The 142,953-nt window shown below is 35.0% G+C and overlaps 5 protein-coding genes and 2 long non-coding RNA genes across 29 annotated transcripts; 4 read left to right on the plus strand and 3 right to left on the minus strand.

Moving 5' to 3' along the window:
* The first annotated feature begins 5,717 nt into the window (after nucleotides 1-5,717).
* Nucleotides 5,718-13,137, plus strand: LOC127874412 (uncharacterized). 20 transcript variants are annotated; one of them, XR_008046883.1, is made up of 8 exons: nucleotides 6,350-7,324; nucleotides 7,524-7,607; nucleotides 7,773-7,860; nucleotides 8,025-8,453; nucleotides 8,622-11,400; nucleotides 11,625-11,726; nucleotides 11,859-11,918; nucleotides 12,083-13,137. It is a non-coding gene; the product is annotated as an uncharacterized LOC127874412 (long non-coding RNA). The 20 variants fall into 20 exon arrangements; XR_008046884.1 differs by having other exon boundaries at nucleotides 8,136-8,453; XR_008046877.1 differs by having other exon boundaries at nucleotides 6,349-7,324; nucleotides 7,773-8,453.
* Nucleotides 13,138-17,421: 4,284 nt separating this feature from the next.
* On the minus strand, nucleotides 17,422-30,953 carry LOC127872263 (uncharacterized). The gene is made up of 2 exons (XM_052415593.1): nucleotides 30,932-30,953; nucleotides 17,422-19,364 (listed from the first exon to the last, which is right to left on the minus strand). The coding sequence occupies exons 1-2, from the start codon at nucleotides 30,951-30,953 to the stop codon at nucleotides 18,835-18,837; spliced, it is 552 nt and encodes a 183-aa protein (XP_052271553.1). The 3' UTR covers nucleotides 17,422-18,834.
* Nucleotides 30,954-31,003: 50 nt separating this feature from the next.
* LOC127872264 (uncharacterized) lies at nucleotides 31,004-31,435 on the plus strand. The gene has a single exon (XM_052415595.1). The coding sequence runs from the start codon at nucleotides 31,004-31,006 to the stop codon at nucleotides 31,433-31,435; it is 432 nt and encodes a 143-aa protein (XP_052271555.1).
* A 1,319-nt stretch (nucleotides 31,436-32,754) lies between these two features.
* LOC127874401 (pantothenate kinase 3-like) lies at nucleotides 32,755-57,953 on the plus strand. Of its 3 annotated transcripts, none has more exons than XR_008046861.1 (9): nucleotides 32,755-33,069; nucleotides 37,767-38,116; nucleotides 38,633-38,880; nucleotides 42,586-42,671; nucleotides 43,770-43,866; nucleotides 45,058-45,181; nucleotides 45,853-45,978; nucleotides 48,778-51,187; nucleotides 51,350-57,953. XR_008046861.1 is itself a non-coding variant. In XM_052418712.1 (8 exons), exons 1-8 carry the CDS (start codon nucleotides 33,012-33,014, stop codon nucleotides 48,835-48,837), a joined length of 1,149 nt encoding a protein of 382 aa, XP_052274672.1. In that variant the 5' UTR covers nucleotides 32,755-33,011; the 3' UTR covers nucleotides 48,838-57,953. The 3 variants fall into 3 exon arrangements, 1 of the variants encoding a protein (XP_052274672.1); XR_008046862.1 differs by having other exon boundaries at nucleotides 48,778-51,024; XM_052418712.1 differs by having other exon boundaries at nucleotides 48,778-57,953.
* Nucleotides 57,954-59,034: 1,081 nt separating this feature from the next.
* Nucleotides 59,035-63,109, plus strand: LOC127874411 (uncharacterized). The gene is made up of 6 exons (XM_052418722.1): nucleotides 59,035-59,144; nucleotides 59,531-59,587; nucleotides 60,169-60,296; nucleotides 61,151-61,318; nucleotides 61,761-61,807; nucleotides 62,920-63,109. Exons 2-6 carry the CDS (start codon nucleotides 59,541-59,543, stop codon nucleotides 62,968-62,970), a joined length of 441 nt encoding a protein of 146 aa, XP_052274682.1. The 5' UTR covers nucleotides 59,035-59,144; nucleotides 59,531-59,540; the 3' UTR covers nucleotides 62,971-63,109.
* A 625-nt stretch (nucleotides 63,110-63,734) lies between these two features.
* LOC127874405 (failed axon connections homolog) lies at nucleotides 63,735-88,571 on the minus strand. Of its 2 annotated transcripts, none has more exons than XM_052418715.1 (6): nucleotides 88,274-88,571; nucleotides 73,547-73,682; nucleotides 72,221-72,417; nucleotides 71,255-71,460; nucleotides 68,606-68,722; nucleotides 63,735-67,209 (listed from the first exon to the last, which is right to left on the minus strand). In XM_052418715.1, the coding sequence occupies exons 1-6, from the start codon at nucleotides 88,348-88,350 to the stop codon at nucleotides 67,055-67,057; spliced, it is 888 nt and encodes a 295-aa protein (XP_052274675.1). In that variant the 5' UTR covers nucleotides 88,351-88,571; the 3' UTR covers nucleotides 63,735-67,054. The 2 variants fall into 2 exon arrangements, with proteins under 2 accessions (XP_052274675.1, XP_052274676.1); XM_052418716.1 differs by lacking the exon at nucleotides 88,274-88,571 and adding an exon at nucleotides 76,687-76,896.
* A 21,816-nt stretch (nucleotides 88,572-110,387) lies between these two features.
* LOC127874415 (uncharacterized) lies at nucleotides 110,388-118,698 on the minus strand. Its single transcript, XR_008046889.1, has 4 exons — nucleotides 118,453-118,698; nucleotides 111,594-111,654; nucleotides 111,126-111,175; nucleotides 110,388-110,899 (listed from the first exon to the last, which is right to left on the minus strand). It is a non-coding gene; the product is annotated as an uncharacterized LOC127874415 (long non-coding RNA).
* Nucleotides 118,699-142,953: the final 24,255 nt, after the last annotated feature.

Raw genomic sequence — 142,953 nt, forward strand, 5'->3', positions numbered from 1 at the left:
AGAATATCTAACTCAAGTACTCGATACGTATCACAAGTTTCGACAAAGCTTATGCGTTAGTGAAAATTCCAGCCATATACGTTTACTTAGCATTTTGCTCATTCGCAATTCTTCATCTCGACAAAATAAAATTGTGTGTGTGAAAAATGAGTTAATACCTAACAGCTGTTATTTGATATGAACTTGTATGAATATTTTTGCGAAATGTACTATGATCAATTTTTAAACGCAACAGTGCAGTGGAGTATTTTTCAAATCACAATATCTCGCTAGTACAACTTTTTTTCCAATCCAATACTTCATCAAATATCTACCAGCATCGCACGAGAAATTACACCCAGTACAGCGAGGTCATAAAGTGCAGATAATATCGAACGTCATTTCAAATTAAAGTACACGGATAGATGAGTATTTGCGAGAAAGTTTAACTGTACATTTCTCAACAACCTATGCAGATATTGGGATCAAATTTTGACTATGATATTCAACTAAGAAAGCTCCACAATGATTGTTCCATACGTTGTATTCTTTTGTTAATGCTTCTTGGACAAAAGTGCAAGTTTATGGTCGAAAATACCGTTTGTATGAAGAAAACTTTTTTGCCTTTTCGTTTTGCTAAACGAAATATGTACAGTTGAATAAGGAATTGTTTTCTGAAGAATTTGGTGTATACCACTTTGCATGTATGTGAATCATTTCGATTAAATACATAGGAAGTTAAACGCAACATTGATATTTTTCTTGACATCGGCATCGAGTCAAAATTCATGACGTGCAGTAGATCTACGTAATTTCGCTTCATGTAAACAACCTTGGTGCAATATCGTACAACGAGGTTTAAGTGCATTTTCTTTGAAACCACTCAAAATATCAATATGAAATTTTCAGTACAGTACACAGATGGCTATATGCTACAATTACGTACTGATTAGTTTGCCCTGAAATATATGCTTCTATGTAAAATATCTGTCCGAAATCTTTTGTATGAAGAAAACTTTTTTGCTTTTTCGTTTTGCTTAACGAAATATGTACAGTTAAATTGGGAATTGTTTTCTGAAGAATTTGGTGTATAACACTTTGTATGTATGTGAAACATTTCGATTTAGCACGTAGAAAGTTAAACGCAACATTGATCGTTTTGTTTAAATCGGCATCGCGCAAAAATTCATTACATGTAGTACGTCATTTCGCTTCATGTAAACAACCTTGGGTAAATATCGTACACCGAGGTTTAAGTCAAATTTCTTCGGAACTGTTCAAGTCATCACTATCAAATTTAAAGTACAATGCCCAGCTTATTGTTAGCTACAACTTTTCTATTGTAATTTTTGTTCCAACATACATACTTATGTGATAAAAATCACTTTGAAAACGTTCGCAACAAGAAAACTTTTTCATTGCGGTGATTTGTGAAACACAACTTATATCATCTTATAGAAAATTTCATTCCGAATATTTTGATATGACATGCGTGTATGTTTATTGTATCGCTTGATCAAGACTAGCCGAAAACCATTTTGCCTGTAATCATGAATTGACTTTTAAAGCACACATGTACTGTAGCTCGAACGTCATTTCTATCCATGAAAACAACTTTGGCTTGGGTGCAATATCTTACAATGAGGTTTAAGTCAATTTTCTTTGAAACCACTCATAATATCCAGATGAAATGTTCACCACAATATTCTATCATATGATAGCTACAATTTTTGTCTCGCCTATATTGTTCTCACACGACTCATTGTGTCAGATATTCAATTTTGCAAAATTCGCTAAGAAGAAAACTTTTTCGTGTTAAGAGCATTTATCTTCATTTTGGTATGATTTTGTAGGAAATTCAATTCCACGCATTTTGATGTATTACACTTAAACGTCTGTCTAAACACACAAACAATACAGTGCAATAACGATTTCGTACTAAACGCATTTCTGTCTTTAACTTTAGATTTTTACAACGTCGTCTTTTATCCATGTAAACAAACGAAACAAGATGTTAAGTTACATCGGTTTAACTCAATTTGCTCGATAGCGTCTCTTGATATTTAGATGATTTTTTCACCACAGTATTGCATCATATGATAGCTACAATTTTTGTTTCGCCTATATTGTTCTCACACGACTCATTGTGTCAGATATTTTACTTTGCAAAACTCGCTAACAAGAAAACTTTTTTTGCGTTAAGAGCATTCATCTTTAGTTTGGTATGATTCTGTTGGAAATTCAATTCCACGCATTTTGATGTATAACACTTAGCTATATATCATAACACAACAATAAAACAGTCCGATAACGATTTTGTCATAAACGCATTTCTGTCTTTAACTTTAGATTTTTTTTCAACGTCATTGCATTTCTATGCATGTAAACAAGCGGGGAAAGAGTTTAAGTTGCATCGGTTTAACTCAATTTGCTCGAAAACGTCTCTTGATATTTAGATGATTTTTTCACCACAGTATTGCATCATATGATAGCTACAATTTTTGTTTCGCCTATATTGTTCTCACACGACTTATTGTATCAGATATTCAACTTTGCAAAATTCGCTAACAAGAAAACTTTTTTGCGTTAAGAGCATTCATCTTAAGTTTGGTATGATTCTGTTGGAAATTCAATTCCACGCATTTTGATGTATAACACTTAACTATATATCATAACACAACAATAAAACAGTCCGATAACGATTTCGTACAAAACGCATTTCTGTCTTTAACTTTAGATTTTTTACAACGTCATTGCATTTCTATGCATGTAAACAAGCGAGGGAAAAGTTTCAGTTACATCGGTTTAACTCAATTCTTTCGCAAACGTCTCATGATATTTAGATGATTTTTTCACCACAGTATTGTATCATATGATAGCTACAATTTTTGTCTCGCCTATATTGTTCTCACACGACTCATTGTGTCAGATATTCTACTTTGCAAAACTCGCTAACAAGAAAACTTTTTTGCGTTAAGAGCATTCATCTTTAGTTTGGTATGATTCTGTTGGAAATTCAATTCCACGCATTTTGATGTATAACACTTAACTATATATCATAACACAACAATAAAACAGTCCGATAACGATTTCGTACAAAACGCATTTCTGTCTTTAACTTTAGATTTTTTACAACGTCATTGCATTTCTATGCATGTAAACAAGCGAGGGAAAAGTTTCAGTTACATCGGTTTAACTCAATTCTTTCGAGAACGCCTCATGATATTCAGATGAAATTTTCACCACAATATTTAATCGCATGATAGCTACAATTTTTGTTTCGCCTATATTGTTCTAACACGACTTATTGTATCAGATATTCAACTTTGCAAAATTCGCTAACAAGAAAACTTTTTTGTGTAAAGAGCATTTATCGTTATTTTGGTACTAGCTTGTAGGAAATTCGATTCCACGCATTTTTATATATTACACTTTACCGTATGTTTAGACACAACAAAAATACAGTTCGATAACGATTTCGTACTAAACGCATTTCTGTCTTTAACTTTACATTTTGACTCAACGTCGAAAACTCTCTGCGAATAGAACAGTGATTTCGTACAAAGTTTAACTTCGCGTTTCTTCCCAACCACTTGAGATAAAACCATGCTATTTGTATCATCTTGTTCAGTGAGATATTAGCTATAAATTATACGCTGATAAATTTCCCCTAGCATTTATGCGTGTGTGTTAAAATCGCAGATGTTTGATTTGAAAACGAGTCGGTGAATAGAAAACTTTTTTGTACTCATTGATATTGGGGTGATTTGAACATCTGCTTGTACAGAATTTAATTCTGCGCATTTTGATACCACATACTCGATAGTGTGTTGAAAATTGGCTTCAATATTGACCGAAAACCATTTTGCTTGAAACACGCCTTTGATAAATTCTTCATAACATACAACGTCATTTCATTGAATCTGTTAAAGTGTAGATCTACAGCGAAATGCATTCTATGAAAAAGTTAAGGTCGTGTTTTCTCTTCAACCATTTGACCGATCAACATAACATTTTCGCATTAATATGAAACGTGTTAATAGCAACAAGTTTTGTGGGGATCATTTTTTGCTAACATATTCGCATTAAGTAGAAATTCTTAGTTTTTCGCATGAAAATCACTTCGCTGACAAGGAAAAAAATTCCCATTCAATACAAGTACACAACAATTGCTATCATTCTATAGGGAATTCTGTTCTGCACATTTTGATGTATGATACTCCACAATAGGTCTAATTACAAGAATACTGCTGAGAGAAAACGCATTCGTGCTTATAGAAATTTTGAACTTTAAAGTATCGAGTTAAACCGAACGTCGTTAGATAGCGAATAGTTGATAAAACTGTGTTTGTATCGAAGCGGTTTATTTTAACTGTCACAATAACGCGTGAACGCATTTCGATTAAATTTTCACTACGATAACCAGCAATCAGAGAGGAACAATAAGAGTTTAAATATTTTGCAAGTAGATAAGTGGATATATGTCAAAATTTCTGTTTATTGGCAAAACTTGGGTTGATATGAAGAAAAGATTTTCATTTCGCAATATGATACAGTAATATTTGCATCATGCGATGGGGAATTTATTTCTGTGCATTTTGGTGTAACATACTTGATGTTTTTGTAAAACGCTGCAGTTATACGGGCAGAAAACCATATCACAACAAACACACATTTCATGAATCGTAATTTTGACCCTTCGTTGTCAGTGCAAATCGACGACGTCATTTCAATGAAACTCATCTTTCAACTTAAAGGGGTGTTTACATATCGACGATAGAAAATTGTGTTTCTTTGACAGTGGTTTAAGTGCAATATCTATAGAACCAGTTGTCCAAATTCCATAAAATTTTCACCAGATGAACCGAAATTTCGATGCGCTCATACTGGTACTATTTGTGTATACAAAATCGAACGCGCGAGTTATGAAATTTTGATTTTAACGCAAATTTTCTCGATATTTCAAATTTTCAAGAACAATTGTACACATAACCATACTATTTGTATATCATTGTGTAGGCGCCAGTGTGCTGAACATTTTGATATATGTGGTTTGATATTTATTTTCTATATCTTCGTTGTACTAGTACAAATCACAAAACACAGTTGAAAAAATCACAGCGCGATAGTTGCTCTTTAATAAAGTTAGTGCGAAATCATATCGAGCTGCTTTCGTCAGTCGAACGTCATGAAAACATTTGAGTTCTCGGAATTGAAAATAAATATTGAATTGTTCAGGCTATGTAGAAAACTAAATGGGTATACGGGAATATTTTGTGCTGATGTTAAATGTTCAGTAATAAATATTTTGATGGATTACTCACATATTTGATATGATCTAGGATTATTTCAGAATGATAGGTTAGTAAATCTATGTTTGACTAGATTTTTTTATATACTCGCATTTTGTCGTTTTGACATTGACTATAAAAATCTGCGTTGAGTACGCCTCATAACAAGATTTAAAACTAGAAGACAATGGATTTGCTTTAACTCGAAGGAAATACTGGATGGATTGTACGGACTCATGCTTATCAATTTTTATGCCCATTCAAGCTGTGAGTGTGAATATTTCGGCTTGTATGGTCATGAAAAAATATCATCACAAAGTCAATATTTGTATGATTTTTGCATGGTAAGTATGATTTTTTGATTTCTCATCAAATACACATTCAATTGTAACTTAAATCATGAAGTATAAACATTTTCAATGTGCTTTTTTGTCATTCTTCGTTTGATCGTTGAAGGGTTCGGACGTGTTTTTCGAAGCTCTCGACGTCGTACTCAGTATAAATTGAACTGGGCTGGCAAAGAACGCTCAGTTGCGACTTTGAAATTGACCGTTACGGACGTGTTTTTTATGCGCTCTTTTTTTTACATTGACTTAATCTTAGTTCAATGAAAGACTTTGACAAAGACGGACGTACTTTCGTGAGCTCTGACTATTGATGAAAAGTTTTGAGTTTAACTGACTTGTACTTTGAGAGTTAAATTGACTTCGCGTTATAGAATAGCGACTTGGTACTCGGGTTATGGAATTACTGGTGGACTGCAGTGTTAGGGTATTGTCATGAGATGACGGCTTGACTTTTACTTGCGTTGTGAAATGAAATCATGCTCTCATGCGATGATAACTTTTGAACGTTTAGTACTGACTGACAACGAATTTTTGTGAGCGACTTGACTTCACTTTAAGTTTTGACATCGGACTGATCGGACGTGTTTTTTTAAGCCCTGACTGTTGTGAATAATTAAATTTATGTTGTGGTGTCAAGCGATTGACTGTCAGTTGAGGTTCAGATGTCGAGCTGTGCGGACGTGTTCATCGAGCTGCTGTCTACAAAAAACGTGAGTACAAATTTTTTTCGTTTTACTGTTTAGATCTTCATGTTTCGCGATAGATTGAAGTGGAGTTGCGTGATGATGTATGATGGTTGTAATGTGTTGGGTAGAAATTACTCAGTGCTGATACAGTGTCGATATGTTGTAATGAGCGATGATAGTGGATGATGGTGGAACAGAATATTCATTGAGGTACTTTGAGGAAGCGAACATATGATGGAAAAATGTTGCAAAAATATTAAATGACAATTTATTGAATCACTTTTGTTGATATGTATGATATTGATTAAATTGTATTTGCATGCTGTAACATTTCTATTTCATTTCAGGGGGCTGTGGTGAGTATTGTAGTATAAATTTGTTTCAATAAATCATGATGAATGAAAACTGATTTCGATTCGTTTTGTACAGGTTTACTTGTATAGAAGTGTAATGCGTTGGGTAGAAATTACTCAGTACTGATATAGTGTCGATATGTTGTGATTAGCGATGATGGTGTATGATGGTGGAACAGAATATGAGCTTCTTTGGGGAAACGAACATATGATTGAAAAAAATTTGCAAACATAGTAGATAAATGATATGATATTGCTTAAATTGTATTTGCATGCTGTAACATTTCTATTTCATTTCAGGGTGCTGTGGTGAGTACTGTAGATTGTAGTGCATATGTATAGAATTCAATAAAAGATTATGACTGAAAACTGCTTTTGATTCTTATTGTACAGTTTTAGGGATTATAAGTCTATAGCAACTCTGTCGGTTGGTGTTCATGAGTGTGAGCTTAATACAGCAATGTTTGAGTAGTACAAAAATGTTTTCGCTTTTGTGGTCGCCAGCTGTCCGTGATCTGTAAAGTGAAAATACACAGAGCTATGAAGCATACAAATGTTTCGAAATTTTATCAATGATTGTATACTATGCATGTTTTGATTTAGTTCGTTTCAGATTTGACATGAGATGAAAACCTGACATGATTTGAACAGAGCTGGGAAACGAAAAGGTAAGTCTGTTTCATTCCACTATGAACACTTGTATTTTGACAAAAGAAGAGATAAAGTGAGTTACTTTATCATCATGGTTTCATTTAGTGAACAGAGGTAAACCTAGCTAGCTTTTCGTGTACTCTATTTTGGATGATGAGTATGTCAGTAACTTTAATTGTACGGCTAGTAAAGTATGAACATGAATGCTTTGTTCAGATTTTCAGATGTGTGCTGGCAGTTCAAGTCTGGCAGCTGGAGTGAACAGTCGTGTTTTCTGGAGCTCCAACAATATGCTAGAAGGTAAGTAACTATGTTTGTTTTGCATTGCATGTTTTTATATGTTTCAGACTTTCAAGCAGAGATGTCATGCTGACTGGAGTTGAGCACAGGGCAGTGACAAAGTGAAAGGTAAGTACTTTTGACTGAATGTTTGTTCTATGCATGTTTTGTTTTAATACATTTCAGGAGTGCTTATCCAGTGATGATATGACAGTTGGAGTGAACAGTGGAGCCAAGCAGTCTTGTTTTTGGAGCTACTCAACAAGCCTTGAAGGTAAGTTTAGAATTTCTCAATGTTAGTGAATTGAAGTACTGTCACTTGCTTTTGGACAGTCGAACAGAACAGACGTGGTTGCGAGAGCTCTCATATCTGTTGTGTTAAACTGTTTTTATGATATGTTATGTTTGTTTGTTTGTTTGTGATGTACTATTTTTCAGATGCTGATGGCAGTGATGGGTTTTCAAGCTGACCTGAACAGAAAAGCACTCATATGGTAAGTACAAAATAGTTGTTATATGGGATGTTTTGTGCATGCTTTTATGTTTCAGGTGTACTTGCTGACAGCGACGAAGACGAATCAAGAAGAGGAACATTGTTGAGAAAGTGATTGGGACTTGAAAACAGGGTAAGTGTAACACTTGTGTTTGTTTAATTTGTAACATGCGTGCTTTGCTCTGTTTCAGATTTCACATGCAGAAATTAAACAGGATTTCAACTGCTGAGACACAAATCATCAAAAGTAAGGTAAGTTTTAATCCATTGATTTGAGTTGTACAATGTGTTCTTTACTTTATTTCAGATTCGAGTCACTGGTTTACACATGGAAGAAGATTTCCACGTCTGTTACTCAACTCTACAGAAGCAAGGTAAGTCGATCAAATTTTTGTTTTCATTTGTACTGCTGTAATGTGATGGTAAACTTATGCTATTTTTCATGTGTGTCATGTACAGATGGATAATTCAAGTTTGATCTGTGTTGGTTTATGTTCAAAAACGTTTTACATGTATGTGTGTTTGAAGATGTTTTGTTTCAGTTGATGTCCAGATGGCAAGCAGTACAGACGTGTTTCTTGGAGCTGCCAAACAGTGAGTACAAACGTTTTATATTTTTCAGTTGTTTACTCATAGAAGTCTGTGAAAGATGATAACAAGGGTTGAATCTATCAGCACTTGTGTCTAAAAATGCTGATGTGTGACGGTTTACTGGAAAGGGTAAATGCTAGCCAGTACTTACACTTGAGCAACCGTGGGATGTCGAACTAACTGATGATGTACTATGATGGTGAACACTTACTATGTGTATCAAAATGCTTTTGTTGATATTTACTATAGATGATTTGATATTGGTTAACATTTGTTTGCATGCTGTTAACATTTCTATTTCATTTCAGGGAGCTGTGGTAAGTATTGTAGTATTAATTTGTCTCAATAAACGATGATGAATGAAAACTGATGTCGATTCTTTTTGTACAGTTTTAGGTATTAGCACTCTATACAAAACTCTGTCGGTCGGTGTTTGTGAATGTGAGCTTAATGTTTGAGTAGAACAAAAATGTCTTTACTTTTGTGATCGCCAGTTGTCTGTGATGTAAAGTGGAAAAAACACAGCTATGAAGCATACAATTGTTTCAATATTTTATCAATGATAGTGTGCTATGCATGTTTTGATTTAGTTCGTTTCAGATATGACATGACATGAAGAGTTGACAGTCGAACAGAGCTGAGCAATGCAGAAAGGTAAGTGTGTTTCATTTTAGTATGAACACTTGTATTTTGTTTTTATATGGTATGTTTTGTGCATGCTATGTTTCAGGTGTACTTGTAGTCAGCGACGAAGACGATTCAAGAAGAGGAACATTGCTGAGAAAGTGAATGGGACTTGCAAACAGGGTAAGTGTAACAATTGTGTTTGTTTAATTTGTAACATGCGTGCTTTGCTCTGTTTCAGATTTCACATGCAGAAATGGTCTCATAGCAGTGCCAACAGTGAATAAGGATTTCAGCTGCTGTGAAACAACTCAACAGAAAGTAGGTCAGCATTGAATGAATGCACTTGAGTTGTACAATTTGATGTGATGCTTTTCTCTGTTTCAGATTCAAGTTCCTGGTGTAGACAGAGAAATGTGTTTGAAGAAGGAATTCTACTACTGTGATTCAACTCTACAGAAGCAAGGTAAGTAGAAACACAATTTTGGTTTAATTTAACTCATGTGTTTTGCACTGCATGCTATTTTTCAGGTCTCTCATGCAGTGATGCAAAAGAAGAAGATTTCAAGAAAGAATCACTGCTGCAACTCAGGCCTATAACAAGGTAAGTGTTTACTATATTGTATACAAAATGTTTCTCTGTTTTACTCTGTTTGAAGGTTTCAATTGCAGAGATGTTGCAGAGATGTTTTGACAGCTTGTGACAGAAAAGAAATTCAGCAGCTGTGTCTCGACTCTAGCCACGAGGTAAGTCAAAACAAATATACTGGTTTGTATGTTATGTTGTTATGCCCTTCTATGTTTCAGACTTACATTGCTGTGACTGTTCCACAGTGGGTCAAAAAAGAGACGAATACAGGTTTCAAGAAGAAAATTGGCTGTTAAAAACCTGCACAAAATATGAGGTAAGTAAACTACTCTTTTGGTTTGTTTTGTGCTTTGTTATGCTTAACTATTTTTCAGATTGGAATGGTGGGTCGTTACAGAGCAGACTTTTGGACTACTGAGAAGTTGAGAAACAGAGAATGATTCAAGATCAGCTAGGTAAGTCTTGATTATTATGCATTGCTAAATGTTTTTTTCATTCCAGTATGGCTGTGGTAAGTACACAAACTTTCTATAATTTAATATTGAACTGTTTTTATGACCTGTATTCTGCATTGTAAAATGTCTGTTTTTCATTTCAGTATCCTGTGGTAAGTACACTAACTTTGTATAATTTCATATTGAAATGTTTTGATGACTTGTATCCTGCTATGCAATGCTTAATATATTTTTCATTTCAGTGTGGCTGTGGTAAGTACACTAACTTTCTTTTCTTTTTCATATTGAACTGTTTTGGTGACTTGTATTCTGCTATACAAAATGTGTTTTTTTCATTTCAGTTGCCTGTGGTAAGTACAATTGCCTTCTTTAATTTTCATATTGAACTGTTTTGATGACTTGTATACTGCATTGTAAAATGTGTTTCTTTTTCATTTCAGTATGGCTGTGGTAAGTACAATTGCCTTCTTTAATTTTCATATTGAACTGTTTTGATGACTTTTATTCTGCCATACAAAATGTGTTTTTTTTCATTTCAGTTGCCTGTTGGTAAGTACAATTTGCTTTCTTTAATTGCATATTGAAATATGTTTTATGACTTTTATTCTGCTATGCTTTTTTCATTTCAGTTTGGCAGATGTAAGTACACTTCATTTATGTAAAAACTGAATATGATTGTTGTGCTATACAAAATGTGCTTTTTTCAATTTCAGGTCAGCAATGGTAAGTTTATTGTGTTTCTTTATGTATAATTTTGTATACATATTGTTTTTTTCATCATAGCATGTTTTTTATATTTATGCTTTGTGTAAGTAAAATGTTCATAAATCATTCTTATCTTTAAACTAAAAATGTATTTTGATATGCAAAATGTCTGTATGATTTCAGTTGCCAGAGGTGAGTACCATTACAGTTGAAAAGTTAGTTTTGTTTAGTTAAAGTTTTGGTTCACAGTTCTGTTTATTATTTGGCAAAATTTACATGTATGCATTGAGTCTTGATTTCAGCTCGATTGTGGACTGAAGAAGATTGCCAGCAGAGGGATTGGATACAAAATACAAAGTAAGTACTGAGTTTCTTACTAAAAGTTTTGAGTTGTATTCATTGTGTGTTAATATGCTATGATTGCTATGAACATGACTTTTGTATTTCAGCGAAGACAACATAGGTAAGTAAAATTGTTATCTGTTTCAAGTTTACTGTTATAGTTCAATATTGTGTTTATAAATTGTAAGTTGTACAAACACATTCAAAAGTTTCTGATCATGCTTTCGATTTCATTTCAGCTTTACTGCTAGACGAGTGTTCTCTACTACTTGACGAGTCAGCTTTACTACCAGGCGAGCAGTGACAACAAGGCGCCTTTGTGGAAACAACACAACAAAAAAGTGAGTATTAGTTGAACAATTGATTGAAATTGTTTTACTGTATGTTATACTTAAATGCAAAATTGTGCACATAAATTGTAAGTTGTACAATTACAATGAAAGTTTCTGATCATGCTTTCTATTTCATTTCAGCTGTACTGCTAGACGAGCAGTGACAGAAAGGCGCCTGAACATGCAACACAAAACAAAAAAGTAAGTATCAGTTAAACAGTTGGTAGAGTTGTGTGTTTTTCTTTAGCAGTTTGTGTTTACTATTTTATTTGATACATGGTATATTACACATGCATGTTTTTATCATTTCAGGCTGTTTACTTTCATCGTTTACTGTTTAACACAATTTGCTTTTCTATTTTCAGTGCCAATTTGCAAACCTTGATGTGGAAACCGAGTAGTCAATACATACGTGTGGCGTATAGCTGCGACAAAACCGTGGGTCCATCGCACCGATAACTTGAACATTGGCCCGTGTATGGACATCAGTGCAACTTTGTGAATCCATGTAACTTTGTGAATCCATGTAACATTGCGAATGTGTGTCGATCGAAAAATGTGAACATTATGCAATGAAACGAACTCGGTGTTGCAAGTGGCAAGTGTTGACAGTGTGCATGTTTATGTTTATGTTTTTACATGAAAAATAAAGGAGATTGTTCTCCTACCTTTTTTTTCCTTGTTTTATTGTGCTGGCCAGCAATATTGATGTATTGATGTATTGATGTATGTGTTTGTGTATTAACGATGTATTAACTATGCATTACCAAAATCAAACAAAACTTTGGCACAAGAGACTCTAAGTATCAAATACCAACAATTTAAGCGCAGACAATCACATGGTGGTACACCAGTCCGAATATACTCATTGCTCTAGCCAGGATTGCAAATTACTTGTGTTGACTAGCAAGGCTCCCTAGTAACGGAGCAGTGTTACTGGCGTTTTTTGGGTCGATAGTGCTTAGGTGAGGTTTTGCTCGAATCGGGAGCGGGTCACTCGCTTGGGCGAGTTAGTTTTCGCTCGTAGTTTCCAATCTGGCTAGATCAATGTAAGGTTGTTTTGACTGCTATTTGGCAAGCAGAAAGACAACAGCGGTTAATTGACTGAGTATGGGCGACCGAGGTATGTAGGTGTCAATAGACCGACTCCACAAGTTGCGAAGCGAACCGATAGCACTTGAGGGGAAACGCCTCGGTTTTCGGTTCTAACATGTGTTATCCATGCTGTCGTTATACTCTGGCAAGGCTCCTCAATCTATCGCGAGGGACACTCATTATTGCCCGCAAGCTTTAGAACCTGACGTGGGTCGATGCGTATGCGAGTCCGAGGACGCGATGGCATTTGATAAGGCTACCAACCGGTTGATAACACGCATTGTTCAAATTGTTAGGTTTAAGTCTGCTAGGGCTGGGGTGGGAAGGCGACTTCTCTTGTACTCAGACAAGAGGAACGGTCACAAGTCCGTAAAAACGCCGAGTGACACCACTAGCTTGCAAACGTACAAAGCAAAAAACTTTCAAACTTGAATTTGAGGTAAAATGATAAAAAAAACTATATGAATGACTAACCGATATAAGATATTTTCCATATGGCAACAAACTATGCTACTCAATGTTGTGTTGAACATTAATTGCGCCTTACGAACTACTCGTGTTGAGACTTACATTGAGTGACTCGTAAACGTAAAGCAGTTACTCGCTTTTGACTGCATACACATTTTGTACAACGGTTCGTTATTGGTATAACTTGTCTTTCAGTGAGGCACATTAACATAAACGTTCAACAGTATTTAGGCTTTATATTGCGCTTGTAGAATATACGAACAAAACACACTACATAAATGACGTTTAGGGATTATTTTGACTTTCCATTTGAGATGATATGATGAAAAAGTATATACATCAGTTTAAGCGACTTTCATGAAATTCACCACATGGCCATAAACTTGCGTTATTCAATGAAATGTTAAAATTTCGCTAGCAAAATAAATAAAAACTATATACGCAGTTTCATAACTTTCGATGTATGATCATGAAGTTTGAAATTGTGCAAAGCAATTTTGCGTTAAAAGTTGCATGTAGTTTTATCCCGATCTGAAACGTTTCGCTACAATACAGCCGTATTCGAAACTCAACAACTCAAATGTTTGTACAGAACAATACGAATGTTCCCATTTTGAAACGACAGTAAGTTAAACAAACATTTAGTGGTAAAGCGACATTTCTTGTACTCAAATAGGAGAAACGGTCACGAGTCAGTACACAAATCATAGCAAAACTACACTCTGCAGCTTGTATGAAACGTGTTTACAAAACCAAAGTAGTTCAAAGCAGAACGCTTTTCCTTCTTCGAGGGAGAAGAAATCTGGGTGCAAGTCCCGGCTTTGGTTATAACACGAATACTACTCGCTGCTCAATAGCAATATTCATCATCCTATCCTTATTTAAGGAATACAATCGATTTTTGCCATACGGCCACAAACTATGCTACTAAGTGTTGCGTTGAACATTAATTGCACGAAATAAACTACTTGCGTTGCAACTAGCAAGCAGTGACTCGTAAACTCAAAGCAGTTACTCGCTTTTGACTGCATACACATTTTGTACAACGGCTCGTTATTGGTATTACTTGTCTTTCAGTGAGACACATTAACACAAACGTTCAACAGTATTTAGGCTTTATATTGCGCTTGTAGAATATACGAACAAAACACACTATATAATCTACAATCGATCGCATAGTTAGCTACTTGAGTTGATATTGACAAGCGCTGGTCAATCATCTCGTTTGTAAGCTTTCGAGTGTACACAGTAGTTTGCAGTTTTGTTTCACACATAATACAAAATATGGATGAAAAAAATCTATATACATAACAGTTTGCGATATTAACTACTTTTGCCTCTTGGCCAAATCTACACTCGATCGCATAGTTTGCTACCTAGGTTGATATTAACAAGCGCTGTTTGAAAAGCAGTATTACTTCAATGCTATGGTTTGGTTGTAAGATAAAATACTAGTATATGATGCATTGATGTAACAGATATGTAGGCACATTCGTATAGTAGAAGAAAATTCTCAGCAGCAGCTGGTCTGCAAACACTACAATGCGATTTTGCAGTTTGATACGAACGTGTTTTGTTCACGTGAAGTTGAAATGAAAATCTGTCGTGTCTGATCAATGAAATATATTTGATAAAATAACACAGTTGAAAGGCAGTAACATATCTAAGGTTGTGCTATGTTACAGCTCCACAGATAGTTATTCGTCTTGCAAGATACTGGAACAGATGTCCACATGTTATTGTATATTATCTGATTTAGGATATTTTGAGAAATTATGCAACAGAACATTTCTGCAAGATGTGAAAAAAATATCTATTTAAATGGGATTTCTGAGGTTTAGCCATCGCCGAAAGGCCAATGTTTCTTCGTTAATGCATGGCAAAAGTAAAGGCTATATTGTTTGCTAGTATGCTAGTCCGTATTGCATATCGCAAGGTGGTAAAGCGGCTCTTTTCATTTCGCTGTGAAAAGAACGGTCACAAGCCCGTACAAACGCTGAGTGACACCTCTTGATCATGTAGCTTGTATGAAACGTGTTTATACAACCACAGTAGTTCAAAGCAGAACGCTTTTCCTTCTTCGAGGGAGAAGAAATCTGGGTGCAAGTCCCGGCTTTGGTTATAACACGAATACTACTCGCTGCTCAATAGCAATATTCATACTCTTAGACAGTCAAGTTAATCGCGGGACCAAATGCCCATAGGTTCGATTTTGACTTGCTACATCCACGATTGAAATGAACCAACGAATTTCCATTGAGTGCATGATTGAAACGTACAGGATAAAATTTCCTAATCCGTTTTTAGTGAAACTATTGACCGCTCTATGTTAAAACAATATTTAAAGCTTGAACATTCGCTGATAATAGGCATGCAATAACAATCCAACGCTGAAATGACTCACACTCCTACGCAATTAATTTTTTCGCGGGACCAAATACCCATAGGCTTGATTTCGAGTTGCTAAGCATATTAGAGATCATAGAAATGCACAGAACTCTTACCCGGTTGACATTCTGCAAGACAGGAACGGTTTCAATCCGAATAGCAAATAAAGACAGCACAAAATACAACACATGTGGCTAACAAATGCATGCATAAATATTTACGTTGAGGATGACGTAAGATTAGAAAGCCAAAGTGTTTTCCTACTCACTATATCACACGCGTGGTTATTTAACTAGTCGAATACACCAAGGCAGCTACTGTAAATAACTGAAATGGTTGCATTACGCGCATAACTGCTGAAGGAAAGAAGGAAGTAGAAATTTGCCAATTAAATACCTCAAGAACCAGATTGGCTTAACAGCCCTCGTTGCTCATACGCTGATAATACATTTTAGGCTTTAAATGCCTATCGTGTCTTTGCACTAAAACATGAATGCTTTAGCGACAATTGATGCATAGCAAACCACATGTCGTTTAACTGCATTTTTATAATGACTCAATCTTTAGTGGTTTGATTTAGGCGACCGTAGCTATTACACAATGTGTGATCTATTCGTGCTACATTACATTCGCGAGAAAATAAAATGGTTTGAAATATATCCAGCCAAACAACTCACAGCAGCGAACGTGTCTTGATAATAAATCTTTAATTACAACTGTGCCAAAAGATTAATAAAACACGCAGAAATAATGAAGTATAGTAATTTTTTAATTTCTTTTTTAAAATCTTGGTCGTGATGAATCAGCTGAATAAGTCAATATCAATATGTCAATAACTATTGGGTAAAACACATCTACAGATTTTATTTTCTATGTGCGAGTATTACGTTGTGAAAAGTAGTAAATAAATAGGTAAAGCAATACTGAGTTTTTATTTGCATTAAAGAGTACTGATTCGTACGAAGATATACCTGGGTTGAACAAATATTGGTCTGAATATTTTAATATGCCCGAATACTATAGTTAAACCAACACACGTTAACGATTAGCCAAACGTATGCGAAAATATATGTTGAATTCCATACATAGCATAATCATCCTGAATATATTTTGCAAAAGTAAACCATCTTTCAGCTTTCAAACTTTATGTGGTTCTGAATTCAATGCCTGGAGTTCCCATGTATTTTTAAATATTGTTCATGGCTTACATTCGTTAAAAAATATATTTATTTTAAAATCTGTGATCATTAAATGAACAAATACAAAGTGGCTTTTTTCGAGAAAAAAAGCATTGCACAGTACAAAATGTACATATTTTATGAAAATTCGACTGGCAGCTTTGGCATCCGAATTGACAGTCTCTGAAAATGGAATTGTATCCATAAAACGAAAACCATCGTTATAAACGCTTTGTAATATGAACACATGGATTGTATGTTTTTCATTAAAATATGACATCGTTTTGAATAAAATTGTTTCATATTTCTGAACAGCTTTCTATTGCGTATATAAGTACACTTATGGAAGTTATTGATCTCTGAACATCTGTGTTTTCTTATAACCACCGATAGAACATAACATAAAAATTGACACAGTTTGGACCTCTGTAATTCTGAAGCAATACCTGAATAATTAAAGCAAACCACATCAAAGTGGCAGTATATTTCTTCGCTACACATCATTGCTATAAAACACGCGATATATCAATAAATAAGCGTAGCTGAAAAGGGTAGACCATTCTGATTAACTCGATTATATTTATTTTATTGGTTACGTCCCTTCTTATTGCTGTTTTGTAAAGTTTTGTGTTCCTCCTTTACACTTACAGTACTCAATAGACATTCAGACATGTAACGATGGCCTGTGTACATATTCACACATATGATGCGAAAGATTAGGCTATCAAAGCAACTGGCCAGTAGCCATTAACGTATGCCGTACCATGTGGGTCAAAAATTTATTAACACAGCAGTTTTTACAACAAATGCCAACATTTTTACAAAGAATTAAAACGCGTATATGCACAATTGATACAGAAATGTAACTTGTCAACAAATAATTATCTGTAACAAATCGTTATATAAAATAAAGATGAGATTTTTTAAAGTAAAAAATAACTAGAAATGGCGCGGCAGATGCCGCCGCGTATCCCCACGCCGCATGCTTGTTAGTTAAATGAGTGAAAATCTCTGACATAGCCCCACCCCAAACCCCATTACTTTTGACCCAGGGGTCAGATCAAAATTCCAAAAAGAGCACCGTCGCACATATGCTCATAGCTACCATGTGTGTAAGTTTCAAGGTTCTAGTGCTAAAAGTGTAGGAGGAGATAGTGGCGAGGACGGACGGACAGACGGCGGAGATAACCACAAAATCCCAATGCTTTTCGAAAAGCGTTGTGATAAAAATAAGAGCACGAATAAATATTGGAAACATCAATCTAATCGGCACCTTGATTAGAATACGGGGCCTTTAGACAAATAAATTAACGCGTTACCACTTAGCCATGCAAGCGAGTGATAATTGATATGGTCCGTGCTCTGTGAAAATTGGTTTAGTGCTTGTGCGAAAAGTTTCGTCCAATCAGGGACGACATTTTCCGCTTTTATGATATTTTTCGTTTAAAGAAAGTCTGTATTCAGCAAAAAATCTAGTTAAGGCGGAAAATGTCGTCCCTGATTAGCCTGTGGAGTCAGCACAGCCTAATCTGGGACGACCCTTTAGGCACATGCATTAAACCCCCTTTTCACAGATCACGGCCGCTATGTATTTGTAACGCTACGATAACAATATACGTAGTTTTCAATTTATCGATAATAAGCGCAACACAAACCTTTTTAAATCTAGAACAATATTTTGGAAAACTGTCATTTTGCGAAACAGTGGTAAAGTCTTTTTGAGGCTACAGAATATGAATGATATATTTCATGGATCATTACCCTCTTGTCTTTAAAAAGAAGTAACAATTGTACGTATATACGTCTACACTTTGTGTACATATACGACAATGGTCCACGGAACATTAATCAATTCATGCATATGTTCAGTTTCTATTTTCTATGCAACCTTTTAAAGTCCATAACAATGAGGGATTCCTTTGGAGCAACTGTCGCACTTGATGAAAGTTCCCGTATATGTCTCTGAAAAAGAATGAGCATGCCCATAGTTACTTCTTGAAAAGGTTATCGTATGACCGAATGTCTAGCACTATCTTTTTCAGGTCCACCAAAATGATCAAAACCATTGGCACGACGACAACGACGATTCCTACAAGACCCATGTGCATCGCAGAGGGCCTGTCATCCTTGGCGCTTGTCTTGCTTCTGAAATAAGCCGACGTATTCTTCGAGTCGATTGTGAGATTTTTCACGAATTCCTGCGCGCGTTCCTCCACTTCTTTGATAGTAACGTTGGTTGATGTCCAGTGCGTTAGCGTCGACGTTGACGTTACATTAGTAATACAGGTAGAAGTAATGATGGGTAAGGTAAGTACGCTGGAGGGGCATGAAGAAAGCCTTTCCGTCATCAGTGTTGTAGTGACGTAAACGCTTGTTGGAACAAACGACGCCACTGTTGTTGTCGACGTCACTGTTAGTGACACAGTTTTTGTTAGAGTTGTCGTGAGATGAATCGTTGTTGAAACAAAAGACGCCACTGTTTTTGTCGACGTCACGGTTTTTGTGGTTATGTGCGTTGCTGTAACAAAAACGGTTAAATCAGGTAAAAAGAAAAACAGTATGCGCTAAGTTTTAATTTTATTTTTCAAATGTTCTATGAATAAAATATAGTTGGACAATGGTGTTAAAATGTATAATGCATATATACACTTCATTATTAATAGTGTACACCACGAGAAAAGTACACCCGTACATGTACATGGTCCAATAGTGTTAATTAAAGCGTCAAGAATGAATGCTTTAAGTTCACGTTTCTTAAAAAAATATTCCCCAACAACAATGTGCGAAATACAAAGATAAAACGTATGTTGTGATTACAACTTGAAAAGCTATCACGTAATCGTTAAAATGGATTAAACGTTATAAGTATGTGTGTATATATAATGATGTTACTTATCACAATACACATATGCTTACCTATGTGTTTGTTAACTATACATGATCCGTTAAATATGACTATTAAAAATGTAACGGAAATACGTCAATACCATTATGTCGATCGCAGTAATTTTGAGCTCGGAAAAAACACCGTATATCTTCATAAAAACAACAATCTATGCATATTTATTAGTACGTATATCCAACACACATGAACTTGTATGCAAAAATGTCTATGTGAAAAAAATAGTACTTCACAAAATAAAACATATATTATTATCCAAGATGTCACAATGACAAAGCATAATTACGTGTACACATGTATTCAGCTGCAGTTTGGTAAAAAATGTTGATCACTCTGAGAGGCACATACATAGTGCATGGCTGGGCTAGAAAATTTATTGAGCCGATGGTCATTAATCAGTCCTCACCATTTCGTACTATTTTAGTTCTTTACATGCAATAAATCGATATTCAACATCGAATATCTTGTAACTTGTATCACTTATGTAAGAAAACTAAAAGCAATTTATTTGAAAACCATGACAAGAATACGTTGTTAAAAACAGAATGATTATTATTTATGTTCTTGATCAAAATAAAAAAAGTATCGCTTTAGTGTTTTTATCCAAATATTAATTGGTTATTAACCTTTTCAATATTTAACGATGAAAATAAAATCTTGCATTGTATATATAATGTTTATAGAATGTAGCATCATTTTTTTAACCTATGCAGTGGCCTTGGGGTTAATAAAAAATATGATCAGAAACAAACTATTAAGAGGTGAACTTACCAAGTACGGTTTTGCAAATGATAGCAAAGGCGAAGTGCAATTTCCATGTGCATTTCATCTTGTCAGACAGTATTAAAAACTTTTATTAAAATGATGATTGAGTTTGATGGAAATGTTTCCTTAGTTGGTTTTACCTATCTGTTATGCAACAATTAAAATTGAAATAGCATAATGTTTAAAAATCAGATTCCAAGTTAAAAATATTTCACACACAACTCTTTTCTTTTTTATAATAAAACTACAGTACTCTTTTCCTGAAGAAAGAAAATAATTTAAATTTGCTATCTTCTTTCAACTTCCTAACAAAAGTGTTTGAAAATGTTTTAGAGCAACAATTATTTTTCAGTGAAACGGGTAGATCACCTTTTGACAATTTATACATAAGGCCAGAAAAACGTTAAGAAATATTTAGTTTCTCGTGACCGTTCTCATACTATTGATGCAAAACATACAGGACTTAGACATAAATAATGTTATGGCACGTTTTCTTCGGAGTGAAATGCACCAATTGTTAATTCAATTATATATTTTTATTTTATATCGCATCTCCAAAATATATGTTCAAATTGGCGATTATAATGGTGACAAAAAATACCTTGTAATAAGTCAACATATTTGTAGGGAACATTTCCAGAAACAGAACTATGCCGTATATTTGCCTTATGCATCGGTCGGATATTGGATGTAAGAGGACACCCTACGGTTCTGTTCTTTTGATTATTGTTAGTCTACAATGGCTACGGTTCTGTTCTTGTGATCATTGTTAGACTAAAATGGCATTTCACAAAGCGTTTATTGACATATCGTTAGTAAAAATTATGCAATATGCGACGTCATTGAATTTAAAAAACTGAAACAACAAAAAAAACTTAAAAAGTAAATTGAAACACTCAAACAGGTTTTAATTGAAAATAAATACAGGACGTAGAAGAGGTAAACATCTAACACAAGTAATCATGATCGAGACCAAAGTATCGTATTTAATGTAATAAAGAGCGCCCACAATTATAAAAGGGGCTTGTGTAATTAGCAAATCAATTTGTTTCGACAACAATATGAACCGAGAATGGTGTCTTCCATACAATGCACGTAACAGAAACATTGCCAAGCGATTTAAATTAGAAGTTTTGAATATAAGTTTAATAACCTGGTATTGGGTAATGGTTATCAACGCTGGGATAAGCATTTGGTCGATACATAGATTGGTACATTGTCGTTGTTTGTACGTGTAGGTTTATTTACTTAGTCAATTAAACAGTTCAAAGTCATAGCGCATGTAAAATGATCAGTTAAGTACTGTATTATTGTAAATCAAGTTAACAAATACAGGCATGTCTATGAACATATAAGTTAACTATCAACTCTAGTTAACAAAACATATGTCATAAATTATATAAACTATTAAGAAAAGGAACAGAAATCCTTGCATTATTAACATAAAACATATATTATTATCAAATCATTTGATAGGTATTTTAAGTTAAGTCAGTTTTGAGTGAATGCTGTAGAGAAACAGCTACATAAATAAACAGGCAATACGCATGTATTGTGTGTCAAAGTATTACAATACTAAGGACAGTCTCAGAATGCTGAAACTATTGCTTTCGAATTCACTGTGAGTGGCATCGTAACCATTTTATGTAAGAGTTGTAATATGATATACATGCGTAATAACACACACAATAATGTATGGAACTATGTACCTATTTATTATATTAATGAAAAATGACATATAGCCATATTTCTGCCAAAATTGGTTGCAGCCAAAATCCGCCGTTAAAGATCTATAAAAACGCAGCAATTAAAGAAACGTTGACCACAATAACTGTCAGAGCTCACGTACAAACGGACGTATGTACAGACCAAAATGTACAATACCAGCACAGAAAGTCTCCCACAGGAATATAGTTATAAACGTGTATTTATGATTACAATTCTAACAGTGATTAAACTACATGCTTCTTCCACAATAGCAGCCAATTAAAATAGTAAAGCAATTCACGTACCGTTCGCGTTATCTTCGTTTATTGAAAAAAAATAATTTTTAATTTGCCGACTAGATTTTTGAAAATTGCTGTTAAAAAAGTCATAACAGTAATGTTGCTGAAATCAAAGTGATGAAAGTCGGCTGTAGAATCATAAATAGGTCATAGCTGTTTTCTCAAGTTTTGTTAATGATTTACGCAATGGTGTTTCTATTTAAATCTTGGCCTGAGAAGTCTTTTCTATATTTTTGTTTTCAAGAATACTGACATAAGTGGTGCCAAAGAACGAAATACGCAACCATTCATTTCAATGTAAAAAATTCAAATTAATTAAAATAGATACTCGATCAAATTGTTGATCTACGTTTAACGATTGACCAAACCCTTAACAAATAAAAACACATCGTATGCTAAAAGCAATTAATTTAATGAGCATTACCTGCAAGGTTGTGCAAATATTCTCAATATTAAGTATGAGTTGGTACTCATTAGTATTCATTTACATTTATAACATATATTTTTAACCATCAATTGTTATGTTCGTGACGCAATATTGAATATTAAGTGTATCTTATATTGTGAAAACCTTTGTAGTATCAGTTTGCTACACGACAAGAATTATTTACAAGTGTCGAAGCACTATTTGGTTAAACAAATATATCGTCATTGATAACGTTATTTGTGTTTCATTACTCAACCTTGCTCAAAATTGTTGAGGCAATGCACATTAATTCAAAAGTCGTCTATTATTAAGATTTTTTTCCATTCGTTTTTATTAGCAATTAGAGTAATTTATTTCACCACCAGTCCGATGATGATGTATCCACACGAGCCAAGCTTACCAGCACGGACAGCCCCGGCAGCAACAAGAAATCAACACGGATTGTCCCGGACGAACACGACAGAGATACGGATAGCCCAGGATAAATACGGACCAACACGTCATCTACACGGACCATCCCGGACCTACACGACAACGACACGGATACACGCTGCAGCGAGATTAAAATCAAAGCGCTGTAGGCACCGAAGGCCTGGGGCTAGAATTAGTGTGACGTAAAATGCATTTACGATGTTTTGTCCGAATTTATCCCTTTGTCCGAATTTATACGGATTGACCCTAGCGGCTGAGTGCAGAAGCTCAGAGACTGTAAGACAAGACAATAGTTGTGTATATACTACAGTGTACATAGATGGTGGAGGACAACACGATACTGGTTGTGGGAAGGATAACCTTTTATTCACCTCTAAGATCTGGTAGAGGTTCGTCTACATAGGCGGTGAAGATATACAACAACAACAACATGGCCGCGAAAAAATGTTATTGTTGGCGTCAAATAAATCACTTTCAATAGCCTAAAATAGCTTTCTATTACATAATTAACAGACCAGGAAAACACTCATTCTTCCTTTTTCTCACTTTTGCCGGTAGAGCCCCGGTCCATCCCGGTTTGCTAACGCCGGTCGACCGGAGAGGACCGGGATGATTCGTAGAAATATTTTTAACGCAGTCACACTATTTCCCGGTGCCGCCCCGGTTGAAGCCGGTCAACAACCCGGCAGAGTTCCGGTCAACCCGGACTGGCTACGGTTTGTCCCGGTGAAGCCCCGGCAGAGCCCCGGTTGTCGCCGGTAGTGCCCCGGTGAAAGCCGGCAGCTTCCCGGCATAGCCTCGGTTGTCGCCGGTAGTGCCCCGGTGAAAGGCGGCAGAGCCCCGGTATTCCGTAACACCACCGTCACTTACCGTGTCTATACCAGCATCAGACCCCGACAGAGCTACGGCAACGCCCCGGTTTTACCCCGGTCGTCGCCGGTAATGCCCCGGCGGAGCCCCGGTGAATGCCGGTGGCGTTCCGGCAGAGCTCCTGTTTTCCTATATACCGTAGCTATACCGGGATTCTAACGGCATTCACCGGGGCGTTGCCGTAGCTCTGCCGGGGTCTGTATGGGCCCCGGTAAAGCTACGGTGCCGTCCCGGTTGTTCGCGGTGCCGTCCCGGTTGTTCCCGGCGCCGCGCCGGTCGTTGCCGGTCCTTCCCGGTGACTCCCGGAGGTATTAAACATTTTAATACTTTCCCTGTGGAGCCCCGGTTTTCCCCGGTTCATCCCGGTCGTCCCCGATGGAGCCCCGATTCATACCGGTAGAGCCCCGGTTCATCCCGGTAGATCCCGGATCACGCAAAGGGGCTCCGCCGGCATCATAATAAGACTGGGCCTTTACCCTGATAAAGAACGGTGTACAGATTGTGTACGTTGTCTCACGTAGAACTTTTCGCGCTCTATCTGCGCATTGAAATATCATATCCGGTAACTTCGTATATTTCCGAGAATGATCATGAATATTTGTTGTTTTATTTTTCATTTTCTTTTTTTTTTGAATTTCTCGTTAATGCAAAATAAAATAACAATATCTTAAAATATGTGTATAAATACCAAATGTAATGTCTTCAAAAAATGTACCAGAAAAAAAATTCTTCTTACTGTTTCCGTAGACACTCGTATCTTTTCGGCCTAGACCGTCAAGTGAGGAACTTATTCTCGCATGAATATGCAAAGTTGCAAACAATAATAATCAAAGCGCTGAAGGTACTGAATTTGTTCGCTATTGCATAATCTTAGAAGCAACTCAGTTTTCAAACTAATGTTATAGCTTTTTATATCGCAAGTTTGAAAGGAACACAACCAATTCAAATTTTAAAGAGTGTGTCTTAAAGCACATGTCGAGATGTGTGTGACTGTTTATCCTCATATTTATGTTATAGAGATAACTTAGACAAAATAACAACAATATGTCTTTTTTTCACAACTTGTCGCTGCACTGGCAACCATCTTCAGAATTGTGGTTGCCTTGCTAAAGAATAACAAGCCTATAATCATGTACATGTTGTGATATGTGTATCTAATACTTTATCTATTTTCTTTACATTATTGAGAAACAATTTTGTCCACATGACAGACTTTCAATGCAGCATTAAGCCCCGTTTTCCCTGAAAGCAGCCAATATGTAAAGATTTCAATGATAAACTTACCAATGTCATCGCACAAGCTGTTTTAAACACTAGACTGGCCAATACGTCCCACAAGCTCTTAAACCTATTGTTTACATAATTACTAATAGACCGTTCCATAATCGATAAATTGACCGCCGCCATATTGTCAGTCACGTGACTGTCCGCCATTACACTGCTGCTAACTGGTGCGAGACTGCGATTCCAAAAGCCAAAAACGTAGAGAATACCCGCTTAACCGTTGTCGGATAAATAAATTACTTAATGAATTAATGTGAGGCGATTATCACATTTTTGTTGTTTAAATGATTGTTTGAAGTTGAGATTGATTGTTACAAATAAAATGTTTAAAATGCTTTCGTGTATTTGTTGTTGTTTTTATATCTGTAATCAAGTGGTAATCATCGGCGAAAATTTGCCGGTTCAGTCGCTCATACTATGTCTTTGATTAGACTTGTTACTTTTAACGTTTCACAAACAATTCACGCGTGTATTGTTGTGTTGAATTTAATAGCCGCAACATCAAGCAATTTATATTTTAATTAATACTTATTAAAGATTCTCGCGCAATTAATTACCGCTAATTGTTTGTAATTGGTCTCATGTGGTAAAAATCTGCATTCCAAAATCATAACATATTATATTAAGTATGATATTTTTGATACGCCTTCCTTTATTTTTCTTGTTCTAGCTGATATCAAAGATAAAAAAAAACGTGGTTTGGATTTATATTTAATTATGGAATTTTGTCACGTTAAAAAACGAGCTTTTTATTATGAGAGAGTGATATTGATCTTGATGATCTTTTATGTGATTATTTGGAAGATGAAGAGAATGTGATCTATGAGATATATCTATATTTTCATCTGTGAATCATTTAACAGCTATAAAGCTAAAAAATACTAAAAAATGTATTTTATAGGTCTTTGAAGTAACGCAAAACATATGGATAACGACACCAAATGTTTAGTCAATTAATCCACACAAAAAAACTCCGAAAAAAACACCTAAATAATATTTCAAAAATATATTATTAAGCGCCAAACGAATTTATTAATACATTTATTTGCAATTTTAAAAACGCGGCATAAGCATCAAATTAAAGATTATCTGAAGACTGAAAGGCCGACAATTTGACACAACAAAGAGCTCTATGCATAAGCCGTAATATTTTTTGCAGAAAAGCTTCAATAAATTACAATAGTAATACATCTAATTATAAAAATATAATTATGAATGGCATGAGTACGTTAGTGTGATAAACACGTGAGTAATAGAAAGTATAAGGGGTGCATTGAAAATAAACGTAATACAAAGCCCTATTAAAAGCGAAGTGCATGACAGTATTAACATGTAATTTTAATTTGATGGGTTTTGTACAGAGAATGACGCTATTGAGGAATATAAACATACAACTGAAAAACACAACTTTACATGATGCAATTTGAACTGTGTATTCATGTATATTGAAAACTCGTTACTAGTGAGTATGAGTGGCAAATATCTAACATTTTAACACACATATATCTATATTAATATTTTTTTAAACGATATTTACCCCCGTTCGTGTCAAATGTAATTTCTTGTTTTATGATGTCGTTCGTGCATTGCCGTAACATTAAATCTTCATACGAAATGACGTAGTTTTAATTAACCGATACCCGCTAAATACGTTAAATGTTATGTTTTTAGGTAAATTTTATAATTATCAAATACTTTTTTTCATAAATTAAACCAGGGATTAAACGGGCTAGTATCTTTACGGTGTACAATTTCTGATATTCTATATTGGACATAACTTTTAATTTGTACAATATGTAACATATCTAATGAACGCAACTGTTAAGTATGTCGGAGGTAAAATATTAAACCAAATGACTGCTTAATACTACCAGAAAGAGAAGACATGGTGGCATCATCAATTGTGTTTAATGACCAGACTGTCATCTGCCACCCAGTGTGGTTTATGACACCCCGGGATGACGCCATGTTGTTAGTTAAGTCTGGATAATATCTGATCAAAACGAGATAATCGGATTATGCAGAACAAACGGGCAATTCAACACTGGAATGCAAAGGATTACGCGATTTTAAGATTGATGCATATTATCAAATGATAAATATTGCATTTAGTTTAATTAAATGGTTTTTTTTAATGTGTTAACGTGTTTATTTTCCTAGACAAATACCTAAAAAATGCACGTTTTTCAAACATGTTTCTGTTATAACACTAACTTAACATCTCCTCTAGCAGAAAAACTTTATTTCATACAATTTGCATGACAAACAAACAAGTTTTACAAAAAGAAAGAAATTCACCCGTTGAATAATCGGTGCTCTCTTATATATGTTACAGGTTGTTTGGCAGTAGTGTAATGGCGGACGCGGAGAGTATTCAGGGGAGATAATTGGGTAATTACTAAATTATGGAACGGTTTATGGGGTGCTGTCGCCTGCTGCTGTGTACCAGTTAAGTATAAACAGAAACGCTTTAAGCATTAATTTTGTCGTCTGCTAAATTTGACTGGAGTTATCCACACAGGCAGTCATGGGTTACGGGTCCTTCCGTAGCTAAGGCATACTGATTTGCAAAATTGCGTCTGCATTATTTGTGAGCTCCGCTCACAAATAACAATGTATTGGTATTAAACAGCATTGTATTAAATTCTCAAGCAAAACACATTAAAACTTGAGCTACGCTGGTCGAAAGACCATAAGACTCATTTTCGCATGACGCGGCTATGAAAGTGTGATTCAAATGTTTGGAAAGAAAAATGCATGTTAATCAAATATTAACATACGATATATTGCGATGATGGAGGACATAACATAATTTGTATCTACTTATACTAATGTAGATCTATGGTTTGCCTATTATAACACACATTTCATGCGGCAAATATGCGACTAACAAGTAAAAAAACAACAACACAATAGTTAAAAGTGATATTATGGGCATCTAGCAGTTTATAGGTGTCTATCGCAACCGTTGTTTATTTTTGGTGTTTTCACTTCATATACACTTATATTTGTTAATGCAGCATCAACATACTAAACCACACTTATATTTGTTAATGCAGCATCAACATACTAAAACAATATCCCGGCAAGAGAAAAATAATGCATTTCAATATCAACCGTACTTTCGTTTGACAACTGATCATGCATGTGAACCTAAATTGAATTTTAGTGCAGATTCGATCATACGACACAAAGACACAATTTTGTTTTTCGGATCATTTCGGCTTAGAGGACTGGGTGAGTCACGTAAGAATATCAAATATAAAATAAATTCTTATAAACAACTGGTCGCATGATGAGTTGCAGATAATTGGTTAGTAACCACATTTTAACTAACTCTTTTGACCTGTTAATTCTTTTCAGCTCAATTCAACAGTGAAAAATGCCCATAATATCACTTTAACTTTTGTTTTCAATTAAATTATTTAGAAACAAAATTTCAAACCTTATTTACAAAAAAAACAGCAAGACTACCTTTTTAAAAGATAATTCTTGTTATATTTAATTGTTTTTTTATAATCGGTTTTAGCGATAATGAAGCATTTTTGATGTTGTCTATCGTATCCCTGTAGTAATTGTTGAACTCATGTTCAACGTTTTATAAACTGAGAACTGTGAATACAAACAAGCGTAACCTATTGCGTTGTTTTCACCCGTGCAATTGGACTCTCCTGTGTTAATCGACAGGCGCATCTATTAATAGCCTCAAATTATGAATGAACTGAGCAAAAATACTACGTCATGAAGACGTAGCAGAAAGTGGACTATTTTATTCATTCATAAACAATCTATTCCGCGACAGGTATAATACAATCATTGTTTATTGATTCTTTTCTGTATACGCTCCGTTCGAAGCTATTACATTTAACACGATATTCGTATAATGTTTCCATTTGTAAATGAATATGGTAGGACAACTCAAACCTCTTTCATAAATTATACAACTCTTTTTCGCGCGGATACGGCATGTGTAAAGCGTAGTTAGGCTCCCCGTAGAAAAGCCGAAGCGGTTTGAAATTTTGCGTCTGCATTATTTGAGAGAAAGCTCACAAATAAAAATTATGTCGTAGCCAATGCTTTGCAATTTTGCTTCAATAATATTTTTCACGTTTTATGACACTGCCATGTTATATAGTGATGTTCTGTATTTACAAGGCGGGTTATTGAGATCTGCGAAGAACTTCTTTTATTGCGAATGAATTACCGCCAAGTGGTAAATCGGACTTTTGGGAATTCATTCATTCGTGGGTTTTGGCAGCCAGCCAATTCTGACTGTCTCAGAATTTTGTATCATTACAATGGCCTTAGGGCTACGCTCCAGGCCAAAAAAAACCCATAAAAAAGACGTGTCGTCACTCGTCCTTTCTGAGGAACAGGTGGCTCGATATGTTCGATTGGCTCAAGGAAGACCCTATGTTGTCTACGAATACTTGTAATAAAGAATACAATCACAAAATGCAAGTTAAAGGATAAACATAACAGATAGTTAGTGTTTTGTGGAAAGTTTATCGGACTCGTCTCACCGGATAAAATTTTCCACCTTACATCACAAACTTTTCCCATTCAACATACACGCCACACATTCTCTATATAAATAAAGCCATATCATTATAACGTATTTCACTATACGGTATTCCCGAACTGTTAAGGGCGCACACGTACAAACGAGGCATAAATATGCTGTCCCCGGACGTTATACGGCAGTAACACGGACCATCCCGGATCATCCCGAATGCCATCGTCCCGGACCAACTTCCTTGAACTTACCAAAGCCAAAGGGACATTCCCGGACTTTACATGAACTTTAAAGATCAACACGCAGCTACACAACATGCCGGATCGTGATATATGATCCGTGTTGAGTCTGCATCTATATGGGATCGGTCTTTATCAGTTGCAACTCCCAGCGACCTTTGCAATAGGGTCAATAGCTTGAGTTGGGTTATTGCAACTAAGTAAATGTAGCAAATATTGCTTAGTTTCAACCTAACTTATTTTTCCCAAACAGAATATGTAATTCACAAGTAAGTTTTGAACACAAAACAAACAATTTTATGTGATAACATTTTGTAAATAAGATTAATAACTCAAGTTTAATATCAAATAAGTCATTAGTTCATAAGTCATGACTCTATTGGATCATCAGATGTGTTCCTGGCCAACTTCAATGCTTACCGGAAAGATCGATGCAGCAAAACCCCTGGATGAGGAGTATTCATCCTGGTAGCAGACAAACACAGGAGTGATGAACCAGAAGAGCTGAAGTCAGACAACCACTTAGAGGCGGTGTGGTTCAAGGTCCAAATTCAAGGAGCACAAGATCTCTACATTGGTTCGTGCTACAAACCACCTTCATCCACTGATCCAGAATATCTAGAAGAGCTCAGCGTCTGCCTCACCAGAATCACAAGAAACGCCCATATTTGGCTGTGATGTGACTTAAACTTGCCTGATATTGACTGGGAGAATGAATGCCCTACACCACAGACCACAAACAACACCCAGCTAAACAGCTCCTATTAATAGCTAAGGACGCATCTCTTGACCAAGTTGTTCAGTCGTCCACACGTATAACAAAATACACCAGTAACCTTATTGACCTTTTCTTCACGAAGAACATTACTCTCATCAATAAATGTGAGACCATCCCTGGGATAGGCGACCACGAAGCCATATTCGTGGATTCGAGTCTACACCCTAAGAAGGTGAAGAAACCGCCAAGAAAGGATGAACTCCTGATTTCTCTAGACAAAGGGAAACAACATGAACTTGCCATTCTGGACTTCAGCAAGGCGTTCGACAAAGTTCCACACCAGCGCCTGTTGACCAAGCTTCACCACTACGGCATAAGCGGCCAGACCATAGAGTGGATCCGAGTCTTTCTGACCGACAGAACTCATTGAGTTGCTGTTGACGGAGCAATCTCAGATCCCGCACCAGTAGTCAGTGGAGTGTTCTGGGACCGATCCTCTTCCTGGTCTACATTAACGACCTTTAAAGTCTCTTCCAAGACTAGGCTATTCGCAGACGACTATGTGGTATACAGAGAAATATCCTCGAAGCGTAAGTGTGAGCTGCTTCATGAAGACCTCCGTCGCCTATGGGACTGGGAGAAGCTTTGGGGAATGTCCTTTAACCCAGAGAAGTGCTGCATTCTACGAGTACACAGAAAGCGATCGCCAATCCTATTCAGTTATACCCTTAAAGGACACACGCTTCAAAATACCTAGGAGTTGAGCTGACAAAGGACATGTCCTGGAAGCCACATATTCAAAAGTTCATCAAGAATGGCAACAGATCCCTTGGTTACCTATGCAGGAACTTACGGATAGGCAACGAGGAGGTAAAAAGCGCAGCATGCTTTTCGCTCGTTCGCCCAACCCTAGAGTACTGTGGCACTGTGTGGAGCCCATACCATAAGGAACAGATCCATGATCTGGAGATGGTGGAAAGACGAGCAGCCCTCTATGTGGTGAACAGATACCACAACAACGGTAACGTCACATCAATGCTAAACAACCTACAGTGGGAAACTTTAGAGTCCAGAAGGACCAAAGCCAAATTGACAATGGTCTACAAGATGACCAACGACCTTGTGGTCATACCAGTAACCAAACACCTAACCCCTGGCTCGAGCCGGACACGGGCTAACCACTCCATCGAGTATCTGCCATTATCAACATCTACCTCATACTATCGTCACAGCTTTTTTCCAAGTATAATCACCACCTGGAACAACCTACCGGCCTCCATCGCTTAAGCCACCAACTTGGTATCCTCCAAGCGGGCGCTAGCATCAACCATATTCTTAAGTTGTCAGCGCCAGCTACAAAGTAACTCTTAATGACCCCTTGTGGCTGTGCCGGTTGAGGTACAAACCTCTCAGTGGCCACCGTAGCCGGAGAAGCATGAGGGAGAAGGATGAAACGTAGCTGGTGACTCTGCTTTACTTTCCTTCTGTCTGTTAACTATGAAGCTCTTCTTACTTTACAGTCTTTCACACTTTATCCTCATTCTCTCACCCGTCGAATAATAATCGTGTGTGACTGCAGCGACGTATGATGTAGATGTAGAGTTCAAAAATATATGGGGGCGAATATACAGTATACAATATACTACGAAACTGTAGTGTGACGAAATCACCGTCACCCATTCTAATTTATGACCTGACTGGTTGATGTAAGTTTATTCAATTGTAAAATTCTGTTTTGATACAGTTTGATTCCAGTCTATACCATGTAAACTTCCGGTAATAAAATAGGATGCGTGAAATTAGACGGACTTGGAAACAAAACAAATCGTTTTGTTTCTGTCTGACATGATTTATTTGAACAAATATGAAATTGATTTCCATAATTAAAGTTACTTTTGTTCGATGAAATGTCAGATATAAGCTAACATCGTGTGGTTAACAATTTAATAATTTCCGAATAAAAAAGCATCCGAAATATTTTCCAATTCAATTTCGCAACGTACACAATGGCAAAGGGAAAACCTGATTATGATAACTTGTCACCAACAGGACACAGGAACCCACGTATGTAATTTGTTATTTTGCCAATTTATTTTTGACAGATCTTCATCTTAAGTTATGCTAAAAAACTGTAACATTTGTGTTGCTGCTGAGGGCTGTTGCATCATTATTGTTATGGCATTGTTGTGGTCTCATACTCCTACAGGGCTCGATAAATCCATTCGCCTGCTCATAATTACGAGTAGAAATCGACTCCGGACAAGTGAATATTCCGGAACTGCTCGTCCTGCAACTTGCTGCAAGACAATTGGCATTTCTGGCAGAAAAGATTAAAATTTCAAGTTTTAACACATCTTTATCAAACAAAACAAGGTTTAATCGTCGATTACAATTTTACTTGTTAATTATTGCACACTGCGCTAATATTAGTACTGTGCCTGTAAGCTTCAGAATTTTAATGCTAACTCAACATTAACAAGTTCTAGCATCAAATAAACAGTGCTTTATCCTTTGTCTCAATAAAAATCTTGCGAAAATTATGCAGACATGTAGAGCATGGCATGGAAAGTATGGGTGTATTTTGTGTTGTATAAAAACATAAACATCAAGTCAGGCAATTTATGCATGTTCAGTGGAAAAAAAGCGGCCCGACGCTATTTCATCACATCTTTAAATAGAAACAAATGCCAAAATTTATTTGATACTTATTAATAAAAATGGTGAATGTTTGTGTTTCTTGAAATTCTTAATCACTTTTATCGTAAAATATTTACCAGATATTTACTAATAGAAAATCACAATAAAACATATTAGTTACTGATTTATTGCATAGTACATATTTCAGCAGGGCAAGTGAAAATTCTTAGCTACTCGCCCTGCAGGGCAAGTTGCTGAAAAAAAATTGTCGAGCACTGTCCTACAAAATAATTAATGTCTAAGTCCATATACATCCACCTCATATCATTGAACGTTATTTTGAAATAGCATCGTTTTGCCACGTAGTCATGTTGGAAGCTTTAACAGCTGCGAATTCATTTTACAGCTCAGAATAATCAAGACTTATTGAACATAAAAAATATAAACAGTACTTTACTAATTATAGAAGAAGAATGTGAATTAAAACTTATAATTAATGTTATTCCAGGTGTTTGAAAAGGTATTAGACAAAAGTAATAATTTGGTAATTTGCTTGGAATTTCATATTTATTTACCATTAAAACTTGATCTTGGCATGTGTATATTGACATTATTAGTTCTGCTTATATTTTATTTTATTAAGAATTATATTGTATAGCCCTTTTTGTAAACCTATGAACAATTCATCTCCTTCAGATAAATTCTGCAATAAAGCGTAAATGTCAAATACACTTAAAAGTCTTAAATGTGTTGTTGTTTATGTATAATTTCAAAATCTAAATGGTCTTGTTCTTGCACTATTCTCGCACACTTTAGAGGTAATCATTCTCATTTATGTCTAACTAATGATAATTGTATTTATCAGTTAAGATCGAGTTAACAAGAAAAATTGATTTATATACATGTACCATAATTACTCTTAGTTTACAGACACTCAACATTTTCGGATACCCAATTTTTTGCAATTTTTTGTGACAGTTAATTTTCGGACATACTGGTTTTCATCTTTCATTAATGACTCGAAATTTGTGGACAGAATAATCCGACAAATGAACAGATTTAGAGGGTACATACGGTCTCAGCATGGACCAGGTTACCTATAACTTGACGCGATATATCTGGTTACAGCACTTCAACTGTAAATATAACACTTATAAGGGCATTTACGCCGGCTGCAATAGGATCAGTTTAATAAGTAAGGCGATATTTTGTATCAAACATGCCAAACTGTAATGAAACTTATAGTCAATCGCAAATGGACAGCTTAAAAGGGCAGGTTGGGGCCTCGAGTGACAGGGCGGGGCTTCCCTAGGGCAGGGCGGAGTGCCCTTCCATTTAGGTTAAGCTGGATCACCGGTATATTTTACATCGGTATTTTTCCATATATTTTCCCTTTTTTCGCTTTTTGTGAAACTTTGATCATGGGTGTTTACAACCAGATCAAGGTCATAAACCATTGCAGATGCATGCCTGAGGGCAATGGACCATTCCATTTGCGTAATTGCTTAATAACCATTTACATCAGTAGAAAACAGTTGTTTAACCCAACAGCATTTGAAATTAAGGAAGCATAATATTTAATGCTTTTACTTGTTTGTTCTTTATTATTTCAGGCAAGATTAAGAAAAGCTGTGAAGTTGTAATAATTTCATAAATCAAAGTATATAAAGAAGAGTAAATCACAATAGAACTATTGTGCATTGGTTTATTGCCTTTGTTTTTCAGTATAAATATAATTTTCGGACAGTTAATTTTTGTCTCTAAATTTTTTGATACCTGTAATTTTCTGTATCTAAATTTTCGGACATGTAAAAAGTAAATTTTTAAAACTTAGAGTAATTACAGTAAGTTGAAATTTTGAAAGATGGGAAAGTATTTATTCATTTATACTGGTTCTTAGATTATTGGTCCTATTTTAAACGAAACAACAAAAGCACATGCACACTATTGATCAAACTACTATAGAATAGTGTATAGTGAAACTTTCTTGTGGAAGTGTGTCAATTAACAGTAACAGCAGGCCTCGACACTAACAGTGTCCCGGGAACCATAGACCCCCAAATTTTGGTGAGGGACACCAGTTTTTCCCAGGATTTTGCTCTAATTTTAATATTCAGGGTTCCCTGTTGACACCAATCTGTAGAAGTTAGTGTCAAGCCCTGAACAGAAAAGAAAAATGATGTTAACAAATGTAACTTACATTGTAAAAAGAGGAAATTTAATTTGGCAAATTAAAATTGCTCAGGGATGGAAACTAACATTTTACGATTGGGTGCTCACAAGGGCAACCATCTTTAGTGTTTTGGTTGCCCAGCTTAAGACTAACGAGTCATGTGTATCTATTACTTTCTTTAAATAAAGTAATAGATAACTATACAACAACATTGCTAACATGACACACTCTCTGTATATTATGTCTTAGATGAGTCTGAGTTGAATCATTTCTTTAGCCTTGATTAATTAATATTACTAAACTAATTATTAATCCACAGTCGCCATTTTTTATTAAATGTTTACTTGCACTGAATTGTTTCAAGCTTAAACAAGCAAGTTGCCCAGCCAGACTACCAACTTTTTAATATAAGTTGCCCAGGCCAAATTCCACTGGCCCCGGTCTCACGGGCAACTACTAATTTCCATCCCTGTTGTTGTTGAGTGCTACTTAATTGAATGTCCTTAAATTCATCTTATTTTAAACTAGTACCAGTTGTGTGAAAATTGAATGAAACTTTATTTTAAGTAATAAACTGTCACTTATGTCAGTTTAATAAAAAATGACATCTTTTATTGGTATTTGTTAAATTGTATTATATTTAGTTTGTTTACTTCAAAGGTACATATATCTTCTGTTGTCAAAATTCCCATTTGGTCAAAACTGGACAAGCCTCAGGGGTAACTTGATTTATAACACAGACTTTTATAGCAGGGGTTGCATGGTTCATGTAGGCATTGTTTTTAATAGCTTCATAAATCATCTCATAAATGCAAGAGGAAGTGATTTAATATTAGCTGTGAAACATTGTCTAATAGTTGTCTACAAAGATAATTAATATTTTCTGATATACTTACAGAAAAAAAATATATGGAACAAAATCAAAAAGGCAAGGTGTAATATTTGGCATTAAACATCATACAGTGTTTCTCTTTTCCTTTTTAAATCAATCCCATGTGGTCAAATAGGCTCTTACTGGGGATGTTGGGGGTGAAATTATTTAAATTGAATTCATATTTGGTATTTAACATCAGAGTGTGGTTCTCTACAAACATTTTTCAAATCTGGCCACGTCCCGCACAATTGAATAATGTAGTTTATGCTTTTCTCTCTTTTTAACCAGGTTTTCCGAAGGAAAAAACTGGTTATTAGATGGGCGAATGCGGGCGGGCTGGCTGGCTGGCTGGCGGGCTGGCGGAATAAGCTTGTCCGGGCCATAACTATGTCGTTCATTGTCAGATTTTAAAATCATTTGGCACATTTGTTCACCATCATTGGACGGTGTGTCGCGCGAAATAATTACGTCGATATCTCCAAGGTCAAGGTCACACTTTGAGTTCAAAGGTCAAAAATGGCCATAAATGAGCTTGTCCGAGCCATAACTATGTCGTTCATCGTCAGATTTTAAAATCATTTGGCACATTTGTTCACCATCATTGGACGGTGTGTCGCGCGAAATAATTACGTCGATATCTCCAAGGTCAAGGTCACACTTTGAGTTCAAAGGTCAAAAATGGCCATAAATGAGCTTGTCCTGGCCATAACTATGTCATTCATTGTTAGATTTTAAAATTATTTGGCACATTTGTTCACCATCATGGGACGGTGTGTCGTGCGAAAGAATCACGTCAATATCTCCAATGTCAAGGTCGCCACGACTAAAAATAGATTAAAAAAAAAAAAAACTTACAAAGGGGGTTAATTTTTTTTGGTCATTTCAAAAGTTCAGTTTGAGTTTTCTCCCTTTATCAGATTTTTTTTTCACAATGAAAACCTGGTTTTGTGACAATTTTGTCCCTTGTTAATTATTATTTTTAGATTGACGTGTTATGAAGCACAAACAAGCAATCCTTAAGTTCAAGCGATAAACATTAAAATAAAAATCTAAACAAATATGTTGATTGTATTATAGCAATGCCATGGTTTGGCATGGACATAGGAGGAACACTTACAAAGTTGGTCTACTTTGAACCCTGTGACCTTGAAACGGCCAATGAGGAAGAAGCTGAAGCGTTGACGACGATTCGCAAATATCTAACCCGCAACATCACGTATGGACAGACTGGCATTCGAGATGCGTTTCTAGAAATGCAGAAACAGACTATAGGTGGACGAAGTGGTTCGCTTCACTTTATACGATTTCCAACATCAGAAATGAACTCGTTTATTGAGCTGGCTAAAGCAAAGAACTTTCCACATTTGGCCAAGTCTATATGTGCAACAGGAGGCGGGGCTTATAAATTCGAAGATGATTTTAAACATGTAAGTATATATTTAGAATCTTACTGCAATTGGTTTTATAATGTGATCATATTTAATTGAATCATTTATTAAACAGGGGCCAGCTCAACACAGTAAGTTTAAATCTACATGTATTTATTTGATCTTGATTGCATGGAAAGCCTCAGGCCTGAAGAAACGCTCTTGAGTCCATTTCCTTGGCTTTTAACCAGTACTTGGTGTCTTTGGGGAAGATCTAGAGACTGCTAACCGAGTGGGGATCGAACCTGTGACCTCCCGATTGCTAGGCAGACACCTTATTCATTACGCCACGACGAACATAACACAATTAACACAGTTCTCATAACATCCACTTTTATTTTGGTTAATTATTGATATTTGATCATTGGTAAAGTTGAAGAAAATTATTTCTCTTTACTTCTAGAGCCTTATGGAAGACTGATAAACTTGTAAAAATTGCAAGCAAAATATATGGCAAACACAAACTGCCAGTTATTTAATACTGGTACATAATCTTGCTTTGTATTGCTTTTTCAGCAAGTAAATTTGGAGTTACATAAATTCGATGAACTCGACTGTCTCATTGAGGGGATACATTTCATAGACAGAAATAACGATAAGTGCGAATGCTATTACTGGAAAAATCCTGGAGATTCAAAGCTCGCAACCAAAGAGAAGTTTGATTTTAGAAATCCATATCCCTACCTTGTGGTGAATATAGGATCGGGCGTCAGTATACTTTCTGTTAGGGGACCAGCAGAATTCCAGCGTGTCAGTGGAACAAGGTATGGTTCTTTAGTCTGGCATTGTGTTTTATTTAGAAATTTTATTATTTTTTTACAAAAACTTTGCAAATTTCACCAGAGGTGTATAATTGAATAATTATGTTTTTATTTTTAGAGATGTTTAATACAATTGTACAATAGTTAATGTTTGATAACACATTAGCAATCTTTAGCAAACCTCTATATTTGTAATGACACAGACTGCATGACATACATATATTTTTTTGTAGCTGTAATGATTCCTTTTTTTGTTATGTATACTTATTTTGCTTATTAGCTTACATGAGCACAAGGTGCTCATGGTGAGCTTTTGTGATCGCCTTTTGTCCGTCGTCCGGTGTGTTGCGTCAACATTTGCCTTGTTAACTCTCTAGAGGGCACATTTGTTGTCCAATCTTCATGAAATTTGGTCAGAAGATTGGTCTCAATGATATCTTGGATCGGTTCGAAAATGGTTATGTTTGCTTGAAAAACATGGCTGCCAAGGGGCGGGGCATTTTCCTTATATGGCTATATATGGCTATAGTAAAATCTTGTTAACACTCTAGAGGACACATTTATTGTCTGATCTTCATGAAACTTGGTCAGAAGAATCATCCTAATAATATCTTGGATGAGTTTGAAAATGATGCTGGTTGGTTGAAAAACATGGCCGCCAGGGGGCGGGGCATTTTTCCTTATATGGCTATAGTAAAACCTTGTTAACACTCTAGAGGCCACATTTATTTTTCAATCTTCATGAAACTTGCTCAAAAGATTAATCCCAAAGATATCTTGGATGAGTTCAAAAATGTTAACCTTTGCTTGAAAAACATGGCTGTTAAGGGGCGGGGCATTTTTCCTTATATGGCTATTTATGGCTATAGTAAAATCTTGTTAACACTCTAAAGGCCACATTTATTGTCCAATCTTCATGAAACTTGGTCAGAAGATTCATTCCAATAATATCTTGGATGAGTTCGAAAATGATGCCGGTTGGTTGAAAAACATGGCCGCCACGGGGCGGGGCATTTTTCCTTATATGGCTATAGTAAAACCTTGTTAACACTCTAGAGGCCACATTTATTGTCCAATCTTAATGAAATTTGGTCAGAAGATTTGTTTTATTGATATTTTGGATGAGTTCGAAAATGGTAACGTTTGATTGAAAAACATGGCTGCCAAGGGGCGGGGCATTTTTCCTTATATGGCTATATATGGCTATAGTAAAATCTTGTTAACACTCTAGAGGCCACATTTATAGTCCGATCTTCATGAAACTCGGTCAGAAGATTCATCCCAGTAATATCTTTGACGAGTTCAAAAATTATGCCGGTTGGTTGAAAAACATGGCCACCAAGGGGGCGGGGCATTTTTCCTAATATGGCTATAGTTAAACCTTGTTAACACTGTAGAGGTCACATTTATTTGCCGATCATCATGAAACTTGGTCAGAAGATTTGTCCCAATGATATCTTGGATGAGTTCGAAAATGGTTTTGGTTGCTTCAAAAACATGGCCACCAGGGGGCGGGGCATTTTTCCTTATATGGCTTTATATGGCTATAGTACATGTAAAACCTTGTTAACACTCTAGAGGCCATATTTACTGTCCAGTCTTCATGAAATTTGGTCAGAAGATTGGTCTCAATGATATCTTGGAATAGTTTGAAAATAATTATGTTTGCTTGAAAAACATTGCTTCCAAGGGGCGATGCAATTTTCCTTATATGGCTATAGTAAAATCTTGTTAACACTCTAGTTTCCAGGTGAGCGACTTTGGGCCTTTCAGGCCCTCTTGTTTTTTATATTGTGAGGAAAAAACACAACAAAATACTTTTATAATTTATAGCCCCATTACTACTCAAAATCAACGAAAATTTAGTACAATATTACGTAAAATAAAGTTAAACAATTAAAAATCAGTGTTCCTTTTGGCAATTGCCGAAATTTCAACGCCAGATGTGGTCTGGTAAAATAGATGTTTGTAGATACAAAAAAAATGGTCATTTTGATTATTGTTTTGCATATTTAATCCCATTTTCATTACCCGCATCAATATCTATTCATACAACACATGAACACTAACATGGTACCAAATTAAAATGGAATTAATTGTGCCACAAATAAATAAAAACAAGCATTTTGTTTCTACAAAAATCTATGTAATCATACCACATCTAGCGTTGAAATTGTGGCTTTTGCTATAAGGAATACTGATTGTTTAGGTGTTAACTTTATTTTACGAAATACTTTAAGAAATTTTGGTTGATTTGAGCATTATAGAGGCTTTAATAATTTTCCATATAAACATTTAAACATATTACTAGAGTTGTTTAAATATACAATGTATATAACAGCATTTGATAAAGGGTCTTGTTCACAGATTGTTGAAATGATGATAAACCAACTTGTTGTTACTGATTCAAGACATAAAAGAACTCTACATACATGTATCAAGGAGCAAAATAACACTTATGATGTAGACTCATAGTCATACTGAAAATACATTTTCATTTTGAGTAATCTTCATTAGAAATTGATAAAATTATAAAGCATAACAAATACGAAACTATTAAATAATTTGAAGTGTTTCTCTTGTATTTTGTGAAGATTCTCATATAAATATAAAGTGTAAAATGCATGATGTTATATAACAGTCTGGATACATGTAGATGAGTGGTTCAGACAAACACTTTTTCTCTAAAGGTCAGTGGTTCCAAACCTGGTGGGACAAACTATTATTATTTTTCGCTGGAACTCTGTATTTCTAAAATCATTTCATTTCAAACTTCAAATATTTGGAAATCAAAAGTCTGAGTTTCTCAATATTTATATAAAGTATATAAAAACAACAACACAAAAACTGCATTATGCATGATTAAATCCAAACATTCTAAATGTCTAGGCCAACACAGGCAATCTCCACCGATACCCGGTAGTGTCAAAAAATGATGTGCAATAAATGGATTTACAAGAGATGGTGCCAGGGCTCTAATTCCTTTTTTTTTCAAATTGCAAAAAATTGCGAGTTGTTAAAATCTTATGTCGCATTTTTTCTTTCCAACTCGCAATACAAGTTTTCAGTTTATAGTTTATAATTTAGAGTGGTTATTGTATAATTAATTTATTGTGGTTAATGTATTCTTTGGAGAATATTGGTAAAATTCTATTGTGGGATTCATAAAGAAAAGAATAGACCAATGTATCCTCCCGATCTTCAGACAATTATTTTTTTGTAAATCTGCGCATTTGTTTGTTTTTCCCCAACTCTCAAAATATGGCGAGAACCTAAATTGTGCGCTCGCATTTTAGACACGTTTTTTAAAATTAACTGGCGAATGGCCTGTTTGCGAGTGTTTTTTTCGAGCCCTGGGTGCTTACACACTCTTGTTGTTTTGAAAAGGCTGTACAACTTACAAAATGTCACAAACTATTATGCTAATTAGGTGGGCACTTCTTTTTAATAGCTGGCAATCTGCCAATTAAACATATCCGTTATTAATGTTAAAGAAATCAAATACAAATGTATATACCGGTATTCATAAAGTCCATTGTTAGCTAATAAGTTCGAATTGTCACAACTTGTACTATTATTGTCTTTTTCAATCATTTCTTACCAGACTATCACTTCTATGTATTACTTTTCCTTCCTGTCTTCATATTCTTTATCTTGAGGTTTGTGTTCAGTATGATATGTGTTGCAGGCTCTTGTTAACTATTTCAGTTTAGGGGGTGGTACATTCCTGGGTCTGTGCTGTCTGTTGACTGGCTGTGAGACATTTGAAGAGGCAATCACTCTAGCAACTGATGGTGCGTAGAAAACTTTACAGTTGTTAATGATAAACGTCCTCGTACCTATGCAGGTGGGTGTATTTTGGAGTCACGCTGTTGGTGAGGCCGTCAGTTTGTGTACACAAAAGTTTGTGACCCTAACTACTTTCTCATTTCACTGGCTATTTAATTATAGCTTAAATATGTAATCATGAACTGTAGGTGTGCAAGACACTTTGATCACTAATGATAAATGAATTCCTGATTGATTTGCCCTAGAACATGCGTGACAAAGTATTGCTTGGTATAATTCATGTTTGTTACAAAGCACTGACTAGTATTATGGGAACATCCATGGTGGACGAATAGGCGGTTGGGCAGGCAGCACATATATTGTTTCTCTTACTCATACAGTATTCATCAAATATTCACCAAAATTTAGAAATGTTTGTTGACATAAAATGGATGCCATATTTGATAACCTACCTGGCACGTCAGAGTTATTTGCCTTTATTTATACAATAATTCTAAAACTGCTTTTTCCACTCTCTGACTCATGCAGTTTTCATCTTATCTTCACCAATCATTCTGCAAGAGTTGATTAACATAAAATGGAGGCCAAGTTTGATAACCAGACATTTTAGAGGTATTAAAGTGTTAAGGAAATAGTTATTTTTTGAAAAACTTTGAAATTGCATGCTGATGAAATTAAGTGGTTTCACGGTATACTATTTGAACATTTCAGTCCTAGAGTAACAGAGTCAAACCATTGATAGGTGAATATGTGTCCCAGGCACAAACTGGGATCATTTTCTATCAGTGCTCTATCGACAGACCTATCCTGGCCCACATTGTGCACTTAAAATATTTGCTTTATTTGATGTAGGTTTACCAAGTTGTTTTTTTAACCCATTATGCTCGTCTCATTGTCCAATCAGTGGACAGAATTTTTCTCCCCTGAGATGTCTCCTCAATCATACATCTGTTTGTGGCCAAGTTCATACCATGACATTCCCTCTTTTTCTAATAACATCTTATTCTTAATTTTGTGGTGTCATTTACAATTAACCAATGTCTTGGTAAAACCGCAACCAGATAACATAACCAGCCCTTCTGTTATAATTATTCTTTTTCAAGGTGATTCAACAAAAGTAGACAAGCTTGTTCGCGACATCTATGGCGGTGATTACAACTCAAGCAAGATAAAACTTCCTGGGGACATTGTTGCAAGCAGGTATAGTTTTCATTAATATTCTCGTTATTGTAGGTTATAGCAGTATTGACTGATCATAAAACTACAACAGAAATCCTTTATTAAAACATTGTGTAATAGAACAAACACGCTCGTAGTTCTGTATAATGTCATTTGTGCGTGACATTAACTTAAGTGTCTTGAGTAAGTGTGTTGAATTAAGATTATTTGCTTGCACAAACAAAGAAACCACATGCAAAGGCTTGTAAATATTGGAGCTAAGTCCAGTGGTTAACCCTTGGTTCCAAGAGTGTTGGTTTTAACCCCACCAGATTGAACACTTTTTTCTTTAGTCTGCATTTTAACTATTTTGTTTGGAATGCCAGAGTTGTTGGCTGTCACTAAGTACAGTGTAATAATTGGAAAGAAAACATATGAGCTTTGCTGTTTGAAAAGGAGCTTTAATGCATGTGCGTATAGTGTCGTCCCAGATTAGCTTGTGTAGTCTGCACAGGCTAATCAGGGACGACACTTTCTGTCTTAACTTGATTTTTGCTAAGAAGAGACCTTTTTTAAAACAAAAAATATCATTAAAGCAGAAAGTGTAATCTTTGATTAGCCTGTGCAGACTGCACGGGCTTATCTGGGAAGACACTTTACGCAAATGCATTAGACGCCTTTTTCACAGATCAGCCCACATTGCGTGAACATCTGTGAAGCAGCACTTAAAAGACTTGCAATGTGTCAATTTATCAATTCCTGTAATAATTTGTTGCTTATCTGTATCTGTATCTAAGGTTTGGAAATGAAGCCTTTAAAACTTGAATTTAGTAAGAAATGTACGTATTTAATTGAATTTAACTTTCTAAGGGACTACAAATGTGTCAAAATACGTATCTAAGTGGTAAAGGGTTAACAAAAAGGAAATATTTCTTTCACACCGTATGTTTCGATACAATTTTCTCCAAAATGTTTTTATCAGTACAAGTAAATTTAAAAACATAATAGAAATCAATCTATGTACAAATCTGTCCAAGATAACCATATGTCTGAAATTCCATGGATTCACCCTACTCACTTATTTTTAACTCTGTTTAAGACGCACAATCAACTACCCAATAAACAATACAAAAAGACGTCCTGTTCCTGAACATAATTCTGAATAATTGTTTATTGGCTGCCGAAATAAGGACAATACTTAAAAGATTATTTCTTGATAAAATACCTTTTCAGCTTCGGTCAGATGAATCTGAAAGAAAGGCGTGAAAATGCAACACCCCAGGACCTGGCAAGGGCTACTCTTGTAACCATCACCAATAATATTGGTTCCATTGCACGGATGGTTGCAGTCAGGGAGGTAATTTATTTATTATGATTTGTTTTTCTTAGTATTGGAGGTAATTTTTTGCAATCTTATGGATGTAGATAAATACCATAATTAACCATATATAAAGTGCTTCCATGTTTAATGCGCACCCGGTTTTTAACGCCAAAATGGATGAAAAAAAGATTTTAAGACTTAAAAACTTGCAAACTAGACCGAAAGTGGCCGCCATTTTACTAGTGTGCACTTATTTAATCTGTTTCATTGGAAAGCTTTATTTTGTATTTTTTAATGAAGCAATAATGTATTGTTTTTATAATATAGAGAGCTTTTATTTCAATTTTTCTGTTTAATTGCAGTGTGGTATAAATTTTTCCATTATTTGTATACCAAGAAAAACTTTAGTGATTATTACTGATAATGGTTAGAAATAAAAAAGATTTCTTTTTAGTAAGTCCTTAAAATTACTCATGTAAGAAGCATATTGATCCTTAATTGTTATATGTTTTGAGATAAAAATTAAGTTTTAACACTAATTGTTATATGTTTTGAGATAAAAATTAAGTTTTAACATTACTTTTTTAGGCAGAGGAATAAATTCCCATATTTAGAAGATTCTATTTATGTTCTTAAATGGATTCAAAACATGTGGTTATAAAAGTTTTAAAAGATAAAAGAAAACAGCAAAATTGATTGCTTTTCAGAAAGTAGAACGTGTGGTTTTTGTTGGTAACTTCCTACGCGTGAACACAATATCGATGAAACTCCTCGCGTATGCCATGGATTTCTGGTCACAAGGGGCCATGAAAGCTCTATTCTTAGAACACGAGGTAAGAAATGGAGTTGTTTTTTTACTGGGTGTTACCTCCAAGGTTAAACGATTTAACTTATGCTGACATCAGCGTACGGGGTTAACTTCAAGGGGTTCATTCTTAATTAAAGCATATACAGTCTAAACTGCCAATAAAGACCTTTCAAGGGATGTTGTCTGTGTGGTCTTTGTTCACAGGTGGTCTTTATTTGCAAAATCTATTGAAATTTTGCTAAATATGCTGGTAGGCTTTTAACAGGTACCTTATCTAGGTATATGCTCTATTGTTTAAATGTTTGAATACTGGAAATACCCAGGAAGCACGTTTTTTGAATGACTGAGTATGACGCAATGAAACGTTGCTTTGTGTCTTATTGCATTCAATTTAATTTAAACTCACTCATCCATTGGCTGTTACAATTTATTCTGAACAGTGCCCTATGAAACTGCTGTTCCATAGTGCACTGTTTATTTTAAACTTAAGAAAAATGGTGAATGTTTGTGTTTATGAAATTCTTAAACAAATTTATCTCATATTTGTTTTTAACTGATCTAGTAATTATTTACAAGAATCAGATACATATGCACATTAGAAAAGCAGTATGTATACAGTAATCAATACGGTAGTGTTTATATACATGTATTGGCGAATGACAACACAACCTTGCCATGAATTATGGCATAATTAATGAATGCTCAGAACCTACAGCGTGCAGCTGTTTATAATGCTGTCTTGTGACTTGGACCCCATCATCTGCGTTAAATTGGAGTTACAGTGTACTAATAATAAAGGATCAAAAACATAGCTTTGTTTGTAGCTCACCTGAGCACAAGGTGCTCATGGTGAGCTCTTGTGATTGCCTTTTGTCCATCGTCTGTCATGCGTTGGGCAGCTTCAACATATGCCTTGTAAACACTCTAGAGGCCACATTTATTGTCCCATTTTCATAGAAATTTGCCAGATTATTTTTCCCTGTGATATCTTGGATGAGTTCTAAAATGTTTCCAGTTGGTTGAAAAACATGGCCACCAAGGGGCAGGGCATTTTTCCTTGTATGGCTAAAATAAAACCTTGTTAACACTCTAGAAGTCGCATTTTAGTCCAATCTTTATGAAACTTGTTCAGAACATTTTAATGCTCCCCCCAAATTTTTTTGGGGGGGAGCATATAGTGCCGCTTCGTCTGTCCGTGCACAATTTTTGTCAGGGCTATTTCTCAGCAACTAATGACCGAAATTCAATTAAACTTTATGGGAAGTTTCACTACCAAGAGGAGATGTGCATATTATCAGCGGGTTCTGGTCAGATGATTTTTCACAGAGTTAAGGCCCTTTGAAATTTTCCATTAACTGTACATATAGTGCAATTCTTGTCCGGGCTATTTCTCAGCAACTAACAACCGGAATTCAATGAAACTTTATGGGAAGCTTCACTACCTAGAGGACATGTGCATATTATCAGCCGGTACTGGTCGGATGATTTTTCACAGAGTTATGGCCCTTTGAAATTTTCCATTAACTGTACATAAAGTGCAATTCTTGTCCGGGCTATTTCTCAGCATCTAATGACCGGAATTCAATGAAACTATATGGGAAGCTTCACTACCAAGAGGAGATGTGCATATTATCAGACAGTTCTCGTCGGATGATTTTTCACAGGGTTATGGCCCTTTGAAATTTTCCATTAACTGTACATATAGTGCAATTCTTGTCTAGGCTATTTCTCAGCAACTAATGACCAGAATTCAATGAAACTTTATGGGAAGCTTCACTACCAAAAGGAGATGTGCATATTATCAGCCGGTTTTGGTCAGATGATTTTTCATAGAGTTATGGCCCTTTGAAATTTTCTATTAACTGTACATATAGTGCAATTCTTGTCTGGGCTATTTCTCAGCAACTTATTACGGGAATTCAATGAAACTTTATGGGAAGCTTCACTACCAAGAGCAGATGTGCATATTATCAGACAGTTCTCGTCGGATGATTTTTCACAGAGTTATGGCCCTTTGAAATTTTCCATTGTACATATTATGCAATTCTTGTCCAAGCTATTTCTCAGCAACTTATTACGGGAAATCAATGAAACTTTATGAGAAGCTTCACTACCAACAGGAGATGTGCATATTATCAGCCGGTTATGGTCAGATGATTTTTAACAGAGTTATGGCCCTTTGAAATATTCTATAAACTGTACATGTAGTGCAATTCTTGTCCGGGCTATTTCTCCCCAACTACTGACTGGAATTCAATGAAGCTTTATAGGAAGCTTAACTACCTTGAGGAGATGGGCATGTTATTTGTGGGTTCTGGTTAGATGATTTATTTAGAGAGTTATGGCCCTTTGAAATTTTTAAGTTGCTAAACCATCCATCGTATTATTTTGTCCAAAGTTATGCCCCTCAAGACGTTTCCTTTTATCTGAATATATAGTGCAATATTGTGACAAAAAAACCTTTGGGGAGCATCACCCGTCTCCGACGGTTTCTAGTTTCTAATGATAGCTTGCTGAGTTCAAATATGGTTATGGTTCTTCAAAAAACATAGCAGCTAGGGTGTTGGACATTTTTCCTTATGGCTTTATTGAAACATTTTTACACTCAAGATGTCCATGTCCCTCTTTCTTATGCTATGTTAATTGATCATCTTTTATAATTTGGTACCTTGCATACTAATAGTTTGAAATGGACCATAAGGTACATCATGCAAATTTTGTCAGATGCTTTTGAATTTAAATCTTTTTGATGCTTCTAGTGAATTTGACATCACATTCAATTGCCGACTGGTCAATAATAGTGCATTATTGTTTGTGGTTTCAGGGTTACTTTGGTGCCATGGGCTGCCTGATGGAGTATATGAAGCTAGGACAGAAGATGTGATAGGATCACAGTCTATATACATGTACTTGTAATTGAGACCGAATGAATATGCAATATTTACTTGTGGTGTTCAGAGATTTACTATGAAGTTAATGAGGTGCTGAGAGCTCTTCCAAGGGAGGGAACAGACATTTATATAATCACTCTCATTCAAATTATCACAAGATAATGTTTGCATTCCTAAACATAATCCTTCCCAATAATTGTATTCTCCTTACAAAACACCCCCTTCCCCCTATAAATATCACACTTTAGGGCCAGTTGCAATTATTCTGCATCATTCAGACCTCAACTGGGGTAAACAATACAAAGTTGGCAGGTAATTTTCTAAAATACTTTGCTACCCTCCCCCTGTCATGTAGCAGTCTGTCTTTTTTTCATCTGTTGGAAAATTCCTGTCTCAGCAATAACTAAGCCATACATTGGTGGATTTTTAAATAATATGGCACAAATGAGTACCATTATTTTCCTTGACACCTTACCTCAAATGTCAATGTCGAACTTAATAGATCAAGGTTTAAATTTAGTCATAAAACATGTTGGGTAGGGGATGTTAATGTTTTGCAAAGATCTGTTTTTGTCCCCTATCGGTGAAACAGGAGGGAACTTATGGTTTGCGCTCTGTGTGTCCGTCAGTCAGTCAGTCACACTTTTCTTGATCCTGCGATAACTTAAAAAAAAAAAATTTCTTCATAATTTTTCTCTTGAAACTTGAAACATGGATAGATGGCAATATGGAGATTATGCACGTCATTTCATTTTGTTCCTACGTCAAAAATTCTGGTTGCTATGGCAAAAATAAAAAAAAAATTAAAAATCAGACAATGGTGGAGTTTCACCGGTAGGCGACCATATTGCTTGACAATAGTCTTGTTTTAAACTTTTATTTTAAATGTTATACTAACAGATTCTTTAATGGTGGTGTTGAGGTCTCCATGAAGTAATAACATTGAATCTGAGGATTATGTCTGGGGTGATTTTGTCAGGTTGCCTGTGAGGTGATGGTATCCATAAGATATCTTAAAGTAACATAAATACTCAAAATCAATGAATATTTCGCAAAATATTTCATAAAAAAAATCAGTGTTCCTTATAGCAATAGCCATTAATTAACTGTTTTTTTTCGAAATATTGAACAAAAATATTCGTTCATTTTGAGTGTGTATGGGTTTTTAAGTAATTACTGCAATATTTAAAGTGAATTGTAAAATAGTTATATATTGTATTTGTTTTTAAAATCTTGTCGTTTGTGGGTTGCTGATATCAGACTAAATTATTTTAACTTATATGATACTTTGAACATGTGATTTCATTCTGTACAGTTTTTATTACATAATTAAATAGTTTTAGCTTACCCAGTGCTAAGGATTTTTCATAGTTATTTATAATAAGATTGTGATCCCTTGTTATACCGATCCAGGGAGCCGTTTCATCAACGATTTACGACTAGTTGTAAATTACGATTTACATAAAATACGTAATTATTGATGAAACGGCCCCCAGAGTTAATAATTTTGTGGACCAAAGTCATAATGCCTATCGGGGTTGTATGCATCTAAGTGTGAGTGTACAAATGTACACATAATTATCAATAAAATATATTGCCTGCATATGTTTAAAACTTGTATGAAAAAATGTGAAGGCATATACATGTTTGCTTATAAAATGTTCATTATACACCCATTACTGGTAATGGGGGCTATATAGGAGTCACTTTGTCGGTCTGTCTGTCGGTCTGTCCGTCTGTCTGTCGGTCTGCCTGTCCCGAAAATTTCATCCGATCTTCGCCAAACTTGGTCAGAAGTTGTATCTAGATGATGTCTAGGTCAAGTTTGAATATGGGTCATGCCGGGTCAAAAACTAGGTCACAGGGTCACTTAGTGCGTTTTAAACCAAAAGTTTGTCCGGACCATAACTATGTCATTTATCGTTAGATTTTAAAATGACTTGGTACATTTGTTCACAATCATGGGATGGTGTGTCACGCAAAAGAATTACGTCGATATCTCCAAGGTCAAGGTCACACTTGGAGTTCAAAGGTAAAATGCTTGTCCGAGCCATAACTTTGTCGTTCATTGTGAGATTTTGAAATCATTCGGCACATTTGTTCACCATCGTTGGACGGTGTGTCGCGCGAAAGAATTACATCGATATCTCAAAAGTCAAGGTCACACTTTGAGTTCAAAGGTCAAAAATGGCCATAAATGAGCTTGTCTGTGCCATAACTATGTCGTTCATTGTGAGGTTTTTTAAATCATTTGGCACATTTGTTCACCATCGTTGGACAGTGTGTCGCGCGAAAGAATTACGTCTATATCTCAAAGGTAAAGGTCACACTTTGAATTCAAAGGTCGAAAATGGCCATAAATGAGCTTGTCCGGGCCATAACTATGCTGTTCATTGTGAGATTTAAAAATCATGTGGCACATTTGTTCACCATCATTGGACGGTGTGTCGTGCGAAAGAATTACGTTGATATCTCCAAGGTCATGGTCACACTTTGAGTTCAAAGGTCAAAAATGGCCATAAATGAGCTTGTCCGGGCCATAACTATATTGTTCATTGTGAGATTTAAAAATCATTTGGCACATTTGTTAACCAAAATTGGACGGTGTGTTGCACAAAAGAATTACGTCGTCATATCCAAGGTCAAGGTCACACTTTGAGTTCAAAGGTCAAAAATAGCCATAAATGAGCTTGTCCGGGCCATAACTATGTCGTTCATTGTGAGATTTTAAAATCATTTGGCACATTTGTTCACAGTCATTTGAACGGTGTGTCGCGCCAAAGAATTACGTCGATATCTCCAAGGTCAAGGTAACACTTGGAGTTCAAAGGTCCAAAATGGCCATAAATGAGCTTGTCTGGGCCATAACTATGTTCGTTCATCGTGAGATTTTAAAATCATTTGGCACATTTGTTCACCATCGTTGGACAGTGTGTCGCGCAATAGAATTACGTAGATATCTTCAAGGTCAAGGTCACACTTTGAGTTCAAAGGTCAAAAATGGCCCTAAATGATTATGCCATAATAATTATTAAAAATCGCCATAAATAAGCTTCTCTTGTTTTGTGAGGACAGCATGCAAAATAGTCTGTGTGAATTCAGCATGTGGGGGTATACGTCACGTCTGTGACAAAGCTCTAGTTTTTAGCTTACCTAAGCACAATGTGCTTCTGGTGAGCTTTTGTGATCACTTTTTGTCCATCTTGCGTTGTCTGTTGTCCATTGTGCGTCATCAACATTAGCTTGTTAGCACTCTACAGGCATCATTTATTGTCAAATCTTCATGAAACTTTTTGTCCATCATGTGTTGTGTGTCGTCTGTCGTCCATTGTGCATTTTCAACATTTAGCTTTTTAACACTCTACAGGCATCATATATATAAATTGTCCAATCTTCTTGAAACTTGGTAAGAAAATTTGTCCAATTAATGTCTCAGTTGAGTTCAAAAATGGTTCTTATCCTGTTGAAATACATGGGCACCAGGGGATGCTGCAGATTTCCTTATATGGCTATTGTTAAACACTATAAAAGTTTCATTTTAAGTCAAATCTGAATGAAACTTGGTCGGAACATTTTTTCTAATGATTTCTCTGGCTGAGTTGAAAAAGACATGGCTTCCAGGGGCAGGGCATTTTTTCTTATAAGGCTATAGTGAAACCTTGTTAACACTCTCTGACTCTATAAGTCAAATGTATGCTCCAATATACATCAAACTAACCGAGATCATTTTCTTTGATGATAAATTGGCTGAATTTTAAACTATTTTCAGTTCCTTAAAAACATGGCAACCTTGGTACAAAGCAGTTAATTGGCAAATCTGCATGCAACTTGGTTAGAACATTTGGTGTAATGATATCTCAGCCGAGTTCAAAAATAGAAAATTTGGATGACAAAATGAAATATTTATGTTTCCTAAAGCAATTTCATTATTTGGAAGTCCTGCTTGTCAGAACACAATGTAGTTTAGTTCCGTTGGGTCTCAGGTGAGTGCCTTTGGGCCCATGGCCCTCTTGTTTATTATACCAAGCTGTCAAAGATCGTTGGAAGTATTATTACTGTGTATTATTTTTCTACTTGGCAATGTGGGTTATTCTTTAATTGCAAAATCATGCTCATACTTTGTTCAGTCATGGCTTTTCAATTAGCTCTTCTTCATAAGTATGTGTGGCAATTTTTATTAAAGAAATTTTACTCACCTTCTATTGGTGAGCTCTTGTTCCTCGTGCATTGTCATCATCTGCATATGTTTTGCCTAATTTTTAGCTCGACTATTAAATATGAAATATATATAGTGGAGCTATCCTACTCACCCCAGCGTCTGTGTTAGCGTGCAAATGTTAAAGTTTTTGTACTACCCCAAATATTTCCTATGTCCTTTGACATATTGCTTTTATATTTTGCATACTTCTTTACCAACATGACCCCAATCTATAAACAAGAGCAGACAACTGTTTCAAGCATTTTGACAGAATTATTGCCCCTTTTATACTTAGAATATGCATATAATTGATAAATCTATGTTAAAGTTTGCGTACCACCCCAATTATTTCCTATGTCCTTTGACATATTGCTTTTATATTTTGCATACTTCTTTACCAACATGACACCAATCTATAAACAAAAGCAGACAACTGTATCAAAAAAAAATAAAAAATGTTTCCTTATTTTTGAAAGATCATCATTCTATTAAATGACCACACACCCACATTATTACCCCCCTCCCCCTCTCCATGATGGGTTACGTTAAAACTGTCAAGCACTCGAATAGTCAAGCGCGCTGTCCTCTGACAGCTCTTGTTATTTAACTTCATTAAAAGATACATCCAAACGATATAAAGAAATTGATATTGTTTCATAAACTATATTACTTGAGTAAATTATTGGAAAAGCTTGAACACTTTTGAAGTCTCATTTATTGCACTATGTGAAACTTGCTTTTAAGATTTGTCCCAATTATATCTGGGCCAAGATATAAACTGGATCCAATGGAACAAAATCTTAATCACTAGGTAATGGAAAAATTGACAGAAAAGCTTTTAATATAATATTAGTCAATATTTATGACACAAGCTCAGTTAATTGGTTTCAATCATATCTCATCAGATTTCTGATTTGGGTCTTGAGGCGTCCAAAACTTCGCGACTAAAACATACTTTAGCATAAGGTTATAAACAGTCTTGTTTCTAACCTTGCAATAATACATTCTCATTGAATATTATGAAAATGCTTGCACACATATTTTACTACAATATTAATATGATTTCATCATTCTCTTTATTAAAAACGAAGTTGGACATCCTAGGCACTTATAAGCCCACTTGTTTTTACACAAATAAAAAAGTAAAATGCTCTTTATGCAGATTTGTCAAACAATGTTTTCTTAAAAATTTACTTTTTTCCAAATAATTTCATCAATTTATCATTTATTATAATTAGATCTTTGAATTAAAAAGAGCAGTTGCTACAAAAAAGCTCCCATTAGTAAATAAAATCATTACATTTGTTGAAGTTTACAGACTTATTTAGATCGAATTTCTTTGTGAACTTCAATGATTTCTGCATACAAATATAGTAATTTTTGATGAAGAGCAATTATGTATTTCTTTTGTTCAAATATATGAACACCATAAATATTATACATGTTTTCATAAATCCAGGAGAAAATCTTGCATCCAGGCATAAATAAGTTTTGTTAAGGAATATAATTTAAAAGAAACTTTTCATTCTAATATATATACTTGAAATATAATTTTATATAGATTTTTTTTATTTTATGATTTTATAATAAAACATCTTAAGATTTTATATCCAGGGGTCCAAAAATTTTATTATCATGTTTTACTGGTGACGGCACACTTTTACATGTCTTCTGTCTTTTGTTCATTGAATAACCATATTTGCCATCTTGGGTATTTTGGAAGAAATTAGTGAAATTCATTCGAGGTAAACTTGAAACTGATTGTGTATTATCATAAAACTAACACATTTAGACCATTTTGTCATTGTATATCAATTGAATTCATGCAAATAAGGTCAATAATGGACACAGTTTGGAAAGTGTTTAGTGAATTACCCTTGAATATCTGAGTTTCTCAATGAAAAAAACCTGCATTGTGTACCAAATTTGTTGTAGTGAAAATATGGACAAAAGTATGTTAAAATCAATTTTCTGTGCCACCAAAGTAAACATAGATTCTACTGAAAAAAAAGTGCTGTGCTCTGTGAAAATGGGGATTTAATGCATGTGAGTAAAGTGTCGTCCCAGATTAGCCTGTGCAGTACGCACAGGCTAATCAGGGACGATACTTTCCGCCTTAACTTAATTTTTGCTAAGAAGAGACTTTCTATAAACGAAAAATATAAAAAAAAGTGGAAAGTGTCGTCCCTGATTAGTCTGTGCGGACTGCACAGGCTAATCTGGGAAGACACTTTACGCACGTGCATTAAACCTCCTTTTCACAGAGCACGGCCAAATTAATTGTCTTATAATTGTAAATGTCAATATAAATATGAGGGGGTGGCCAGGATTTGTAGTAGAATCATATGCAAATGTGTGCCTGGATCTAAGATTTAATCTGAATGAATGGCAGAACATTCCAATTATATTATGTCCTGATTTACGATCAGACTGTCTTTATTTATCTTAAAATCTGGGACTGTGCTGAGCTGGAGCTTGTGAAAGTGATAACAACATAATTACATTATCACAAGTGTTTATACCACTTTGAGTAATTTGGAACTGGGCTTTATTAGTAATAAAATGCATTTTTTGTGGTAAAAACGAAGTAAATGTACTGTTTACACATGTTTTTTGTATTCATCATTCCAAATGTCAAGGTGCTTGCTTTTTTGTATTAATTTATTTTTCTTTTATTTATTGTATTTTTCGACATTCTCTATGTATAAAACAAATTGTAACTTGCACAAACTGTCTCATGTTTAATCAATCAATAGGCTGACTTTAGTTTAATAAATGACTTAATTTCTGAATGGTGCAATTATTGTATACATGTAGATCTACTGTATTGAAAAGTTGTATTTTTCTTTAATTTTGATTTGTATACACTAAGCGCAATTCTAGGGTAATTTTATAATAATCATGAAATTGTTGTGTTTGTTTGTTTTTTGCTCGAAATTTCAGTAGTATTTTCTTAGGTTTTATTATGAAGCATAATGAAAATTATAAACTGCATATAATTCGTATTTATTTTTAGGGCTCATTGTAAATATATTATTTGTTTAGCTCAATATGTTTTACATGCTTGATCGTCAAACTATAGAGTACTGTAATTATTGTGTTTACCTGCATCATAAATATTAGTTACTACATTTGAACACTCTGATTAAAGACCAGGTCAATTTTAATTGTCAGCGCAAAATTTCATATCGTCTCATGTTTGTGAATGCATGTGCGTTAATTGTCGTCCCAGATTTAACGTACAGTCCGCACAGGCTAATAAGGGACGACTCTTTTCCACCTAAACTGGATTTTGGCAAAGGAGAGACTTCCCTGAAACGTAAATACAATACAATCGGAAAAGTGTCGTGCCTGATTAGCCTGGGAGGACTGCACAGGCTAATCTGGGTTGACACTTCAAGCACACGCATTAAGTCCGGTTTACTCAGAACGAGGCTGCAACTTTTAGGTTATTATACTTGTGAAACACTTGTACAAACCAAAACTAGTAAAAATATTGGATACAACTCTAGCGCGTAATTTACGATAATTATGTTAACAAGTGGCGGTCACTGTTGTCGAGCTTTAAGTTTGTTCATTTGGTGAAATTGATTTCAGTGGTTGTGCATGTACATTTTTGGACACAATAGTTATGTTATCAAAGAGCATTATGTTGCACAGTGAATTATTAGCATCTATCAATTATGTATGAAAATGCGTAAATATGCTTTATCAGACAATGTTGTATTAGGACAACTTCATAAGAAAAGAAAATTAATGCAATATGTGCATTAAATGGCTTGTTCTTGTATGCCGGTATATGATAAGCTAAACAGAAACAAGATTTTTAATAGAAGTGGACGCTGTAATTACAGAATGCTTTGTTGTGTAAAAGCTGTGTTAGTTACTATGTATTTAGTGTATAGCATTTAGAGATCCCGTAATAACTATGCGTTATATGGAGATTACGTGAAAGCTTTCATTACATGAGCCTTGTTCTGAGAAAACTGGGCATAATGCATGTGCGTAAAGTGTCATCCCAGATTAGCCTGTGTAGTCTGCACAGGCTAATCAGGGACGACACTTTGCGCCTGAACTTGATTTTCGGTAAGGAGGGACTTCCGTGGAACTAAAAATACCATAAAAGCGGAAAGTGTCGTCCCTGATTAGCCTGTGCGGACTGCACAGGCTAATCTGGGACGACACTTAACTGCGCATGCATTAAGCCCAGTTTTCTCAGAACGCAGCTCATATAGTTAGATTATTTGAAAAGCGTGTTAAATGTTAGATCTTGTTTAAAGTGAAGAAAAGTATGCATTTTAGAGTTGTCATCCACTAATAAGAAAAAAACAGACATCATTCATACTAGCTAGTTTTATATCTTAATCAGATGGTATTGTAAATAATGACATACTGAATATCTTATATTGACAATCGCAGGGTTTTCGAAAGACCGTTAAAATGCCGATAAAAACAACTTGAAAAAGCCAAGTTTTATAAGTTTACACTATAGTTCGGATTGTAAATGCGTAGTATGTTTTGTGGTAATGTTTGAATCGAAATAATGATGTTGTATTATTCGTGTATTTTTTGTTGATGAACCACATATTTTCGTTTTGATGCAAACCCCAGTGATAGATTTCTACGTTTCTGAACTTCTTTGCGTTTTTTAGTTAATGGTTAACAACTGAAAGCGAGCATTATTTACTCAAAGTATTAATGAAAAAAATCTCGTGTAAGCAGACTTGGTGCAGTAGATTTAAATCTTAGTGGTTTTGTGTTGTTTCAGTTAACATACGATGTAAATCAAATTTTACTTTGTCATATCATCGTTTTTAGTATTTTTATAGAATACTTGTCGATCAGTTTCATATCATTACGTTAAGCGATGTGATTGGTTGAAATTTCTGTACAATAAATCGTACAATCAAACTTGACTTTATTATTGTGGAACCTTTTATGTGTGCGGAAAATTAACGTGAGTTCAGTTCAGCGATGTCATGATGCCTCTCAATGAACGGCCCAACAACATGTAGACCGAGTCTGAGTCTGAGGCTTACGGATGGACGAATATGTTGATGAAGTGATTGATATTCAAGAGTGGAATTCGCTTCAGAAACTTATTCGGGTTTATGAATAACTGCAAAATGTTTAAAAAAAAATTCCAAAACCAAACCCAGTCAGCTCAAATGAACAATTCTTTAGACACGCACATGAACCGACACACTCGTACGGTTAGGCAGCAAACGCGCGAAATCTAACCGATTCAGAGAAATAAAAGAATAATCAGTTTATAAACATGACGATTATCATATGAACAGTTAGGGAAATGTACTGGTGGACAGTTAACATAATTACAGACGTACGGACAAAAGTACGTCAGAAATGATTAGTTAACCGATCGATGGTAACGCGTTGACATGCGCACGTACAGTATAGGGAGAAAAATGAACAATTTGTAACTAAATAAGCGCTCTATATAAGTTAAATATGAACTCTCTCATATATCGGACTATACACTTCATTTTTTTTACCCTATGATAAGGGTTAGAATTCGGTTACCATGTATTTAGAGCCTTATCCTTCATTGTTTAGGAGTTGGCGCTATTATACCCGGTTCCTTCCCTATAATCGACTTAATAGTAGTTCACAACTGGCTAGGCGGCAAAATATGTGGTCTATATAAGTCATAATTCGTATGTATCAAGTATACCGTAATATACTATGACATCCAACCGTGCACAGATGGTCTGATTCGATATACGATGCTCCTTTATTGGTCGGTGAATTTACACGCTTCTAGATCGGTAAACTTTATTAGACGCCTATACTCGAATCCTTTTTTGTATGTACGTCCGTTAACATTGGAATACTGTCTGAGGAAATTGCATAACCAGAAATTGCACATATTTTTGCATGCTGATGGTCTTTATTAAAGACAGGATGAAAGGTCGCAGCTGAAATGTAAACTGCATGACTATACATTGTCAATTATGTGATAAGATTAGACATGGAATTTCTATGTATGGAGCAATCCGTGTCTTCTAGATAGCCGGTGATTTGAGATTGAGCAACAGTCATCGTCGAACCTTCGAGAGAACAACACGCAGTCTGATATAAAAGGTAAGTTGATGTGCGCGCAAGAGGTTTACGATGATTAAAAATGTACAGTTGATATTATGCAATGAAACTCAGACATTTCCGAGGATATGAAGGGGTTATGATGCTTACACACACAGTCTTTCTAATGAGGATCTAGAGAAATAGCTTCTTTTGTCTGGGGTTATAATAAAACATTAACAATTTCATATTTATTTTCAAAACGAATTTTAATGGAATGTTCATCTTTCGTTAAAGTTGTTTTACAGTCATTGCAGACACGTATGTCAGCTTTGCGCATGTTTGTTCATATCAATTATAATTATTTAACGTCAAAACGATCGTAACATACAGATTATGCTTAAATTACAAAGTCGAATGTATTCCATCAGAGACTTATTTTATTTTAGAACGACCAACATGAAGTACCTATTGCTTGTGGCATCCTGTTTTTGTGTGGCATACTGGTAAGTCGTACAATATGTTTTTTTCGTTTATTAAAGAAACGTGACAAAAAGCGAGGCACGATAACCATGCAAAGCACGTGGCGGGCATGCTATTTTCCGGGAGAGTTTGTGTTAAGGTGTACTGTGTCAGTGCGTGATCTCGTCTTACAATACAATATGTCGTGTCACACGTTGTTTATTATCGTTTCTCGTCAGCGTCATACGATAGTGCATAAGACTAGAAGGATTAAATAAGTTATTACGATATGTACAGCAAAATGCATATTCCATTTGCATGTCACGATTAACAGCATTATATGTATAACATGCTGCACATATAAGGACATGTACAAAAAGGAAAAATCACATTTTTACTTTAATTTAAATAGTATTCACTGAAATAAACGTCGTTGTATTTTATTAAAACGAATGATATTTTAACGTGAATCGAAATATTTGTAGTTTACAATTCCAAGGAGCTCGCTCTGTGAAATCGGGTCTCAATGCTTATGCGGACTGCACAGGCTAATCTTGGACGACACTTAAAGCACGTGCATAGAGCCCAATTTCCCCTGAACGATGCTCATGCGATCTTTTTTCAGCGCCAACACGATGTGCTGGACCGTGGATCAGATAGCGGACCAGATCCTCCTGGAGACGGACCACAACAAGGACGGTGTGCTCCAGATGTCCGAGTTGACGGACGAGATCTTGACATGGGGAGTCAACAGTACGTAGGCCTGTTGAATATATGAGCCGCGTTCTGAGAAATCTGGGCTTAATGCATGTGCGTAAAGTGTCGTCCCACATTAGCCTGTGCAGTACGCACAGGCTAATCAAGGACGAAACTTTCCGCTTTTATGGTATTTTTAGTTTCAAGGAAGTCCCTCCTTACCGAAAATCGAGTTTAAATGAAGTCTCTTCTTAGCAAAAATCCAATTAAGGCGGAAAGTGTCGTCCCTGATTAGCCTGTGCGGACTGCATAGGCTAATCTGGGACGACACTATGCACAAGCATTAAGCCCAGTTTTTCTCAGATCACGACACATATGTATCTGCCTGTTACGTGTTTGTTAGCATGAAGTTGTTTTATAAAGATAAAATATTAATTTATGATGACGATACTGACAATGGTCATCGTGATGATGAAGAAGACGAGAAGAAGACGACGAAGACGAAGATGATGATGATGACAAGGATGACGAAAACGACGACGATGATGGTGTTCATTTGTGATGATGAAAAAGATGCTGTTTATGACTATAATGGTTGTTGTGACTATCGCTAGTGATGTTGATGCTGTCACTGCAGTTGCTGCTGATGTTTTTTAATTAACCCATTAATGCCTAGCGTCTAGAAAAAAAGGCCTTGGCAAACAGCGTAGACCCCATCAGGGTCTGCGCTGTTTTCTATAGACCCCATCAGGGTCTGCGCTGTTTTCTTAAAGGAATTTCTATAAGAAATATTCTAAATAAAGAAATAAATATACTAGACATCCCTAATTTTGGAAATGAATTGATCCAATTTAGAATGTGAGAGTCCACTCGGCATAAATGGGTTAAACGCGCCCCGTGTCTCGTTACAGACGCATCTTGTCTGACGTTCCACGCGTTCACGACGTATTGGGTGGCACACTATCACGACCACCACGACACTGCGCATAGGTTCTTCTCGAATCTCGATCAAAATGGCGACGAGCATCTGTGCCTGCTGGACATAGCCGTGCAAATCGTGACCTACGATAACCATCCCAGTATGTATACGCGTTTCTCTGAATGTGTGTATTTTTGTTCATCTTTCTGTCCCATCTGTCCGTTCGTGTATTCATCTGTCCGTCTATCAGTCTTTCCACCTTATGCATGTCAGTCACAAAGTCACACATTAAAAAACAAACATAGTCAGCCGAGTATGAATACGTGTTTCTCTGTATGTGCGTGTGTGTTCCTTCACACGACTGTCACTTACGTCCGTTCATCTGTCCATCTGTCAGTCCGTCCGTCCTTAGGCCTGTCAGTCACATAGTCACACCTTCAAACTTTTAGTAAAAAACGTGATCCATTCTTTGAATGAATGGTAAAAAAGCAATCAATAGACAACAATCAAAACATGTACATCCGATAAATGTGCGTATCTGCAAATTATTTTGCAAAATATGTGTTGATATGTAAATGTATCTACGCTTTACTGTATTCCAGCTGACGGGCAGGTCCAGCCAGCTGAGTTCAAGGCATTCTTGCACGCAGTAAGTACTTAACAAGGATCAATTATATATATGGGCCGTGCTTTGTGAAAATGGGTTTAATGCATGTGCGTAATGTGTCGACCAAGATTATACTGTGCAGTCCGCACAGGCTAGTCAAGGACGACACTTTTCGCCTTTATAATATGTTTCGTTTCAATAAAGTCACTTCTTAGTAAAAATCAAGTTTAGGCGGAAAGTGTCGTCTCAGATTAGCATGTGCGGACTGCACAGGCTAATCTGGGACGACACTTTACGCACATGCAATAAACTCCCTTTTCACAGAGCGCGGCTCATATAAATGATACACGAATACTTTAAGTCATAATGCAAGCACTTCGCCCGTAGCTCTTTAACTGTGTTTTACCGCACTGCGGATCTATTTAAACAGCGCTTTTGGCACACATTGCCTAATTTTGATTGCTACGCATAGCAATTTATTCCAACAGGTTGTTTATGTTGCGATTTATAACAATACTATGACATTGTATTTCTTAATCATGCTTTTATTCATTCATACCATTAAAACATTTTGGAGTTATTTGTGATGTGCACGAATAAGTAGTCAACAAGGTGTGCTGATGCGATTTTAAACAGCAGCAGACCTCCATAACGACAAGGAATTGTATATTGGCATAAAGACAACGAGTCAACGACAATTCGGTGTCTGCTTGATTCAGATATGATCTGAACAATTGTTGTTGTTTTTTCGATGAACTTAGCTACGACTTGTTTCTCGTATATATCTGTTACTTCAAAGTATTGTACTTTTATAAAAAGAGTATTCAACAGCATTCAGAAAGTTTTCACCGGCTTCTGTTTTGACGACCCTAACCAACTGACTTGTGTTTGGAAAACATAAAATCACAATAGATCAGTTGGCAACTTTAACATGTATTAGAATGTGAAATATGTGTAAAGTGTTTGTCCTTTCAAAGTAAGTGATTAGAGCATCTAACACGCGTTGCCATTACATGCCATACTGTTATGAACTCCTTTAATAAAGTATGTCATCAAATGACAATTCAGGAAAAATGCTAAATTTTCACATTACTGAATTCAGCACTAACATTGTATTTTCTATACATTATACGCACTGCGGCGTGTGCTTTCAGGTACATCCGGACTCCCATCAGAACGGGGGACACGGCCATGGCTGCCAGTGATTCGCCCCGCCCCTTTCAACAGGTGACGTGTGCTTTCACGTGCAACGTTGCCATGTGACGCCATATGTCTTTTCTATTTAAAATCGGTGTTTTTTTGTTCTCCTCGTGGATGAAACATTTGATGAGCAATTTAAAACAAGTGGTTTTGTGTTGCCATATTCCTTTTCATAAAGATTATTTCCATCATTTATTGATATAAATAGTATGGGCGAAAAACATTTTTGCAGCCTATCGTGCATTAAGGATTGTTCATATTATACAATAGTTTTTTTTTTATTTTACATCTTCGACCTGGACGATATAATAGTTGTAAGGTTCGTAGGTCATAAAGGCAAGTCTTAAATCACACAATTTATTACATGCATGCATGTAATGCATCACATTGGTGTCATGGAATAACTATTTTATGACTATTTTATGACATATTGGGACTTGCGCAAACAAAAATAACGATTGATACAATTATGTACATGTTTCCGAATGCATTTCAATGGTCAAGAGGATCCGTGGTCTTGTTCTCACATTCCGCTTTACAATCCACGGGTTCGAGGTTCAATCCCGATGCCCCACAGACTTGGCTGTTGCATGCGACGTTAAACCACGGTCTGTGAACACTGTTTACAAAATGTCTCGAACATGAAGTCTGCGTTTTTCGGAATTACCCCACGTCTTTCTGAACGCTCTCAACACTAATTATATAGCTGCGAATCTCGTTTGATACCACAGAATGTATTACAATGCTAATACTTGATAGTATGCTGGAGGAATACTTAAACTTTTATTGAAAAACCGATACAATATGGCATACAATGTACACAACGATAGTAAGTATGATAATAACGCTTAAGTACAGTATGTGCGTTGTACAGAAAATACAATTTCATGTTGAAAAGATACACATTAGCGTCATTTCAACGACAACAATATAAAACAAATTTATATACATAATATATAAAACATGAATACAATATATGTTTGCCCGATTTTCCACTTTTCCGCGACTGTATCCGTGACCGTAATATAAAAAAAAAGAAATACGGCCACACTTAAACGCGTCGCGGGATATTAACCCATTTATGCTTAGTGGACTCTCCCATCCTTCTTAATTGGATCAATTTATTTTCAAAATTAGTGATGCCTGATATATTTATTTCTATATTTAGAATATTTCTTACAGAAATTCCTTAAAGCAAACAGCGCAGACCCTGATGAGATGCCGCATCATGCGGCGTCTCATCTGGGTCTACGCTGTTTGCCAAGGCCCTTTTTTTAGACGCTAGGCATAAATTAAGTAAAAAGAATGATCGTGATATCAGTTTTAGTTTAATATAGTGCGTGTGAGTATGAGACGTAAATACGTACTCGACCTGTGTATTTAAGGTTCATGTAAAGTGTAAAAAGGCGTATTCTTCACATAGGAATACTTCAATAAATATTATGGCAATAAATTCAATTTATAAGTCAATAGCATTGTAAACACTTGTAGAACATATAAGAAAATGCTTATAAAAAAATATGATGCAAAATGTTGCTTTTAAAGAAATATCCAGCGCATGCATGAAATTATCAAAATAACAAACGGAGTTAAATTGAACAAATTCCTTTGGTCAAAATATTGTATACACTTAATGTTAGGTACTACAAATGAAAAGTCCACACAACACACACCAACAATCCTAAAATATGCAAAAGAAAAACATAAAAAAATGTCAAAAGTTAACACAATAATTGGGAACTACTTTAAGTATGGTGGACTTACCAGTGAACCTTCATTTTCAAAATTACTTATTTACTCGCAATACAGTACTCATTATAGTCACAAAATGACACAATTACAAAAAATAAACTATATTACCAAAAGGCAAACACTTTGATTGTTCATTTGAAATATATAGGACTCGGAACGACGACTAATTGGCTACCTTAAAACAAATTACAACATGTTTATGTCACATCTCGAACTCCATACACGTTAGTTAAACATGTGGGGCATAAAACATCCGGTTTCAAGGAAGTCGACATAACAATATTTCAATTAACGATCTAGGCATAATATTTGTGGGATCGGAAAAATGAATTATACAAATGTTGGGCACACGTACATATTAAACCAACTGAACACTTACATTTCTATAAAAACCTTGTCATCGATCAAAAAATGCATTTGTTATTGTATTGTCATGTTTACTTGTTCAGGTAGCCATTATTTGCCGGAAGTATATTCGAAAAATATTTCGTTTCAAAATCGATCATTTATAAATTACTCACTATCCGTTTGTTCTAAAATTTGTATAATTTGTTTATGAGGTAATTTCTAGTTATGTTATAAAGTAAATATTTAATATAAGCAATATTTAACAAATTCGCAAATACGAATCATTACACATTTCTGACCAAGATGGACGACCGATGAAATTAAATCGGGAGGAGAGTCAATTATATCAAGATTCTTTTCAAATAGTGCGTTTCAAGTAAGTGTCATTGTTATGGAGATATTATGAAAATGATATATTTTCATTAATTTTATTTTATAAGATCATAACTCTTATTGATCGCATGCTATGCGCGTGGAAAGTTAGAATTTTTCCAAAATCTATAAATAGCGACTCATGGCATTGACATGTTCATTTTGAAATACGCATAGTGTCTTTGTGGGGCTGTATTGACGCAATTCAATGCTTGGAGTACCTAACATATAACTTGCATAAACTGTTGGTGTTTTATTTGGTGCATTTGTGTTTTTTTTATGAAATTGAGAATTTGCAATAAATTGCAATATTTTTGCTAATAATTACATTATTACTAACATTTGTGAGTGTTTTGTTTAATTGTATACATATATGGAATAAAAATGTGATTATTGCAACCATATGTAAATTTCATTAACTTATTTTGGGTATTACTGATCATTTTTATATTTTAAAATTTCATCTATGTGGGGTCATTTGGGGACTTTACATGAACCTTAAAAGACCGTTAGTCACGTGCGATAAGCATATACGCCTTGGACATTTTGTTATTGTAACCTGTTAATGTTGAAAACATATCGTTCCTTTTGATAAAGTGCACACATGTCGTCCGCATCCTCACTGAATTGCATTCGACATGTTTTCACGTTTATTGAAGCGCATGTATGAAAGCGGTTTGAGATTCCGTTGAAACATCTTTGAAGATTTTAATAAGAATCGTGTGAAATTAAAAGAGCTATGTAATCAAACAGTATCAGAGAAGGGAACAAGTTCTTGATCCTCCGCTAGAGAGCTCTTTACCTTCCGTTAGCAATGCGCTATATACTTCACACCAGTGTTTTTTTTGTTTTGCGGTTACGGACTACCTATGGACAATGGCTAATGCCAATTTACCTGTTTGCTTGATTTATTTGTACATGCTTTTTCGGAAAAGGACTAAGGATGAGGATATGTGAAGCGTGCAGGCTTATGACGGACTATTTTTATTAGATATACATGCAATTAGATTTATATGTATAGACTGTAACCATTATTGTCAATCGGATCTCGTAGAATTGCCTATCGGACATGGGTTTCAAAAGTAGGCTGGTGAAATATCAGTGTGGACCGTTTCAACAAACATCGTACGACAAATTTAGAATACGACACATATTTTAAAGAAAGATTACGTAAAACACCAAGGCATATTATTACTAATTTCCAGTATATTTATTAGTTTCATCAGTGTCTTACCGTCGGAATATGTTTTGCGTGGATATTTATCAACTTCTTGTATATTTTACTTTTCAAATTTTAGTCCTAAGTTAAGATTGTCGAACGATCTTCGATGAAACGACCCCCTGTGCTTTTCAATGCCATAAAGTCAATTTATCGATTTTTTTTAAACGGTTCTAGTCAAACAGTCACAAATGGCACATGGCAAACTTTGACCGCAACGTTTTGATTCCAGAAAATTGCTGTCAATTTGCAAACAAGCATCGTATTGTTATTTGACAAAACACTCCAGCAGTAAGTAGGCATTCATCCCTTGAGGGGATTCCAAGGCAACACCACAAGTACAGACGCAGAAGAAACCTGATGTCTCAAGAGATAAGATAACGCAACTATTGGTGACGTCATTGTGATACACTTTTATCTGTGACCTTTTCTGGAAAATACAGTTTTCCGTCATCATTGGAATATCGACTTCCGCCAATAACTACGGCGTCCCAGTCCGGCCAGAGTTCGTCTTTCATCCGATGAATGTAATCGACCAGGTTCTGTAAGTTGTCTGAAAGAAAACAAACGCTGCAATTTATTTTAACACATTGCTGCCTAACGTATAGAAAAAAGACCTTGGCAAACAGCGTAGACCCAGATGAGACGCCGCATGATGCGGCGTCCCATCAGGGTCTGCGCTGTTTGCTTTAAGAAATTTCTGTAAGAAATATTCTAAATATAGAAATAAATATACTAGACATCCCTAATTTTGGAAATAAATAAATCCAATTTAGAAGGATGGGAGTGTCCACTAGGCATAAATGGTTTAAATGCAAAAGTAGCATAAATATCACTCAGGTTCGTATCCAGTAGGGATAAATATAAATTGACACATAATAATTGGCCAATAAGCCAACTTGAAAAAACAAACTGTGAAAAAGCTTATTTCGGCGAAAAATTTCAGAAAAGAGTGAAACTTGTTCTGTGGCATAAATATTTATTGATCTCCCATTATATTTGATCGTTAGCGCGCATCTTCAGGAAAATAAAACATAAGCTTAAGCCAAATTGTAGCGAACAAAATTAAAAAGCCACGAAAATTCACATGATATTGAGTGCGTCCAATCGACCGGAATATACTCTCCAGACAAATACAGAGTTGATATTTTAGCGCGTCTATATGTCGGTTCTAAACCATACCACAAAGTTGCATATTTCAATCGATTAGCGTCAAAACCTTGGCCAGAAAGAAATGATCTCTGTTCACGTAATTGTTAATTACCATAGTTATCGATACCAGCGACGACTGTCATTTGCAAAGATTACTATTTCGGAGATGAACTATTATGGATGGCTGCTTAATCTAATCGATTTACATTCAAGCATTTGACTTCAAACCCAGCCGTATATTTACATTAAATACGTTTTGAATATCGGTGAAAATTATAGTAATTTTAACATCGCCTTTTATTTCTATGTGTAGACTGGTTACTTCTGTTAAATAATACAAACCATGAGAGCAGTGGTAAACTACAAAAATACCCTGTAAATTGACAAGCAGATGCTTTTAAGTCAATAATTTTGATGACAAAAAGCCAGATCAACCGGATAAAATTTGACAAGTTAAGCTGACAGCCGATATACTGTTGAAAACGTTGTAAGGTAAAACAAAAACATTCACACAAGAAGAAATTAATTCTTGAATTATCTCTGCATGGACCATTGCTTCTGAATAAATAACAAATACTAGTATGCGTTGAATAATTACTATGATGTATTTACATACACTATCCTTTAAATATGTTTTATCATTGTTCTTGTTTAATAATCATGTTTATAAGAGACCACATGATATGCGATATTTTGATTAAGAACATAATGCATTCTTTGGCGATATCAGTACAGAAATGGCTTATAAATGAATTAACACTAGTATGCATGTTGAATATGATTTCTTGACTCAGTACCTTGCATGTAGAGTTGGTGTCTCGAGCCGTCCATGTGCCAGTATATCTGCGACAACATACCGAATACCGCACAGTCCACCTCGCTCGGTCTGTCGCCGAGCAAAAACCGCTTCAAACCTTTAATGTATGTACATTATTAGAGGTGGTATCACCTGATAGTCAAGACGGTGACGTCCATGCGGCGACATGTATTTTTTGCCCTTGTATAACCTTTATTGCTTGTATTAATTTTGTTTAATGCCGCTCACTTTCCTGCCATATCAGCAAGAAAGTTACTATAGCTTATTTCGTATTTACTCGCTACGAATTTCTTAGTGGGATGACCTAATTACAGGTCCACTAAGAACGTTCGCAGTCGAACTATAAAGAAAATGTTTAACGAAATAAACGCTTATCACTTTCTTATTGATATGGCTGGAAAGTGAGCGGCATTTAAAAATTCAACAAAAGTAATATTAGGTATACAACGGCGAATAATACTTGTCTCGGAATGTACGTCGCCATCTCGACTAACACGTAATTACCACTCTGCTTATAATGCAACAATGAAATAACTTTAACGAATGATCAACCTTCGCTTAAAACTAGTATTATGAACAATGTTTAACCATTTGTTTAATCACTGTATAAATGTTTAATTATTAAGTGTCGTTGTTTAACCTGCACCAAAAAATGGGTTGGTTTTAACAAAACTTCTGAGCTCAAAGTTCAATCTGAGTTTAAGCTCAACTTAGTTTAACGTTGGGAAAATATCGGGAAGAATTTTCTTTAAGAAATCCATGGCCTTCTGCTAACAAAAAGGATAAATAATTAGCATGTAAGCCGAATGTTTAAAACAGGTGATTGTAAAAGACCTAAAATAGAAGGAACGCAGGGCTTTCCTTTAATGTTCATTAATGGGCATTGTGGTCGTCTACAACAGCAGGGTTACAATAGTTGCAATCTTAATGCACACACCTTTGTCGTTCAACGTTGCCCAATGTGTCTCCTCCACACTTATACACGTTGTGATCTCATATTCATTCTTAACAACCTTTATTCAATCGATCTCTTCATCAAGTACTACCATACAATCAATAGTGCCACAATGTGTTAAAGCATATAATGAATCGCGAGGAAATCATTATTTCCCTGTGGTTGACGCTTGAATACAAACACCACGCTGGTGTTGACAGATAACCAGTGCATAAAGGACTTGACCACTCTTGATGTAAATATCACATAGATAATACCGCGCCACGTGTTGTAAAGACCCTTTTGTGGTGCACACGCCTTAGAGGTCTTTCTACTTCAGATGTAAGATCATTTATAAGATATTATATGTAATAAGACACAACTAATAATTGAACCATTTCTCTTTTTGCGTGTTAATGTGCTTGCTTAATTGTGATAAATGTTGTTATAGACACAAAGAATGAGGACGCATGTTCGGAAGTTGCCAAATCCGATAGTGTCATCTTATCATTCAAAAGAGGATATAATAGGGATTAAATAAATAATCAAATATTTTTTCTTAATTTGGGATTTCAATATTTGATAGTTATGTTTTGCATTACTGGAATTTAATTTTGTATAGCAAGGTTTAATGTATATGTTAAAATCATGCATTTATAAAGACAATCGTCTTGAAATCGCCACTGACGTGATTGTTGTCCTACATTTTCAACAGCAGGACACAGATGATTGGTTACGTGTATTTTCTGACCCTTGATTTTTACTCCCTAAAAGCGAGGACATTTAGGTGCTTAACCTACGTCTCAATTTTCAAGTTTCTAGTTTATTAAGTTTAGACTCAGTTTACGTTTAAGTGTAAGTTCTGCCACAAACATTATTTAAGGTGTAAAGGCATTCACATGATAGCATAACGAATAAAGACATGATTTGGTGTCGGAATTAATGTTTACTCCATTATAATTTGACTTGCACATATTTTAAATCGCGGGCTTGGTTTGGGATTTAAACCGTGACCGTTGTTTGTTAGGAAATATTTTACTTTGTGTTATTTCTTCCTGATTGGCATCTCAATATTGATAACATAGTACTCCGGCTCTTATCTCGAATACAATCGTGATTACATTATCAAGTTCATTCAATGCAATTACTGTATAAGGAAGAAATTACAAGTAGAGGTCCGTTATTGTGTTACAACCACTAAGTAAAATGTCGATTGCATTCTAATATTAGAGTATTAGCTCTGCGTAAATGTCATATTCGAACACATATTTAGGCCTAGCTCTGTTTCATGCATGTGCGTAAACTGTTGTCTAAGATAAGCCTGTGCATTCCGCAGTACACGGTCCACAGGCTATATGAAACCAAATGATATTATTTATATTTGAGGTCTTAGACTAAGACTATTATGAATTACGACATTTAATGCCCACGGTTTATTCCTCCTTTACCCAACAACAAAGCAATAATTCTGTATCATACAGAAACAAATACAGTGCTCATACATTCTAACTTATGTTTCCTGATATGTTCATGTAATTTTGAGATTCAAAGGCGGATAAACATACTGCTTTTTAACTTATTTCTTATATTTTATAAAAAAAAATTAAAGCATTATTGTGGCCCTCATATGTCTAATAAGCAAACGCATCAATAAAGTTTGCTATTAATAATATATAATCATTCTTAAATACGAACCCAGAAATGTGGACAGGGCCTCCATGTCTCTAACAGCAATGTCCCAGACCTCCTCCTCCGTATGCCGTCCTATACCATGACCCCAGACCTCCAAGGCGATAATGAACTTCAGATAAGTCAAGGTGAAGAACTTCTTCAAGGGCGAATACGGGATGACCTTCTTGACCGCCTCGAAATTGCGACCGAATGTTTCTATACACATGGTCCTAGAAATGTGTCATAGCTGTATAAAGAGACTGTGCACCTTACATATCTTATCATTTTAAATCCTCTCTTTACAAAGTATTCAGAAAAGAAAACCGATCGTAAGGTTGCGCACCGTTAAATAAGTATGTAAGTTTGCACTGTTCATGTTTTCGTTTCAAGGACTAATAAAAGTTCTGGTAGATCTTGAAAACCATCTTTATACCATATACAGTAGGATTTCGGAAATGTTATAGCAACCACCAGAACAAAAATGCATCTTCAAGAGCCATTTACTCGAATCAACCCATACAAAATAATCATTAAATATTTCCACGACTAAATTCTAACATGGAACGTGATTGCCACAACATAGATGTATGGTTCCTTGCTCTTGACCAGCATTTCTAAAGAATGCAAAACATTTAACGTGAGTTTATTACCGTAACATAAGAGGCAAATATGACAACACTACATCAACAAAATCATATTCAACTCATCATTTGCAGAAATAACCATTTTTAGCAGAAAAGAAGCGTTATTTTTGGAACCAAAAATGATCCCACTATGCATACATCTCAATGATTTACTTTTCATCAAAGGTACTTTTTTGTCTTAGGTAAGTATAGCAAATCCAGACTAAAGTCTCGAAAGTCGTTTTTTGAGTTAACACAAAGATTCATTCACAACATAAATACCAGTACTTATAAACTAGCAATTTAAACTAATATTGTTTCACATATATACGACCGAACTATTTTCAATGTTTCAGTTTGTACCAACCAGTAAAGATTCTCTTCCGTCAGTTTCAAGAACGCCCTTCCAATGGCCTTGTCCTGCGCCGTGATATGCGAATCTGGGTCAAGGTCAAATTTTTTCTTAAGGTACTCTATGCACAGTTGGGAATCAGCGACCACCACACCGTTTAGTGCCATCCACGGCGTCTTTTGCTTGGCGGAGAATCTGCCCGTATGGTCATTCTAGCGAAATACATATATTTAACATAACCGCCTTTAACAGCGTGTTTTTCTCATATTTTGCAAATCATCAAATCAAATATTGTCGAATATTTTGCAAACGTAATGTTATGCATTATCTTTTATACACTGTTTAACATATTTGCATTTGTAAATATCGACCATTTGACGTTTTAATAGTTGAAACGAACCAAGTGATACATGAATTATAGCAAAAACACAATTTAATTCGCACCTGGGTTTCATCTTTAGACCTCTGGAAATAATATTCAAACGAGCTACTTCACGGCAATAATATACATGTTTTTATGTTTTCGTTATTTTTTAAATCTTCAACGCTTTCAACATCATACCTAGTTTAGAATATTTCGTCGCTTGCCGATAAAAGCACTTTGTATCCGTTTATTTCCTTTAAATAAGTACTCATAAACAAAACTGAATAAACGATAAATTGTATGTCATATTGTTTTCAACGTTCATTCTTTCTAATACTTAAAATCAACGGTTACACATTATATGTTCTTCATGGCCCGTGAGTCTGCGCTAAAATACTGTTCATTTCCATGTGTCCGAAGATATGAATGTGCGTAACACATATAGCATAACCCAAAACGATAAGTTAATAAGATAATACTATTTCACACGAATTAAAAAGCATGTACAATTTACTGAAAATCATAATGTTAGGTAGCGGATCCCTAATATTAAAGAATCAAATAGAGGCTCATTTAAAGAACAGGAAACACATAAACTAACTAGGACTTAAACGCGTAATCATTGATATCAATTTTACCAATATCATAATATCATACGAAGAACATGAATGAAACTTACCCAACGAGTGTGGACATGACAATGGAAATCTAGACAATATCAAGTACACTGTACGTTTTAAGCAACATTCATCAATTGAGATTTTTTTCACACGTATGGTGCTATATTATTTAGTTTAAAATCTCTTAATCCAGCAAAGCGTTTGTAGTATTACTTAAGATAACAAAAATAATACTTAATACGTTTGTTTCTTAAATCATTTAAATGAAAATAGCATCTAGAATAGAAAAAGAAGACGACGAAGAGAAGTACATGTATACAATTTCAGAAACAAAGGCAACGCTTAGCATAAACGTACCATGTAGGGTATTTTCATCATCCGTAGGAAGGTTTCCAACTTCATTGGAAAGGGGGAAAAACTAGGGGCTTTGGGGCCCCTTCCGACCTGGTATAACACCACCACATCTTTAGGGGCTGGCCGGAGGTATACTGGGCTGAAAAAGAACATCGCCGATTGAGACCCTGGCAATTGTTTGAAGCGGAGGATAATTTACAAGACGAGGATGATATGAGTCGTGTTCTGAGAAAACTGGGCATAATGCATGTGCGTAAAGTATCGTCGCAGATTAGCCTGCAGTCCGCACAGGCTAATCAGGGAGGACACTTTCCGCTTTAATGACATTTTTCCTTTAAATGAAGTCTCTTCTTAGCAAAAATCCAATTTAGGCGGAAAGTGTCGTCCCTGATTAGCCTGTGCGGACTGCACAGGCTAATCTGGGACGACACTCTACGCACATGCATTAAGCCCAGTTTTCCGAACAAGACTCGTATTGTTATGTCACAGTCGGGATAATCGTTTACGACGATGCTTACATTGGTCTAGTATGAAAAGCACATTGGGTTTACTCACCGAAACTGAAGAACACAATAAACGACAACCACAAAATCTGAGGAAGGCGACAAACAACATTCAACAAACAAATGTCATATACAGTTAATGGTAAATACACACACTAAATTTTTGGTACAGTCTGAGTTTAATTGAATTTAAAAAACAATAGTGGAAGAACAACACGTGAAATATGCTTTTAATTGAAAAACAACAACAACAACAAAATTAATATTATCAAACTGCAAGGGACATTAACGCCAGATTCTTGTTTCCGTTAAAAGCAAAGTAGGATAATAAAACATTTATGCAAGAAAACTAACTTGAATCAATATAGACCTAAACATGCTATAGGATCTGTTTAAACAAGCCAGATTGCATGGCCTGTCATTCAAACGGCGATTTAATTGGTATGATTTATTATCTTCTTTCTTTGCCCAAAATGCTAGTTGATGCAGCGACCTTTCTGTGAAGAATCGTATTACATGTGCATAACTGATCTCGGTCTATGCGCTTAACCCGTTTATGCCTAGCGTCTAGAACAAAGGCCTTGGCAAACAGCGTAGACCCAGATGAGACGCCGCATAATGCGGCGTCTCATCAGGGTCTGCGCTGTTTGCTTAAAGGAATTTCTGTAAGAAATATTCTAAATATAGAAATAAATATACTAAACATCCCTCATTTTGGAAATAAATTTATCCAATTTGGCAGGATGGGAGAGTCCACTAGGCATACATGGGTTAAGTATTTTAAGTAATTGCGTATCGAATATTGTCTGCTACATTTCTTGTTTTCATTTGTTTACTTGTGGCTTTACTATGAAACAGTTGCATAAATACTATTATAACGATGTATTGTTTAAAATATATTAATAAATCACGTAAGCCAAACGATTTATCGACATGTGTGACAACATTTTTTGCGCCGATTGTAAAGGGGTTATCAAGTAAACACATCGTTTCGTATTCAATTTGTAAAATATATGAAGTCCGGTCAATATTTATTTTTGAATTACGAGTGCAATTCGTACGTGCCGGTATTAAACAAAAATTGACAAGCCTACAGAGATGGAAATCAATTAATATGTTCTGTACATGTTTTTTTTATCTCTTTTGATCATATATTATAAGATTTGTTTAAGATGATAAAATAACAAAATGATAAAAAAAATAACAAGTACAATTAGGAAATCTATTTTAGGAAGGTATTTGGATCACACCTTTAACTTTTTTTATTTTATTAATGTATTACTTATTACTATTGTACGAGGAAATGTATTATATCGTAAATAAATAAAATTAATGTTATACGGACCAAAACATTAATTGCAATTACTTTGTTGTGCGAATTTTTATAATATTGTCGTTGTTTGATATCCTGTTTATAGTCAATCACGTATTATGATCTCTGTGTCTCATTTTTGGTCTTATCGAAACTTATTCAGATATGAAACCCACGCAATTTAATACAGCGTGAATTATTTTTTTTACAAAAACAATTAGAACAGAGCGTGGTTAGGATCATTTCTGTCATTTTGAAAACATTGGCAACGTACAAAGACAACGCACTAGATGGGGTTTACTTGTTTCGTTGACATGATACGTGTAAAGATAAATGTGTAATACATGTATAGGTAAAATGTATAATAAATGTATAATAATGTTTTTCTTAATTTATTTTGTAGCGATGTTTGTTATAATGTTTACATTTGCATTCGTTTTTGGCAAAGAAACCCGGCCTGATATTGCATGCTTAAAACACTTAACACAGCGGATTGTTTTGCTGTTAAATATGCTTCGAAATAATTCTGATGTGCAGCATGTACACAAATCTTCACACTTTCTTTCATACACATTTAATGGCGCAGATGCTTAAAATTAAAACTTTAATCTCAGTGATTTGCGAATATTATTAGAAGAAGAGAAGACAAATCGCATTTACTTGTTTATCGACAATTTTGTTACTATTAAAACAATTACACAATCGGATAATATGTGAAGAACTGCGAAATCTGAGATTTATAAATCGGTTATTCAGGTACAGTTATTTGTATTTAACTAAATTGACAAGCGCGGCAAAATACTTTCTGATTGTACAACACATTTCACCGATTGTACACCAATGCAAATGACTTACGTACCAAATTATTATATGTGTATGATAAAAACAAATGTTACTGAAACTTTCTTATTGTAAGTTTGTACATCAACATATAACATTCAAAAAACATGCAATTGGCAAAATTAGAAAATTTGCTTTTATATTTTTTAAATTAAAAGAGCTCACTTTTTACGCATGTACATCAACAGTTTCATGTTCCGAAGTTACCTTCATGTAAACATTATTCTGATAACTTTGCCTGAATATTTTGACTTTGTTCTAAAACTAAAAAAATACACGTGTAACCTGTTTATACCGATGAAAGCGTGCCTTTATAAAACATTTAAGTATTTATCTAAGCGTATATGTATTACAAGTTCGTTTTAAAGTACCAAATTCATTTCACTATATTTATCAACTAAGACAAAATCATACAACAAACTTTTCAATAAATAACAGTAATAAGCTTTCCGTTAATTTACTGTCGAATGAATAATCCACACAACTACCTGTTTTTCCAATAAAAATATACACGCACTAAAACACCAAGTATTCCAACAACACCAAACATAGAGAACAGATCCATGCTGTTGTCAACACCACTTCTAGCGCACTAGCGTTAAGAAAAATAACTTTATCGATACTATAGTCCAAATATCCGTTTTCCAGCTGAGCGGATAAATGCAGTTTGGTAAATATGAGCAGTTACTGACGTCGAGCATGTGTATGGTGGGCGCTTATTACCTCGAGTTGTTGCTATTAATCTTCAAGTATTATAATTATATGTTCGAGATGTTTCCGTTTGTATAATGTTGAGCGGATCCTTTGTTGTGCACATGCTTACGAGTGTAAGTGCTTAAACATGTTTAAACATAAAAAAAGCTTTTAAAGGGTTGACTTTTTCAAGGACAACGCGTATGTGTTGACAAATGATGATACAGGCAATGTTACCATTAAACGTGACAGTTAACGAATTGTATAGTGGACAGTGAACAGTGCACCGACCTGTGGACGCAAAATGAAAACATATGGTAAAAACACACATTCAAATGGAGAATCCGCCGACCATTGTGAATAACCAAAATGAATTTACATTATTGCTTTGAAATATAACAGTACAAATAAAAACAAACATATTCTCATCAAAGTGTTATAAAATAAAGTATTGCTTGCTTCTTCCGAGACATATTTACAAAGATACATGAGGCATACACATGAATGTTGGAAACAATATTTGTTTACATTGTTGTATATGATGTTGTTGTTGCTATTGTTGAGGTAAACGATTATAATGATACAAATGCGAATGACGTATATAACGAGGATAATACGTTATTTTGTTATCACGATACCGAATATAAAGGCGATGCGATTTATAACACTTAACATGGTAACAATGTCAAAACAAAAGAAAAACGTGAAACACAAATAACGCACCATTACACAATAATGCATAATAGATAAAGAGTCATGTTTCGTAATCTCTCTTTAACAAGCAAAAGTCTTGTACCCTGACAATACTTAGGATTTAATTACAAATTTAAATGATGTACATCTTTGACCGAACGCTCCTTGATGCAACCTCTTGTGTCAAGTTTCGCATTACAATTGTTCTTTCCCTTAGGGTCAGTGGGCTAACGTTAAATAAAGTATCAAAGTATTGGAGTATCGCATGTTTTCGTATGAGTTTGATGTTTTAAACAACATATAGACACGGCATATCGATGTTTGATGAAACTTACCGTCTTAAATCGTAAAAAATACCTGAACTATTACAATGAAGATTACCGATGCTTGCAAACGTATATCTGTACTAGTCTTTCTATGAGTCAATGGGACAATAATGTCCATAATGTTTAACAGGTGATACAGCATTAAATGAAATTTCGTAGCCCAGGTGCACAAGTTATCCTGTCAAGGTATATAGGTTTATCAGATTCACCACAGGCTATTAGTGTATATTGTGTTTGACGTGCTAAATAATCTTTAAAGAGTAAGTTTTTTAACCATTCTGTTCTAACGCATATGGCAAGTTTTGTTCGCACGAAAAACTTCGATTTTCCTTAATGTTAAAACTGCACATGTGACTTACAAATGATGTCTATTTACAAATGAAGACATCATAAAGAAAACAAATCACAGTGACTCATATATTAGATAAACTAAATTTATTACTTCATACAAGTAAAAATTTTACAATGAACTGGTGAGTTACATGTAAATATTTTTTAACAAAAGTTTACAATTTACACAAATCTTAATTGCGTTATATTTTGATATGTGTTGTATTACACATGTTTGAAAAAATATAACCGAAATATATATAGAGGATATTTGTTGGATTCGGTGGAATATCGATTTTATTTCACGAGTGATCATATTAAATAATATTTTCACGAGTGAAAATATGTATTTTTTATTATCACGAGTGTATTAAAGTCGATATTCCATCGAATCCAACAAATTTCCTCTTTTATTTAATGCTTTTTTTACCGTTTATTTACATTGTAAAAGAGTTTAACTGGATAATTTCGCTGGATTTATGACGTCATTTCGTTGAAAAATGACGTCATTTCAAAATAAAACAGTGAAAAATATCGATATTGTTCACTGTTTAAAACAGTGAAATACCAGTTTTATTTCACTGATATTTCTCTATAAACCACCGGAAAGCTATTACAAATTAAGGAAATTCGTATTGTAATCTACAGCGTACGTCATACAAATTGCGGATGAAATAGTTGTGGTATTCCAGTATATTCGTTCGTGTTTGAATGCACTAACGGTTCCGGAATGTTTAAGATCAACATAAATGCTTGAAGTAAAATACGCTTTCAACTACTATGATGCGCTCGCATATAACGCTTGAGCTTCTGACTTCACGCTTTTTAACAAAGGTGTCGTGTTGATCATCCGACTTCACGCCTCTTTATGAAGTTGTCAACCCTACCCCATGACGCAGCATTTCAGTACACGTACTTTTTAACCGCAAATTCTGATGATGAAAACTGTGATGAACTGAAAATTGGACGCTGATCAATACTCAAGTGGAACAAGAAATCCAAATCGCATAAGCGGACGAAACATGAGGTGCATTTACAAGATATTAATTTAAAAGTTTGTGCGGAAATCATTTGACAACAAGTAACAAACATATGTTAATTTTTATTTGCAATTAAGCCGCGTGAATATTCATTATTGATACATTTGTGGTCACCTTAATTTGAAAGAAAAACCTAATCGAATGGTCCTTGTTTATTTTTAACTTGTACAGCATGTCAACTAGAGGAAAACCCGGCTTTCAATACTAAACGAAGAACAGATAATGGTGCATCCTCCTTTATTTTACAAAAAATGCTTTTAAATTCATATACAGTAAAACATATTAACATATGATATAGGTTTATTGATGACAAATACAAACACATATGTGATAATTTACCAATACATTTTGTTAAATTTGAAGATTTTTTATACCAGTTGGTAAACATGATCCGGCACGGCAATTACATCAAAATATTAATATAAATTTATATAAAACAGTTAACATATCAAACGAAGAAAGCCAAACACTAGCCACGTTTCCAATAAAAATAGCCACGTCATGATCATTAGGATGATGATTATGATAACTAGACGATTCTGGTGTTGGTGATGTTGATACCATCCAATGAAGATATTTATTGCGAAGATTTTCGGTATAATTGATATTTAAAAGTATGATTGACCAAGTAAATAGAATGTACAATAACTGTCCACTCCTATTATGCTCTTCGAAATTTAGAGCTTGGTTTCAAAATAAAACTGGTTTTCTGATGTCTGTAGATGCGTCACTGTTTGACCTGTCTGTCAAGTGGTCATTCAATTAATAAGATAAACGCAAATCTCATCTGCCGGAATGCTACTTGATATAGCCACATGTGCTGTCAAGTGTCGGATTACGCTGCGTGCTTAGGGTCAGTGTGTGAATGTATTTAAGCAGAGCATGAACTTTGTTGAAAACAAAATACAAGTAAAAAATAGAAAATTGAACATTCATGCGTTTATAAATAAGAGGTAAATAAAATACATAATAACGGTCAAGTTGCTCAAATTTAAATTGAAAAAAACACAACTTGAAAAAGGAAATGCTGTTGTCATTAATTGTTTCATGTTTTTAAATAATGTATTTATTAGGTAAAACATTATTTAAAACATGTTAAATGAACGCCTGTTTCACCGGAAAGCATATAAATTATATATTTTAAATTAATAGCTGACGATAAAATGTTATAACATGTGTCGTTGTTATTCATTACGGGTGGTGTTTAAACCATTTAGCGTAAAAGCAATATCTAAACTTGTTGGATGTTCAAGCAATGCATGGACAGTGGCAACTATCCTCACTTGAAGCAACATTATTGCATTGTCGACAAGGTAAAGTACATATACTATTATGACTCCAGTAAAGGAATGCCAGTCGTTGACAAAACATATTAACACGACTTTCGTCCAATCTTATCTTGTAAATACCTTGACGATTTTTTCCAGCTTATTAAAAATGCTGACTGAAGTATTTTACAGGCGCTAAGGATTTTCAAGTATGTTTGTTTTAAATAGAATATCGTTAGTTTGTGTAGAAAGTGGAAAAATAACCACTGCTTAGCCTGGTGATAGACTTATAGAGATGTACCCTGATTGTACACGTATAAAGACGTATTCTGATGGTACACGTATATAGATGTAGCCTGATGATGCATGTATAGAGATGTAGCCTTATGATACACGGACAGAGATGTACATTGATGATACACGCATAGAGATGTAGTATAATTGTACACGTATAGATAGAGATGTAGCCTGGTGGTATATGTATAGAGATGTAGCCTGACGGTACACGTGTGGAGATGTAGCCTGACAGTATACGTATAGAGATGTAGCCTGAAGGTTCATGTATTGAATTGTAGCCTGGTGGTACATGCATAGAGATGTAGCCTGATGGTACATGTATAGAGATGTAGGCTGATGGTACACGTATAGATATGTAGCCTGATGGTACACGTATAGAGATTTAGCATAATGGTACACGGACAGAGATGTAACCTGACGGTATACGTATAGAGATGTAGCCTGATGGAACACGTATAGAGATGTAGCCTGACAGTATACGTATAGAGATGTAGCCTGTCGGTTTAAGTATAGAGATGTAGCCTAATGGTACACGTATATAGATGTAGCCTGATCGTACACGTATAGAGATGTAGCCTGACGATACACGTATAGAGATGTAGCCTGAAGGTCTACGTATAGAGGTGTAGCCTAATGGTACACGTATAGAGATGTAGCCTGATGGTGCACGCATAGAGATGTAGCCTGATGGTACATGTATAGAGATGTAGCCTGACGGTATACATATAGAGACGTAGCCTGATGGTACACGTATAGAGATGTAGCCTAATGGTACACGTATAGAGATGTAGCTTGATGGTACACATATAGAGATGTAGCCTGACGGTATACATATAGAGATGTAGCCTGAACGATACACGTATAGAGATGTTGCCTAATGGTACACGTATAGAGATGTAGCCTGATGGTACACATATTATATAGAGATGTAGCCTGATGGTATACGTATAGAGATGTAGCCTGACGGTATCCGTATAGAGATGTAGCCTGATGGTACACGTATATAGATGGAGACGTATAGAGATGTAGCCTGATGGTTTACGTATTGAAATGTTGCCTGATGGTACCTGTACAAAGATATAGTCTGATAGTCCAACTATAGTGATGTACCCTGATGGTACAGGTATTAAGACGTTTAAGGCGAAACTACTAAGCCTTATGGTACACGTATAGAGACCATAAGGTATACAGATTTATAAGGCGGCACTGGACTTGAAGGAACGTTTTAATTTTATTTTAATGACTGTCCAGATTCCAAGCAAATCTATATGATAATATACACCTATGTTAGTGAACAACGTGTAATTCCTTTTGTTAAAAGTTAAAATATACCTTGCATGAAGTAGATCTTTCCCTTACGAATAGCTATTGTTAATGAGATAAAAGATCCAGTGGCTTTATTTAAAAATGTTTTACCAGGTTTATCATGCAGATTGCAATAACATTTATTTGAGATGATCATTTTTTAAAGTCATCGTTTCTTTAAATGGTAAATTGTTTATTAATCATTGTAAAGAAATACGCATATATACGATTTCCGAGCCCCAGTTGGTTTAGATTTTCCCGCGAATCTTTAACAAAGACAAAACTGATAAAATTGTGATATATACGACGTGCGCATATACATTTAACACTTATAAAAGAACGCGAAGTAAATTTATTGTATTCATCTATCATTTTGAAATAATTGACAGCAAAAAAAAATCTCTCATGAGATTGCCTGTATTCCGGCTATTTATCTAAAACTCTGAACAGTACATAATCAATTTTAAAATGAAATATAAAGGTGGACTGATGTTGCTTTCGCATTCATGCATGTAAGTTAGATATGTATTGCTTCACTCTTTACATGTATTAAATAGTGTGATAAGTTTGACTGCAGTCAAATTTCGAAGTATTATAGTAGCATTCACATACAAGCTTTAACAGTATTGTTGTCATCTTACATTTTTATTTACTTTTAACATGTGAAGATCAAGTGTATACATGCATTCAGTTCATTTTCTGTTTTCGTAGTATTTCGATAAGTATTTGCAGTTGCATTCTTCTTTAAAAGAAACAAAACGGCATGATAGAGTATTATCTTTAAAACGGACCGAATGCTGTATTGTGAAATTTGAATGCGAATACAATTGTTGGAATGTACATAAACGCTGAATATTAGTCTTCACTATAGTTGTTGACCTCAGTACACATACATTAAATGTTAGATTGCAGTACAAGTGTCGACCTCAAGTTGTTGACCTCAGTACACATACATTGAATGTTAGATTGCAGTATAAGTGTCGACCTCAAGTTGTTGACCTCAGTACACATTCATTGAATGTTAGATTGCAGTACAAGTGTCGACCTCAAAACACAATTGTTATTTGCACACACACATGTAATGACAAACGTGCTGACTGTTTAAAGTGAAATTTGAACTATTGGCGAAGGTCATTAAGATTGTAGTAGATATGGAATTCAAAATCATATTATTATTTCATCCTAAAGGGCAATAACACCATTATGATATCACCGCCATGATTTCGATCTCAACGTCATTAAGATATGTATAGCCATAAACACCAAATGGTTATTATCATAGTATAATCATTATCTGCATATATTATATATAATACATACATATCGTTATGCGAGGTTTAATCGCGAGTTTCAAAGCAATAATTCAGTTACCAGACATGAGTATTCCTGATATTTCCGTATAAAAACGATCGGGTATTTACCGATGATCGCAATATTGATGATCTGGTGATGAGGAACACGCTTCTTTTCAAGCTGATGTTAATTACGACTGCGAAGATGGTAACGATGCAAATGTAAGGATGTGAATTTGATAATAATACTTATAATAATGATGGGGTTTTGGTGATGAAGATGATATAAACTTATGATAACAACGATTTTAAGGTTGACAACGATCAAGATAATGAGGATGAAGTTTACGTAATGCGGATTTACTTCTTGGCAAAACATTTCACTAACGCAGTGCGGATTTTCTTTGTGTTGAAGTTGGGTTTATACTATTATATTCCCTCCATTTCCAGTAAAGTAAACCATTACATTTCCATCAGCGCTTTGATTATTTGTAATTATCAAGTACCAAAACAGTATCACTAAGTAAATAAACCACAAATTAATAAAGTAAAATACTTAAAACCATTACATGATTCACACGAATTAAAAAGTGTGTTAATATTTTGTCGCATATAAAAACCACATTGTTCAATACAAATAGCCTCTCACTAATGCACGCAGTACACCAACTGTTAAGTAACAGTGTTTAATACAAATCGCTTCTCACTTATGCACCCCATACGCCAACTGTTAACAGAGTGTACAAATCCTTGCTGTTGTAAACACCACCAACGCGTTTAATGAATTAACTTAACCGAGAGATATTCCAAATAATCATTGTTTCAGGTGCGCGATAAATATTATGTCATAACAGTCTGACAGATTAATATAAACAGTCGGCGAAGGTCTAATGGCAGCCGGAACCTGTCTTAACTAATTCAATTTCACGTTATACATCCTCGTTTGATTTTACTTATATGTGTTCCATTACTTCATGATTAAGAGTGAAATGAACGCTCCTGACTTGCTTAAGCTATGGTACACACTGGTCTCGAGTTGTACAAAATCGATGATTTTCGGCGGTGGCGGCGGTGGCGGCGGCGGCGGTGGTGGCGGTGGTGGTGGCGGCGGCGGCGGCGGCGGCGGCGGTGGTGGCGGTGGTGGCGGTGGCGGCGGTGGTGGCGGCGGTGGCGGCGGTAACGGCGGTGGCGGCGATGGCGGCGGTGGCGGCGATTGTGGAGGCGATTGTGGCGGCGGTGGCGGCGGCGATTGTGGCGGCGGTGGTAGCGGTGGCAGAGGTGGCAGAGGTGGCAGCGGTGGTGGTGGTGGCGATGGCGGTGGCGGTAACGGTAGCGGTGGCGGTGGTGGTGGCCGTTGCGATGGTGGTGGTTGCCGTGGCGATGGTGGTGATGATGAGGATAATGGTGACGATGGCGATAACAATTAAAAATCACCGAACATCCATGCCAATAAGCCGTCCAAACAGTCAAACTGACAGGATGCAAAAATAAACCTTGCAATGCGATATCTACAAATATGTCACTGTATTCAGCCTGTCACTGAAGCAGAGATTTAACTAGAGATAAATGCGACACTCAAGCCAGTGAACGCTGTTTGATACAGCAACCTCGTCGGTCAAATGTCGCTTTACACGTGAGTGCATGTTCAAACTTAAGGTCAATCTTGAGTCAGTCTCTTAAGTGTTTAACATTGGTTGAACAATAAAAGCGTGAATAACGGTTTTTAGATTCGGCACCTGAGATTTTCAGGTTTACATAAGCTTTTATTGACTCATTCAGTGTTAATTAAATTCAAAGAAAACATCTTTGAAAAACAGAAATACTGCTTTGTTATTTAGTGAACATATACATGTATGATTATTTAATGTAATTCCTAGAAGAGACGAAAAGCTTTTAAAGTAGTTTTTTCCATAACTTTCCATATCACAAAAGGACAATGAGATGAAACTAAAACCAGGAAATATATAACGAGTGCCATTGTTTCTATTTGATCTATGACTTCCTGGGTCAGATAATGACTTCTTTATTTTTCCATCACATCTTGTGTATAAAGCATTCAGCCAATAAACACATTTGCAAGAGAATATAAGGAAATGTTGGTAATATTATTTAACGAAACGTGAATTCTTTATACACACTTTACATGCCTTTCAGCCTTGTCGTTAACACTAACGGGAACCGTATTTCAATAATTATTTTAAGTAGCCTTGGGGGGGGGGGTGCGTTGAGTGCGTTCGCACCCAATCTTTTTGACAAGTAAAAAAATTGTACTATTAGTTGCACACAACTTTATTTGACGCAAAAGCGGTTATTTATTTTTCCAGGAGACCAGTAAGGCTTCGTATTTTAGCGTTAAAATAATGTATTCAATATGCAACCGGCAGGTCACCATATAATTCATATCTCGATTAAGTCATTTCCTAGATAGCGCATGATTTTTATTTACAAGTTTAACCGTAGAATTGTTGAAATCAACATAAGTTTTGACAGCAAAAGTTGAGAAGATCTAAGAAGCCGGTCCGCGCGAAATGGAATTTGAATCTTTGTTATAAATGGATATTTGTTTTCTGTAAAATGAAAAATAATTAACCTGGCACCCTTATCCGTATAAAATCGATACTTATTTAAGGATATTTGATACTGAATGATTGTTTTGTAACTTTTGTAATCGTTATTAATGTCTGTATAAAAGCTATAACTTTAACAGATATCATAACAAAATGATGAAGCCTACTTATTGTGGGTTGAAATCCCAGTCCAATAACCTTTTTCGACAATTATCTAAAAACAATTTGATTAACTTGAATAAATAATCCTATGAAAATGAAAATACATTTAAGATGATTATTAACGGAATGTTATGTCAGCTTCCGAAAATGACTGAAATCAAAGGACACTCTATGACTATTGCCGAAGACAAATGAGTCACTGGTTAATAACTTTGATTTTACCACTATTTATAACAATTACGCATGGCGCACAGCATTTCCGATAAAATGCGTTGTCTTTTTGTTATATCACCGTACAACCATTTTCGGATCCCCTAAAGGGGTTTCCAGCAACACAAATATCAGCTATGGTCAAGACAGGATAATTTTTTTGTTGAATGACAAGAAAACAAATCATTTCTACAAAGCAATGTAGCTTTTTTGTAGTTTACCAACACTTAATTTCAAACTTGATACTAGGCATGTTCTACCCTTAAGCAGTTGTTATAATGAATTTAAAACGTTATAACATATGATCAGGTGGACGTCAACGTTAAATGTTCATCAACTGTGACGGATCTTGAGCATATAATGGGCAAATAAGTACATCTTTTTTCTTCAACGTCCTGGTATACATTGATAAGGACTTTGAGACCATAGGACCAGTAGTTTGTGGTTATAGGGTCTTACTGAAGCCTTAAGTGTTATATGTTTCTGAAATACGTTTAGAAAAAAGATAACTAATTTGTTAAAAATAGTTACAAAAAATGATTAAAGTAATCAGTTGTACCATTTTGATTTATTTTTAGTATTGCTGCAGATTAGAGAAGACCCAGTTTTGTTAATCAGTGTTTGTTGTACAATACACTATTATCACGTTTAGAGCAAAGCTATGCCTCTGGTACTATCCACAGTAGCAGACAAACAATTCTTTTGTAAAATAAGGCAAACATTTCCATTGGATTTGCTCGATTTATGAATGGTAGAATGTTGGAATGGTAAAACAAACCAATTTTATCTTAGATTCCAAGATTCAAATAAATAATGATATTTTATACCGTTCTTATTGTTGATTTAATATTCTATAAATTTGTTGTTGCATATGTAAATAAAATGTGTGCGAGCATACCAGTGTCGGAGTAAACACCGTAAAAAATGATGTTTCATTCTCGAAATTTTCTAGGGGGAGGACCTCCAAAGCCCCCGATTGCAGGAGGGGACACACCCCCTTCGCCGGCAAAAATTCGCACCCCCTTTTCAAAACCCTGGCTACGGGCCTGATTTTGGAATGCACAATTCGAATTCACATATTCAATTTTAAAATCGTCGCAACAATTCTCACAGTTATTCATAAATATAAATTTCATGCATGCATCCTAAGATGTTACTTTTAATTTAACGTTCATGTGCATTGAAGGTCCCACGCCTTTTTATAATGCATGTTACCTAAGTGATTTCTGAACTTAAGTTCAACAATCAATACCAAGTAACATCTATGTGATGAATTGCGCGCAAATTATCTTGGAAACTGCAACTTGACAATATAGTTTGACCACATGTAAATCTAATAACGACAAAACTGCGATTGAACATTGTTTTATGCTGAACGTTTTGAACTAAATAATTAAATAAAGATGATTAATCAAGCTGAAAAACTAATTCGCTTGGCATGTTTTACCGACAAACACTTCTTACTATCGCGGTATCTGTTGAGAAATGGACAACTAACAAGAATGTTCAATGCTCTGTGCAAGGTTAAATTGACGTTCTAATGCTTTACGGTATCAAATGTTTATAAACAAATTATTAAGATCTAGTTGTATTATTTATTTTATTTATACTTTCATAATTTGTAATGTGTACTTTTGCATGCAAAATCACAGGCAAGAAGGTTTTTTGATTAGTTAGGAGGTTTTGCTATGGTATTGTATAAAATCTACACACTGGAAATTTAAGTTGATAAATGTCATAAAATACACATTTCTGCATCTTTCATGTAATGAAGATACATTCAAGTAGACTGATATTGAAAACACAATTTAGTACACTTCTTTACATGAAAAAGATTAAGTATTTGTTCCAAACATATAACCCCTTCATGGATAGATACTTCATAAACATACCTATTTTTCCAATACCATAAACAACACGCCAGTGTTCCCAGCACACCAATAGCACATAACAGGGAGCACAAATCCATGGCTTGTACCACTCTTAACACCACCACTACTATTGAATAGTCTTAACCAGCGATATCCCTTACATAAGTTACACGTCTGTCTGGATGAAATGGTTTGTAATCACATTAATCGTTCAATACACGGAGTTGTAGTTGTGTCGATGTCAAGTACTCTGTTGTATATACTGTCGCATCTTCCTCAGGATGTGGCTTAAAACCTTGGATTGACATATATATGTTGTGTGTGTGTACTTTTGCCGGCGTAGCTGTAATAACCAGCTTTTCACCGTATACGACTTTAAATAACGCCAACAGACCCGAATGAATACAATCCATTCGATACACTGGCTGTTTTGAGCATAATCCCCTGGAACATTAGCAACATCAATGCGTCTTTGTAGAATAGATTGTAACACCGTTCTGTGTAGGGAAATGCGGACTACTCTATTTTGTCCATACCAAACAAAGATACATATTTGGGCCCAGTTACAATACGCATTACCGATAAGTTCCATCCCAAGATTTTCAGGGTCAGTGCTGGGTCTGTTAAGCTTCCGAGGAAGATGGAATCTACTATCAAAACGCCTTATGTTGATATCACAGTATTGCTTTCAAGATATCAAATAACACGAATTTAAGGGAAAGAAATTAATTACAACCTATCGATAAATGCTCTTTGTCTTTTATTGAGACACAAAACCACCGACATAGTATAATGTCCATGATAGAAGGTAAATCTTTAATTATCTAGCCACAAATATATGACGTACGCGATCCCAGTCTGAAAATCTTTCCTGCAAGTCAGAATTGGCTACCGACATTTGCCAGATTGCTATAAATAACACATTAAGACTTTTAATCGAAAAGTATCGTTGGTTGATGTTTCATTAACAACACGCGGAGAGATTTTTAAAGACCGCGTCATGCGAAAATGGGTCTTACGTAATATGCTGCCAGCGTAGCTCCAGTCAAGCCTACGCATCCGCCCAGTCTTGTCAGGATATGAATACTAAGAAGGATATTCAGGAGATACACCCGGACACTATGCGTGCTTTTAAGATGAAAGCCTAGCCCATGACCAGAGGTCACAAGTGCGCAAGCTGTTCTTAAGGTAAGCTGGCCGCATGTGTAAACAGACACATTTTCACATGCCGCTGAGGTTCCTTTGATGCTTTAATGTGTCAAAAGAAAACTGAGTCTTTATCAAATATCAACATACGATGGGTTTGGATGACAAAGAAATAAATTCACAATAAGTCATGTGATGACACATATGATGTGATATCTCGTAGTAAAATGTGTATCTACGAACACTAGTATGTAATTTAATATACGTGCACTACATAACTAACATTTCATGCGGTAGATATGCGAATATCATGTGATAAAAAGAGCAAAACACTACTTAAACCATAGTTATTAAGTTAACAAATTAAAACACGTAAACTTTATTTCTTATATATATATATATATATATATATATATATATATATATATATATATATATATATATATATTTAATGTTGTATGGCGTCATCTTCTTTGAACGAACACGTGTACCAGAGGAATTAGCAATACAATACTACAAGCCTAACTATTATTTATTCTCTTGATACATTAATCTGCCGACCCCGCTTTACTTAATGTGAAAACAATGTCCTGTACGGTAATAGTTATCCGTTCGTTTACTTGTTTAATAATGTTCACGTTACAAGAAGAATTAAAAACTATATCGCACATATAACTTGATTCTAGGGACATTTATATACGCATCTCAATCAATTTGTAACACAGTCATTACCCTTTGCCTTTCCAACATGTCTAATCTATACGAAGCCAAATGTGAAATGTCTCTGATTTATACAGGGCAAAGTTTCAAACATCACCATGTTTAAGTGGCTCAGTAATTTTTACACAAATTTGATTGATTTATCTGGCCATACTATGTTCCTGATAAAGGTTTCACAGGTGCGCGGATCAAGTATTAGATATTATTGCCAGACTAATTTTAATTTTATACTGATTTTATATCAGTACTAGCCTAATTTAAGTCCCTTAAACATTTGCTGGAACTGTTAAGTTCTTATAAAGGTAAACACATGTGTGGTGTCGATTTCACCAAAATACATGTCGTTGTGAAAGTTTTTCCTGAGCACGAGCATGATCATACTGACAATCGTGTTATAGAAGAAGCTATATAAGTGCTAAAACACACTCTTACATTATTTCGGCATATTATTGAAACAACGTCAATAGTTTAAGTAAATGTTATTTAGATTTTATGCTATCGTTGTTCTTAATTTGAGATGCTTTCATTGACATGTTATCATTATAGCATGTATGGACCAACAAGATAAAAATAGCATGGCATTTAATACATTTCTAATTTGACAGTACCGACTGCATTATGACTAGGACACATAAGACTAAGTAACATTTAAATGTTATATAGTGTTCTACAATAACATGCCTAACAAGCAAATACATTTACTGTATTTTTACAGAGATCAATATGGAATAGATAGATTTGTCTATCAAACTATACGAGATAAGGTGATGCTGGAGATAAAAATTACAAAAACACGTTTTAAGAAGTATTAAACAAGCTAAATAAATGCAGGTTTAAGGATGGGGAGGAATGCGATATAGCAAAAACACACTATTTGTTCAGTGTAAGGAATAAACAACGAACCACTCCGCAAGAAATTGAATAGAGAAGTACACAATACTATGCATTTTACCAGGAATGTGGGAGCTATAACGCGAATATAAACGTCTTTATCTGGGAAAAATATATGGTTTATTCTCCGCGCATCCCAGACCACCGCATTTTATTTATAACGTAACTACCACCGCCCCCCCCCCCAACCTCGCCCACCCCAAGTGTCATGTTTTGTCACTTAAAACATCATAGGCGCTTTGTTAAAAAATCCAAAGATGACTGCTCCTGAAAATGAGTCATAAAATTGGACAAATAAAGTCCACAACACTAGTGAAACCATTTGCTGACATGGCTCGGTTGGATGTGAAAACAAATACATGTACGAATTAAAAAAACTGTTGTTTATCTGCCGATGAATAAACCGTTTAGAGTAATATTTATTTAGAATTAAACATTGTTGGAAAAAAGTGTTAGGATATAACAATAAAAATAATATATTGTATTAATGGCACAAATGCTGTACTTAGGAACTCAAGTCGTGGTTACACATTAAATTCCAGAGGCCGACAATGCGATAGTGCGATAGTACGATGGCGACAATGCGATAGTACGATGGCGACAATGCGATATTACGATGGTGACAATGCAATAGTACGATGGCGACAATGCGACAACACGATGACGACAGTGCGATAGTGCGATGGCGACAAATTGATAATACGATGATGACAGTACGATAACGCGATAGTAATATGGCCACAATGCGATAGTCATATCGTATTACTATACATCATTAATTTATTCACAATGCTAATTTATTCTCCAATAGGCAATCGTGACATAGAAATACTGTCAGACCAAGCGGGAAAAAATTAACTGTCAAAAAAATACTGTCGCCCGCTACCTTAGCAATCACGTGCGGAATGGTAAAAAATTATACTGTTCCATTTGTGCACGCGCAGTACGCAGTTTTGCATTTCCGTTGAAAATAGACGACCAAATCTGTCAATCTGACGTAAATTGTCAATAATGGTCATGTTTGAATAATTTGTTTCGGTATAATACAATAAATATTACATACTGTCACAATCGTGTCATCGCATTGTCACCATCGTACTATCGCGTTTTCGTATTGTCGTCATCGTATTATCGCATTGTCGCCATTGTACTATCGCACTGTCGCCATCGTATTGTCCCACTGTCGCATTGTTGTCATCATACCGTCGCATTGTCGTCTATCGCCTTCCGGTACACATGCGCACATCGTATTTTCTCCCTATAACCTCTTTCAAAATAAATCTTTATAAAGTCATCCATTTTATGTCTGCAATAAGAATAGTTTGTGTACCGAAAGGCGGAAGTCGACAATGCTATAGTACGATGGCGACAATGCGATAATGCGATCATACGATGACGGCAGTGCGACAAAACGATGGCGACAGTGCGATAGTACGATGGCGACAATGTGACAATGCGAAAGTGCGATAATACGATGACGACAGTGCGACAATACGATCGCGACAGTGAGATAGTACGATGGCGACAATAAGATAATAGGATGACGACATTACGGTGTCGCCATCGTACTATCGCATTGTCGCCATAGTACTATCGCATTGTCGCCATCGTACTGTCGCACTATCGCATTGTCGCCCTCTGGATTTAAATGTGTAACCACGATGGCACTAACGGTATTCCGTACAATCCAGTGAGCATGCATCAGTTTTACAAGCAATAACAATGCTGAAGTTTTATTATGACCGTAGTTCAAGACGCTTTTCGGTTTTTGAAAAGCGTGGTACCTTTCTCCAGTGTTTATCATAACGTTAAATGTTCTGACACATATAAGAATGCACGAACAAATGCACCAATACACACCACTTAACAAAGCGTACTTATTCTCGATGTTGTGAATACCATGACTAGCATTTAGTGAATGAACTGTACACAATTATATTTCTTTTATTCTGTTCACATATGTAAAGAACCACTGCCCCTGGGAGTAAAAGACCAGCGCTTAAACCACTCGGCCATCCGTGCTAACATGGACGTATAGGTATTTTATACTTTATATAAACAAGCCTCGTAATGTCACAAAATACAAACAATAACATGTCGTTTATTGTAAAGCTTAATATGAATGGAAGTAAGTTTCAAAACTGGTTTTATACACGTACCTTAAAGTCATATGTTCGAAAGGAGTAAAATCATCATCATCATCACCACCACCACCACCACCACCATCATCATAGTCATCATAATCATCATCATCAATCCTTTGACCGGTTTGATTTTGGTGGGGGAATGAGGGACTACGATACAGAAATCCTCCTCAGGTCAGGTCTGTTGTGTGCTGCTGAGAGTAATTCATCCCAGGGAAGGGATGGCTACACTTTTACAATATCTTTCAAGCTTTTCGTCTGGCGGCCTAGACGTTGACCTCCCTCTAGCGTGCCCTGGAGAACAGTCTTGTACAGAGAGTCGTGCCTGGTGACGTGTCCAAAGCAAGCTAACTTTCGTCGTTTGACGGTCGCAAGTAATGGGTCTTGTTGACCAACAAGTGTTGCAGTCATGTTTGGCGTACTCGGTAGTCTTGTGCTCCTTATCGGAGATGCGGAGCAGTCTTCGGAGACATTTTTTCTCACATGCCTGTATCCTGCGTTCTGTTTCCGCGTGAAGCGTCCAGGTTCCGCAGTCGTTGAGTAGGTTGGAGACTACGAGGGACTTGTAGAGCATGTATTTGGTGGGAATGCTGATGGAACTGCTAGTCTACAACCTACCTAGTCTGGCCATCGCTGCCGTCGCCATTGCAGTTCTTATTCGGACCACAGCTGTAATGGTACCATCCTTGTGCAGGGTTGCGCCCAAGTTCTTGAAGCTTGTCACTTCTTTTACTTTCTCGCCGTTCATGGTGATGTCCGCACTGGTGTTTGTCGTGCTGTTCACCATGATGTTCGACCTCTCCGTGCTGCGATCTTGCAGTTCACTGCTGGTGCCACCCATGAGGTCAATGTCATCGGCGAATCTCAAGTTGGTAATGGGTCTTCCACAGATGGAGATATAAGTTTGGTGGTCATGGAGAGTCTCACTCATGTATGATCTTCTCAAGGAAAAGGTTAAATATGACGTGAGAGAGCAGACATCACTAATGGACGCCCACAGATGTCCTGAAGAAGCCCCCCCCCCCCCCCCCCCCCCCTGCTGTCCGTTGATAAGTACTGCACTGCTGGCGTTAAACTGGTGCATGGTTCCATATAAATGCTTTGATCGATTTTCTTAAAAAACAAACAAACAACGTTTGTGTATGTACCTCGCCAAATACCAAAATAAATAAGGAACTATTGTATGTCAAATATATTTGTGCCAAGCAACGGGACGTCAACATACGAATTTTAGGTCATTGTCTGTATGAAGGTTAATGCTGGCTTTCGACGCACAATGAAATTGACAAAGTCGACCGAACATGTGTATTTACAAAAGAAGTACTCAGATTTCTAGAATGTTACGGAAACATAAGACAATAGTGTTCAATAATTCAGTGGTACACAATCGATTTACATCAAACGTGGTGTAGACCAAAATGCTTAAGGAAATAGTTTGGCGTAGAATCAGATTTGTTTATCAACGTTAATATCACAGGCACACGGCATTAGCTACTACTCCCCTCCCCCAGCTGCTACCCCCTCCAAAACTCTCAAAAATGTCCATTAGTAATACAAAATAACATGACAAAAAGTTAGTCGATTTTTTTTAATTATATATATGTTATGTGGTAAATATAGTGACAAGTGACAACTACACAGTGTTACTCTATATGCGGAAAGAACCTTAATAATTATCTTGGATAAGATTCAATAAAGGAATAATTGTGTTTAAAGCAAAAAGGCATAACTGAAAGGATTTCTTTTAAAAAAAGACATCAAATTCGGCCTTAAACATTACGTTAAGAATTTGACAGATAACGGCGTTCTACATGTCACCCATGTAGAACGCTGTTATTTGTCAAATTCTTCAGTACCAAGATGGCGGCGGGGTCACGTGATAGCCAATATGGCGGCGTTCAAATTATCGATTCTGGGATTGTCTATAGGACTAAGAGTTTTAACTGAATTTCACATTATTTCTATGTCAACTGAAGGTATTTATTAAAGACCAATAGGACTGGACACGACGTATGTATATTGAGTGGATAATACACGGCTGAGCCGGGCCGGGCCGGGCAGTGATAATCGGCCCGCAGGGAGCATAACGGCCCGAGGGCCGTTTGCGACCTGGGGCCGATTATCACTGCTCGGCCGAACTCAGCCGTGTATTAACGTCTATAATATATATCTTACTTTGTTTTGTTAATCTTTGTTTTGTTCTTTCTCTGAAATTATTACAGAACCAGCTTTCCGTACTTTTATTTTCATTCAATTGATTACGCAATTTATGACGTATTTTTGTGACGTAATTTCTGTGACGAAAAATACCAGTTTTAGCTATTCGGACGGGAAAGGTTTATATTTAATATTTTTGAAGCATCGAACATAAACAAAAACGTATTTTGGATTGTGCATTTGTCGTGCATAATTGAAAGCTTTGAAAAAAAATTGTAATCGCTCCGACAAGTCATTCGATTTTGTAAATCGTGTTTTTGGTGACAGTGGTAAGCATTCGCTACAGGCGTTTAAAATGTGTGATTCAAAATAAATATAGATAAACGGATAGAATAACAGAACACGAATTGCAAATCGTTGTTATTTTATTATTATAAGCATCGGATTACAGTTGTCACAGAGGTAAGTGTGTCTTTTAGTTTTTAAGTCAAGCGCACACATTCTAGGGCCGCATATTTATAATGACCCCGCAACGGTGATAATGGCATGAAAAACTGTACAAATGTGTTACTATATATAGTAAGGTATGTATTATGTAGTACAATTACGTTGGGTACTTAACGTCATGAAATGGCTCATTTTGAATTTATAATTTATACCGGTATCTTCGATTCGTGATATGTTACGTTAACAACCAACGGACAACAACACCGCTCTATATTGCCGAACGAAACACGGAATCGGTCCTTTAATCGTTTTTATCACTTATTGAAATTATTTCATAATTGAAGTCTCCTCACTGAACTAGTGTTGAATTGTTCAACGACAATGAAATCGTTTTTCGAATGATAATACTTAATTTTAAAAAGAAGTTCTTAAATTGGGTAAATCACCTCAAGATATGTTTATTATTCAAGTTGCATAAGTATACATTTATCCGCTTCAAACTGCAACTTGTTTTACTGACAAGTGAACCAAGATCATCAAACATTATTGTGTAAATATCGGAAACATTGCTACGGTAAGGAAAATGTATACACCATAGGCATACACCATTTAATTAAATTAACTTTATTTGTCATCTACACTCAAAAAGCGTTGGCATCTCTTATTCATCCTTTATAACTGAACTTCAATCATTTTGTACTCAAAAGCCACATACCAATTAATAGTGTCACAAAGTGTGAACAAATACAATGCACCGCGCGAGTGATGCGCTATTTTTATACGCCCGTATAAAATACGGGACGTATTATGTGAAACCCCTTGGCGGGCGGGCGGGCGGCGGGCGGGCGGCGGGCGGCGGGCGGCGGGCGGAAGGCATCACTTTGTCCGGACTCTAATTCAAATTGTATTCATCCGATCTTCACCAAACTTGGTCAGCAGTTGCATCTAGTTGATATCTAGGCCAAGTTCGAATATGGGTCATGCCGGGTCAAAAACTAGGTCATAGGGTCAATAAGTGCATTTTCAAAGGGGCCACTTTGTCCGGACTCTATTTCAAATTGTATTCATCCGATCTTCACCAAACTTGGTCAGCAGTTGCATCTAGTTGATATATAGGCCAAGTTCGAATATGGGTCATGCCGGGTAAAAACTAGGTCATAGGGTCAATTAGTGCATTTTCAACGGCGCCACTTTGTCCGGACTCTAATTCAAATTGTATTCATCCGATCTTCACCAAACTTGGTCAGTAGTTGCATCTAGTTGATATCTAGGTCAAGTCCGAATATGGGTCATGCTGGGTCAAAAACTAGGTCAAAGGGTCAATTAGTGCATTTTACTTTGTCCGGACTCTAATTCAAATTGTATAAATCTTATCTTCACCAAACTTGGTCAGTAGTTGCATCTAGTTAGTGTTTGTTTTTCTTTGCAATAGCAGATGATCCATAGAGTGATGATTTCTGTTTGTGTTTGGGGCCGACATTCACACCTATCCCCTTAATCAAAAGTATAGATTTTTATACGCCCGTTTTTAAAAACGGGACATATTATAGTTTCACCCTTGGCGGACGGGCGGCCGGCGGCGTCCACAGCAGTGTCCGCTCTCTAATTCAAATAGTTTTCATCTTGGTCAGAAGTTGTGTCTAGACAATGTCTAGGTCAAGTTCGAATATGGGTCTTGCCGCGTCAAAAACTTGGTCAAGGGGTCACTTAGTACATTTCAAGGATTAAGCATGGTGTCCGCTCTCTAATTGAAGTAGTTTTCATCCGATCTTCACCAAATTTGGTCAGAAGTTGTGTCTAGATGATATGTAGGTCAAGTTCAAATATGGGTCATGCCGGGTCAGAAACTAGGTCACGAGGTTACTTAGTGCATTTCAAGCATTTAGCATGGTGTCCGCTCTCTAATTGAAGTAGTTTTCATCTGATCTTCACCTTATGTGGTCAGAAGTTGCGTCTAGATGATATGTAGGTCAAGTTTGAATATGGGTCATGCCAGGTCAAAAACGAGGTCACGAGGTAACATAGTGCATTTCAAGCATTTAGCATGGTGTTCGCTCTAATTCAAAGTGGGTCATGCCGGGTCAATAACTAGGTCTCGAGGTCACTTAATGCATTTCAAGCATTGAGCATGGTGTCCAAAACCTTTGAACGGGCGTATCTTGTGACAATTTGGCACTCTTGTTTCAATTGCCATTCACAATACACATCATACGCTTGAAGTCGAAAGACATGCTGGACCGATGACCTGTGGATAAAGTGCTTAACCTCCATTAATTTAAGTTTAAAATTGGCCGCAGATAGTAGTGATTTATGTGAAATTGTTATTTATTTCATTTTTGAATGTCAATCTCAATTTTATTATAATAATTCAAAAAATATCATGTGTTTCACAATTATTTAAACGCTAAAACAATAGAGCCATGTTTAAACAAAAGTTTCATACAATGGTTCTTCATCAATCTTAGCCATTTTTATTTAATAATGCGGCTATTCGAAATTGGTACAATAGAGAACAGATAGTATTGTATATGATAATTGATAAAAAATTTAAACACTTCGACTGAACATATTTTTTCATTAAATGTCTTCGATTTGGTCGAAGCAAATAAATGTTTTTGCAACAAAGCCATTATTTACAATCACTTTTTAACAAACATCGGACGTCTATGTCCTCTGTTTGTCCATATGTTAACGTAATTGTTAGATTGAAATGTAAAGGAAAATATTGCATTCGGCACGTTTTCTTATATTAATGAGAAAACTAATATTTTGTTAATCAATGTTTGTATCTGGTGTGTCTTACGAGCTCAAGTATTATTTACACTTGTCTAACATACGATCACAGAAATGAAGACAGTGCGTTCATGTCTCGGACAGAAATGTCACAGACCTCCTGTAATATATCCAGTGACCCCTATTCTCCATGGCAACAATACACTTCAGATACGTCGAGGTGAACAACTTATTCAATGGAGTCGCGTTCTGAGAAAACTGGGCATAATGCATGTGCGTAAAGTGTCGTCCCAGATTAGCCTGTGCAGTCCGCAAAGGCTAATCAGGGACGACACTTTTCGCTTTTATAACATTTTTCGTTTCAATGAAGACTCTTCTAAAAAAATCCAAGTTAGGTGGAAAGTGTCCCTGATTAGCCTGGACGAAACTTTACGTACATGCATTATGCCCAGTTTTCTCAGAACGCGACTCAATGGTGAATACAGAATAATCTCTGTGGCCGCTTCGACATTGTGACTGAATGATTTAATACACATCGTCCTAAGGAAGTTTTAAAACGGGTTTACGAGAGAAGCTAACATAAATGTTAATTACATCGAAGTTAAACAATTACTAAGACACATCACGAATGTCTGGCCCAGAACGGAAAACAGAAGATAAGCTACACAGACGCCTGCTTCTTTAGATAAGTGGTCTGTTTTGTTACGATTTCACTTTAAAGTCACTATCATGCTCACCAATACATACGGCTACTGTATTATGCTATATAAAAACATTCGACAACAAGTAGTACCATACGATGGTTAATTACAATAGGAAGACCCTAAAAACAAGTAACATTGATCTAAAAACGTTATATTACAAGCATTCGGCAAGTTTTAAGCATCTAAATATCAAAATATCGTTCCACGATGTAATATACTTTCGCTTTCGAGTCAGGATCGGATTCATTCGGGTTGCGTTCATTTGCATAATTTATACAAGCCATTTTCGCATTCGCTAAGTTCCAGTTACCCAGAATTCATTTTGATTTCACAGAATGATTATTCATGAGAGCTACGTCATGCTTCCGACGCTTACCGTATCCAATCTCGTGTTCGCCCGTAAATGTTCGGATATTTCACGGGAGATATAAATGGAATTATTTGTGGCCACAAAAAAATAAAAAAGAGCATTTTGTATCTCGTTAAATAAATTCTACCAGACAACATCTAACGTAGAAATTTTGCATTTTGCTAAAAGGAACATTGATTTTTTTATGTGTTAGCTTTATTTAACGAAATATTCGATATTTTTGAGCGTGATTGTTACTTTAAAGAATCTGAGTTGTAAAATGCATCTTCATTCGGAAAGCAGCTCGATAATTTGTTGTTATCAAAAAGATAGCTTGCAATACACACATATTTCTACCAGACCCGTAATCTTGCCAAACCTCTGATAAGATTAGAAAATCGTTATTCACACTTTGATGACGATTGTCACCATAATTTTATGAGCTAATTGCAAGTTATGCTTTAAATGTTACTATTTAAATTGCCATTTCAATGGCAGGGCAAGAGATATATATGGCTTGTTGATGAACATCTTATCGCATGTCAAGGTAAATTCAAATTATATACTTTCATTACAAATCCTTTAACATTATACGCCAATGAACATGCACTTAATAAGTATAACAAATTCCTGTTTGCTCAGTATCATTATGTCACCGCATTGCTGTGATAAAAAATTGACACATTTTTTCATCGAGAATTCATAATGTCAGCTGATGTCCAATGTGATGTTTATCCATTCCCGATTAAGGGCAAATTTCAAGTTCCTTAACATATGCCATATAGGGTTAAAGATCGGGTTTTTACATCCACGTTCAACTCCTCACAAAAAAGTTTTATATTAGTTTGATGGGGGTAATTCTGAGGGCAGAGCAAATGTTTATTAGGTTTAATGTGATGATTGAGTTATACATGTGTTGCTCGCGCGGTCAAAGCTTGTGTTTAACTACAAACTGCTCTTATGATCGACAAGGGTGCGATCGTATAAAGAGCATATGGGGGCTTAATCAAATATTAGAACAAGAATGTATTTCGCTCAGATTGTCGTAAGAAATTAATAATATGCATAACAAAATAAATGTTCATAAACTTCAAGTTTACGTGCAGCTCGGTGAAGCAAATCCCGTTCTTAGGCCAGAAGCGTCATTGGCGAATGAATAATTTTTGTGGAACTTTGTTAACTCATGTATCAATGTGTGAAATATCAAACTGATATATATATATATATATATATATATATATATATATATATATATATATATATATATATATATATATATATATATATATATATATATATATATATATATATTGACCAGTTGTTGAGAAATGAGAATGTTTAACGTTTTGCGGTAGAAGAGCCTTTGAGTGTATGGGTCTTTTAAAACTATTAAACTATTCCAGACATTTCAGTTTTGTTAGAACATTCATTTGCTATAAAAATACTTCAATATGTGAACAAGTCCCATTGAGGTATGTATCATCAATGTGAATAAAAACAACATTTGTAACCGACTGACAAACAGTAAACTGTATGTCAACAGGAATATTTGTGAATATTACTTTTTGTTTATAACCACTTCGTAAAATAACAAACCTAGAATACAGAAGTCATAACCATTCTCTAAAATACATTTACCTCGTAACTACCTATATTTAAATAAATGTACTAACGCGCTATACATGTAAGACACTAAGACACCAATTGTTCATAAAGAAGCGTATAAAACCATATTAACCACCACTACACCCTGGAATATACCTTAAATTACGTTCACATCTGCGCTGATAATGTTTTGTCATCACAGTCTGACTAATAGCAGCTCATACCGTCTGCGAACAAAAGTATTGTAATCGGACATTGCCTTACCTGACATTACCTTGGTAATATAGTTTAAAGTTACGCGAGTTGTCATTTTTTTAAACTGTTTTATTTATTATGTATTGTAAAATATGGTGGTTATATAAATATATTTGCCACTGCGCTTGGTTTTAGGAATTGGATTGATGCTATGTTTGAACACCTTAACGTCTTTAAGGTAACAATCCAATAACGGTTGTCGATCCGCGAAAGCATGGACGACACTTGAAAGGAAAAGGTGATTCTTAGACCGATCGTAGCAAAGAAACATCGGGTTTAACTGTACAACCAAGTTTTTTTTCACGCAGACGATTGCAATTGTATTCTAAACAAGTGTGTAAATGTATAAGTCTATTTATGAGGGTGGCGCTGCTGCTGATGATATCGAAGCTGCTGCTTTTCATAATGAATAATAAGATGATGATGTGAATGGCGACGACGTGGACAATGACGACAACGTTGATGATGATGTTGTTGTTGTTGTTAATGATAATGTTGTTGTTGTTGATGATGATGATGATGATGATGTTGATGATGATGGTGATGGTGATGATAATGATGATGATGATGATTATGATGATGATGATGATGATGATGATGATGATGATGATGATGATGATGATGATGATGATGATGATGTTGATGATGATGATGATGCACGAACTGCCCAATCCTATTATGCCCTAGGAGTTTAAGAGTTTTGTTTCAATATTAATCTTGCTATACGAAAGTTACAAATGAGTCACTTTTTAACCTTTTATTCAATTTGCGATTTGATATTCGAAACAATGTGGTCCGAACTGCCTTTTTTGCCAAGGGTCGTATTACTTGTGTGTGCATTATTACGCCGAGTCAATTTTCTACAGCGTTTAAGCGTTTACCGATTACAAACAGTATGTAAACGGAGGCTTCATAATTGAGTGGTAAATAATAAAAGCACATGATAATGATGACTTACCAAACATTACTTTAAATCCTAAAACTAAAACCTTCGGAGAAAGAGACAGCTGCAGTGCAGCTTCTGGTTTATGTCATTAAAATCTGTAACAAAGCCATATAAGTGTGAGTAAAGGTATTAGTGAAAGATTGTTAAATAAAGTGCCCATATACATGTAACGGGCAAAACATGAAGACTGTGATGCAAATTTGGAGCTTTGGATAAATGGATTTGTGTTTAGAAATATTTTTTATTTATCGTTTTCTCTGACTGTTTAAGATCTATAACAGCGTTTATTTTCTATCACATCTGGTATTTAAAGTACTTTTTGGTTATCGCAGGATCAAGATATTACTTTTCAGTTATTTATTTAACTTCTTTTTTGTACGACGAAACAAAAGAATAAACAAGCATATTCAACATATGGTCATCTATTAATATACCGTGTTTCATTAATCTAGCTAAATTATTGTTGATTTGTCGAATGGTCCCAATTTAAGGTTTTCATTTTCTGTAACAGTAGCGAACACATTTTTTTCTGAAAAAAAAAAGAAATAATTTGCATAGGCCCCATATTGCAATCGGTCAAAATCCCACGTTTTATCAAAGCAGTTTAAGTACTTTTTTAATTATTGCAGGATCACGGTTTTGTGGACGTACAGACAGAGAGACAGGCAGATAAACCGCAGACGGACAAACACACGGAAAGTTGATACGCCTCTCCGATGAAACCGGTAGGAAACAAATAGAGCGGAAGACTGATATGTACGGACGGATAAGTAATATGGGAAACACAGTAAAAACACTAGTATCGCAGAAGAGTAATGCAATGGCGTTTTTTTATCCAACTGTGTTTGCTTATCATTTCAAATAACTAGATACTTAATGAAAGATTACTGCAACGATTATTGCTTATAATTACTTGTTTAAAACAAGTTTGTACACACTCTTCAACTAGTAATATATTTTTGTATGTTTAATTCATAATGAAAACGCGATTTAGCTTGGACTTCTTCAGCTTTCATTCAAATATATTCACACGCACACAAAATATCTAAGTTTCTATATTGTCTTGTTCTTTTCTTCCTAAACTTATAATTGTGTGTCATGGGCCATTTTATATCACATATGCGCGCCATGTAGGATCGATGACAATATGGAAGTGCATAGAAGCTTTGCACTAAATTAACGCGAAACTGTTAACCTCAGATGGTCAATCTGTACAAAGCCAATTTGATTATTGTACTTGCAGTTTCCACAATCAACAGAGACCCATGCAACCGCTTATAATATAATGCCGAAGTGTTAAACCGAATAATTGACAGATAATAACAGATGATGATCGACATAAAAGGGCATTCAAATTCGCTTTGCATAGTTAACCTATCGAAACCCATTTTTGCTATTCGGTAACGCATGCGGAAGCTAATCGAAAAGCAATCATTTATAACAAGGGCAATTTACGATCTGCTTGGTTAAAAAGGCGACATATTTTTCAAAGCAAGCGTGTTTACTGAAATAATTATATCATCAATCATGTAAAATAATTCGTTTCGTTTCTTTTTTTTAGCTTTGCGAACCTTTATTGAACGGGATTAATATTTTCGATATCTTCAGTATTGAGAAAATATTTCAATTTGTATTGTATAAACTTTAAAAACTGGACAACGAAATTTTATATAATAGAATGCAATACTGCTCCAGCAGCTGGAGTTTCACTTCTTTATATTATTGTTATCGATAGTCACAGTTATTTGTTATGTACTTGATGTTAATGCATTTTTGTTACGGTTTACTTTAACAAAAATACAGTGATCTTTTTATCATACACTTACTGATACGAGTTTGGTTTTATACTGAGCACCAACCATATAACCACTAAATTAACTAACACAAAATAGACATACCTCTTTTTCGGTACAAATAGCAGGACGCTAATGGTTCCAGCACACCAATACCACCTAACAGAGCGCACAAACCCAAGGTGTATAACTGTGAACACCATCACTACTAAGGATAATTCAGTTGTCGGAACCAGCGACAAAACTTAAATCAGTTTCTCATCTGTGTCGATAATGAGCCCGTTTCATACTTCATACGAGCGGTTTTCTTACGTCAGAATTCTTACGAAATTGTTTAATAATGTTTATGCAACGGGTTAAATATGTTTTATCTTGACACTCTTGACTGTCTAGTAAATGTGAGCAGTTACAAACCGACATCAGAAAAATATTCGATAGTTTGTAAAATGCATGTTGTAATTTTTTGTATGTCAAGTATATTTGCAGTTGTACTTTGCACTGAAAAAGACTGCTCACTTGAGCAATGTTTAGGTGTGAATAGTTTTAACATATACGTTATGCACATAGGTTTTTAATGAAATATAGGCTGCGTGTCTGTGTTTTATTACATAATATAAATCATGTTGATTTTGCGTAATACGTGACAGACAAAGCAATATAATGACTCATAATCATGTACTGTTCAATATGACTCGGGATTGTATCTGCTTTTTACGCATAAATAACGCATTAAGTATAATGTAAACTACTCGAAGTTTTTCCAATGTAAAGGGATCCAGTTTTCGTAAAATAGTTTTTCGTGTTTCAGGAAACCTTAATTATATTTTCCTATGACACAAAAGACATAATATGTCATGCAATATTATGTAAATGAGAAGACGGAATATTCGTAGCGAGCACATTCAGTCCGATATCATTATGTTACAACAAAGCATTTTAATATTATTTTGCAAAATACATTTTTGTTGACGTTAATGATGGATAGCGACCATATGTGTACCGCTGCTTGTCTTACTTTACTTTGTTCTCTCCCAAGCTTGTATCTTTATAATTAAAATACACTTGCATAACGTAAAGGACGGCGCATTTTGTTGGTAATTAATCATATATGCAGATGCAAGTTAGGTGTACATAAATTGTCTCAAAATGTATTTTTAACAAAAACACACATGTGTGTTCCGAAAAAAGTAATTACTAAGATATATTGGTAAGAAGTAAATTGTATGCAAGATATCAACATCTGCATAACGACAGTTTTTGTGCGTACGTTTGTGATACTATTTGTTTGGTTATTTGTCCGCATAGGCGGATGTCATCGCATTTTATTAGCAAGACAATTACTCTCTCATTCCAACCACATGAATAGATTGGTCTTGAGGTCAGTTAATCCTGTCGATAAAGGGATCCATAGCAAGTGTAAATGAGCTCTAAAATAAACATATAAGTCTATATAAATACAGTATAAATACATTTAAATATTAAGTTAATATTACGACTACGGAAAAAATTAGAGACGGTTTACTTACGATCGATTTTGTACTAGTGTATAGTGCCATGCTGGTTTTATAACAAGGGTAATGACAGTGGGCTGACTTAAATTTGAAATTCGAGTGAGTTTCTTTTTCATAATCAGGTTAAACTTAATTCATTCAAAAAATGATTCTTGTCTCAACCCTTAAAACAGTTTATCAGAAATTTAAAATTAAATTACTTACCAATTTGCCGCAGTGATTCTGAACCTGGTAGGCGTAAAACGTTTATCAGATTAACATAAAACACGCTTAGGCGCTATAATACATTAATGTTTGAAATGTTTTAAGAACTGATATATGAAATTCATAATAGCATCAAACGTTAAAAGAGCGATTACAAACAATAATTATCTTTCATAAGATATTCGGTGTATATCGAAGCTTTTAAATGGAGGTTGAAATTATACGTTTCCAAATAATGAAATAAACACAAAAGGGTTTAAATTTTTGTTTAGTTTGTTTTCTTATGTGAATATCCACCGCATGAAATGTGTGTTGTGAGGTGCACGTATATTCAAACTACAAAACGGTGTTCGTAGAAAAAAAGTATACTACGTGAGCTCTTATCATATGTGTCCTAACATGGCTTATTGCCAAGTTTTTCCTTTGCCATAAAATATATGGTATGTTTAATATTTTATTAAGACGAAGTTTTTCTTTCACACATTCAAATCACACTTTTAGAGCGGCGTCAAGCGATAATGGGTCATACGGGGTAGATTTAGCAGATTTATCCTTTATTATAGTCTCAATTACATACAATACAACAATACAAACATTCACTTATATATATACAATAGACAATTGTATGTAACCTTTCTAAATAAGAAATATCAGAGACTTTTGCATTCTAATCATATAAAACCATATATATACATGTATAAAATCACCAGCGTTCCAACTCTGTACAAAACAGTTCTATATTACATGATAAACCTAAGAGGCTGTTGCTAATCCTAAACATCGTAAAAATAATTAATAAAAAAAAAAAAAAAAAAAAATGAGTTCAAATACGAGCACTGCTGCGCAATAAAGAAATTGTTTAGAAAATCGAGTACATGTATCACCCCGATCAGATCGTAGATGACCTGATTAGTAACAACTTCTTAGAAGCCTCTAAAATACATTATTGTTACTTAAAAACAGCGAAAAGACATTATTTACAAGCATATAAAAGACGACGTTTTAAAATATCATAACAGGTTTTGGCACAACTTCTTATCATTAATGGGGTTGTGAAGAGAAAAACTAACTGATCGTTTTTAGACATAGATAGAAAGTTAGGATTTACACTTACAGCTTTGTCAAATAACATATGTCTTAAGTCATGAATCAAGTAACAATCAAGAATAACATGGCTCTCATCCTCAACATTATCGCAAAAGGGGCACTTCCGGTCTAGTACGTCCAGCCGCTCGTATCGCCCGGTTTCTATTCGCAGAGGTGCTACACCACAACGGAATTTACTAAATGCAGCCCGATGATACGGAGACATTATAAGCTGACAATAAGATTCCGTATTAAAACCGTCCTTAAATAGGCGATATGTACGCAACTTATTTCTGCCTCGACCGGAAGGACCCGTGACACTATTTAGAGATTGATACCAGTCTATCTTAAATTCATCAAATAAAACATTCATTATTCCATTCAATAAGGCATGTTTCGGTAAAGCTGACTCGATATTTATGTATTGTTGTAATCCATTTGTATTAAACATATCAGTGACAATATAATACCAATTTCTACAAGACCTTCCAGCTGAAGACTTAGCCCAGAGTGCAACACGCTTATTCATTCTAAAATCATGCATTGTTGATAGACGTGCCCAATACAAAGAAATGGACTTCCATTGCCTAATTTCCGGAGGCACCCACCCCATATCACCCGAGACTGCAATATAGGGAGTATATCTTCCGACGCCCAAAAAGAACCTCATCGCTCGATATTGAACAGCATTGATACACGAATAAGAATGGTAGCCCCAAATGGCAGCTCCATAACTAATAATAGGCCAAACGCAACTATCGTATAGGTGTGTAAAACATTAAATGGAAGTCCACCAACTGATTTGCATTTTGCAATCAACAGACCAAGTGCACGGGTATGCTGCCAGTGTAGCCAAGCCCAGTCTGCTTAATTGCGCAGTCTGGAGATAGGCGGCCGATATAAAAACGCGTTTTGTAATCTCATTAGATACGCAATCAAAGCTTTTCATTTTAAGTGCAAGATATCACGTCTTTGATGAAATGTGGGACGGTGATAAAACATATAAATACCGTCACACACGCAGTGAGTACTACATATGTCGAACTTTCTTTTGAATTAGTTATTCGAACTTTTCTGAAATTGTCAATTGATGATAATGTGGTCGATTAAACAAAACATGTCAAATTGGAACGTAACATCACACAAGTCATAACAAAATATGCTTCAACTGTATTGTTTAGTAAAAAACATACTTCAAATAACTTTATTTTAAATGACATTGTCATGTAATTTCAATGAAGAGTCGTTGTCTTAAATTTTGCATTTCAAGTAGGTTGTTAGGCAAACGCTCGTGATTGCAGTATATTGAGCAACGTACATTATGAGTTTTCGGAATTTTTGTTAGTTAGGTAAATGACCTTATTTCGCCTTTGGCTGTACATTCTCTATTTGTCATGCCCTCGTTTTATAGAACGTGATATTTGATGGGCTTATCAACGTCATGTTCGGTATGTAAATTGTTTTTGTGCCGAGGGTTCAGTCAACATGTTTTCGTATTTTCGTTAAAAATGTTATCAACCGAAACATAATGTTAACATCCGAAAAAAAAACACAACAATATAATTTTGACGCATGTACTGCGGTCCTAAAGTTGCTTCGCAAAATGACCGCTTTCTTAAGGCAGGAGGACATTTAATTGTAGGAGGCACTGTCAATTTTTTCGGAATTGGATAAAAAAAACGTTTGGCCTGTGAGCCGGTTATATAATTGTAATATATTATTATAAATCACAAGAAGCCGTTAATATAAATGATCAATTGCTTACGAATTCCAATAAGTTGTTCGAGGATATGATGCATACTTTAAATGTTCCGCCCGTAACACAATGCCCGAAAATTGTAGAGATGCTTACTATCATATAATTTCTGAATGGTTCTTTAAACGGAAGATGATTACCCGAATCAAGGGATACCTATTGAAGAGTGGGCTAATGCAAAAATGAGGTTTTACATTCACCGACTAGTTTTGAATAATGTTAGCCCTTACGATGTCAAGTTTAGTTTGGCTTTTACTGCAAGAACGTTAGGATTCGCATCGAAATTCAAATTTCAAAATGGACAATGAACAACGATTACCATTATCATGAACGCAAAGCTGACAATGGTTTCAGATTGGGACCATTCTCTTCTTACCTGGAAAAGGCAGCTCCTTGTGCTGAGGCTTGCAAACGCAACATACCATCCGTTTCAGACCAAGCTATTCATTTGTCAATAATGTCGTCTGTATTTATTTTGACGTCATTGTTTGGGTTGACGTTAACGTCGTTGGACAAAGGAGACACCGAACGAGAAAAGAGTTCCCTACTCCAGCGAATAAAAGTCTGTTGTTTTTTTTTTACAAGTAAAATATTTGCAGCTACTATACACATAACATCGATATAATATTTATCAAGCAACATTTTTTTTCGCATAGCATATGTTCTGTTGGCATTTATGGAAATTATGCAAAATTCTTTCGACTTTTCTAACACAGATGAAATTAATTCAAATGCTTATCTACTCTTAGGGCAAACCAGTAACTCTTTTTGTGTATTGTAAATATATGCTAATAGCATTATGATGTGCGCATCAACAGTCGGTTACATTTACCTAATGAGTGTATGTGAGTATAGATGTTACATACTGATCATCTGACTCAATGATTTTTTATATTCTAAGCATGTTCATATGTCAAAAAGGCTTAAAAGAATGAAAAACTATACACTTTACTTATTTGAAGACTGTACTTAATCCAAGTTGTGTAACATATTAAGCAATATTATCAATATTACCAATTGTGTATTTCATACGAACTTTTTATTTGGGACATATTTCGAAGACTTGTTGGTATTCCAGATGTGATTAGCAACATAAACGTCCACATTTCACGTAAGGAGTGTGACACCTGATTTGACAGCACTTAATTTTAACATCGTGTGTTCTCAGTTATCACATCATATGTCCCTTCTGGATAAGTATATTCCTGTTATAACTTCAAACCGTTCACATTTGTAGACTTAAATTGTTTTCCCTCTGGTCGCGTGTCTCTGTTTTATCTGTGAAAACATATTTAGTAAATATTATTTCTCCAAATATATTTATGTTTTGAAGTTTTTATACATGCCGCAACTGTATATGTGTCTATTGTTTCGAAAAATGTAAAACGCGTCTTTGTGTTGAAGGTCATTTTGCAATGTAATGGTTCAACTTTTTATTATTAATAAAACAAACTGTCATGTTATAACACGTTCACTTTCTTGAGGATTTATGTTGCGGAACATGTTCGCGTTCAGATAAAGGTTATAATGTTATAAAAAACGACAAACAAGTTATGTTATCCATGAACTCTTTTGCCTTTTCACGCTTGAGTGTAGCATGTATAAAATCTATTTACAGCAAATGTTATGATAAAGACACAGTTATGAATAAAACGATAGAAGAACAAAGAGAGGGACAAATAAAGCGAAATCACTATGCTATTCCAAGTTCATTCTAATATATGTGAATGATGATTGAAATTGCCATTATAAAACCACATACAAAAATTACTGTCCATTGTATGTAGGTCTTAAATAACATATATGTCATTTTTAATTTGACATGTAATAACAAGAATGTATTAAAAACAAATATTTGAAAATGCAGTTTATGTTCATTAAGACAGACATCGTGTCTTATTGTATTATGTACAGTCATAAATAAGCATCATACCGGTTGCCTGCTAATGCCAATTTTGACACACAAACAAAAAGAGAGGCACTTTCACTAATCTCTATATCATTCTTCTGCTTATCAGTGAAAATAGACCATTTCCATAATCGCTATCGTTATCAAACACAACGGATGAATCAACTTAAGTTCGCTCTTTGAATTCACATGCAGCTGTATCTCCCAAAGGAACCTTTTTAAATGGCCATATGGCAATAATCTGTTATAAACTGTTTAATCCTCTTCAATGCTATCGTCGTCCACTGATCTCTTAAACAAACAAAACAATATTTACATGTCTGAAACGTACACTTTTACCCTACATGAAAGTGCGATGTTATAAATGACCTATACTACCATGTTTGTGTTATACGTAAAATCATATCATGCGCATATAGAATATCAATCCATTGCTCGGTATGATAATAATAAATCAATGTTACAAACGTTTTCATACAAAAAAGCATCTTAAAAAAGTAAAAGAAGCATTACTTACTAAACTTTACTCCGTCCTCAATATGAAGGTAAATTATTCGTACGGTAGCCCTGCAAGCAAAAAATGTATGCATGCATTTTTATTTTCATATGATTAGTCTATAAAGCGTCATGTGCTTCCCTTGAATAAGAATTGATACGACATATGTATTAAGTTAATCAAATATAATTACAACTGTTTAAAGCTTAAGTTCCAGTGGGATGTGGTTTTAGGTTTAGCTGTTTAAATTCGATTACTTCAGCTTATATTCTAGTCAGTATTTTGATAAGGCATCATCTAACTCCCTAACTCATAAAAATACTTAATCGAAATATGATCAATACATTAAATGCTTTAATAAAATTAATGTACATGCTTGCAATAAAAACTAAACATAAAACATTGAGCATAAATCAATTGGCATGCAAAATAAAGCCTACAATGCCTATTGTGATCGAATTTTCTAAATATATTTAAATAAAAGCATACCACAATCGCTACAAAATAGTTGTGTCTGCCATACTAAGCTTCCGCAACGTTGACAAGCAATCTGAAACAGATGTTTGAACAGGATCATGCATATTTTAATTTGTCTTCAAACTCAACTAATTACAAAGAAATAAACAAAATGCACAGGTTCGCTGATTCAATTAATCAAGTAAAGATTGTTTTGCTCGCAAATCATGTTTATAATGTCCTCTCTTTTTTGTCTAAAAAGGGAGGACCATAAGTTAGCTTATTTGAACATATGCAAAGCTCATAGATTAGAATGGAATTACATGTGAAACAAACATGTGAAACAAAATTAATATATTAACACGTTACTAAATATTGTACGTGTGTCTATTAATCGACATATTGCCAAGGAAACAAATGACATTAAACAGGAGAACATTGCTTCAATTTTGCAAAACAAAATGATTTTTAATTCCAGCAGAGTTTCAGTCATTCCTGGTCAGCTATTTCGGAATCTTAGCTTATGACCTCTCGTACTTTATCGCGCTCTTGCGAAATGGGAACAGATCTCGTTTTGTAACCAGAGTAATGATTTGAAAAATATGTGGAACAAACAGCATTTTTATTGCACATATTAATAATTAAAGATGTATGCTTTGATGTTTAGAGGAGTATAGATTAAGTTATTATATAGAAATCAATATGAAACAATCAACCCCACACACCAGGAAAAGCCGATGTTTACCCCTGAGTCATGATATGAACAAGCACAGTAGACGCACACTAATTATCTAATTATGTTACAGGGCAAGCATCAAATCCCAAAACAGTGTTGTTTCAGAGTTTTGTTTGAAATAGCTCACTATGCTACTCAACAAAAATGATATGACCTCATAGGCGTAATCGGTCTTTTGCCAGTGAGACATTATTTAAAAAAAATGTAGAGACGTCAACGCGATGGTTGCCATCAGATATAAAAATGCTGGCACTGCGATTTCATAGAAAAACATGTCAACTATTTAAAACAAAGTTCACTATCTAAGCCATGAGACGCATTGACAGAGGCTAGTTTTGATTATAGGGGCAGGTGATAACAAATATACGATGATTCACAACCAAACACAAAGCTCTTGGAGTTTTTTGTACACACTTAGTAGGGGAAATTTGTATAAGGTTATACACCAAATGTTTAACCCTCAATCTTAAGATTTCAGACATAAAAACTCAGAAGAAGGTCACTATAATCTGATACATACCAACTATTCAAACCTTTCCGTTTCCGAGAATAATTCTTTTAATTGTTTTACTTTAATAGTTCATATTAATCATTTGAATCCTTTGGCGTGGACAGTGTTGACCCCTGGAGAATGATTAAATCAACCTTAATTAAAATATACAGTTCAAACTATGCTGGCTATCATATTGCCAGTAAAAGCTATATTAATGCATTGTTACGAGTTTTCTTCCATTCTTTCCGAATAGCGCATGGGGCACACTTTTTGAAATTTAAACGTTTTTGGTTGATACCTTACATACATAGCTAAACGTGATTGAAATAAAATTCGACATTACTAGATAGTACTATGGTTTGATTGTGTATAACGTTATGCAGTTTAGTCTTATCTTCACAATACAATACAATACTGAAAAAAAAACGTTAAATACAAAGTTTGAAATTCGGTAATACACATAGTGCATTAGGCTACTTGTGCGTATTGAAACTTAATCAAGTATGGAAGATGTCAATGAAAGAAAACTGTCGATTAGTATCCATTACAATCACACACTACACGAGGTGTTAGCGCATGTGCACATCAAGCACTTGTTGAGTTTCGGGTTTATAAGTTATTTTTCAATAACGCTTTTAACATTACTTTAACCAAACGTTGCATTAAACAAACCCGTATTGTCAAATTAAGTTAAGTAAAGCATTTTCGATATGCTTAGTGGAACATATCATAATCTTATATTGTATTTGTACAACTGCAAACATATTAGTCAATACATTTGTGATGTTTATATACCATAATCATGTGGAAGCTCGGATAATTTGTACGAATACACGTTTAATATATGTTTAATTGCAATAAATTTCCTGTCTTAAAATATACCCTTTTTAATATGTTTTATTAGCACATGGTGATGTTTTTGTCAGTTTGCTTGACTTTGAAAAATAAATGTATTATCACTGTTTTATAGATGTAGTGATATATAATATATATAAACCTCTTATTGAAACTTGTATTGGTGCCACATCCGGATACTTCTCACAATAAACAATAATCGGTCAAATAGGACGAATATAATGCATTGAATATATACTGCAATGAAAGATATTAGTTCAAAAGTTGAAGTGAAAAGTACAAAAGTTAAAGTAGGTAGGAAGTGACACCAGGAATTGGCCTCTTACTAGACCAACGTTTACATATTTCAATGAAATTATTCCAACAATCGCAAAATAACTGATTTCAATAATTAAATGAAGCTCTATTTTGTATTTAACGTTTTAGCGTTAGCATTTTAACTGCAGGTTTTTAAAAAACATAAATTATTGAGAGTTTTAGTCTCAAAATGGGGGGCACATGGTCTAAGAATAATTATATGGCGGTTTTTTGTATGAGCTTATTAAGAAAGTTGCTAAGAGGTTGACAATAATTTCAACGCGGACCATTGCAAAACAGGACAGCTCATTTCAATGCCGAGCGCCATTGGCTCAATGGCTAGTTTGAGGTCTAGATGTGTATCAATGCCTTGCAAGTAGGGCTAGTTGGGATGCGCCTGTTTTAATCAGGGCTAGCGCTTTGAAAGAAATGGTGTTTTGGAAAGACGTAAGAATGTAAAATATAGGGAATTCATGTGCACATATAGAAGACACTAGCTCTAGAGATAAGTGTGACTGTGACGCCAGTGGAGCTAGTTTTATGTCTTATATCGCTAACGTCGATGACAATGGCATAGTGGGTTGTTGGTAAGAATCAGAAAGTGGATTGCGTTCCACGTGGAGCTATAGGCTCGATATATATAATTTTACAGATTTCAATGAAATTTTTGGAAGGGCGAGAGGTTGAAGTTAATACATATAACAAGAATGTAGTAAGCATACTAGCTGCTGGAAGCAAAAAGTCGTATTAGATATTTTTTATCTGACTTCAGACATTGTCCAAAAAATCTCATGCGAAACAAATACCATGGCAAACAAATTCGATTGGAAAAAATCCCATTGGAAAAACAATCCCATCGGCAAATGCAAAAATCCTATGGGAAAACCAACTTTGCTAATAAATTTTATAGTAAAACTTACAGATTTTGTAAGCCAAAAAATTTATGTTTGGCTCTCATGACTTAATAATATGAGTTATAAACCTTTTGTGGAGCACACCAAATATACACGATAGTAGTAAGGGGCTGTACTATATAAACTTTATATACAAATAGTTTGAATAATAGATTCATATCGTACATTTAATACGTCGATTTTTCTTTACATATTTCACTAGATTAGAAGTAGCACATGTATGGGCCTATTACTTTGCCACCTTTTTACATATATCAAGTAAAATCTTAAAACGACCGCAAGTAAATAACCGATTTCAAGTATTCTGTTTAAAATTTAAAACATGAATAAGATAAGTACAACAAAGGTAATCCAAACTGTATATCATCAAACATTTCCGTTTGTTGGAAGTGGTGAACACTAAAGTGAATATATACCATTGTAAATAATTTTTCATAGATAGTTGAGAAATTAATAAATGCATACACATAACCTTAAAGTAGATCAAATAAATCTATTAATGCCAATCATACATGACAAATAAAATGCTTAGGCTACCACTATTAAAATCGACAAACAATAGAGTGCTTTGTGGCTCATGTAGCATCCGAACTGATCCTAACTGTTGCTTGATATAAAAGCAATACAGCATATGGTGTTTATACTATTTTATATAGTTGTATGAACAAGATATACAGTATGAGACAATTTAGTTGATTTTTTAATATAATAATGCGATAATGGTCTTTGTTTGCACTAAAATGTTGCGCATTAACATACCATCAATATGAAAATGCGTGTTTAATATTTTAGTACAAAACTTAAACGTTTGTAATATATATTTTATATTATGTTTATTTTTTGTACCGAGTAAAGCAATGGTTAAAAAACGTTCAAAAATTAAAGCAGTACACATATTTAAGAGAATCAAATACCACGATCACGTTTCACCCGCTGGGACTACATCCCAGGTCTTCTTTATTAGAAGGCGTTCTAATAAACAACTCGGTCAATAAAATAAAAGAGAAAGTACAAAGGATGTTGTATACAACAAAACAGAGATCTACGTGTAACGAACAGTTCAGAAATAATGCATGTATCCTTTCCATTGCGGTACAAATGCGTCATTTGTGTAAATTTAATTTGATTATAAAACATAAATGCTATGTTTTACATATGTTTCTGTTCAAACTTACTACTACTACTACTTCTACTACTACTACTACTACTACTACTACTACTACTACTACTACTACTACTACTACTACTACTACTACTACTACTACTACTACTACTACTACTACTACTACTACTACTACTACTACTTCTACTACTACTACTACTACTACTACTACCAGTGGCGGATCCAGGACTTCTGGTCAGGGGAAGGGGGGGGGCGTGATATTGAAAGATTTGCTGGGGGTCCAGCTGGATTTGCTGGTGGGTGCAGGGTAAAGCCCTGCAAGGGGGTCCAGGGGGCGAAGCCCCTCCTAAGCTTCACGATTTTAGAGATTTTGAAGGCTTTGACAACCACTTCTCGAGCATGTCACGCCTTATATACTTTCATCAAAGTACCTTCTTATAATGCCAAAAAGGGCATAGATTATCGTTTAGGGGGTTTGCAGGGGGCGGGGGAGCCGAAGCCCCCCGGTAACTTCACGATTTTAATGATTTTGAAGGCTTTGACAGCCATTTCTCGAGCATGTCACGCATGATATACTTTTATAAAAGTACCTTCTTATAATGCCAAAAAAGTGCATAGTTTATCGTTTAGGGGGTTAAGGGGGGGGGGGGGGGCGAAGCCTCCCAGAAGCTTCACGATTTTAATAGTTTTGAAGGCTTTGACAACCACTTCTCGAGCATGTCACGCCTTATATACATTCATCAAAGTACCTTCTTATAATGCCGAAAAAGTGAAAAGTTTATAGTTTTGGGGGTCCAGGCGGGCGAAGCCCCCCGGAAGCTCAACGATTTTAGTGATTTTGAAGGCTTTGACAAGTTTAAATAGGTGATTTAGATCTAGTCAAGTGTGAAACATCAATTGAATTGACTTTAATTTGGCAATGTTATGGGTGTACGCCGCGTCCGCCCCCCCCCCCCTGGATCCGCCTATGACTATTACTACTACTACTACTTCTACTACTACTACTACTACTACTACTACTACTACTACTACTACTACTACTTCTACTACTACTACTACTACTACTACTACTACTACTACTACTACTACTACTACTACTACTACTACTACTACTATTACTACTACTACTACTACTACTACAACTACTACTACTACTACTACTACTACTACTACTACTACTACTACTACTACTACTACTACTACTACTACTACTACTACTACTACTACTACTACTACTACTACTACTACTACTACTACTACTACTACTACTACTACTACTACTACTACTACTACTACTTCTACTACTACTACTACTACTACTACTAAATGGTGACCTGAATTTCCACAAAGTACAATCAGGGGATGAATTCTTCTAAATTGTAGGTCAGAGTCATAGCAATCGTCGGTAACCTAACATGATTATTCCAGAGATATGTTTGCTTTGGTCTTTTTTTAGTTCGTTAGTAGTTAAATAAATAAAATACTGATACAATACAGAAATACAGAAAAGCAAACCGTAATATAAAGTTGTACGCGGACATTAATATGACTTTTCTTGAAACAACAGGGGGCGTTAACTCTTTAATTGACGGTCATGGTAAAAGGTCTTAATAAGTGGTTATGTCCCAAAGCCATGGACGTAACTGTTTTTTCATCGTAAGTATTTATATTTCGCGCAACGAGAAATGGAGTTTCTGCACGCAAACGTTTGCATAATTGTCTAAGTACACAAGAGAGATAATTATGCTAAATTGCGGGTCAGACTGTTGCGCCTTGTTTCGTGACTTTCCATGATGACCCCGAAGAAATGTAAGATCTGCAAGTTGAATGGCAGTTTTCATCAAATATATTAGCATGTTGCAAGAGTACCTTGGCCCTAAGTTCTTTTTGCTAGAAAAGCGTAGGCGTACCTTTATTAGTACAAAATAAGAGCATAATCCTGGTAAAACGCAGGAAATGGGTATACGTCATTCTCACATAATGTTTATAAAGACATTGGGTGTAAATGTAAATGTCGAGATTTACTTCAATATCTGTACAATATACACATATATATTGAATAGTTGCATGTTAACTTCATTGACAATTTTCTTTGTGAATAGTTGGACACCATTTCACAAAATTGCAGGTTGCAGTGATAATACGTGGTCCGTGACCTTAAACAATAAGCCCCAAAACATGTTTAAAGTTCAAAATGAAATATCTGTATGGAAAAAGCGATATGAAGATGGTTTACGTTTGCCTCTACGGCGCCGACATTTTAGATGAGAAGTATTGCTAGGGATATGTGAAAAATCGATCTAAAATTGAATGATAAACATATTTCATAGTCCTGATCCCGTTAAAACATTGATTTGAGGTCGCTCTACAAACTCAAGAGTCAACACGATTTATGTCATTTAGTTGTCATCATACACAATGTATTGGATTCATTATAACATTAATAATGTTTGTTCAAAGCAGGTCAACTGTACCTCATTACAAATTTCAGGAACATCTTCAACAACCTCGTCACTGCCGTCACCCGTTTCGTGCAGTTGTCCTATGTCAGTGAAGTCGTTTTTGAATGTACACTCTATAGTTTTGTTGGGCAGGAAACTGAACTTTGCGATATTGTTTCCCAAGTTCGACTGTCGAATAATTGTTTTTATTTCATCCACCTCTTTATCCAAGCGTTTCGACACGACAAAAAGATGGCGTTCGTGTTTTTTATGTGACAGGTCGTATATTAAACTGCATTTTTTCATAAAGCGTTTTTTGGCTTCTTTGCATACATTTTCAACTGCCCGGATATTTGTGTCATTGTATGTGTGTTTCACGATTACATTTTTTACCGCTTTTTCTCTCAGGAGATCAAGTATATCATGCAGTTTCTGTGTGTATTCCTTTATATCTTTCAAGCATGTTTCCTTGCATTCATCATTCAATTTTAAGTTTTCGGCAACACGTTTGTCTATCCCGCTGATCTCTTCTTCTAGTTGTTTGAGTGTATTTGTGAGTTCATTCGTCCCATTTTCATCATGCTTAACATTATTAAGGTCGATAATGTCATCAAGACACGCCCTGTGATTTGCATACATGCAGCAACCGCAAATCGTTGCGTCATCTTTTACACAATAAAAAGAATTGGCGTCGGTAAAATGGATGGAACAATTTTGTTTGTGAATGTCGGGTTTCCTATCTACTGAGATATTTGCAGATTGGGTTGATTTATCGAAGGGAAAAATTGTTTGGTCAATAAATATAGTGACTCTTTTGTGGTTAAAAAACATTTTTCACACAGACGAAAACTGCAATCTTCACAGAATCCAAACACCAAGTCGGTAAAACAAAGTCCACACTCGTGTGATGGTGTTTCCATTTTAAATAGATTAAATATCCTGAAACAAAACATAAATAAAGGAATTTTAAATGATAAACACCTACGTAAGCACTTCCGCATAAAAATATATGTATTAGAAAATTAATAATTATTTAAACTCATCAGTGAAGAAAATGAGATGATTCTCTTTATTACGATAATAACGGAAACTGAAAGTGGCCTTTTCACAGATTTGGGCATGTATTGAAGTTTTTCATAAAATGCTTTATATTGATAAATTTAAACATTGGACCTAAAAACCTCTGGTAAAAAATAACAAGAATACAATTAAAAAAAGAAAAAAAGTAACCCTCAACTGGGCTCGAACCACTGACCTCTGGAGTACTGGAGTAAAAAAGTTTTCCACCTAAACCTCTCGGCCATCCGTGCTTATTCTATGAGGGGATGTATGTTTTACTCTATAAAAGCAATCCTTGTAGTTTCACAAAATATAACGACAACAACAGAACTTTCCAAATTATTAAATCGTTTCGCGTTGCAATGCTTTATTATTTAACCAATCGTTAAAGGATGCATAAAATGGATATTGTAAATGTTCAGTATTACTATTTCCCCACAAATATCAAAACTAAAACAAAAATGTGCGAATCTGAAACATTTTGTTTACCGAAACGTGAAATTGCCCCTTTAAAAGTTTTTTTTTAAACATAATATGTAAACTTTAAACTATTTTACAACATACACGTAGAAACATTACACGACCAGAGAAGTGTATCATAACGGTATTTCTCAATACGTTGGTAATGCGGAAAAATACGTGGTCATCTCTTACTATATTTTAGTCAATAACATACGAGTATTCTGAACGCAGTAATATGAAGTGAGCGCCACAGACATCGAAAAATGCGGAAATTCGTACGTGGTTTTAATGTTATACAACAGAAAATATTGTTTGTCAACACATGTGTCTTATTTACGTAAATGTACATTACCGTGTCAATTTAAACGTTTTTTATTTCAAGAACACACTATTATATTCAACGATTAAATGTAAGATAACTATAATAACTTTTTGACATCTATATTACGGCTTAAAACTTACCTGTTCTTCCGCTGCCTTAACAATTGTCCAACTTCCATGCAAGCTACCTTAATTTAAACGTTGATTTGATGATAAAACGAATAGAGAAATGTTTAAATGTCCACAATTTTAAACCGGCATTTCAATTAACTTCAACTATAAATATAAGCATTTGTTCTTGTATTTTTCAATTAAAAGATACCGTAGCACACTATTATGAACAGTTACTCAATAGTTGAATGATTAGTATTGATATGTTCGGTAGTTGAATGCGCGGGATGACCCAATCTTAAAACTGAATGTAATGAAAGTATTGAATATCGAATGCAAATGCCATTGCATTAGTTCAACGATCTAAAGACAGTGCTTTCTTTTGCAAAATGTTACCTGATATAAAAGCCGGCTAGTTTTTGCAAAGCTCTTACGCGAAGTATTGGCTTTAATTGAACTTTTCATACAAGTTTCTACAAATAATATAATGTTTTCTGCTTACTTAAGGATTACATAGTAATCTCCTTAACACAGTTTACAGTTTTAAAATGTATTAAGACATAAAAACGAAAAAGCGAGAGAATTAAGGATCTTTAAACAACAGGAATATCTTTTGAATTTCCCTCTGGAACTTGTGCAATAAAAAGTTATCTTTGTAGCGGGCCGTGATCAATTTAATAGTATTATACATCCGTATATCTGTTTAACCAGATTTGTGTAATCACTAGGATAATTGGATGGTTATCAAAAGTCGTGGTAAGATTTGTCAGATCTTAGTATTCATGCATGTATGTGAACGTAATATTAATTTTATACTTGAAGATAAACACAACAGAGAAATAAACTCATCATAAAACATTGTAATGAAACGTAAAAATCGCAGTGTACATCTGATGAGAGTACTGCTATATGTGTGAAGTTAGTTTTTTAGAAGATATCACGAAACCCAAATTATATATAAATTATATTTTTGAAGCGAAATTCGATCAACTGTATTCTTATATTGAAAGTTTTTATTATGTTTAATAAACACGTGATTAAATATGAATTGCGCAGTTTTTTTTTTAAACGATACGTCTTTCGATTTTAGATTTCATACATCAATTAAATCATTGCTTTCTTTGTTTTTAAATGTAAAGAATGATATCATATAAAGATGGTATATATTAATCCATACGTCGAATACATTGTTTAATAATACATGAAACCTACATTACTAACATAAGAGGTATGTTAATTGCTTACTGTTAATACTTCGACTGTCAAGGACAATGTTAAGTCAACCAGCTATATCGGGGTAAACAAATCAACGCGGGGCGATAATTAAGTTAGCGTCTTAACGCGCCTCAGTAAAAAATTCCTTTGTTATACGGAACTTTGTCGTTGCCATCACGGATATAATGTGTTTTTGTTTTCAAAAACAAACTTAACTCAATGCAACCTTCAGACATACTAAAGACCATACTAAGATAGACCTTGGCAAGTATATAAACAGACGTCATATAACTTTGCGAAAACAGGAGCGGACATTCAAAAGTTTTGTCACCCACTTGTATAATCCTTATATTCCGAGCCGGCTGGTAGTGCAGTTTGCGGAGCGATGGACTACAAATCTGACCATTGCAAATTCTATGCAAGGCACCAGCACACAACAGGTGTGGGAAGATTCAATACAAATTTACAGCCGTGTTCCCACTATGTTTGATTCAAGTAGGGCAGTTGTACATTACTGGCATAAGTTTGTAGATCTACACCACGTACAGTTTTATAAGCTTACCATGGAAATGTGTGGTCAAGGTAACCGTGATAGGATTGAAATACTGTTGAAGGCGACGCAAAATTAAACAAAACAAACGAACAGATCTCTCACGAGTAACCATGTTAAATATTAAACAACACATTTTCAAAATAGTTTGCTTTGTTTTCATAGTGATAGAAAGTTCTCTGATACCGAATTAAAACAAAATAAACTGTAGTTGAAATCATCCTCTTTAAACGCCATCCCAAATTCTCAATATGAACTTAAATCATCCTTTACCTAAGTGTTAATTTACAATCAATTCAACTTTTTTTAATTAATGCAATGTTAAACAGATTTGCTCATTTAATTGTATAATAACAAGGTAACATGTGATAAAAAATTCTCATGACATTTCTAAGTATTGCACCTTTGTTTAGTATTAAATATTCCGTTAAATTTTCCGATGTATATAAATTCCTTCTGTCATTCCAATACAAATGTACACGCACGATTGAACCGATACTCATCACCTACCATAGCGTAAATATCCACGTTGCTTTGAAAAATACTAATAGCGTTTAGTGAATGAACTGTAGCAATAAGTATGTATCTTTAATTCTTTTCACAGTTGAGCGGAAAAAGAAATGCCTGGACTGTTTACCTTTCTTTTGCTGGGAATTATTCGTGAATGTTGTTTTACGAGTACTGGTTCTACTAATCCGTCCAGCTGGCGGCCTAGACGTTGACCTCCCTCTAGCGTGCCATGAAGAACAGTCGTGCACAGAGAGTCTTTCCTGGTGACGTGTCCATACCAAGCTAATTTTCGTCGTTTGGCGGTCGCCAGTAGGGGCTCTGGTGCACCAAAAAATGTTGCAGTCATGTTCCGGACGTACTCGTTAGTCTTGTGCTCCGTCTGGGAGATGCGGAGCAGTATTGGGGGCCCTTCATGTTCAAATGCCTGTATGCTGCGTTCTATTTCCGCTTGAAGCGTCCAGGTTTTGTAGCCGTATAGTAGGATGGAGACTACGAGGGACTTGTAGAGCCTGAACTTGATGGGAATGCTAATGGTACTGCTAGTCTACAACCTACTCCGTCTGGCCATCTTTGTCGTCGCTTTAGCAATTCTTATTCGGACCACAGCGGTAATTGTACCTTCCTTGGATAGGGTTGCGTCCAAGAACTTGAACCTGGTCACTTCTTTTAGCATCTCGCCGTTTTTGGGGATGTCTGCACTGGTGTTGGTCGTGCTGTTCACCATGATCTTCGACTTCTCCGTGCCTGCCTCCATCCAGTTTTCTCTTGCTTTTTCATAGAGTCTATTCGTGAGATCTTGCAGTTCACTGCTGTTGCCACCCATGAGGTAAATGCCATCGGCGAATCGCACGTTGGAGATTGGTCTTCCACAGATGAAGATAGAAGTGTGGTGGTTATGGGGGGTCTCGTGCATTATTTTCTTAAGGAAAAGGTTGAACAGGCAGGGAATGAGCAGACATTACACGGACGCCAACTGATGTTCTAAAGAAGCCCCCCCCCCTGCTTTCCGTTGAGAAGTACTGCACTGCTGGCGTTTCCATAGAGTTCTGAAATTACTTGCACTAGCCCTTCGTCAATGTTGAATAAATATCCAATAAGGATTGAGTTGACCAGAAAATATATACAATTATGCTTATATGGTTTTATGTGAATCGTTTCAGTCATTCGTTGTGGAGGAAGTCGTATCGAATGAGAAGCACAGACCAGTTCAGTGCCTGTGAATAACCAGTTGAACTGGTGCATGATTCCAAAATACCATATTAATGTTATATTCGATTTTCTTTTTTTTAAACAACTTTTATTGTATATACTTTGCCAAATACCAAAAAAAAAATAATGAACTGTTTTAAGTCAAATATATTTTCGCCAAACAACGGGTCGTCAACGTAAGAATTTGAGGTCATTTTCTGTATGAAGATTAACGCTGGTTTGCGACGCACAATGCAACTGACAAAGTCGACCGATCATGTGAATTGACAAAAAAAGTACCCAGGCTACTAAAATGTTACGGAAATATAAGACATTAGTAATCCATACGACGTATCGTATTAAAGTGTTAAATAACTAATTATTGGTGATAACAATGATAGGTACATATGTATTTGATTGTCAATAATTCATTGGTACGCGATAGCACTTGGTTGTATAATCCAATCGATTTGCATCAAACGTGGCATAGACTAAAATGCGTAATGCAATATTTTGGCGTAGAGTGAGAGCTGTTTATCAACGTAAATGTAGGAAAAAGTGACAACTACCCACATCAACTTTTATTAATACGAGTTTTGAGAGTTTTAGCCGATTTTTTCATTCTTTGCATGTCAAATGAAGGTATTTATTAAAGACCAACAGGAAAGGAAACAACATATTTATATGTTGTTAACGACATTGGGTACGTATAAAATGGTTTATTTGGAATTTATCTCCAATGTGATATGTAATGTATATAACCAAAGGACAACAATTCCGCTTCAAACTGACGAACAAAACACGAACTTGGTTACTCAGTCATTGTGATCACCTATTTAAATATTTCATCACTTTAATCGCATTGTTTAACTTTTGTTTAAATGTCAAACGACAAAGTCTTGAACACTTATTCTAAACTTTAAGAAAATCTTTGTTTATTCGAATTATAATACTTAATTTTAAAAAGAAGTTCTTATATTGGGCATATCACCTCAATATATGTTTATTATTTAAGTTGCCAAACAATTAATTCCTATGCATCAAACTGCAAACTTGTTTTACTAACAACACAAATCATCAAACATTATTTTGTAAAGATAGGAAACAGCGCAACGGTAAGACGAGTTGCCAGGAAAACACAATTAACCTTATTTGTCCTCTACATTTCAAAAAGCGTTGACATTTCTCATTCCTCCTTTATAGCTGAAATTCAATCATTTTGTACTCAGTACCCACATACCAATTAATAGTGTCACACGGTGTGAATACATACAATGCAAAGCGAGTGAGGCATTATTTTTTCAATAGCCATTCACCAATAGACGTCAGACGCTTGAAGCCTAAAGACATGCTGGACCTATGACCTGTGGATAAAGTGCTTAACCCTTATTAATTTAAGTATTGAGAAGTTTAAAATAGGCCGCTGATAGTAGCGATTTATGTGCCATCAAAACGTCTTAAAAATGTTAAAGTGTTAAAACATATTGTTATTAATTGTGTTTGTAAATTAATGTCAATCTTAATTGCATGATTATAATTCAATAAATATCATGTATTTGTCACAATTATTTAAACGCTTACACAATAGAACCGCGTTTAAAAAAATGTTCAACAATGAGAGTTTCATATGCTGGTTCTTCATCAATCTTAGCCGTTTTTATTTAATAATGCGCGTATTCTATATAGAACCGAAGTGTTGTATATGATACCAAATAATTATATTTTTTAACACTTCAACTGAACATGTATTTTCATAAAATGTCTTCAATTTGGTAAAGGAAATCAATTTTTTACAAAAAAGCAATTATTTACAATAACATATTAACAAATATCGGGCGTCTTTGTGCCATTTTTCTCGATATGTTAACGAAATTGTTAGATGCATTTTGTTCTTATATTTTATGGGAAATCTAATATTTTTAATCAATTATTGTATCTGGTTTGTCTTACGAGCTCAAGTATTATTACAGTTCGCCATATATATTTTATACTTTCTTACACTTGAACCCAGAAATAAGAAATTGCCTCCATGTCTCGGACAGAAATGTCACAAACCTCCTCTTACATATCCAGTGATCCTTAAACTCCAGGGCAACAATACATTCAAAAAGGTCGAGGTGAACAACTTATTCAATGGCGAATACGGGAGTATCTTTGTGACCGCTCCGGCATTGTAATTGAATGATTTAATACACGTCGTCCTAAGGAAGTTTTAAGATGGGTTTACGAGAGAAGCTAACATAAATGTTAATTGCACCAAAGGTAAACATTTACTAAGACACATCACGAATGTCTAGCATAGAACGGAAAACAGAAGATAAGGTACACAGACGCTAGCTTGTTAAGATAAGTGGTCTGTTTTGTTAAGATTTCACTTTAAAGAATCTGAGTTGTAAAATGCTTTTCATTCGGAAAGCAGCTCGATAATTTGTTGTTATCAAAAAGATAACTTGCAGCGCACACATATTTCTGCCAGACTCGTAATCTTGCCAAACCTCTGATAAGTTAGAAAGTCGTTATTCACGCGGTGATGACGATTATCAAAATAATTTAGGTTCCCGCCGCAGACCTTTACAGAAAATGGCCTGTGGAAATGGTAATTTACTGACAGAATCCCCTCTCTATCTAATTTCATCGAGTTGCAATGCTTAATTGTGTATTACTTTTACAATAGTATTTTGTGCAAGTTCATTGTATATATATTGATACTATACTTTGTTTTAATTATTATAATGTTTTAACTCTGCGTAGATTATCATTGTTAACCAGTTCATTCGTAATCTGATTATGGGTGATAAATGCTTTTAAAAACATTTTTATGTGCGCGATGATGCCAAGGTTTACACAATTGAGTTTCTTATGTCCTTTCCTTTTTAGAGCCGTTCTTAATATACGTTTAACAATGGTAATCTTGCTTTTATGATATGTAAGTAGAAATACTAATTTTACTGGTTATTTTTGTGTAATTGTCTCCTGTAAATCTGATTTAAATTGGCCGGTACAAGTTGTTATATTTTATGCATTGAATATTTGTATTATATATGTTGTATAACACATGTATTGGATGAGACTTAAATAAACTAATCTCTCTGTGGCTTTATTTCTTATGTAAAATAAATTGTTATTATCCAAAACCAAATATTTGTTTGAGGCGCAACGCAAGGAAGCCAGATCATTATTATTTTATTTTTTTGCGGGACATCCATTTCAAAAAGAACAATTATATAGCAAAACAATTATATATATATTACATAAAGTACTTATTTCGAGACATACACGATTATCACCGAACACAAACAAACAAAAATATGAAGTCTTAGTGAACATTAGCTTATTGTCCAATGAAAGTTAAAAATAACAACGTATGCTTTATTATTGACATTTGTTTAAAATGTTTAACATAACAACAGTTCATATACAGATGAAAATAATGAACTCAGTAATGATACTCGATACGCATTGACTTAAAGGTACTTAGCACACTTACCGAGGTCGTGCATGCATGTGTTGTACGAATCTGTATAGTGACGCAGCTGTATCCACTAGCACTTGACAAGGGAGGCTTCGCGTTTATGTTACTTTTTAAATCGCTACTTGAATGGCATGGCAAGAAATATGGCTTGTTTAAAGACATCGTTTCGCATGTCTAGGTTTATTTAAATTGTTTACTTTCAGTGAATATCTTTGTACAGTTAATTTTAACGAACATGCATTAAATAAGTATCAATAATTCCTAGGTATGTCACCCCATTGCTTTGATGAATGATTGACACATTTTGTTCATCGAGAATCCATAATGTCAGCTGATGTCCAATGCGATGTTTATCCATTCCCGATTAAGGGTAAATTTCAAGTTCCTTAACAGATGCCTACATAGGGTTAAAGATCGGGTTTTTACATCCACGTTCAACTCCTCACAAAATGTTTTATATTAGTTTGATGGGGTAATTTTGAGGGCAGAGCAAATATTTATTGAGTGAAATGTGATGATTGAGTTACATATATGCTATACGTGCGGTCCAAGCTTGTGTTTAACTATATGGCTGCTTCATTGATAGAAAAGAGTGTAATTGTATACTGCGCACACGGGGACTTAACAAAATATTAGAACAAGAACGTATTTCGCTCAGATTGTCGAAGGAAATTAAAAATATGCAAAATAAAATAAAATGTTCATATACTTCAAGTGTACATGCTGCTCGATGAAGCAAATCCCGTTCTTAGGCAAGAAGCGTCATTGGCGAATGAATAATTTTTGTGGAACTTTGTAAACTAATGTATCAATGTATGAAATATCAAATTGATATACCTATATTGACCAGTTGTTGAGAAATTAGAGTGTTTAGAAGAGCCTTTGAGTGTACGGGTTTTTTAAAACTATTAAACTAATCCGGACAATTCCGTTTTGTTAGGACATTCATTTGGTATAAACAATACTTAAATATGTGAACAAGTCCCATTAAGGTATGTATTATCTATGTGAATTATAACACATTTGGAACCGAGCGACAAACAGTAAACTGTATGTCAACAGGAATGTAATGATATTTGTATATAACTACTATGTAAATTAAACAAACCTAGAATACAGAAGTCATAAACATTCTCTAAAATACATTTTCCTCGTAACTACCTATGTTTAAATACATGTACCAACTCGCTATTAAACACTAAGGACACCAGCTGTACATAGCAATGCGTGTAGACCCATAATAACCACCACTACACGCGTGTGGACCCGTAGTAATCACCACTACACGCGTGTAGACCCATAATAATCACCACTACACGCCTGAAGACCCATTATAACCACTACTACACGCGTGTAGACCCATAATCATCACCCCTACACGCGTGTAGACCCATAATAATCACAACTACATGCGTGTAGACCCATAATAACCACCACTACACGCGTGTAGACCCATAATAACCACCACTACACGCGGATGGCCTTACCCTGCAATATACCTTAAATCATGATCACATCTGCGCTGATAATGTTTTGTCATCACAGTCTGACTAAAAGCAGCTCATACCGTCTGCGAAAAAAGTACTCTAGTCGGACATTGCCTGACATTACCTTGGTAATAAAGTTTAAATTTATGCGATTCATCATTTGCTTTTACCGTTTTATTTATTAAGTATTGTAAAATATGGTGGTTATATAAATAAAAACGCCACTACGCTTGTTTTTAGGAGTATAGATTGATGCCATGTTTGAACAATTTAACATCTGTAAGGCTACAATCCAATAACGATTGTCGATCCGCGGAAGCATGGACGACACTTGAAAGAAAAAGGTACATTTTCTTAGACCGATCGCAGCAAAGAAACATCGGGTATTGTTGTAATACCAAGTTTCATCAAGCAGACGATTGTAATGGTATGTCACTCTTTTACACAAGTGTTTAAATTTAGAATTTATTTATGATGGTGGTGCTGCTGCTGATAATGTTGAAGCTGCTGCTTTTGATAATGAATAATAATAATAATAATAAGATGATGATGTGAATGGCGATGACGTGGACTGATGACGACAACGTTGATGATGATGTTGTTGTTGTTGTTGATGATGATGATAATGATGAGGATGATAATGATGATGATGATGATGATGATGATGATGATGATGATGATGATGATGATGATGATGATGATGATGATGAACGAACTGCCCACTCCCATAATGCCCTAGGAGTTTAAGAGTTTTGTTTCAATATCAATCTTGCTATACGAAAAGTACACATGTGTCTCTGTCAAACCTTTTATTTAATTTGCGATTTGATACTCGAATCGATTTGGCCCGAACTGTCATTTTTTTCTGCCAAGTGTCGTGTTACTAGTGTGTGCATTGTTGCGCTGGGTCAATTTTCTACAGCGTTTTAGCGTTGACCGATTACAAACAGTATGTTAACGGAATGTTCATAATTAAGTGGTAAATAATAAAAGCACATGATGATGATAATTACGTCAAATCCTAAAACAACTTCGGAGAAAGAGAAAGTGCAGCTTCTGGTTTATGTACATTTTATCCCACTTTTACAGCGTATTCGGTTGATTAAAGCCCCGTTGATTAAATTTCTGCTTTAAACCACGGCACGAAATGACGTCATTTATTCGACAAAATGACGTCATAAATCCAGCGAAAACCAACTTTAAAAAAAGGTTTACTGAATAAAAAGTGGGATAAATATAATAATAGATTAGTATTTTTGCTTTTTGTTTTCTAAGCCTCGCACGATAAACATGATTTATTATCAACACTTACCTATTATTCTCTATAAAATCTGTAACCAAGCCATATCAGTGTGAGTAAAGGTGAGTACAGGTGTGCCCATATACATGTAACAGGCAAAACATTAAGACTTTGATGTAAATTCAGACCTTCGGATAAATTACATATGTGTTTATAAATACTTTATATTTATCGTTTCCTCTGACTGTATAAGATCTACAATAGCGTTAATTTTCTATCACATCTGGTATTTGAAGTAATTTTTAAGTTATCGCAGGATCAAGATTTTACCTTTTGTTATTTATTTAACCGTTTTCTTTTGTACGAAGAAACAAAAAAATAAACATGCATATTCAACATATGGTCATCTATGTATATACCGTGTGTCATTAATCTAGCTAAAATAAAAGTTGATTTGTCGCATGGTCTCAATTTTAGGTTTTCCTTTTTTCTGTAACAATAGCGAACACATTTAAAAAAAAAAAGAAATACTTTGCAAATGCCGCATATTGCAATCTATCGAAATACCACGTTTCATCAAAGCAGTTCAAATTCTTTTTGAATTATTGCAGGATCACGGTTTTGTGGACGTACAGACAGAGAGACAGGCAGATAAACCGCAGACGGACAAACAGACGGAAAGTTGATACGCTCCTCTGATGAAACCGGTAGGGAACAAATAAAGCGGAAGACTGATATGATTCGACGGAGAAGTAATATGGGAAACACAGTAAAACACAAGCATCGCAGAAGAGCAATGCAATAGCGTTTTTTAATCCAACTGTGTTTGCTAATCATTGCAAAGAACTAGATACAAAATGAAAGATTAATGCAACGATTATTGCTTATAATTACTCGTTTAAATTAATGCGATAAATAATTGTACACACTTTACAACTAGAAATATATTTGCAATATGTTTAATTCATCATGAAAAATGCGATTTAGCTTGGACTTCTTCATCTTTCATTCAAATATATTTACAGGCACACAAAATCAAAGTTTCTATATTATCTTGTTATTTTCTTCCTAAACTTATACTTGTATTAAATCGATCTTAAATACCTTCCGTACACTTCAATATCTGTGTCAATAGCAGTGACCATGTCATGGGCCACCAAGTATGCGAGCTCGATTTGATCGATGACAATATTGAAGTTCTTAGATTTTTTGCACAAAATTTACGCGAAACTGTTAAATTTATGTTTACATTTCAAGTTATTAAAACTGTTGCTATATGTGTCCAATCCAGTACAAATGTATAGAACAATAAATTTAAAACGAGACCATCACGTGTACTTCGGATGTCCGTTATTTAAATTTCACAAGGTGTGAAATCACTGAGCACCGCGTTAATTTATATTTAACAACTGAATATTATAAAATCATTTGAAGGCGAGGACATCTAATGCCTCCGAAATATCAATGGGATATAAACGGGCATCGATTAAATAGTTATTTTAACTTAATAACATTGTCAGTTCATTTCGCATTAGGATTTTCATTGCTCTTGTCCCTTTAAGAAAAGTGTCAATGAAGGGCATGAAACCCTTTTCGGCAAACGAAATTCTCTGATGGTGCCACTATTGGCACCAAAGTGCCATCAATCGCAACCACATTATTATGCAGCGAACACTTTCTGTAAAAGTCCCGTTTCATCTGCAGCAAACTCTGAGACTGCATGGAAAATCTGGAATTGTAAAATGTGTAGACATTGTTTAATACAATAACAAAAATACAAAATAATAAAATATCTATTTCTGAAAATAAAATTTAAAATGTATTCAATCCAATTGTATTACTGTCTTTAATAATTATGCGGCAATATCAATAATAAGTTTCCTTCAGATTAACCTGGCAATAAGAGAATTACAAATGTATAATGTATCACGACATTGCTAAAAAATGACAAAGACAATTATTAACAGTGACATGTTACCTAATAAATTGAATTTAATGCCATTTAAGCAGTGATTTACCCTATAGTAAAGGGGCTTTAGAAGAAAGAATAAAAAAATCAGCACGTAATATCCTCACTTCACTCCCACATGCAATTATTACACTAATTTACAGTCTTGCTAACAGGTAGCTCACTTAATACTTACCAATTACAACTAAACAATACTATTATAATACTTAAGTATAAGATTTACATACAAAACATATACTTTCAATTATGTTGTTACAATTTAACTGTAATCAAAATAAAAAAGAAATTTTATCAGACACATCATCCAAAGAGATGCATTGACAAGCATTTTCACAATCTGACAGTTCATGGCATACATATGTTGTCCAAATTATAAAACATACCTAGGGCAATCAGACATAGATTGATGTACATGTAGTTAATCAGGTATAACCAATCAAACCAGTATAATGTAATTCACCAAATAGCAATTAAACTCTATGTCTTACCTTATACTGTCAATATTCGCATTTATACTATTGACAAATCGGCCAATTACTCTGCATAATGTGCTGCTGCTTACACCATGAGTGTCAGCAATTTCACTGTTAAAGGTACCTTTGGCCAAGTATCTCAGACTCAACAGCAGCTAAAATTGTAAACAATATTGGCTAAGAAACATAATAAAGAAAAAAAATGAGAATGAATCATCATGCAGAATTAGTAAGTACTCTAAAGCTGAGAGTATGCAAAGTGTCGAAACCAATACAGTCAACTCGCCAATATGGGGTCACACCAATAGGGGGTCACTATCGTGAATTTCATGAAAAAGTATAATCAAATCAAAAGCAATTGTTGTATAGTGTTTCCCTTGGATAAATGTACAATTTTACAAATGTGTGAAAAGATCCTCCAACTGTTGATCTGAAAGGGGAGCTATTGCTGTAAACAGTTATCCTTTATTTGCGATAGTGAGTGCTTTTGTGCATATCATTTTATTATAGGTAATGTTTATTTATTTTCAATGAAACCCTTTTATTAAATCTAAAATTGTTTATTTTATAGTTTTTGTGATCATCTGATATATTTTCATTTGCGTTATTTCATTTGTCATTTTTGCAAAAAAATCAGAAAATAATAATATAGAAAAATGATATAATAGCATTTATTTTTACATCTTATCATATATACACTCAAGCCAAAAGGACACAATTCTTATGGAATTTTTTTGGCATTTGATTCTCTATTGACAAGTTGATAGCATGTGTTTCTGGAAAATCATTGCAGTTTTTTGGTACTGAACAGTTTTATAAACTGTAGCTAGGACAACACATTATGCGCCTGCGCAAATCGTATCTGTCACCATGTAAACATCATGTAACTTGTTGTTATATATCAACATTATTGCAATTTTATTTTAATAAATTGTTATCAAGAGTTAATGAAAATGAATTGATTTATCGAATTAGTGCTTTTGATGGCAACTTTCAATCTGCATTATTGTAAAATTTTACCGTGTTTACGTCTTGTATTGCGCAATTATACGGTAATGGACGCCGCCATTTTTACCGAGCGAAACGGGTGCCTCCTCAATCACGTACATATCGTTGTCAAATCGGAATCTCTAGTGCTAGCAAGTAAGGGTTTAGGGCAGGGTATATATTTATTAGTTTCATTGATATGGCTCATTAGCTTTCGCCAATAAAGAAGAAGATGTTAATGATTTTTGATGATGTATACATGAATAATTACTTAAAAGGAATGTGAAAGGAATGTTTAAATACCATTTTTAATCCATTTTGAGTAAAGTGTGCGAAAGTTTTTTGTTATAAACCATGCGCTTTTGTATGCTAGCCATTCAAAGACTCCCTGTAGTAAGCCTCAAAAAACCTTTTGTTGGGAGTTGTTTCCCCTGCCGAATACTCTTCAAATCAATCACATGTCTACTACTTCTTCACGCGTTCGCGCTATTCTGCCCGGATATCTGGGTTCGTTTTTGAAGTATTTGCCACATGTCATCGTAAGTAAAATCTTGTCAGTAAATGTGATTTAAACAATATTTCATGGTCTTCACTGTCAATTTCTCGCCCATTAGATTTGGATGATTTGGGATGTAGCTCACAATTCGGATACATTTTTGTCCTGCGGTTTTTCTTATTGCAATGGAATATGTGTTCATGTATTACGTTTAAAAAAGGCTACACCCATCATATTTATTTCATATATGACTTGTAAAACAATTTTTCAGGAGGAATAACTGGGATGAAAATAAAAAAAGTACTGTACATCAACTCTTTTCAATCTTTAATTAAAGATTTATTGGCATGTGTCATTAATTGTTTTGATTGTCATGAGACATTAGTGAGGACCTGTTCCTATCAGATTCTGTTTCGGAGCGAACCTTGAGCTTTCAGAAGAATACAGAATTCAGAACATGGAAGAGGATTTTGGAGGTAAAATTAAAAGCTTATTTTTTTAGCTTACTAAACATGTACCGGCCGGCCAATTTTAAAATGAATTAAAATAAAATTAAATTAACAAGTGTTTCAACCATATTATTTCAAACTCAGTCGTTCTGTTTTATGTTATCATTCCTGCACATTATACATATTGTGTTACAGAGCTTAAATCCTCCTTAAAGGTTTTTAAAGCATTTGAATCTAAAAAAAAATTATCAGAAAATATCAATATTAATTCCATTCATGTGAATGATAGAATTTTTATGAATGATCGCTAGTGTAAGATATTCAGCTTAGTTTTAATTCTGAATAATTTAATTGATTTGTTTGAAAATTAATTTGGGATTGCAAAATCTTTTTTTGGTACTGTTTCATAATATTTTTCTTTCATAAAGCCCGGTCTTCAGGAAGCGGAAAAGGGAAATTCCTGTAGTAGTTGTAAGTAGGCGGTGATAAAGGTCACTTCAGTGTAACCATGCTTTAAACACTTTACTAATGAAATGTGCAGCATTCAGTCTGTGAAGTTATAACGTGCTCACTAGACCGTTGCTAGTAAATATATTGTCAGATAAATTTGGGTTATGAGTTCGAAAATGTTGGCCTACCGGGCAAGTAAAATTTTGGGTTTGAAAGATGCTATTTTAAAGTACTTACAAACGATTCATGAGGCGATATTTAAACGCTTTTACAGGAGTGGTATTACAGAAGCATCTAAAGTCATTTCTTAAATATTTTCACTTAAGTTCAAAATAACAATGTTTTATATTTCTTAATCACATAAGCAAACACATGTATTGTTGATTTTGCTCAAATAATTTTGTCATAATAATGTTATTATGTTATTTTAATATAGAGCCTGATGCCAAACTATTGCAGTATCAACTGAAACACTTGAGAAAATTTCCCGATTTAAGGATAAGAATATAATTTAACTTAAGATGCTTCTTGATTACCACCCCTGGCATGACTATTAGGACTTGAAATGTTTAGTGAACTTGCAAGCAGCAATTATTTTATTATAAAGCTGATATAAGAACTCAACTCGTTGTTGAAAAATAGATCTATATTTAATTACCAACTATAATTTGCCTTCCCGCTCCATAACAAATGTGTGATTCTGAATACAATATAAACATATGTCGAGAAAATAGCTTGAACACGTTTCTCATAAGGTTGGACATTTTGTTTACTTTTGCTTGAGTTTTTGATTTTATGCAAAAAAAAATGACTTTCAATATATAATTGTTTAACCAGAACTGCACTTGAACAAACTCTGGCCTACTCAAAGTAATGTTCTAGTGCTAGTATACGTGGCTTCAAATGTGCTGTCTATGTTGCTTACCAGGTACTCTCCAGTGAATCAGATTTTGATCAGAGCGATGTTACAGTAATAGTGACAGTACAATGTTTAGATTTATTAGAGACATTGACTGTTTGTTAGCATGTACATCACTTTACATTGAAAACACATTAGCTGATGATGAAACAACGTACCCCGATTCATACTCACAGACTATTAAACACTGGAAATATCAGGAATGACAGTTATTTTCAAACTGAAAAGAAACAATGCATTTTAGCAATTACTTTACCGAAAACATTTTATCAGAAACAGTTCGGCTCTCAATACCATGTTTTAATAGCCAGGACAGCAATTACAGCATTATTAACAGTGTAGTGTCAGTCTCATATACACAGACTCTGTACACTATTTAATTATGATTTATTGAGTTTATTAAGTGACATGTTGACTAAAAGGGAAGTAGTTGATTTCATTAATATAAAAGGTTTGTCTACGAGTGTCAACTGGTTCATCGACAAACATGACTGTTCTAATAAGCCTGAAGTTAAAACATATAAGAACTATATTGAAAAAATATATGTGCAATACAGGTCTTTAAGCAAAAATAAATATAAGCCTGGGCATGAGGATAGGCTTGCAGAGTTTTATTCTGAATTAGTTGTTTTCCCAAATAAAGGAGCACCAAAAAAGCGAAAATGTGACAGTCCAGATTTTGCCCCTCGGTAATCCTACATGGAAGAAGTAGAGACATTAAAAGATGTATCCACGTCTCTTGCAAATGATTTGCATAATCATAAATTAGAAAACAAACTTTTAAAACATGCAATTGCTGAATTGAAAACTAAATTGAAAGCAAAATCACAATCCAGATTGAAGTTAATTAAACGAGAGACATTCAAATATTATCGTAAAAAAATAAGGTTGTGAGTAACTATAGGTCCATTATTAAAAAGAAAAATATTCAAATGAAAAGACTGCGATCACAAGTCAGTTATTTTGTGTCCTCTGCAAAAACACTTTTTGTACAAAACAAAGATCAAGAACAAATTATAACAGACATGAAACATTTCATTGGACAATTAGAAATTGAAAATGAATTGAACAATCAAGAAACAAAAGAGATTGAACAAGACATAAATAACATGAGAACTGACATTGAATGGATGGAACGTTTGTTGAAGAATAGATACATTACTTTTGATGAAAGAAAAAAGTCATGTGTGTTTATGCTCTATCACAACATAATGTTTCAACAACAAAGGTGCAATAAGTAATTGCATCTGTTTTAAATATAATGTTGAACATTACAGTATCAAAACGTCCATGTAAAAGTACAGTGAACAACATGAATATTCAGAGATTGAGTTTAGTTCAAAAGCATTTGTCAGAAGATTTTGCTAAAAAAGAAAACACATGTATATTAAGTGATGAAACATCAAAATTTGACAAAAAGTTTGAAGGTTTTCAATCAGTGGACAGTTCAGGGAGGCATGTATTCAATGTCTCAAAGGAAGTGGCAACGAAATCAGGACAGGATGCCGTAGACACCCTAAGAGAAATGTTGAATGAAATCTGCTCAGCCACAGATGAAACAGATAATTATTGTTCAAAACAAATTCTGAAGAATATTGTCGCTACGATGTCTGACAGAGCAAGTTCCCAGATTAGCTTTAATGAGCTAGAAGAGTTCCGGTTAGGAATATTGAAAGAAGAACCGCCATGGAATGAAACGTCTGAAATGGATCAATATTTTGTAGGAAGACTTTGCAATTTGTTCTGCTCATTGCATGTTTTAGTACATTTAGCCGAGGCTGCAGAACAGTTAGTTATTCAAGTGATTTTTGATGAACATGTGCCAATACACGATTCCAGTTTAAAAAAACGCAATGAATCTGGTACCACAAGACTTATCCGTACTGCGTCTAAAGCATTTGCTCGGGGGAGGGGGGGGGGACGAGACAAATGGTGCTTATGGGCCGTTTCTTAATAACATTAAGGACTTCTTAAAGGAAAATGGCTTTCAGACCCTACCTTTAGAGCGATTCCGAGGCAACAGATTTCACATTCTATTCAGTAACGCAGCATGTGTTTACTTTATATCCAAACAGATGACATAGTACCTAGAAGGTGGAGCTTCTAATGGATTATTCAAGGCTGTTCAATTCGATGTGAAAACATCATTATTTTTAGCTGGTTGTAGAGCAATCGGTTTGATAAGTGAACTGATAACAAAACCTTTCGTGATGCCTCCTTGAGAACCGTGACATCAATATTATTGAAATGAGACTATATTATCTTGAACTAACTCAATTCATTGACAATTTTAAGTACACAGAGTTTGTGCAGGGTTCATGTAGACTTTCATTTGCTGCCACTCAAAGATTGAATGACAATCCAATATTCAAGAGACTTACTGAGTCAACTGATAGTAGTGATCATATAACTATATCTGTGCTAGCAATTATGATTCCGGCTTTGACAGTAGTTATAAAAGGTTATTCAGTGTTTTCCTGCCGGGGGGGGGGAGGGGAAGTGGTTTGAAGCCCCAGATAGTTTAAAGACAAATTAAATGGAATGCCATCACATAATAACTTTAGTGAAACAGTATTTGGTCAGTTGGACAGGATCCTGAGGGGAAAACCAAATATATCTATAATAACTGCTGAAGCATGCATTGCATTTTGCAACAATACAACCATGGATTGGCTCTTGAGTAAGAATGAAGCGGAAAAGGCAGAACTATGCAGACATGCGCGCAAGGATATAAACAGGCTAAGAAAAAATAAAAAAAGAGCGCCAAGAAAGAATTGAAATTTAGAATCGACGCAGGCTCCAGGAAAAGTTTGCGACAGCAGAACAAACAAGACGGAAGAAACTGCTAAGACATGAACATTTAGTGAATCTGGTTCAAGTTTGAGGACTATGGCAAACATTTGAGGAAGTGGATTCAGCCTTAAAAAGAATACAAGTACAAAATGAAAAGGTTGAAGCTTTAAAGGCCCAGCTGTAATTAGGAAAGTTGTTTTGAAACAGAAAGGACAGGACAAAGTATTCAATGCCTCAAAGAAAATGAATGATACATGTAAGATAATACCATTGAAAGTCGGATGAACTGGAAGAGAACGTCAAGTCACTAGTAGTAAGAGCGCTAGAAGCACGGACCGATGATCAACTGACAACAGAAGATTCATTGGTTGTAGGCCAGAAAATATTACATGAATTCACTGAACATGGAGATTTGGTCTGGTATACAGGTCATATAATATCTCAGGTACCTGACTACAATAAGAGATTTTATCAAAATATGCATTACTTTCATTTAGTCAAAACCTATTAATTTTAACCTGAAATGCTTTTTGAGTTTGTTTCATTTGTAGAACCAGTACTTTGTGTCTTTTGAAGAAATCTAAAGAATGCTACCACAATGGGATTGTGCACATGGCTTCCTGGTTGCGAGTATTTATTGTTGGGTACATAAATTTCTAATTTATTTCCGTACAACTTTTCGTGTATAAATTTTGTTCCCATTGTTCCATAAGGTATTCACTGTTATAATGTTTTATGCATTTTTAACATTCTAGTACTATAGTAAAGTCTATTTTAAGCAGAGTAACAATTCTCAAAACATCTTCACATATTCTGTTAACACTACAAACCTACTCATAATTTGGATTGATAAAAAGCGTGTCGCTCACTGAAAATACCGATTAAGTTTAACTGTGTGTATCCATTTATCTACAAAAAAGGAAAAGAAAGATTCAGTAATATGAGGTCTAATTTTATTGTTTTTTAACAAAATATATTTAATATAATCAGTAAAAAATATCAGAAATATATGATATACTCAGATTTGTGTATTTAATATCATGTTATTATTTCATAGGCATTGGATTCTTAATAGAACGGAACAAATAAGATGATATAATACATGTATATAATTATACTATATTCTTTTTATACTATCTTCTAAATTCATTTAACATTCAAGTCAACAAATTGTGTCCATTAAAACATCATAAACATGAATGTGAAACATAAAAATACACTGTTCATTTCAGGTTCCTGGATACCCGTCATGGTATAATGTCAAATACTCCGGTGATCAGGCGATCAACACCTACAAGTTGATGGAAGATTTCAAAGAAAATAACTCGAAACTAATACAGTCTTAGCACGGTAAATAAAATGTAAAATGCAATTGTTAGCATTGGTTAAATACATGTGTTGAAGTACAATAGTGTGTTTATTTTCAAAAACTGACAAACAAGAAGTTAATAGTTTCCGATTTTTGAATTTTGAAATTTCAATATCTTCCTTATTTGGCAACATTTTTAATCAAATAAAGAGTTTTTATTTTGTCTAAGTGTCCTTTTTAAGAATATGTTCAAGTATCACAGATTTTTTTAAAGTTATATAAAATGTGTTGTCCTGGCTATGTAAAGTAATTTCGATTTCATAACGGTTGACATTGAATTGCAAAATGGAATCGATGAATTAAATTGACGAAACTTCGTTTGTTTGATCAACACTGCATATTCTTCGAGGTATGAATGAATACAGTCGATTTTCGGTCAAAACTTTAAAAATCAATAACACTTAATCCATCGCCATGTCTACACCGGAAGTTTTCATCAGATGTTAATACATGTACACCATATGAAAATTTGGGTCGGTTTATTCACTACTATAAAAGGAAACGGATTGATTAATAAATTTCCGAGCAAAAACGTGCCTGTGTGTCGGGAGGTATGGATTGTCCTCCCTGAGTCCCGCGGGATAAATCCTGCCAAACAATTTCTACTAATTCTTGGTCCGTAGCGCGGTCAACGCGATACCTGGATTCAAAATCCATGTCCCGAATATTCACAAACTGAATTCGAAAACGGAATTGTCTCCCATTTCGCCAATTCCGTTGCTGTAAACGAACATACGCGTCTTTTTCGGCAATTTTGTCAACAGTTTGCACCACCTTACAGGCAGTGGCAAACGCCCAATACAAATTTGCAACCAGCAGGTGATCGTTGCAACTGCAACCTTTTAATGAAACGGACAAAAGGTTGCAATTGCAATTATTAGCAAATTTGCAACTGCAACTGCGCTGCAAATGTTAATGAAACGGCCTCGGACAGAGCAGAACTAGATGTCGGAGCTTTTAGTTAAAACATTGTTGACCGAAGCAGAACCATAAACGTGTAATTCTCGGCAGCAAGTTATTATTGACCAGTAAAGGGATAATACACATTTCCGAGGGCATGATTATCTGCGGGCACTCGAAAAATCCTTTTCAAGAACGGATCTTGAGAGCGCCCGTAGATGATCATGTCAGAGAAAATGTTTATTTTCGCTATTATTGCATAAAAAACACACACATACCAAAATAAATTAAAATAACATTGAAAACAATGTCTTGTTCATTCGACATCGAAAACATAATTCGATTATTTCATATGACGTCATACAGTTCAAGGTTGTGTTTTACATATGCCTCACTCGGTTTTCATCAGAAATTACGAGGTTTTACCTTTAGATAGGCAGTTATTGATTTAAATTAAAATTGTTTTTAAACAGTGGATAAATGCAAATTTGAAATGCAGCCGCGCAAAGTAAGCAATGGGGAATTATTTTGGAATTTACTGGTCGTTACGGATAAATATATCGTCAGAATAAGTCGTTGTTTTCATAGATGTTTATTTCGCACAGCCAACAGGTCTATCTTATCTCCTTCCAACTAAATTTTCTAAAAACATAGTACTGCCAACATATTGTCACTGAAGTATTTCAAGCTTACAGCAGGAAGATTGAAGGTACATAAACACGTACATTTACAGCATAGTCGTTTGAAAGTGTTGAGTAAATAACCTAAACTTCACTGACGTTGCCAATAAAAAAAAGCTGTTGTGCAGATGGTATAATTTGAAAAGTGGATTGAAATATCCATTGCCTGTATCGCTGCATGCACGAGGAAACTGGTGCTAATTCAGTTCCCCAATAATGCTTGGAAAGTCGTCAAAGGCTGGAGTTATTAACAAAGTTCATAATAACTTTATTGAATTCAATGACAAATGGGAAGTAACTGCACGTGGACCAGTTTATGGATTTGAAACACATAACAGGGCTTGAACGGCACGTAAATCGCCTTGTTAATACACGATTTCTCCCGTTCAAGCCCTCCTTTTGACAAGTTTCTGCACCCCGCCAAAGGGCATTATAGATACATTTTATGCAATAATAAAAATACAAAGCCGGGGCTCACGGGTATCGAGTAAACCCTCGCACTTTTAGTTCATTTATCGGCATAGAATGCAAGTATTACGACATTTAAAATACGCGAGCCGGACTTTACACACTCTATAACATCAAAGGAGGTCACATAACCCCAAACCCGAACTCCTGTTTGTAGGGTTACATGCAGTCAACTTGATACTTAGCACACATTGTTCAGTGTATGCGGTCAAGGATTTATAAAATACATTGCAAATGGTATGTTTTGGTATCAAATTGAAGGTATATTTGTAAGCAATAAGAAAAAAAGCCTTTTTTTGTCCTCTAATTTTTCCTGTTGATGGTTCCCGGCTTTGAAAGTAGGTCATTCTATTTGAGTCCAAAATTTCCGCCTCTACAGCTGTCAAAACCGGTGTTCCTAATCTAAGGTAAATATTTTTAGTGACAACGCATAGAATTAAATGACAAGCATTTATTTCAAAATATTATGCATTTATCTTTTCAATGATGTATGATGATATAGTGACTTAACGCTTGATCATGGTACAAATTGATATCGAACTTAAACTATTTTATATGTAATATAGAAGGAAATTATTGCGCATGCGTAACCTAAGGAGATCACTAATGATAGAAAACTAAGAGAAGTAACCAAACATTTTCACTATAAGAATGTACAACCGAAATGCATAAATTGATTATTTATTTTCTCTGATTTATTTCAACGCATCTCAGGCGATCTATGTTTATTTTTTCTATCGCCAGAGCAGAGATTTCATCGCATTTGCGATCAGGCGATGGGCCAATTTTGCAGACTGCTCGGGATAATACGATTACTACAATGAGTTATGAGTTCTCAATGGCTTCAAACACATCAAGCGTTGTACGAACGATGCTGAAACGTGATATTTAGGTCGCAACGTCGGCAACCATTATTAAACGATGCCATAAAGTTGCATACAAAAAATTACCAAGACGTTTCATCAT

Source organism: Dreissena polymorpha, chromosome 3 (genome assembly GCF_020536995.1).
Source record: "Dreissena polymorpha isolate Duluth1 chromosome 3, UMN_Dpol_1.0, whole genome shotgun sequence".
NCBI classification, from domain to species: Eukaryota; Metazoa; Mollusca; class Bivalvia; order Myida; family Dreissenidae; genus Dreissena; species Dreissena polymorpha.

Bases quoted from the DNA above. Each gene is read 5' to 3' on its own strand.
- LOC127872264 (XM_052415595.1), top strand. From the start codon at position 31,004: ATGCCCTACACCACAGACCACAAACAACACCCAGCTAAACAGCTCCTA.
- LOC127872263 (XM_052415593.1), bottom strand. From the start codon at position 30,953: ATGGGCGTTTCTTGTGATTCTG. The intron at 19,365-30,931 runs GTGAGGCAGACG...TTTTTGTTACAG, and splicing joins GGGCGTTTCTTGTGATTCTG to CAACGCACATAACCACAAAA.
- LOC127874401 (XM_052418712.1), top strand. From the start codon at position 33,012: ATGGCAAAGGGAAAACCTGATTATGATAACTTGTCACCAACAGGACAC. The intron at 43,867-45,057 runs GTATAGTTTTCA...ATACCTTTTCAG, and splicing joins GGGGACATTGTTGCAAGCAG to CTTCGGTCAGATGAATCTGA. The intron at 45,979-48,777 runs GTAAGAAATGGA...TTGTGGTTTCAG, and splicing joins CTCTATTCTTAGAACACGAG to GGTTACTTTGGTGCCATGGG.
- LOC127874411 (XM_052418722.1), top strand. From the start codon at position 59,541: ATGAAGTACCTATTGCTTGTGGCATCCTGTTTTTGTGTGGCATACTG. The intron at 59,588-60,168 runs GTAAGTCGTACA...ATCTTTTTTCAG, and splicing joins TGTTTTTGTGTGGCATACTG to CGCCAACACGATGTGCTGGA. The intron at 60,297-61,150 runs GTACGTAGGCCT...GTCTCGTTACAG, and splicing joins CTTGACATGGGGAGTCAACA to ACGCATCTTGTCTGACGTTC.
- LOC127874405 (XM_052418715.1), bottom strand. From the start codon at position 88,350: ATGGATTTGTGCTCCCTGTTATGTGCTATTGGTGTGCTGGGAACACTG. The intron at 71,461-72,220 runs GTTGGTACAAAC...ACACATTTCTAG, and splicing joins ACGGAAGAGAATCTTTACTG to GACCATGTGTATAGAAACAT. The intron at 67,210-68,605 runs GTACTGAGTCAA...GTTTTCTTTCAG, and splicing joins ACACCAACTCTACATGCAAG to ACAACTTACAGAACCTGGTC.